General features: G+C 40.7%; 8 protein-coding genes, 1 long non-coding RNA gene and 1 other non-coding gene across 11 annotated transcripts; 6 read left to right on the top strand and 4 right to left on the bottom strand.

Annotated features, from left to right (window-relative positions):
* Window positions 1–14,996: 14,996 nt before the first annotated feature.
* On the bottom strand, window positions 14,997–16,409 carry LOC115562997 (uncharacterized). The gene is made up of 2 exons (XM_030385287.1): window positions 16,388–16,409; window positions 14,997–16,321 (listed from the first exon to the last, which is right to left on the bottom strand). The coding sequence occupies exons 1-2, from the start codon at window positions 16,407–16,409 to the stop codon at window positions 14,997–14,999; spliced, it is 1,347 nt and encodes a 448-aa protein (XP_030241147.1).
* Window positions 16,410–22,256: 5,847 nt separating this feature from the next.
* On the top strand, window positions 22,257–23,522 carry LOC108651286 (calaxin). Its single transcript, XM_018100867.3, has 4 exons — window positions 22,257–22,751; window positions 22,825–22,932; window positions 22,986–23,234; window positions 23,300–23,522. The coding sequence occupies exons 1-3, from the start codon at window positions 22,392–22,394 to the stop codon at window positions 23,178–23,180; spliced, it is 663 nt and encodes a 220-aa protein (XP_017956356.1). The 5' UTR covers window positions 22,257–22,391; the 3' UTR covers window positions 23,181–23,234; window positions 23,300–23,522.
* Window positions 23,523–35,044: 11,522 nt separating this feature from the next.
* Window positions 35,045–36,552, bottom strand: Ass (argininosuccinate synthase). Its single transcript, XM_018098035.3, has 3 exons — window positions 36,328–36,552; window positions 36,019–36,264; window positions 35,045–35,949 (listed from the first exon to the last, which is right to left on the bottom strand). The coding sequence occupies exons 1-3, from the start codon at window positions 36,496–36,498 to the stop codon at window positions 35,116–35,118; spliced, it is 1,251 nt and encodes a 416-aa protein (XP_017953524.1). The 5' UTR covers window positions 36,499–36,552; the 3' UTR covers window positions 35,045–35,115.
* A 1,027-nt stretch (window positions 36,553–37,579) lies between these two features.
* Window positions 37,580–39,633, top strand: LOC108660112 (terminal uridylyltransferase Tailor). The gene is made up of 6 exons (XM_018113397.3): window positions 37,580–37,778; window positions 37,838–38,038; window positions 38,665–38,910; window positions 38,973–39,137; window positions 39,202–39,397; window positions 39,461–39,633. Exons 1-6 carry the CDS (start codon window positions 37,769–37,771, stop codon window positions 39,609–39,611), a joined length of 969 nt encoding a protein of 322 aa, XP_017968886.1. The 5' UTR covers window positions 37,580–37,768; the 3' UTR covers window positions 39,612–39,633.
* A 315-nt stretch (window positions 39,634–39,948) lies between these two features.
* On the top strand, window positions 39,949–40,891 carry LOC108649184 (uncharacterized). Its single transcript, XM_018098205.3, has 2 exons — window positions 39,949–40,109; window positions 40,181–40,891. The coding sequence occupies exons 1-2, from the start codon at window positions 40,012–40,014 to the stop codon at window positions 40,527–40,529; spliced, it is 447 nt and encodes a 148-aa protein (XP_017953694.1). The 5' UTR covers window positions 39,949–40,011; the 3' UTR covers window positions 40,530–40,891.
* Window positions 40,785–40,891, top strand: LOC115562999 (U6 spliceosomal RNA). The gene has a single exon (XR_003980276.1). It is a non-coding gene; the product is annotated as a U6 spliceosomal RNA (small nuclear RNA).
* An 860-nt stretch (window positions 40,892–41,751) lies between these two features.
* Jhbp16 (Juvenile hormone binding protein 16) lies at window positions 41,752–44,642 on the top strand. 2 transcript variants are annotated; one of them, XM_089258412.1, is made up of 4 exons: window positions 41,752–42,099; window positions 43,602–43,858; window positions 43,937–44,234; window positions 44,296–44,642. In XM_089258412.1, the coding sequence occupies exons 1-4, from the start codon at window positions 42,047–42,049 to the stop codon at window positions 44,564–44,566; spliced, it is 879 nt and encodes a 292-aa protein (XP_089114538.1). In that variant the 5' UTR covers window positions 41,752–42,046; the 3' UTR covers window positions 44,567–44,642. The 2 variants fall into 2 exon arrangements, with proteins under 2 accessions (XP_089114538.1, XP_017969191.1); XM_018113702.3 differs by having other exon boundaries at window positions 41,754–42,125.
* PolA1 (DNA polymerase alpha catalytic subunit) lies at window positions 44,564–49,597 on the bottom strand. The gene is made up of 7 exons (XM_018113701.2): window positions 49,474–49,597; window positions 49,225–49,419; window positions 48,152–49,158; window positions 47,058–48,093; window positions 45,455–46,991; window positions 44,911–45,389; window positions 44,564–44,831 (listed from the first exon to the last, which is right to left on the bottom strand). Exons 1-7 carry the CDS (start codon window positions 49,487–49,489, stop codon window positions 44,638–44,640), a joined length of 4,464 nt encoding a protein of 1,487 aa, XP_017969190.1. The 5' UTR covers window positions 49,490–49,597; the 3' UTR covers window positions 44,564–44,637.
* A 545-nt stretch (window positions 49,598–50,142) lies between these two features.
* Window positions 50,143–101,318, bottom strand: LOC108660397 (uncharacterized). Its single transcript, XM_018113777.3, has 3 exons — window positions 99,860–101,318; window positions 50,993–51,422; window positions 50,143–50,925 (listed from the first exon to the last, which is right to left on the bottom strand). The coding sequence occupies exons 1-2, from the start codon at window positions 100,987–100,989 to the stop codon at window positions 51,050–51,052; spliced, it is 1,503 nt and encodes a 500-aa protein (XP_017969266.1). The 5' UTR covers window positions 100,990–101,318; the 3' UTR covers window positions 50,143–50,925; window positions 50,993–51,049.
* Window positions 94,237–94,564, top strand: LOC149092206 (uncharacterized). The gene is made up of 2 exons (XR_016197698.1): window positions 94,237–94,270; window positions 94,341–94,564. It is a non-coding gene; the product is annotated as an uncharacterized LOC149092206 (long non-coding RNA).
* Window positions 101,319–101,561: the final 243 nt, after the last annotated feature.

Raw genomic sequence — 101,561 nt, forward strand, 5'->3', positions numbered from 1 at the left:
TAAGTTAGCATTGGCAAGTTCTGTACGTGCACGATTGTGTCTTTTAACAGTGCTGTACGAGTAACAGAGCTCAGTTGCTCCTCATGTTACAAAGGCTCACGCATTTTCACACAGGCACACACACACACAATTACACCGATAGATATTTTGAGAGCAAGTTTTCAGTTTTATCAGCTCGATTGTTGCCCATTGTTGCCACTAAATTGTTGTTGTTGTTATTGTTTTTTGTAGCTGCTGCTGCGGCAGTTGTTGATTTTTATTTTCGCAATTAGGAAGTTGTTTTTATTATTATTTTGTTTTATTTTTTACAGTCAAACAAACTAAACACGCACACACAGCAAACAAGCAGCGATGGCAATAGTAGCTACGCCCCTCGGCCACTCCCCCTTGCAGTCATATGACCACGCAGACACTTATTCATCAGCCGGAAGTTTGCTTGCCACTCCCATTGTTGTTGTTGCTGTTGCTGTTGCTGTTGTTGTTGTTGGTGCTGCTGCCGTCAAGCAGGACTTGTTAGTTGTTCGTGGGTGTTTGCCGCTCATGCAAATTGCACGAGTAAGAAAATAAAATAAGGCAAGAAGAAAGAAAGCAAAAAAATAAAACAAACAGCTAGAAAAAGAGCTAGCTAGAAAAGCGGAGGGGCAAGTGCGGAGAGTAGCGTGAAAAGTTGCACAAACTCTATATATTTTTTGAATTTATATTTAACTGTATTACATGGCGCACCCGCAGCAGTAACTCTTGCCAGACCCCCGCCATCGGCCAGCCAAGGGCTGGCAACGGAATCGGAAGTTATAGTTATGCCGCTCGCGCGGGCGCACTCTGAATTATTTTGCAGGCAACAACAGTGCGACAAGCAACAAAAGTTTATTTAAAAGTTTTGCGGTTAAGCTTGTTACTTGCCAGCTACTTTTAGCGCGTGGAAATGCGCTCGGCTGGGCTTCAGTTGGCGCAAAATGTTTAAGCTGTAGTTTCGGTTAAGGAGCAAACGGTCATAAACATCGGAGCTGGAGCTGACGACGGAGCTGACGATGGGGCTGAAATCGGAGCAGCGCGTGTCGCCCATTGGAGACTATTAAAATTATACGGGCCTGGCCCTCGATGCCGTAAATACCAAGAAGTTGCAGCATCTTAATCAGCAGCAGATTAACTAACTTTATACAGCTTCTTAAATTTTCAAAATTCCTACGGCGCCAGCAGCAGCAACAGCAGTAGCAGCTTCAGCCGAGCCACCGAGTGGCACTTCTCTGCTAGGGGTGCGCCCCTACATTGGCATCATAAAAATTTTCAATTTCATTTGCGTTGCACAAAGACGTGCGTTGCGCTGTCCAACAAAGCGATAGACTGGGCTAGGGGCGTGGCCCAGCCCAGAGCACAGAGCATTGGGCACTGAGCACAGGATGCTGCAGGATGCTGCTGGCATATCGCTGCTGAGCACCTTTCAGCGACACAAGAGCCAATAAAAGTGTCAGAGCGGGCCAGCTGACAAAGCGCTGCCTGCTTTGTATTTATGATGAGCGGTTGGTCAGGCCAGGCCAGGCCAGGCCAGGCCAGGTCAGGGGGCTGGCAGTCGCCATGACTGGGCGCTGGTGCGGGTGACTTGTCGAACAGCGACAAAGCGCCGTCCGCTGCCTGCCTCCTATTGCCGTACGGTGCGGGTCAAACAGCACAGTTGGATGCCTTCAATTTGAAATTGGAGCAGAACAGAGCATGGTTCCAGAATTGATGGAATTCCTATAAATTGCACCTTCCTGCTGCAGAGCGCAGCAGCAGCGGAGGCAGCAGCAGCAACAGCCATGCACAGCTGGCCATTTGAATTTTGAACTGGATATAAGAGCATCGAGACATGTATGTATGTATGTATGTATGTATGTATGTATGTATGTATGTATGTATGTCTGCTGCGCTTAGTTCTTGGCTCTGGCATTGCGCATATAAATTATGGCCTAATGCGAGTCGAAGCTTCTTCTTGGCACAGCCATTTGTGGTCGCAGGATTTTTTTGCTGCCACAAATTTGATGAATAAGAGTATACAAACAAATTAAAATACAATTTAATCTGATTTTTAATTTTTTTTTTATTTATTTGCAAAGTATCACAAAAATAGTTATTAAAAAATAAAAAAAGAGAAATATTTGAAGCCAAACATTATAGAATGGCACCAATTAGTTTTATATCTATACTAAATATTATTATGCAAGTTGCGCTATAATATTTTGCGCCAGCTATAAACACTTAATTTTAAGATCTGCACGAAAGAAAACATAAAGTTAATATCCAAATGGAGCGCAGCCACAGCAAAATAAGCTAACTTTGCGATATTCTTATTGCAGAGCAAAGAGATAGAGATAGAGGGGGAGTGAGAGAGAGACAGAGACAGAGACGGGCAAGCGGATGCTTGCAAAGTTAGGCTAGAGCCAACCGGAAATGCATCAGTGTCAGATTTTGGCGACTTGCGCCCAATGCAATTTCGTTAAGAACTGCGCAAAGTTGTTAAATTTTACGATTTAATTGCGAAAACTATTAAAAATTACGTCTCTTTCAGCGGCAACGTTTGTTGCTGTCGTTACTGCTGCTGCTCCTATTGTTGTTGTTGTTGTTGTTTCAGCTGTTGTTACAGCGAAACGTTGCTGAAGTTTTAAGTACCAAAAATGATGCGCTTAATGATGCCGCGTGCCGCATGCCGCATGCCACATGCCGCAATCGCACCAATACACAGCGCACAGCAGCAGCCCGCGACTCGGAGCTCGGAGCTCCGCTTTGTGCCACTGGCAGCCTGAAGCATCCCCTCATATGCAGTGCCACAAATTTGTTGCTGTGCCTTGGCTTCTTGGCATATCTGTCTGGCACATTTCGTATATGTTGCAGCCAGCGCCTTGTCAATTTTTCTGCGGTCTCTCGTAAATATAATTTGAGTTGAAACAGTTTATAAAAGTTGCTGCAATTGATGTGCATGTGGAGCGAGGTGCTCCCAAATTGTTGCAATTTGTGCGGCCCCCCACCAGCCCAGCTCGCCTGCCCATTTAATGATCTTTTAACAGCCCCAACTTATGCGAGCCAGCCCAAGTACACACAAGCACACCCTCACACACATGCTCGCTCACACACGGACAGCCAACAAACTTAATAAATGAAGAGTTTACTTAGGAGCATTTATTTATATATGTATGTCGGGATAAATGGGAATAATTATTTATATTAAAATTAAATAAATATTAAATATGAAAAAAAAAAAAACAAAAAGAGATTTATGTATTTTCTTAACAACTCTTAAAAATAAAAAATATGCAAAGGATAAATAAATAAATATGCTTAACATTTCTGTCTATCTATTCGCAATCTGTTTATATCATGTGTTGAGTGAATATGAAATTTAGCTTATCTCGTGGGTAATTAGAATATGATTAGGAGCCGTGCCCACAGTCACTTAATCATGGAGATTGAATTTTGGTTAACAATGTGGCTGGCACAGCCTGCGACGCAGTTCCGCATAGCAGGTGCCGCTGGACATGGACTGCTGATGCTGCGGCTGCTGCTGCTGTGGTTGCTGCTGTGGTTGCTGCTTGGTGATGCCACATGCAACTGTTATCAACAATTAATTAAATGAGAGCTGATCATTAGGCCACGATTTGTGGGGCGTTTCCGTTTCCGCTTGAAGCTGGCCACACATTAAGTGATACGCTACATTCATGCAGCCGGTACATGCTGCTGAGCGGGTGACGGCGGGTGGAGTCGAGTTGTCGGAGTGGCTGTGGGAATTGTGAGCAGTCAGAGCCGTCGGAGGCCTGGGCAGCCCTTTGGGGCAGCCGCACATTATGGTCGGGCAATCAGCAAACACACACACACAGACATGCACACATGCACACACGCACCCGCTGAGTCCCTGCACGGCATTGTTGCGATTGCCAGTGGCTAGCAGTTGTTGTTGTTGCTGTTGTTGCTGATGCTGTTGCGCCTCTTGATGCCAATGCCATATAATCTTCATTGTTGTTGTTGTTTTGTGCAGTGATTTGTTGGCATCGTTACTGTTGTCGCTTTCAGCAAACTGTGCATAAATCGTGTACACCTACATTTCGTTGCGATAAATCTGTAATGACCCACCACCCCACCCGTCTGCTCCGTCCCGCTCCGACTCGCCAGATATGAGCACTCGCATTCAAATGCTGATGCTTCCATGGACACCAACAGACCACAAACACACTCACACACCGAGACACATCCCCACCCATACAAAGTTAATTTACATGTGCTTGAATGTGCGTAATTATTGTTTATCTACAATGCGTAATATGAGACGCATGAGTACATTATTATAATAAAGCATAAAGCACCGTATAAGAGGGTTTTATTTTTGCCTTTGTCTGTACTTTGCTAAGCCAAGTGACTGAATATAAATGGTATAAATATATCACTTGTCGCATAAAGAGCTATTAATCAGTGTTTGTTTATAAATAAGAGAAATACGACAAACAAGAACAAATACTCAAAATTTCATTATGTTGTAATGCTATTTGTGGGATCTTAACTTTCCCAACTCGTTATCAAAGTAATAATGAATGATCCTGGATACATATATAAGAGAACCTTTCTCGTTTTTCCTCCATTTCTATTGATAATGAATACAACACAATTTAATAATTACGCGCAATTTAATAATTATTCCCATCATTTGCATACTTCATTTGCGTTGAGGTCCTTTTCCGTTTCTTTAATGAGCCAGAGATTTGTTTGCAGCATCGCGACGAATTCAATTCAATATGCTCCTGCTCCAGCACAATGGGATAATTAAAATGCGTAACGCACGTAGACGGGAAAGCGCAAAGCGCGCTCGTCGTCATGTGGAGCCAAAGCGAACCGCGCCGCTGAGAGCCTGGATAGTGGCCAATCGATATGGGCAATGTCATTACATAGCAATTATCATCTGCAATAAAACCGGCCACAACTCAAAATTTAATTCAGGCCTTGCAGCATGTAATTGTTAAGTTTCATTACGGTTGCACAGCGCGGCGGGTCGGTAACTCGGTAACTCGGTATCTCGTGGTCGCGGGGTCGCGGAGTCTCGGGGCCTCTTTGGTCAACAGCAAAAGCTGAAAAATTGCAGATATTGTGTACGGCCGTGCACGGCATATTTGTCCGGGCCGGCAATTACGCTCTGCCTGCACACACAGACACACATCAATTAATTACTTTTATGATTTCATAAAGCCCTCAATAACCCCCACTCGAGGGCTCACGACCATCGGCCATTGGTTCTTGTAATGACAGACGCAAATATTTGGTTCAACCTCGATCGCAAGTCAAGCATTATTTCGTGCGATATACATACATATATGTACATATTCGTATTTATGTATATTCCAACAGCTGCAGCTGCTATGATCTGAAGACCCCTCGAAGTCTTTTATGCACTTGACTTTTAAGCAATAGCGAATTGCGAATTCTTGGGATATTTATAGAAATATTTGCATTTTACTTATTTCAGATAACAAAGTTAGAATCAAACTAAAGTCGACTGACAACTTTTCTTTCATTTTGGTCATTCTTCAGTCGTTCATTTATATATCTATACTGTCCATGGGTTTATTTCTCTATTTATTAGACACGCAATGTCCCACCATTGCATTTGCAATATGTGACTGCACATTAAGTTAAAAGGGAAATTTATAAGAACTACGCACAGAGTGCCAAATCTTTGTGTATCTCGGTTCGCCGAGGCGCACTTTATGATACTGCGCACAGCTGAATGCCCTCTACACACACACACGCACACACACACACACACACGCACACACACACATCACACCCCCACTTGCACACAACAAAGGACGACAGCTTTATCTGCGGCTAAAGTGGCTGATATTTTGGTGGAAGCTGCACAGCTGACACACAGCTTCCGCGCCGCCTGGCCTGCACTGTACATCCATTCCGCCCATGCAGCTGCCTGCCGCCAGTGACCCTGGCAAGGCTCAACGCGGCTGATCGGAACGCTTTTCGTCGTCATCAGCGGTCGCAGAGCAGACCTCCGACGCATCGCCTCCATTGTCGTTAGTCCTGCGCTCTTATCGCTGAGACGCTTGCAAGCCGCTGCTGACGCTAAATAATCCTTTCCATACGACACTGACAGCTCTACTGCCAGCGCCGGCGACCAGCTGAACTCCAAAAATAGCAGAAAAGAAAAAAGAAACACCCAAAAAAAAAACAACAAAATCATGGCAGACGAGCTGAGGAGACAACGCGGTTGCTGGAGCCATAGCAGGAGCCATAGCTGGAGCCATAGCTGGAGCCATAGCCGGAGCCAGATGAAACGAGTGCCGAGCGCGCTGTAAAATCCAAGTTAGTGCGCATAAATCAAGCCTTTAAAACGTGCCTCGCAACCGAAATGTCCTCGAAGGATGCACATGGTAGCGCCTCCACACACACACACCATCGACATCGATGCTGTTGCCCCAGAAATTGTGTTCCCACAGTTTTCCGTATGCAATTTTATGCAACTGTGGCACATCCCAACCACCAACTCTCAGCTCCCAGCTCCCATCTCTCAGCTCTCTACTTTCAGCTGCTCTTGCTGCCCAGCTTTCCTCCTAGACCTCTTCCTCCTTTCGATTTCCCGCTACAGCTGCTTTTCCTTGTCTGCAAACTGTTTACAACTGCATACGATTTATAATCTTGAAAAATTTACATTTATTTATTCAGCACTTAACAATAACCGCGCCAGAAATCACAGCAGCTCCCCCAGCACCACCGCGCCCAGCAGCCTCGTCCTGGCAACCACATTGCGGCCTGACAATCATTATAAAGATAAACAGTTATTTAGGTCATGCTTACGTACAACTGACACCCACGGAAATAGAAAGTTAAATGCGAAAGCAGCTCTAGGCGAAACTGAAACCTAACACCGACTTCAGATATATTATTTATAGGGCGACAGTAAAGGCGGAAAATTGAGAAGTAGCATTATATTTAATGGAAGGAGAACCATAATGCAGTTAGAGTTTACTATTTATTTATATGAAATTTAAAATTTATGAGGATTGACACATATTAAATTAAAATAAATATCTACTTTATTAAATACTATATTATGTTGAATAAATGTATGTGCATCTACATATAAGCTGAAGACAAATCCTAGACAATGTTTACTGCAGCTCTTGGGCCTTGAGCACAGCTCCTGAAATTGAATTCTAAGACCCGAAAATCAGCCACACATTTTCCTTAGCAATATTTAATTGAAATAAAAACACACAAGCCGGAACGTGCAATTCTTTATTGGGAATTAAATTTCAATTAAATTGCGAGTTCGGAATTGTGCAGGCCACAAATTGATACAAGAGAAGCTTGTTTAAGCAAAATCAAATAATAATATAATCAACAAGAGAGGCAGAGCAAAGGAAAAAAAAAAAATACGAAAAGAAATTGAGTTAAATGCATAAACACAGATTTTAATCCCATATAATTGAAATTTATTGAAAACCGCTTGAAATAGAAAGCAAAAAATACAAAAATATTTATTGACGAGGGGTAAAAATATTTTGATTGCTAATGGAACTTAATAATGATGAAAATGTTGATCATAACTTGATTTAACAAAGCATCAACTTATACACTTTAAATAAATGTAAAAATAATCGTAATATGCAACAAGGCTGAAATAGAATGTGTCCTTAAATTAGTTCGAGCCAAGTGATGCGATGGCAAGTGAGTTGCATGCGGCATGCAGAAGCAGCTGCCAATCCATTCTCACACCCGCCTAGTTACGAATGCCAAACATGCAACAGAGACCAAGTGTGCTGCTGCTGCTGCTGCTGTTCATAATAACTGAGAGAAGCTCTTCACACGTCAATCTTGAAATGCAACAAGAAGACGGCAAGTGAAAAAACTGATATATAGCTGTTGGAAAATTGTTGAAAAATCTTGACTAAGCTTCAGTTTTTGAAGCACTTTGCCTGCCGTTCGTTGTCTGTCGTCGTCTGTCTGTTTGTCTGGCAAATGCCCAACAAAATGATTGCAGTAGTGAAATTGTGTTGTTTTCCACTCTGTTTCCTTGCTTCTCCCTGCCAGTTGATTGCTATGCCAATGTGCGTGTGTGTGTGTGTAAGAGCACTCTAACAATGGTGTGCATGTGTCTCTGAATGTCGACTCTCACGAAGTTTACTACGCTTAAAAATTCCATGTCGAAAGTGAAACAAATGAAAGTCGTGCGAACGAATAAATTAAAACCAGTTCCTTTGACCAGAGTGAGGAGCCAGAGCGAAGTGAGGAGCTGCGTGCATTATAAATATTCATTAATGCACCAGTTGCATTTGCAGCATAGATACAGATGCATATACTACAATATACATGTATGTATATACATGTATAAGTAAATTTATATGTGCCAGTGGAGTACTACGCATCGCAACTCCCTAAATACATACCTTAATGGCATTCAAGCTGTAGATATGCAAATAGTCTTTAAGGTGCCTTGAAAATAAGGCATTATATGAGCTGCCTGCCCATTGTTGATTGAACGATAATGCAGCTGAGATACATATATAGTAAATAATTAATGACGTAGGAAAGAGAATGCCAGAGCAGGCGTGGCATTATTTCTGATGTTTGCTAATTGAATACCTTAAACGCGTCAAAGTCTCCCACATATAGTTCGCATAATATATGTAACTTGTGCAATATAAATCAAATGGAATCCCTACAAATTAGCTACACATTATAAAGTTCTGCGGCAGTCGAGCAGCTGCTGGCCTTGGCCACAGCAAAGGCGACCCAGCACAGGTGAGCTGCTGCATAAAATATGAAAAATTAATTAAAAGTTTTATCCAAAGCGCAAAACAAAGACGAACAGAGACACAAGCCAAAAAAAAAAAGAAGAAAATAAAATAAAGTAAAATAAAATAAAAAGAAAGTTGATTATGATGATGACGCGAGCGAGAAGATGGAGAAGGTGCCAAAGCTAAATTGAGACAGTTACCAGCTGTGAGGGCTGCGGGCCAAAAGTGTGCGCCAGACGTGGCTGTCATTAATCCATCTGCGTCCAGTGGCAGAAGCCGCTCCGGCTGCAGCAGCCGCACGCAGAGGGAGAGTGTGTGTGAGAGAGAGAGAGAGATATAGAGAATGGGAGTTCATAACGCGACTGTAAAACGCAGCAGGATATCGCTACAACAGACAATTTCCGCTAACTTAAACTTGAAGGCATCTCCTCAGAGCACACTCAGAGCCTCAGCTACGGCCTGCTCCTTGGTGGCAGGGCCCAGCCACCCACCCACGTATCCGGCGGCTTTGCCAAGTTTCTGCTTCGCTGGATTTCAATGCTGACACCAGAGACACTGAAGCACCGAGCCGCACCGCCCCACCGAAAAGGACACCGGCGACGCACTGGCCCCAGTCGCGTGCGTTTGACCAAACACCCGGCGTACGGCCGAGCGGACGCAGAGGCTGAAGCCAAAGCCTGGCCGAGCACCAAAAGCCAAGCTGCGAGCAAAAAATTAAATTATTAAATCATCACCAGATGTCCGTTGAGTATAGAAACCTCAAAGGAATCTGTTGCCGGCACGCGAGGTGGTCAGTGTACACTAAGCTGCAAAATCTAAAAGCCAAAATCAAAAAATATAAAAGAGAAAAACAAAATTTGAGGACCTATGTAATTTCCGGTCTGTTCACGTGCAGAACGTGCAACATGATGCTGCAGAGCCCAATGGCATTGAGGCTTGCAGTTGATTTAATTAAAATGCTAATTTCAGATAGCAACTCCAGGCCTGACCAGAAAACCTAATAAGGGCACCAAAGCTTTGGTTACACAGAAGGAAGTGTGTGACGCTGCTATTAGAGAATAACTCGTTACTGCTCCTCTCCTTGCCAGCTGTGAATGATGTGTAAAGCACACAGGTTTACATATTTGTTTAATGCCCCAACAACTGCCCCAGGCAGAGCCCAGCGATCTTCAGAGTTGCCAAGTGGCTCGCTCTGCGAGAGGGCTTTTAAGGCACTGACAGCAACTTAACAAATAATATCTTTTTGCTGGGCATGCAAATTCAGGGTCGAGTTGTAGCCACTCGCTAATAGGCTGCCACTTGCCACGTGCCCCCTTTCAGGGCAGAGTCCATTTTCCTTTTGATACTTCGTTTTTTTTCGCATCCGTTCTTTTTTTACGCCTCTTGTGCAGTCGAAATGCGAGGCAGACTACTTCATGTGGATGACCACGGAAATTAAATGAAATCTTTTTTCTCTCCTTTCCTTTTTTTGCCGTACTGTGAACGTGAAGGGCTTTCCAGCCAATGAAGTTGAATAAGGGTTATACCCTACCAATTGACGTGGGGCTTGATTTGAGGCCGCATTAAATGAACTACACAAATAAAATTCATATAAATATGGAATAAATATGTCAAATGAACTATTCAAAAAGTTTGTTCATTAATCAAGTATATTTTCAATACATTTATTTATTTACTACGAAGCTTTTTCCCATCAAATCATTCTTATACTGTTTATAATAGTTGATTCTTATCTCATATATATGCTTAAGCTTTATAGGGTATCTCTGAAGCGATACAATCTGATTCTTACGATCTGAAAACGTTTAAAAGCCGTGGGAAAAATATAATAAAATATAAACAAACTTTGCTGCTGAATGAAACTTTATGCGCGCCAAGCAAGCTGCAACAGAGGGTACCTAGGGGATATATATATGTATATGTATGTGTATATAGGGTAGAGAGGGGGGCAGGGCTATATCTGGGTTCACAGCACTTGCAATTGTTGCAAGTAATATGGCCATTTGTTGTTGTTGCTATGGTTTTACCTTTAGCTGATTTTAAAACGAAACGCGCACACACGTTAGTCTGTGTATGTGGAATGTGTGTGTGTATAAGTATGTGTGTGTGTGTGTGTCTACGAAGAGGTTTAGTTTTGGCATTTGCTGCTGCTCATGGCTGATTTATGCCTGCAAAGTGCAGCAACAACAATTGAGGGCATACAAAAAGTACATATAGAGAAAAGTGCAGCCAAGACAAAATACGAAAGTGTTTGCCATGGCCACGCCCCTGACGCTAACTGCCCCTAGGCGTTGCACCTAAGTGGTTTATACTTTGCGAGATTTTAGCCGAAATACCAATAAATTTTAACTCGTTCGCTGTATAAGTGGGCAAATACAAGCTTCCGCCTCTGCAGCCAGCCTCATCTCAGCTCCATCGACAGTCACCCTACCTCTCTCCTCTGCTCTAGCCACACTCGGCTCTGCTTGCATTCCGTGTTTTTCTGCGCCACTTGTAAAACTTTGAAAACTGTTGTCTAAAAACTTTTTGTGTGGTTGCCTTTCGGTTTTTCGCTTAGTTCAACGCACAAATTATTTGCAAACGTAAGTCTCAGAGTCTGGCTAGAGGTAACATATTAAAGGCACCCGAGCACCAACAACTGAGCATTAATATTAATATAAAAATAAAAAAAAATAACTAAAACTATCGCAAATTTATTCTCGCATACGCCAACTTCATGCAGCTTGCTTAAAATTCTAAATTAATTGAAGGCTAATTGCCAGCTCACCTGCAGCTGCTGTGAATATTTTCCAATTTGGAAAACTACTTTTAAGTTTGTATCAAAAGTTTGCCCAACTATCGAGAAAATTAGTTTGTACTCCAAAAAGAGCTGAGCTAGTCGTAGAGCATAAAATTAGAATACTGCATTCCGATAATAAATGCAGTTTCTGTAAGATATAACTAGAAGCAAATAGAAGAAGTGTGGATTGAGACAAAACTCTTAGGTACATATTTTATTTATTTATTTTATTTTATTTTATTTTATTTTATATTATTTTATATAATTATTTTTTTGTTTTAATAATTTATTTATTTATTTTTTATTTTTTTTTATTTTTATTTATTTTATTAATTTTTTATTTTATTTTTTTGTTTTATTTCTTTATTTGTATTTATTTTTATTTTTTTTTTTTTTTAATAAGTGAAATTGTACTTGGGCAACTAATAAAAGACTAACAAAAGCTGTCATTGTCAAGTTTCTTTTAAGGACTGGCACACATTTAAAATTACATCAATTTTCCACTTACTTTGCCCTAAGCACTTGGTATACTAATTCCAAAAACTGATTTGTTAACCGCAACCTGACAATCACTGCTGCGGTCGGCGCGAGACAAAGAAGAAAACCCCCATAAAAATGAATAAAAAAAGAAAGAAGGAGAGAGAGAAAGAAAAGAAACTGGGCTGGCTGGGTTGAGTAGAGTAATCCCTGGTAATTATACCCAAATCGCTTAATTTTGCAAATCCACCGCGATAATTAACTAAAAGTGTCATTAAGTTTTAAGCAGAAACTGAAATGAGCAACAACTTGGACTCCGTCAACAATAACAGGCTACGTAATTGCTTTGTCGGACCCGTTCGGCGGGGCCCGCAAAAGCCGGCTGAAGCAAAGAGGATGCGAGAAAATGAAAATACAGCAGCCGAGCAGCGGCGATGTCCACACCGAAGCGCCGCCCTGGCGCACCCAGAGGAGCAACAATGCCGGCGACTTACACTAAACATCCATTTGGGTATTAGCTGACGAGGCGGAAGCCGCACAAAGCGCGCTACCATTTGCGCCCAGGAGTATTTCAGCCAGTGGTACATCGCCTCGCAGCTCATCCGTTCGCGCCCAGTCCCCGGGCGACTGCTGGACATGCCGCACATGAGAGGGCGTGTCTCTCGCGGCTCGCTTCCTCTGCTGCTGCTGCTGCTGGGGGTCGACTGCAAGCGAAATGACCACACTAAGTGCAGGTTTACACTGGCCAATGATTATGGGGGCGATGACGATCCTTATTACAGACCGCGCTAATTCCCAATGGTTACTGTCCCCAACAATGTTGGCGCCGACCCAGGGACATGGCGCAGTGCTGCAGTGGACAGAGCAACGTTGGGTTAACTGCAGAAGCGCATGTTAAACAAAAAGAGAAAAGACTGTGAGCAAGCGAAATGAGAAATGAGAACTAAGAAGTGCCAGCAGCAAAAACGGAAGCTGAAACAACTAAACAAGGAAGCCAAGGAAAGTGAGCAAAAGAAAAATATCTCAAATTTGTTGCTTGTTGTCCTCAACTGTGTCAATTTTAGCTCTATTTTTCTCCCTCTGCCTCTCGTTTCCTTCCTCTCATCAGAATACGCTTAGTGCATTGCCATTGCCCAGTTAGAGGGATACACAAACAAAACAATCAGAAGCTTAAAAATATTTTCTCTTGCAATGGATACCCTAATCTCTCTAAATCGAATGGAATTGATCGACTAATTATGGTATAAAAGTTATCCACAAGCGTAAAAATATTTGCCTAGAAAAAAAAATTCAAATTATGATAATAAAGAAATTCATTAAAAAATTTAAGAAACTCAAAATAAATGTATACAAATGATTTTTTAATAAAATTAAATAATATATGTCAAAGAAAATTTAAATTTAGTTAATTAACAGAGATTGAATTGTATTGCAATGAATTCACATAAATTGAACCGAGTCAAACAAATGCCAATGAAAATATATGTATATAATTATTATAAAATAAAAGACAATTATTTAATTTTATTCATAGTGAAACGTGACCCATTTTGAATGCAGAGTCGCAGCAATTACGTTCCGTTATTTATATTTTTATTTCGCTTTTCTTTGCGTTTGCTCGAGCTCCTTGTTGTGGTAGACTCTTTAATGCCTTCTTTGTAGCTGCTGCATAAGGCAGCTTAGCAAGCCATTAAACGTACTTAAAGCATTTTGAAAAGCTAACAACATCAACATCAACATCAGCAGCAACATCAGCAGCAACAGCAGCAGCAGTAGCAGCATCAACGTCACCGTCAGCAGCTGGACCCGCAGCCGGTGCTGTCAGAGCTAGCAGAGCTTCCGAGAATCGAGCGATAGCAGCAGTTGCACAAATATGTAACAAGAATATCCAATTATTCCATTTCCAGGGCTTAAGGACGCCGGGAACTGAGGGCAGCCAGCATAGCAACACTGGCAGCACTGGCAACACCGCAAACAACACTAAACACTCAGCCCACAGCAATAGCGGCACAGGCAATGGGCATAAGTGGCGCAAAGCGATTAAAATCCCTCGTCCTGGCCCAAAGGCTTTAATAAATTTCCACATAATAAAATGAAATCTTTGCCTAAACTTTTGGCTATTAACGTTGGTCGGCAAAACACACACACACACGCACTCACGCACATACACATATAAAGCACCAATAAAAGCGCACACATAGTCATCGCAGAAGACAAAAGGGACACACACACATACACACACACTGACACACAGTTTATATTCAATTTCCGGAGCAAATGCGAAAATGCCTAGAAATCCATTTACCTAAATCCTCTATTTAGCATGCATTCGGGGCATTTTCATTGTTTTTTATTTCCCTTTTTTTTTGCGCAATTTTCCTTTAGACATACATAGATATGTATGCTTTTCCCCATTTACCCATCTAGTCTGTCATCGGATTTCAAAAGCTGAAAGCCCTCCGAGTTGATTTGTCCGGGTTTTGTGTGACTTCTTTGTTGACCCAATCCGGCGCTGCCTTCGCTGCCTGCGGCCTGGTTAGGTTTGTCGCTCCTCTCGTTCAATATTATCGAATTTCGATTGTCTTATTTGCCCTAAAGGGTGTGCCGTTTCACGCCTCAGCGTGGGCCACTGAACAACAAACAGCCCTACGCTCGCCGGGACTGTGGAAGGGCCTATTATGGAATTCCTCGCAACTTACATCACAAATTTCATTTAACGATTTATTTTTAGATTTAATATGAACGGAAAACTTTAGCTGATTTGCATGGCATTGTGTTAGAAAAGTGGCGCATCTCTTCAAGTACTTTAGGTCTATCGATTTCTTCTTTTGGTATGGTAAGACTTTATTTAGAATAACAAATCTCCCAATAGCCTTGCTGGTAATGGGAAAAACTTCGCTCTTCTGCTGATATCCGTCAAAAAAAAAAAAAAAACTTTATTCTTAATTATACTCTCCACTTATGCGTGCTCTTTGTTAACTTTTCCGGGCTGAGCCGCCCAGATCCAGTTCCGGCATATGATCGATTGGCTTGCCAAATGTCATGGTAATCGTGCCGATAGGCTGCTGCCAGGTGTGCAAGCCCTCCTCCAGCTCTATCACCTTCAGCCACGCACTTTTTTCCTGCCGATATCTGGCCGTCCAGCCGGCTAGCTCCGCACGCATTGGCGTGGACTGGCTGAAGCGCAGCAGGAGTGGCGCAAAGGCAGGCTGCCGCTGGCGCTGCAGGATCATGTACTGCAGAAACGGACGTCCATCAGAGGCCAGCTGGCAGTCATGGAGCTCCAGCAGCTGCACCTGAGCAATGTTCCTAAAGTAGCGCAGCGGCCGGTTGAGCTTGCAGCCGCGCAGCCCGAATCGGCGACAGCTGAGAGGCAGCTCCGGCTGCGACGTCAGATCCGCCAGCTTGCAGTTGCTCAGCAGCAGCTCCTGCAAGCCCCAGCAGTACCCCAGCTGCAGCAGTGACAGATCGAGCGGCGTCACCAGCCAGCTGCCATCGAAGCTTAGGACGCGCAGCTGGCAGCGCTTGGCACTGAGAATCTCCTTAATATTCGGCAGCCAGTCCATGCCCGGCCAGAGCTGCAGACGCTGCAGCGACAGGTGCTGCAGGTGTGTCAAATAGCAGACGGCCTGGGGCGACCGCAGCATCAGCGGCATCTGCAGCTCCTTCAGCTGAAAGCACTTCAAGAGGTTCTTCGCGTCCAGTGACTCGGAGGACTCGTTGCGCAGCAGCAGCTTCTGCAGCTGCGGACAGTGAGCACAGATCTGGTCCAGCACCAGCTGGTGTATGCCCTGCCGCAGCATCAGCGACTGCAGATTTCGGAAATTGTCCGGAAAAGGCGCCACAATTGCTGCATGCACATTCAGCACTTCCAGGAGGGGCAGCAGCTCGCCCAGGAGCTGCAAATTGCAGCTGGAGCTGTTGCCACTCAGCTTCGTCTTGTCCTGTGCCACTTCGCAGTGGCGCACTTGCCGCAGCTCCTTCACGCCCATCTTATTGCTGATGCTGCACAGCTCCGGTATCTCGGACATCTCCACACGCAGACGGGTCAAACGCTCCGCCAGCATGGGCAGCAGACGTCCCAGCTCATCGTCGGGCAGCACTTTCAGGATGCGCACCAGGTTCGTGTTCTCCAGCAGTTTGAACAGTCGAGTGAAGATGCTCGCAGTGCTCTCTCCATATCTCAGGCAGATGCGCAGCGTGGCAAAAGTCTGGCTGAGTGTCGGCTTCTCCTCCTCAGTCAACTCTGCGACTGCAGCTTTTTCGGAAGTTTTCGAGGTTTTCTTCTTGGCGATCCTTTCTGTTGCATCGATTGAGAGATATGATCATTGAATTTACATTTAGTTCTATATCAAAATGCACTTACTAGACTTTTTCGAAAAACTCATCTTTGATAGCGGCAACTGAAGCAGCGCTGCCAACTCGCGCAACAAAAAGCCCGGCGAAACGCGATAAGCTCAAATCGTTTATCGAAGCAACTTATTGAATAATGTATGCATATACAGAGATACATACATACATACATATGTATGTATCAGAGTTTACAGACAAATATTTTTAAATGCTCTGAAATAGTTTTCTTACATGTATGTATGTACTTACATTTGCATGTTCATACATATATCACAAATTTGTTAGTAAATAAAAAGACAATTGCAATGTAATCAAGAATGATTTATAATTTATTGATTTTTACTCAAATATGTATATAATTACAGGTATAATTAATATTATCAAATGCGTGAATTACAAGAAAGAGGTGTCCGATAATGATAATTTCATTATGGAAAGCAGTTTGTTCTAGACTTAGAGTTCATATGTTAGTTTTTATACGAAATTCATTGCTCTTTACTTCTTTAAATATACAGAAATATTCATACGCATATCATAGCAAAAGAATTAATGTTTTATTCATTTGAAAACAATAAAATTCAGTTGAGTGCATTCATACAAATATATTCGTTTTGCCTTGAGCTTGTGCGCATATTTATTGTAGAAAGTGTGAATTAAATATTGACAGATGTCTTTTGTTTTCATGCTCCGTTAGGTGACTAACTGGGGAAATTACTAGCGCTGTCTATGCCCGTTGCTCAATTGCCCATATTATTGAGGTAAATTGCATAAGAAATGAAATTCAAGCTCTATAGCTTCAATTTAAACGATATTCATTTAAGTAAAAGCACTTTGCCCTTGTATGTATGTACATATGTATCTGCCTCTCAGCTAGTTAGCTAATTATGGCCCCACACATGAAAGACATTTCTGTAGAATCGTAAAGGACCCTCTGACTGTGCAAGTTTGTTGTAAAGGTCAGCAATTGACTTTATGGGCGCCAAGTCTTGACCCACAAGTTCCAGTTGAGTTTTCAACTTTTTACTTGCGGTATGATCCAAAAAGGCATTGCACAGATAAGTATATATGTACGTATGTATGTATGCATGTGTGTATGTATCAATGTGTATGTCTGCACTTTATGTGGCCCGAATTCTATTCTAGCCAAGACTCTGCCTTTTGTGCTGCGATTTTATGGCCAAGTGCAAGTCGTTCAACCAACCAACAGATATCTATGTATCCATGGTACATAATGTAAGTATATGCAAGTGTGTGTGTGTGTGTGTGTGTGTGCGTCTGGTGGATGATGTTTTGTGCCACTGTAACTATGTCATTGCGGTTGCCTTAATTCATTTCGTTTGCAGCGCCTCGTCATAGTCATTGTCGGCATTCACGATTCAGTCGAATCTCATGGCAACTAACCGCAGCAGCAGGAGAGCCTGCTTTGGTCTCAGCTTCGGCGCGGGCTGGCTGCTGGCTGCTCCATTGTTATTGTTGTTGTTTTAGTCAATGGCGGCGCTAAGCGGATTAACGCTGTTATTTTAAGTTCAACAAACGAACGAGAAGAATAAATTAATGAGTTTTCACTGTGGTCGCGCCGTCCAACCGGGCTTAACCGCACAAAGCCAAAAGTACAAACACAAATACAAAAGACGCACCAATGCAGACCCATCCATAGCATAGCCGTTGTGTTGTGCTGGCAATTGGCCCGGCCATGACCACAAAATGGCCATATAGAACATGTTCTGGCCAGCACACTCTTGGCCCTACACTCACGTCCAGCCATTAAGCGCACTGGCCATAACCGTCATCTGTGTGCCTCGATGTTCTCTTCTTCTTCTTTTTTTTATTTTTGTTGTTTTGGGTTGGATTCAGCTCTCCTTTATTTGTATTTGTAATTGTTATGGGTTTTCCATTGATTGTGTGCACCGGACACTGAAATTGTAATTAGTTGAAATTTATGCGAATTGAGCCGGGATTCGAATCGGGGCTGGGCCTCTTGGCCGCAACCGATTTTAGCTTCGATCACGTTCGCGTTTGCGTTTTTGGGCCATTATTATTTGTGCCCCACTTTCGCTTCTCTTTTTTTTTTACAATAAAAATTAATTCTATGAATTTTCAATCGTAAAGCGGATTATGGCATTAGCCAGCACCAACTTTTGCTGCATACGCATTGGCCCAAATTTTTCACTCAAGCTTAAAAGTTTGAAGGCGGTCGACAAATAATTTGCTACCGCCACATTATAAGTTTCAATCGCAGCCACTGTTGGCACAGCGATAAATGATATGCAAACCGATGTCAGAGTCAAAGGAAACCGGAGCTGTAGCCACTGCAGCAGCAGCAGCAGGAGCAGCAGGAGCAGCAGGAGCAGGAGCAGCCGTTGGACACAAGCGCAGCAGCATCCGCTCTGAATTATTTACGACGTCGCTAAAAACTTTGCTAATTAGAGGGATATGCAATTAACTAGTTTACCGACAGCACATCATTCGATATTTTGTAGCCGGCTGGCCATGACAACGCTGTCACGGCGACAGCGCCCTAATGCAGCCAAGCAACCGGAAAATTGTGCCGTCTCCTTGCCAGCGTCAGGCATCATTCAATGTGGCGAGCGCATAAAATTGCGCGCTTGGCTAAATTACTTATAAAACATTTATAATTAGCCAATGCTTTTGACATGCTTCGAGCGCCGAACAGGTGATTGGCAGAGACTGCAGCGGATTGTGCCGATCTCTTTAGCGGAAGCCATTCGAATTGATTTGGCAGCTATGGGAAAACTGCATAAAGTTGAATAAAACTAGTTTACTTGACATATTTATTGCCTTTATACTTTCTGTTTCAGTTAAATCAACGGCAGCTTGAGAAATGTTTGAGCAATAACTAGTGAAAGGAGACGTAGCGTTCTTGAAAGAAGAGGAAGAGAGATTAAAGAACGAATTTTCATATGCATACATTCAGTAAATGTCAAGCTTAGCTTGAACATATATCTTAAATCCTATCAGTCTAACTAATCGCTCTATTTGCCGTATTTCGCTGTACTGAATTTCCAATTTGTATATCAAACTACGGCACCTGTTTAGATTCTCATTGAAGAGAAATGCTTCAGATGCCCCTTCAGATACCATTTACTTTGAGCATGATAAGGTAAATGGAAAATCGTACCAGGTGCTAGAAATTAACCCATTCGCAGTGGAAAAAAAAAATAAAATCAAGGCATGAGCTGCAAAGGCAAGTCAAATGCAGCAAAAACTTTGCCTTTGATTTTGGTTCTTCTTTTTCCTCTTTGCTTCCATTATGACATTCATTGCAGCCGGCCCCCCACGCCCACATCTATCAGTGGGGCCTCACATTTGTCGACTCGCCTTATCCTGTTGGCAGTCCTTTCAGAGCACCGAGTCCTTTGCCAAGCTGACAGCTCAGCTGTCCAATAGGCAACGAGGGCTCTGCTCTGCTCTGCTTTGCGAAGTGCGAAGTGCGAACTGCGAGCTGCGAGCTGCGTCCTAGCAACAGAGCTCTGCGACTGGCAAAGGGGACATATCAAAAGGCTGTTAACTCTGCCAGCTGCGAGCGGTGGAAAAATGTCGTTTAATTAGTGTTTAATTGAATCGCCAACTGGAATTTTAATCGAAAATTGCTGTTCACCAAAGTTGAGTTTGACTTTTCCGCACAGTTTGCATTGTATCTCGAGCCAAATTGCTTGTTTGCTTTTCAAACTCAACTGGCCATTGATAGTCGCTGCCGAGCCACTTCCTAAGCAGGGGCTTCTGTTCTACTCAAGGGGATTAATTAAACATTGTACATTTAAGTGCAGCAATCGTTCAAAGAACTCGGATCTATTCATCTACACACTTCGATTAAAGCAACACACAGCTTAATGAGCGTTGACCTTAGCTGCTATTGAAACGATGATCAATTATAAAGTAAGCAGAAATCGGTAAAGTATTTATAGTCGGCACTGCATTGATAAATATAGAAGTATATACAGATATAGTTAATATAATTGACAAATAACCAATCCTGATTCACTTTGTATTTGTTCATTCGATCCAGGCTCTCGCACTGAGCTAGCTTTAACATCGATCCGTTATTAAACAATACTTAAAGTACACAACAGCCTTGACGTGCATATTCACTGCACATTTTGAGTGGTTGCATTTGAATCAAATGATTGAATGAATTGATGAAGTTAATGAGCTACTTAACCGACTTTACCGCAAGCCTGGCGTCAGCTTTGTTAATATATTCGTATTTATGCAATGAATGAATCCACAAGCTATACATGTATGCAGACATATAAATTGGCATATATATATGTATGTACGCACATATATGATGAGTAGCTTGAGTAATTAGGTTGAGTGCAATATGCTGGCCACTAACAGTATAATTACCCGAGCTGCTCGGCTTTTGTGGCAAGGCCAAAGGTTACAGCGCATGGCAGCAAAATCAATGCAGAGTCAATTCATTTATGGGGATATCTAAATCAAATGGCAGCTTATTAAAGTTTTAAAGCGACACATCTAAGTAATTTGTCAAGCTTAAGAAGCTGCGATGTAAGCCCTTTAAGAGTACCAAATGCAGAATGTATCAATCAAAACTCTTTGCAAAGCACAATAAAAATCCTTTGGCTTTATATATATACAGATACACATTGTACCTCTGTGTGTGTGCGGGTGCGAGTGTGCCTGCTTGTGTAATGTATTGTGTATGTGTGTGAGTGTTGCGGTTGTGTTGTAAATCCGCTAACACTCCGTGTTGTCAACTTGCCGACATTAAGGCGCGTGAATCTTTTTTTTTATTGTTATGCTGCCGTGTCGTAGACGGGGGCTAAGGGGGAGCCCAGGACAGAAGGAGTGTGGGAGAGAGGTAGGAGCAGGCGTTGTAAAGCCGCATGTATGACAGCATGTGTGGCATACAATTACAAGAGTCGGGCCCCAAAAGGCTGGCAACATTTGTTACTCAAAAAAAAGAAGAGAGAAAAAAAACAAAATGGCTGCACGACCATTTCCGCCGATTTCCAGTTGAAGTCCTTTGCAGACTTCGCGTCCTTGTGGCTGATGCGTGGCATGGATTATTATATTCGCATTTCTCATGCGCCCGGCTTTAAACATTTTTCCATTGAAATATTTATTTCAAAAACAAAAATGGCAGCACACACACACACACACAGACATAGAAGTGTGAGCACTCTGATGTATTTTTTATGTCTTTGCTTCGTTTTTATTGCCTTTAAATTGCGCTCGTTACATTCCCTTTCTGTTTTAGGACAACAGCCACGCCCTTGCCACGCCGTCCCCGCAAAATACTTGTAAGCTGACAACAAAACCCTAGCAGAAGGTGGATTACTTCACATCATTTATAGAATTGCGAATTCACGGCCTCAAGATAAACATCAAATCTGGCTTTAAGTCACATTTCATCAAGTGAATATTTTAATTCGTTTCGACTGCCCATGGTAAAGGTCTAAAAAGTTAAGTCTTTCATTCTGTCATAAAAGGAAATACGATTTGTAAGTAATATTGTTATTAAGAGCTGACACATAATGATCATGATGTAGTATTAATATATATTAGAAAGTTTATCGTATATATACTATAGGCAGGATAAATACACTACAGTAAGTGTATTTCTAATAACACGAATCACCCTTGGTCTTTAGACTATTTATGAAATCCATGAACTTTACATATACGCAGAGATTTGTCAATTGGTTTTGTAGTTCTGCTTTGATATTGAAATTGAATTGGAAATAGGGAATTAAGAGCAAAGCCCAAACCGAAACCGAATGTTTTCTTTTTTCGATGATCAAATTATTAAAACATCTTTCTGTCGTACATCATCTTTACAATATATGCTTAAAGATGTAAAATTATGTATTGTAAGTAGGCCTATGTTTAATAATAATAATGAATTAGCTTTGGGTACTCACATAGTAATAGTACAGACTTACACATATACAGACCAATCACACAATACACCAAAAACCAGATATTACACACATAGTTAAGGGCAGGCCAAGAACCACACAAAACACGCCAAGATGAACCGCATCGATACTACCATGGATGACATGGCCAACACCAAGTTCCTGACGGTCTACAGCAGTTTGATCAAACAGTTTACCGCATCAACGGAGTTTACCAACACCGAAGTAGTATGTCTCCTAATAATCTACTACAAGTTCGTGCAGGTCAATGGGCCAACCGCCAAGCAGATGAAAAAGAAGCAGATGTACAATTTATTTCTTGTGTTGTTTCGCATCTACGATATGACGATCATAGAGCGCATTCTGTTAAATATAACATCCGATGTAGCGTACATTAGTCCAGAAGCCTGGATGAAGTTATTTTCCGTGTTCCTAAGCAAGAACTTGGATGAACGCATTCAGTTTGCATACAAGGTGCTATATTATTGGTCGTTCAGTAAACTTTCTTATATATATATTGGATTATAATGTGTATTTGATAAGTCAGGTCTATACTACCTCCACGTCTGGCGTACTGAATCGTGAAACTGTCGGCATGGCAATCGACAATTTCTTTGTAGGCGAAGATGACGATGAAGTCAAGGAATTGCAGGCGGTACGTAGAAAACTAGCCTCTGGGCAAGTTGAGTATACTATAAGGTCTTACAGGATATGCTCGAGTATATATTCAACAAGTTTGACATGGACAAGGATGGTATTATCTCATATGAGGAATATTATGAGATTGTTAGTAATCAGCCGGTTCTCTTGGAGTTTCTCGGACAGATTTTTCCAGACCTGTCCGACATGACTGTTATTGCATATTGCACAAACATGTCCACGCTCTTTCCTGAAGAAGACTAATTATCTTAATTATTATCTTAATTTCTCAAATTTTAATGTACTTCCATGCATCTGGTATGTCTCAGTCTGCTCTACATAGATACTCCCCTAATCAAACTCTCCAATCATTCTCATTGCAGCATATACGCTATCACATAGATGTAGCCAATGTTGATTCCAAAGGATCGGGTAACTCTTGGGAATCAACAGAGACTAAAATTGTCCTAACTAGGATAGAGAATGTTAGGTAAACATAAAAAGAAGAACTTAAGCTGGTGTGTGATGATTGTCGATTTTAAATTTGATAGATTGTAAAAATTAATAATGAATGTCAAAGAAATAAAAAAAGTGAATATTTAAAAAGCTCTTTAAAAAAATTGTAATTTCTCAACTGTTTTGGGTCGTTTTTTTTTATATTCGCTAATGAGAGAACCGCAACGCAGCATATGCGCAATCTATTCGTAATCTACTGCAGAAAGGACACAAGTGTTTTAAATGAGCTTCCTAGAAAGTATCCAAAGCAGAACAACAATGTAAAGTACTTTTCCATGAGGTATACACAAAAGTTAAAATTGCCTTTCGCGCTGTTGTCTTCATCCTTGTTTCTGTGAGTGCGGTTCTTGTTGGGTTGTCTTTCTGTGCGTGTGTGTGTGTGTGCGTGTGTGTGTGCAGCTGTTTTTGTGTAGCCTTGTTGCCGCGCTCATGTTCAACTCTTTTGCTAAATACCATAATGAGTCTGTGGGCTTATTTCTTTGTCTGTGTTTGCCTCTCGGCAATGCGCGGGTAGCATTTGCTTTGCGGCTTTATAAAACAATTAACCGTGGCAACACATGTGGGCGTTACCCATAAAAAAAAAAGCATGACCGAAAACTTACTGCAACCGTAACGTGAGACAGCCAAAAAACAATTGTTTAATTAAATGCAAGAACCTAAAGGCAACAACAAATTATAAATAAAGAAAATACAAAAAAATAAAAATAAAAAAATATTATTTATCACGAATGTTTCTGATATATTTGTTATTAATATAAACGCAAATAGAGAACAAACTTGAGCAGAGGAGAATATGAAATCTGTGTATTCGTAAGCCAGCAAACATCGAGGCTTATCAGGACTTGAGCCACTTGACTCGCTTTAAAGTGATGGTCAAGCTGTAAAAGGGAAAGTAAAAGCGCCAGTACCGCCCACTGAATGGGGGCGTGACAGGGCACAGTCAACGACTTGGCTCATTAGGGCAACGGCTGATGTTATGAGTGACGTTAAAAGAAGAGCACAGGGCGTAGCTCGTATTCTTGCTGCTGTCGGCTCATAAAAGGCCAAAGGCAAAAGGCAAACGGCTCAGAGGAGCACATGAAATGGGCCCAGGACGCGACGTGCGGTCGTCTGTGAATCTTGACGTGATGATTGCGAGGCCACGAGTTCGAGGACCACTGGACTCAGTTCATCACGAGTTTGGCACTTGCCGTCGAGAGTCGTCGTCGTTGTTGTTGTTGTTGTTGTAGCTGTTGCCCCTTCTGCATCAACACGCTGCCTCCTGTTGCACTGCAGCCGAACAGCCGAACAGGTCGTGGAGCATGTTTCAGGCAGTTCCACCAACAGTTTTTTCGGTCTTGTGCCTCGCATATGTGTGGGCAAAAATAAAACTTAAAACAAAAAACTCTTTTCCTCCCATTTGTATTCTTAGCACATACGCACTCGCGCTCCAAACTGTTCATTTTTCATGGAAAACTTTACCGTCTGCAGCAGTTTATCACTTCATGATTATTATGGAGTGTGCGTTAATAAATTTAAGCGGAGATTAACATGAATTTTAATCAGTATTCCTTTAGCTGCCATTTCGAGTTTGACCTAGTTGAAGGCTTGGCATATTTACTATTTAATCTATCATCATATTCAATCTGCTAATTTCCTTTTGCCATCCAATTATAGGCAAATAGCTAAAGCGAACGTTAATTATTTATCACATTGAATCCTCAGCTCTCCTCAGAAATCGATATATTGCATAAGCAAACAATTCAAACCATAAAAATAAAAACAAATTGGCTTTTTAGAATTCAAAGTGCTTTGAGGGAGTGGCCTAATGTGTGTTGATGCCTGTAGGAAATCAGCGAAGGGAAATCCGATTTGCATGCGCGGAGTGGAGGCATTACTTCTAACGATGATAATAATAATCAGATTGCCATAACGTCATCCTGCACGAATACATTGAGAATGAACGAGAACGAGATGAACGGACTGAGCGGCAGGCGGAGAGAAAGCAAAAGTGTCTGGCAGACGGGGTAAGGTAAGCGACCTGGAACCATTTTGATTGTCACATTGTCATCATCTGCATATTAAGTACAAGTGATTACACTTTCACGTATGCCCGCATCTGAGTTGACTACTCACACACACACGCAGACCCACGTGCACAGAGGGAGGGGGAGGGAAGGCGCAGGACACTGTGCATATGTCTTCAAAGGCGGGGCAGAGCTGCCGGTGTCGTGATGTGTGCAGCATTGAAATTTCGGCATTTAAATCTAACCAAGCAAAAGGACTCTGAAAAGAAAGAGAGAAACGTGGCGCCGACCCCACCAAACAGACAAAGGCAACTGCCAGCAAGTATCTGTAAGATACAATGCATACATATGTAAGTATCTTTTGTTAACGAGCACACCCGTCGCCGTCGCCGTCGCCGTTGCCGTTGCCTTTGCCCAAGCAGAGCTGTGCGGGCAAATGTAAATGCTTTGCGAGCTTTGAAATCAAATCAATGCGTTTGATAGCAAAAACAACATCGGGGCTGTCTCCGCCTGTCGGTCCACAACAAAAGCTGAGTGTGCGAGGATATGTGCAAGCGATGAGTGGGAAACGGAATTCATTTGTGGCACGTGAAGCCTTTTGATTTTCCGCTACTTTTTGTTAACATGCGACTACAAGTTGCACACTTCAGTTGAATATTGCGCAGATAGCGCAGACTAAGCACGCACAGCTCTGTGGATAAGCAGAAGGTAGAGGATTTACTATCTGCCAGGGACCAGATGTAAACTTTAGCTTAAAACATGAAAGTCGTCTCTCAAATCGAGCGAAGACTTGTCAGATTTAATAAATAAAGTTTCTATTGCATTAGCACACTAGTATAAAGATTACAATTAATTAGTCTCTTTCGCTTTAAACGCAAATTGCTTGGATATTTCCTGACCATTTAAAGCCATCTCGTATAGAACGCTTCATTTGGGGCGAGCGCCCTTATGCAAACGCCTTGGCAATTGGCCTAAGCTAATCAGAGCTGTGGCACAGCAACAGCAGCAGCAACAGCAACAGCAACAACAACAACATACAAACATTGTTCTACATCTATGTCTCTCTGGCTTGCGTCTACTTTTCAGGATTCCATTTCGATAGCATCGACATTAAACTGCAAATCCGCAGCAGCAATTGCCGCATGTAATGCTGATGTTGGCATTTTACGGCTACTTCGAATACTGCTGCTCCTGCTGCTGCTGCTGCTGCTGCCCCTGCTGCCACTGCTGGTGTTGTCATGGGCTCATGTTCTGTATGCTGCAGCGACACCTTATGTGGCAACAAGGCAGTGTCCCCCGAATGCACACCAGCTGCCCCTAGCACAGCTTGGCTGCCAACTGACTGCACTTAGGAGCGTTGCATCAGATGCCCCTTTCGCCTAGTGCGATCAGTTGCTGCTGCTGCTGCTGCTGCTGCTGTTGTAGCTGTTGTGTATTTTTGCATTGTCGTCATCGTCAGCGACAGCAGCAGCAGCAGCAATGGCAGCAGCAGCAGCGACAGCAACAATACCAATGGCAACCATAAAATCCTTTGCAATCAGTTGCATACAACAAACACGTTTGCTGCTGCTTCCTCTAAACCACAGAGAACGTATGTGTGTGTGTGTGTCTGTGCCGTTTACACACACACACACACATGCAAGTAATCGAAATCCGTTGCTGTTGTCATGTCTCTCTGCAACTGCTGCTGCTTGCATAAGAAGCAACTTGCGCCAGTGCAACGAGAGGCCACATCCTAAGTATATTTTACTGTCTCTGTAGCCGTCTTCTGCTCTCTGTATATTGGTCTATGCTCCAGTGCTGCGCTCGTCCCGATTTCCCCCATACTCAGTGCATTGCACATTCCAATCTTGTCTGCTGTTGCGTACACAAAACAATTTTCAGCCATACGCAATTGGCTTTGCTGCAATTTACAGCTACCTCGTGCTTAAAAATAATTTCGCATATGCAATTATCTGACAAGAAAGATTGAGAGGCTCCGAGAGAGAGAAAGAGAGAGATGGAGAGGCAGAGAGGGAGAAATAATTAAATAACAATGAAACCCGGCGGTGCGTAAGAGCAGTCCAAAACATTGATAGATTTGCATGAATGCTCTTCAGTTTCAATCTGAAATGAACTTTCTTGTGTGTTTTATTTGAAGCTTCTACAAAAAATAAGGTTAAAATCAACTCACTTTGGACATTCCAAAAAATCAGTAAAATAAACCAACAATCACTTTCGATATGTCTACTCAGATGGCTGGATAAAGCCAGTAGAGAGCCGGAATAAACGGTTGCCCATAGATTGTCAAATTCAATGCCATAAAAGAGCTGGCAACGGGCAAACTTTTTGAATATTTAGGTAAAATATATGTAGTACAAAATATGGAAGAGTGTTACAAAAAAAAAAGTGGAGAAGAACCACAGCAAATGTGGGACGCACACACACACGCAAAATGCTATCGGCGCGCATTCCCGATGTTCGCTTTTGTGAAAATGTCGAAATTTTTGTGCGCTTACCAAAATGTCACAACATCCGGCATGCCACATGCACTTGGCAAAGATTCAGGCTTAAGGACACACACACACACACAAAGGGAGATAGACAGGGAGAGAGAGAGAGAGAGAGAGAGAGAGAGAGAGAGTGAAAAAGCGAAAACCTGCTGTGGCGTCACAGTTCATGTTCAGCGCGGATGTTAATCGGAACATGAACCGAGTGCCCAGAAACAGAAATATGCAGCCAACAGCGCTGGCTAACTGGGCTAACAAAGAACGTCTGCAATTTAAATTTAGAACAAAAAGAAGAAAGAAAGGAGATATATACATAGATAGAAAGCACCCTCTCTCAAGACGTATTTCATTTTCATAACTGGCGAACGCTTTCCGAGTAATTATTATTTGACAAGCATTTTAAGTATGCAGCAAGTTAAGACCATAATTAGAGCCATCTCGTTTCGCAGACGGTAGACGGCAAAACGGCAGCGGATGTGGAGCGTCGATTTCAGCCGTTGGCACAGGCAACGTGAAAGTAACAGCCACTTACATATATAAGGACTCCCCAGCCGCCACGACACCCCCCCATGCGCCTGCTTGCAACAATGGCGGAAGAACAAAGAGCGTTTCGAATCAGTTGCAGTTGCAATTATAATTTCAATTTTACGATTTTTTGAAGTACATTTCTGGTTTGGCCAAAACAACACCAAGTCTCTGTCTCCCCACGCCCTCTCTCTCTCTCTCTCTCTCTCCCTGTTTCTGTTTCCGCTGCCTGCTCCTTATGCGCGTTGTGTGCTGTGAAGTGCTTAGTTTTAATTCCAGCTGCACAAAACAAAGGCAACTGCAAGCATAAGGAGCTGCTGGTTGCTGCTTGCCGCTTGCTGCTCGCAACGAGCCTGAACTATCATGAATAGTCCAGCATTGTTGAGCCATTTGTACAAAGTTTTTCTTATTTATTTTTCATTGCTCTACTTTTTCCCCTATTTTTATTTTTTATATCTATATATCTGTTTTTTTTTTTATATACTTAATTAGTGTAAAGAGCTGGCTGGTTGCAGTCCAAGTCCAGCTACGTGAGAGATTATTAAGAAAGTGCAATCAAAGTTATTTGTGGGGCTGCTGCTGTTTGTTAAGTATTTTTCAATCAAGCTTGAACTACATACGGAAAACAAAACAAACAATTTTCTATGGTCATACTAGGAATATATGCCATGTAGATGCTAACTGCGGTGCAAGTAAAGTGGTCAAAATGGTTGTCGAATAAAATATATAATAAATAAATACATTAAGTAAAATACTCTAGATTGTTATATATATTTTGTTAATGTATTTCAGTTGCAAAAAAAAGAAAAAAAAAAAGTATATATATTTTAATATATAAACTCTAATCTAGATTATCATGAAATTATATTTTAATTATCAAATAATCTTCAGATTAGATCAGTTTCTCTTTAGTTACTTAAATGACTTATCTAGGAAAATAGATTTTTAATAGCTTTGAAATATTATTTTATCATTAGTATTTATGAATTATTAATATTTATTTATATTATATTTAAATATTGGACTTTTTCAGCTCTTGGGCAAAAATCGATACTTATTAACATTTTAATTGTAACTATGAAGAAATATCATGATAAAATATTATATATTAATTCTATGTTACATATGTATGTGTGCACAGTGGATCATGTATAATTGTTTCAATTTGCTAAGTTTGAGACATGTAACTTCTCTCGCTGCCAGGAAAACAACTTCAAAGTTTTCGCCCACTTTCACAGCTGGCATGTGCGCCATATAAAGACTGCGAAACGCTGGCGGCCAATTGAAGGGCCCCGCTGCCCAAGGGCGGCAGCCGTCGAGGTGCCACGTCCACTCAGAGGACCTGGGGAGTCGCCGCAAGTTTACCAATAAAATTAAAAGTTCGGCTGCATGCGAAGATTTCGCTTTTTATTGAAACTAGAAAATCCGATAAGAGTGCGGCAGGCTGGCCGCGATGACGCCCTGCACGGCTGCAAGCGGCAAACTTTTGATTGCCAATAAGGAATTACAGGTGATAATACAGCATAAGCTGCCACGTTCCACAGTTGCCCCAGCAGCAGCAGCAGCAGCAGCAACAACAGCTAGGAGCCGTTGCCAGCTGCCCGTTGTCTAGCTGGGAAATTGTGTTTCGGAATTTATTTATCCATTTAATTATTCATATTAATATTTTGAACTGTTGCACCCACTACAAGTGAACGAAAAGTTCTTGCCATGCCACAAATTAGCTTGGTATTTTTTTTTTTTTACTTTAGATCTGTTAGCAAATTAAAATACTCATAGGTATTTTAATTGGAAAAGTCGAGAGAAAGTTGATCAAGCATCAATCCAATCATTTTTAAAGGCTAAAAATAGTTTCCTCAACTCAGGGAAATACTTACCTTGTTTACTCTTAGTTTATGCGCAATCGGGCTAATTAGCTTATCAATGGTGCAATGAACGCCCACAACTTTCAGCTACCTGTCAGGTATTTCAATCAAAACTTTTTGCATAAGTTCTAATGAATTAAATGCATATACAAGGTTGATTCATTTCAAGCTTGCTGAGAGAACTGTGGAATGTACATAAATCTTAAAGAAGCGAGAAATTCCTCTATCGCTTAGCAGGAATTGGCCACCTTGAGTTCATTTCTCATTTTGAGAGTTGACAAATTAATTAAAATTGGGCAAGAGCGCCAATCAATGACAGCAACTGGAACACTTGGCAACTGGCGTTAGCTGCATCTGCGACCAGGCCAAACACTTCCAGGCAGCCAGTGTAATAATTTTAAAAGCTATTTATAAAAATTAATTTGAAAGTTCAGTTTGTTGCCAGAGGCAGAAGAGCGAGGCGTATGAGTGACCTGATTTCAAGTTTCATCTGCATTTAATTACAAAAAGGGATGCGCTGCCAAAAGCAGCGCCAACTACAAAGTCAACACAAACAAATTTCAATAATAAAACTCAGTCGTGCGCCCAGTGCGCCACTGCCTCCCAGCTCCACCTCTGAACTGCTCAATTTGAAGGAGTTCTCGTTGAGCTTTGACGCCAGCAAAGTAGGGAAAAGACAGCGCAAAATGTCAACGAAACTATCCTCAGAGCTCGATGAGTGCAGCTGGGACTGCGCCCTCTACATATAATTGCCAAGGCACGCAGCAAAGTTGCCCGTGAGGATCTTTAGGTGGAGCCAAGGACTTGGTCAAGATACTTGGCAAAGATTGCCAAGGCCTATACACATGAAAGAATTTTACGAAGATATTCGGTAAATTCTTGAGTTCCTTGAGAAATCTCTCTAGTTGAACAATTTTAAATTTTGAACTGCTCTACTACATTCTCAAACTGAGCAGAACTCCCTATGTCCCTTATGTATTCAAATGAGATCTTAGTGAAAGATGTTGGAACCTATGCCAATGCCAGCTTAAATTAGATAATATACTATCACCTACTCAAATCACAACTTCAGCGGCAAAACCTACGAAAAGGGAATTAAAGTCAGTTACTGCTAGCCGGATCTGAAGAAGGAGCTGCCTCAGCGAAACTGTGGGTAAAAGGACAAAGAGACAAAAGAATAATTGTTTTTGCCACTAGGTCAGCTGTGGAGCCCACGCCGATTCGTTGCCACCTCAAAGCTCGAGTTGTCAGCGCATTAGGAGAGAACAAGGGGGGCTGACGGGTCGGGCCAAATCTAAATGAACAAGCACTCGGGTCGCGCTGAGGTCACGATGCGGCAGTTGCTTTTGTTGTTGTTGTCGTTTTTGTTTTTTGTGTTTTTCTCTTTTTAGCTGCAGGCGTTTGCAAAATACTGCCAAATATATAGCTGGGAGAGAAAGAGCAGGAGCTCGAGTGTGAGAGAGAACAGCACGCGTCGCTATCAAAACAATGAAGAATAATTAAAATTCGCCCTCAAACAATTTGTAAGCGCGGCGGAAGTAGCTGGGAGACGACCAACAGCCGGGACTGCCAACCCAACTCGAATGCCATACGCGTGCCGTGGTGTACAGCGTGGAGACGTAAGAGCGGGGCGTGGGAGCCACATGCTCATAAATAAATTTCTGTTTACTGAAGCATCGGGCGTTGCAGCAACTCGATTCTGGTGCAGCTCCAGCTGAGCGTAAATTGTTGCCAGTTGGCAACCCTGACATCCTGGTGCGTTACCAAAAGCAGCGACTAACACGTTTTCGCAATTACCCCTAGATGCGAGGACCGTTATCATTCCAAGTTGCCCATGCGCCGGAAATTGCGAAATTGTTATCCAATGCTCTGTTAACTCGGATCTTTTGGCATTTCCTGTAGAAACCCCTAAATGGAACAAGGGCGACGTATAGCCCAAGAATTCCCTCAAATGAAATTCATCACTTCTATATATAAACACAAATTAGATTATAGAGTTCAACTAAGACAAAAAGGAATGCTTAACGCAATTAATACCACATCTGTAACTGATTTTGTCAGCTATCCAGAAAATCGCATTACTCGTCACAGTTAGCTGCTGTAATGCGCCATAATTAGAAAACACTTTGATGGGGTTAACCGTTCATTCAATTTAGCCAACTCAATAAAAGTTGGGCTTGCATATAAAAGAGCTGCTCTAGCCATAAAGAAATAAATCTGAAAAAAATTGTATTAATAACTAGACAGACAGAGAGAGAGAGAGACTGTGCGAGAGAGAGAGAGAGAGATAGACAGAGAGAAAGAGTTAAAAAGCCGTGCAGGACGAAAGTCTAGCAACATCCTTTACAGCACGCAAATAATCCCGCAAAACCGAGCGCTTAACTTTTTCCCCCAGCAGCATTGCTTTTTGCCTCACACCCCCTCACACACTCGCCCCCTTCGCATTCTCATGTTTATTTCTATCAAAAAGACATTTTTTTTTCACAATGTTTTTGCCATTTAACACAAAGTTAAAATGTCAACGATGTCCGATCGTGTGCCTTACCCGAAGCAAGGGCAATAACAGCAACAACAACAAGTTGTAGATGCTGTCATGAGAGTGATGGATGGATGAACGGATGGCTAGATGGCTGGATGGATGGGTGAATGGGTGAATGGATGCCTGGTTGGTCGAGTATGCAAACTGTTTGTATTGGCTCTTTCAGCCAACTGAGATAGCCGCTGAGGCTGGGCTTTTGACTGCAACTGAAACTAAAACTGAAACTTTGTACACACACACCAACACACACACACACTGGCATACAAATAAAAAGTATGTTAACAACATTGAACGGCTGTCTGCCAACATTTTGCACACAAACAAGTCAAAGGACTCTTAAACGAACTTTCAGCTTACCACAATTAGTTTAGAGCACAGTATTGACAGCTTGTTGAAACAGAGAATATCTAACTATTAATTAATATATACAGATAGATAAATGATATACAAATATGTAGATAAGTATATGTATGTATTTCTACTAAGCAATGAGATTTAATTGAATTTCGACGATAATCTAACTTGGCTCTTAATTCTCATCCTCATACAAGACTCGAATTAAATATGTAATATTTATCTGAACACGTATAGAACTCAGAGTTGGCATAAAATACATTGAAGTATTTGCTTAATAAGTCTCTAAGGACATTGAGACGTTGCTTGTGGCATACGCAACGAAATACCCTGTAGTCAAGGCGAAGAAGTCCTGTCTGCACATGCACACCTATGCTGACCTAGCGTTAATATACCCTTTGTTTAACTTATGTACAATGGGTATGCATAACTAGCTTGTTTGCCATTCGACTTATATCATACATCTGGCTTGCAAACTGTCTGAGCGGCAATTGTTGTTAAGCAAACGTGTGTACATACATATGTATTTACATATACATACATATATCGTTACCAGCACCCATACATACGTATGTATATATAGCTGTCTGTGTGCCTTCGTTTCTTCTGGCTCTGTTTGCAGTCATAATATTAGTTTATGCTTTTATTTGCTAGTGCAAATAAGCAATATGCCACGCCTACCCAATGCCCACAACAGAGAAAGTCTTTTGTTGAATGTGCGCAATAAGCTCGTCCTGAGGCCTGACTCCAGCATCCTACCCAGACTGTACGTTCCTCAGCTGCGGAAACAAGATTAATGCAATTGGGAAAAACGTACGTAATGTACACACATACATACATACACATACAAATATATATAAATACATATGTAGTTGTGTGCGTGTTAATTTGTATTGGATTGTGTTTGATTTGCGTCGAAAATATATTAAATCAACAATGGGATGATTGCGCCAATCTATTTATGTATATACATACATACATACATATGTATGTGTGTGTGTTTGTTACTTATTTATTTATGTATATTGAATATTTAGAATAAATAACTGCAAAGTGTGCAGCGAGTATGCATTTTTTAAATACATTTAACAGTCAATCTATTGCGGAATAAACAAAGTCAGTGAACTATTCAAATTAATAAAAATATACTCCGCTGTTGACAGTAACCGATTATTGTTATCGATAGTTTTATAGCCATATATACATATATTCGAATCTATAAATAATCATGTTGAACTTTTCAACATTCGTTTTTCACAGGTTTGTAATCAAATTTAAAATAAAAAGAAAAAAGACTTGAAATGTATTAGAGTTTCGTAAAACCTATTCCACATTCTTTTATTTATTTATATTTATAGAAACTTGCAACGGTTTCGACACGCGCAACGACAACTCTCCCAGATAAGCAACGACTCTCTCAGAGAGTCTCAGAGAGAGGCCCCTGCTTGAGCGTTATAAACAGAGCTTATTTGATATGTTTACATCAGTTTTAGTTCTGTTAAGTCAGCCGTAAGTTGATATAGATTTCCAATATATACATATGTACATCTTATATGTACATATATATACATATATAGCCAAAGGAAAGAAATAAATATACAAGTGATTTATACTAATCTGAAATGCAAAAGTCTAACTCTGATAACTAATTTCCTATTTCGACACATAACTTTCTTATGGATATATGTACATACATATGTATGTCTATATATGTAGATATGTATAGTATGTATTTTTGCATGGGTAAGCAGAAAAATAGCAAAGAGAATGATTCAATACTCATATCTAACTATAGAGCAATGAGAGCCTCTTCCCAATAGATGATAATTATGCATTCTCTGGCTAGTTCATTCATTTATTAATCGGCATTATAGCTTCCACATATATGGTTGCTCAGCTCGTTAGTTAGTTGTCAGTCTGGTAGGGACCGAAGGCACGCACATGCTCTCGTACGCGCACCGCATTGATTGCAATGAAGCCGCCCGCATCCTGCGGCACATAGCCGCCATGGACATCCATTGAGACGAGCTGCTGGTTATAGAGTGCGGCAACTGCATCGGCCGCCTTGCGGGCAATGGCACGACAGTAGCCTGGCGCCAGCTCCATGGTCACCTGGCCAGTGACCTGTTGCTGGGCCAGCTGTATGCAGCGTCGCACGTAGAGCGCCTCAGGACTGAACCAATAGCCATTGTATACATAGTCGGACATGCGATCGCGTAACAGTTGCTTGGTGCGCAGCACTTCGCGATCCAGGGCGAACACCTCCAAGTCCTGATGCGCTGCGTAGAGTATGGTGCCGCCTGGGGTCTCATAGACGCCCCGGGACTTGAGCCCCACATAACGGTTTTCCACAATGTCAATGCGTCCAATGCCATAGCTGCCGCCCAGCTCATTCAGATACTTGAGCATCTCCAGAGGCGTGCTGTACACTCGACTATTGGCCAGATCCTCGACTCTTGTGGGTAGTCCATGCTCAAAGTGAACGCAGACACGATGAGGCGTCTTTGGTGCCTGTGTGAAGGGATCGAGAGTCAGCTCGTAGAGGCTGCTGGGTGCCACCGTGTTCGGATCCTCGAGCACGCCCGACTCGTAGCTAATGTGCAGCATGTTCGCATCCGTGCTCCAGGGTGTCGCCGGCTTTGCTGTCACCTCGATTCCATGGAGCTGGGCATAGGCAATCAGATCCTGCCTGCCCTGAAACTGGCGACAGAACTCCACATCGCGCCACGGTGCAATAATCTACATCGGCGAAATGAAAATCAGCTAGTTGCTATCCACACACACACACACACACTCCATCATAGTCACCTTCAAGTCAGGCTGCAGTGCATATGCGCACAGCTCGAAGCGCACCTGATCGTTACCCTTGCCGGTGGCGCCGTGAGCCAAGTACTTGGCGCCATGCCGCCTGGCGGCCTCTATCAGGGCGACACTAATGCAAGGTCGCGCCAACGAGGTGCCCAGCAGATAACGCTCTTCGTAGATAAGGCCCATTTGGATGGCCGGCCATATGTATTGCTCGGCGAATTGCCGTTTGATATCAGCCACGATTACCTGCAACATTGTATGTCGTCTGGCGATTAGAAGCAATCGACGCTGATTAGCACGCTAACCCACCTCCTTGGCTCCGATTTTGAGCGCCTTCTGGCGAGCTGCCTCAAAGTTCTCCTGCTGGCCAACATCGGCCAGCACGCAGATGACCTCATAGCGCTGCTCCAGCAGCCATTTGAGTATGCAGCTCGTATCCAGGCCACCCGAATAGGCCAAAATAACTTTCTCCACCACCATTTCGAAACAGTCCGCACAGCTCAGCGCTCGTTTGCCAATTGGAATACGAGAAAACACAAAGCTAAGCCACTTAGGCTGTGCTTCCTATCAGCGGCACACCTCCTCCACCCTCCCGCAGCTCCCATGCCTCTCCGTACGGTCTGATAACAATAACAGATTGTTATGAAGTACGTTAGTATATTATTACAGATTAGTCTCGCTCTCTCTTTGCGCTAAACATCCATTAGTTTCAGGTAAACAAACGGTACAAAACGGCGTTTGAGAATTATGTGATAATTCTTTTCGGATTAAAAATTATCAAAAGATCTCTGCCATACAATATTCACTTTAACCCATTTCAACTAATTTAAAATTAATTATGTTCACATTATTCTAATAGCAAATGGAATTCATATAAAATAAATGAAAAATATACGACAAATTGCAAATATATTTAACAAATTACTTCTAGTGAATTTCTTATAGACATGTATTCATTTTCTGATCTTTTTTTACTTGGATACCAGTAGACTAGTATTTCTTTTAAGTATTTGCTCTAAACATTTCTTCTACCTAATTCGTCCAAGTACTTCCACCAAGAATTTCTTATAAGAATTTCCTCTACGTATTTTCTCCAAGTATAAAGCTCAGCTGAACGATTATTAAATATTTAGACACACTTCAAGGTCTGGTACGACTGAAGAAATGCCGCAATCTTTCATATAGTGCGGCTTCCACTCATACACTAAGCCGCGTTCAAATGTTGAGCTCGGCCCCAGGTAGGGGTCGTTGTAGTCGTGAATGGGAACACTCTCTGCTGCTTCGATCTTCGTTCGTTGATAGGGAGGTTAGGGGACAGACAGAGAGACAGATATACAGACATACATACATACATACTAACAGAGATATGTCCATACTCAAATGTATGTATATGGGTACACAATTAAATCGGTTTATCTCATTTCGTTGCTCAAGAATCGATGTACATATGTATGTGCTTAATGGGGCTTAATCTTGATATGCTAAATATCCTATGTACATTAATAGTTATAATTATATTCGTACTAGGACTTCTGCAGTCTGGCTCAACTTCCGGCTCAATTTCAATGGATTCATTATCAATAATCTGGTAACACTGATTGCTAAGCATAAAAACATTTGGTTTATTTAAAGTACTACTCACATGGTCACACTTCATTATAGACTATATATTCTGGCAGAAAACATTCAATTCACATTGGGGAACTACTAAAATAAGTTTCGAGTCTAAGCTTTGAACTTGAATATCAACATGTCTTTAGGTAAGCTGAAAAATTAGCTGATTTTTCCATTAAATAATTTCATTAATGTTCATATACAGACTCTTCTCAGTTTTGGCCGGAGCTTTTGAAAAAAGTTCAAATCGCCGATGAAATACAGACTAAAGTAAATGACATTGCAGCGGAATTGGAAGCATTTCTAAAAGAAAAATTGACTCGGAAAATTCGCGTTTATCCGTTTGGCTCGCGTGTCTTGGGCATTGCTCAGGAAACATCCGATTTGGACATTTACGTGGAATTTGGTTAGCATTCAATACCCATACATATGTACATACATATGTTCATACCTAGTTATGTAGATGCCTGCCTATTCTACAACTCTTCGTTGAATGTTGAGAGTATTCATACATACATATACAAATGGCAATACATGTTCATGCACATCATCTTGAAATAGAGTTTTATGTTTTGCTCAGCGAATTATCGTAAAATGTAAAGATAACCAATAATAGCTTACATTTGGACTATAATGTGATAAGAATGTTTCAAACAGTTCGATATCAGCTTGACAATATATTATACCCTGAGCAATGCAAATAGGAACTCAATTCGTCGTTAGTCGTTAGAGGTTATCAATATGTTATTCAGTTTAAGAGCTACATCCTAAAGCAATGAAAACCTACGAGTAGTTTCCCAGATCTCAAACAAATTACAATTAAGTTAACGGTTGGTTTCCAAATGTATACATTGCTGCTGTACGGAGGCGCTATTACGATACTCTAAATATTTGGGCAGAACTTTTAGATATCATCAGTATACCAATTCCATTCATAATTAAGTAGAGAAGAGCTTCATTTTTATACAGGTTGTTTCCAACTGGATCAGTCCCACTCGTTATTTTAATCATCTTACATACATATGTATTTAGACGACAGCTTCTACGAATACTATGAGAGGCATCCCACTTGGAAGGACCGCAAAAGACAGGAACTGATTTCAAGAGTGTTTAAGTCACCATCGAAATGGATACACCTTCAAAATCGCAGCGGCCAATGTCCCCTAGTCGTCATTAAAAATAAACACACGAACTTACAGTACGACTTAAGTGTCAGTAACTGCTACCCCTACAGCCAGAACAAAGTAGTCGTATATCTATTCAAACTGCAGCCAATTGGTAAGTAATTTCTAATCGTCGTCTACTGTTTTTTATACGTATTAATATGTATGTGCTTGCAGCTCGTTATATGATCATCTATTTGCGAGGTTGGATAAAAATGCATGGATTGCATGAGGAATTCCGTAGTCATATACTTCTTTTGATGGTCATATTCCATTTGCAAATTCGAAAAGAGCTTCCATCCATCCATAAATTGCAGGCAGATCTAAGCCCAAGGAGTGGACGTATGCAACAATAAAAATATTAATAATGTTGACAACAATTCTTCAATTAATTAATAACTTTCAGCTTACATTTATCATTTCAACGAATTGGACCGGAACGAAATGCCATACGCAATACCTCTTACGGAGTATAATACACGCGAAAAACTTAAGGAGTTTTTCAAATTCTACGCCGGCTTTCAGTTTGAAGGATATGCCATTTGTCCCTATTGGGGCGAGTATATAAGGCGATCGGAGCTCTGCTCATCCATGCCGAAAAGGTAGTTTGAGCATTAAATTCTCTTCGATGATTCCTAATATTTTCATATATTATTCTTTGCCAGATGCCAGATAATCCATTGGGGTAATAAGTTTACCCGATTTTCCGTGGCCATCCAAGATTTCATTAATCTTAACCAGAATAAAGCATGTCTAATCCGCGATGAGCACTTATCGAAATTCAAGCTCATATGCGCTTCGAAGGCGTATGAATGATCTGAGAACAAATCAAATGAAATACTCAACGCAAGTGAACATTCTTTTGAAATAAAAATATAATTCTGATTTAAAGAACTTGAACTAGGCCCCACTTATTTATATTGCGCACTTGAACTGCCGATTTGCGGCGCTGTCACTCCGAATATGAAGCATTCAATGTAATTGAAATCGTCGTCCCCATCGTGGCATTGGCCATGGACCATCAGGACGCATGCCTCGCTGCACAAATTGATTTTCAATTGAAAATGGGGGCAGTTAATGAACGAATTTCATTAATTAATCAATGTTATTCAAATAAATTTGAATCTAATTAGGGAGACGCGCGAATATAAAAGGATACTCCACAAAGCCGTTGGCCAGCAGTCGCTGATACCCTGGCCCAGGCTAAGCATTGATAATGCCCCACTCGCAGCTGATTCACCATGAGCTGGATAGACTCCGTCTGCTGCTTGGCCTGAGCATCATATTTGTAATTTGCCAACAAAGTGCCACCTTGTAAGTACCGGTAACAGATCCATTCGCCGTCAGTTATTGTTGTAAAAACCAACTTGGTCTGCCTCCAACAGCGGCTACGTCAATTCGGACATATGCACCTCGATCATTGAGTCCGATATCTGCCCAGAGAGTTACCATCGCAAGCGGGATGGGCTCTGCATCAAGTCTCTGTGCTACCTCAAAGTGAACGACGACTGCTACCCACAGGACAGCGAGGCCAGATGTGCGAGGTCTCTGTCGTGCATCTGCAACCGATGCACGAACTGCAGCGACTACAACCACGCCTGGAAGTGCCTGAGAGCCAGGTGTGAGGACTATAACCTGAAGAAGCGCATTCCGACCCGTTTCCTGCCTTGGCTCAATCGCGCTCGCTGGCAGAACTTGTCGAAGCGACTCATTGAGCCCAATTATGAATACTGAATGTCGACTCTAGGATGAATTGCCAAATACTCGAATAATCGGAACGAACCCGCACTTCATACATAAACACGTAAATGCATACCTTAAACATATTTAAACGAAAATAAAAATTTTAGCAAATAAAGTGACCATTTTTGCCATTAGGCAACCCTTGAAATTGTGCGCGCTACCTAAGTGTCAGCAATGGCTTGTAATTCCCAACTGTTAATTCGCCAGCGTGACAGTATAAATATGAGTTTTATTGAGGAGAACTTCGTTCTTGCTTCGGCAGAACATATACTAAAATTGGAACGATACAGAGAAGATTAGCATGGCCCCTGCGCAAGGATGACACGCAAAATCGTGAAGCGTTCCACATTTTTTTGTGTATTTTAATAGTGGGATGAATCTATACTTTCTCAAAATTATATAAAACAAAATTTATGGTGTACATACGCTAATAATATTTAATAATTGAATTTTCACACTGGCCGCTAACAAATGTCCACAGAAAAGTAAAATTTAAAATCTACAATCAGCTTTCAACTTTACGAAGCGGTTGCGGCTTCGTAATTATGAATTTCAATTAATATTGTAATTATGGTTGTTGTTAATAGTTATTACCACCTGCTCACAGATGGCGCTATAATTCAATTCGAATCAGAAAATGAAGTTAACGTTTTTAGCGAAGCGGATACTCCTATAAACCTCGTGCAATAGATGGCGCTTTAAAATTCCAGTTAGATATTCCGACTGCAAACCAATCAAGTACCTAACGATGCGCTGCTCAGCTACCAACTCTGTGCAACAGATGGCGCCACAATATAGGCGGGCAGTATTTTTAGTACGTTTAAATTCAAATTAACCTTGCTTTAATTCACGTGCAAACACGGCACAACAGCCTTCGTTTGTTAAGATGTCCAATGTATCGAATCGGATTCAAATATTTATTGAAATATTTGCCTATTACATTTTGGACTGCGAAACACGTATGAAAGAAACCCTAAGGTATTCAGCGCCATGAACTTGACTCTGCGTACGCGACAATAAATAATGAAATAAATGCCAAACGGCCGCACGATGTTGCCTAATTAAATTCAGCTCGGCCACTGCAAGACAAATGGGCACACATACGGCTTACGAACATAAACTGGGTTTGCCTCAAAGTAAATAAGGAAATTAAATGACAATTACCAAAGAGCGTGCGAGTATGTGTGCGTATATGAGCTTTGCAGCCTATTCGGCCGGGCTCTCCGAGTCGCCCAGTCTTAGCGGCATTTCCACTCACATATTTGGCTGGCCTGCAAAATTTGAAGTCAGTTGCCAGTTGACGCTCGCATGATTCACACGCAGAAAAGAAAAAAAAAAACAAAAGAAAAATATTAAGCAAATGTATTTATAAAATATAAAAGGCATCGTGAATTCGGAACAGTTAACTGTAAACCTGAGTGCGGGCGTTGCATACGGAACGAAAAGTTGAATTTTTGATTTTCACTCTAACCCAAATATCAGGAAGCACATTTGTGGTCAACTAGTTGATGTGCCAAAATAGCGTCACAAATCAAAATAAACGAGCAATAAACAACGCAAAGTAAATATCTGTTAGAGCTGCAGCAGGTGGGTGACGCTCAAACTGTGGCTTGCTTGCCTCACTCAACGAGTTGCGCTATTTCAAGTGGCAAAAGAAATTACACAATTTGCAACTAAAACTAACAACAACAGCAACAACTAACTGACTGACTAACTTTCAGCTGTTGGCTGGCTTTGGTCAGCTGAAGCTTGCCCAGAGCCGGCAGCAATCCAAAGCTGCACAATTCACAATTTACCGCATGTTATTGTTGTTGTTTTTACATATATATATATAGTTGATGTTGCATGTCAATAGAGGTGGCCAGGTCTAAAAAGCTTAGCTTACGGCCAAACATAGAGCTGTATATTGTCCAATCTTGCAGTACGCCCGCAAGTTTGTGTCTTGTACAAGTCATTTGTTTACACTAAATGCCTCTCTGCGCTCCAGCGCCCGTTAATGACAACCTAAAAAAATGAATCAAAGTAAAATCCATAAACAACAATAATAAAAGCAAAACCAACAGCAGTGGCTCTGCACTTCAACAAAAAGAGGTCAAGTGCAGCGGAAATTATAATACAAGAAAGAAACGAACACAAAAAAAAAAAACAAAAAAAACCAAACCCTGATGAGCACCTGAAATAAAAAGTTGTACCTTAAATTGAGTTAACTAAGTGCTTCTGTTTGTGCACTCCGACATGGCCCTGAGAATCGTGATAGCTCCGTCAAGCATTGACAGGCCCGCAGATAAGAAATCTATACAAAGGCAGAAACCAGTTCAAACTGCGGACGGCTGCAATTGTAAAGCACTAAAAGCCGTTTAAATCGCAATTAAATACGTAGTTCAAGTAAATATTGCGGCATAAAAAGCAGAGGCCATTGACAGTGGATTTTAATCATATATATTAAAATATAGTGATCCACAAAGACAATTTAGTTTTCCAAAAACTATTTTAGATACCCATTTTTTGATATCCTTATTACTTAAACTCAAATATCTATGAATGAACTCAGCATGGAAACAGCCCTCGCTCTGCGTGACTAGATTTCATTATGCTCTGCAAGGTTTTTGTAAACGATGTTGGGAATTACCTCGAAAAGACAACTATTAAGACGCAGCATGGCTCTTAAGATTCAAGCACAAAATGAACTTCCAAATTTCAAACAGCAACAGTCAAAACAGTTCACGCCAGCACAGTAGTTGGAAAATTAATTTTTAAGAAGCTGTTTTATAAATAAATATAAAATACTCCATAGTGAACATAAACGAATTTAGAATCTGCCTTCAAGTATTATAGGCTTCTAAATAAATACCTGAAAAGAAGTTTAATCTTTTGAAATTCAACCTAACAGTAGCTCAGTGCAACTAAAACTGTAATTAAGCCAAGACAAATTTAAATATTCAATAATAGACATTTTGAATGTCAACTCTGTTTGCGCTTCGCACCTGCTTAAGACTATAAGCAAAACATACAAATATTTCATTCACACTTACATGTATTCTCATTTTCGTTGGTGTTCAACAGGGCGCGGGGCAGAGCAAACAGCAAAATGTCGCAACAGTTGCTTTCAAACTGTAACGGTCACTGTTTAGCAGTTACTTTCTTTGTATTTGTTATTATGGCGGCGTTTGTGGGCAAAACCAGTGCATCCAGTCAAATAGACGTGGACGAAGATCTGAAGCACTTGATCGGCCGCTGTCACAGAGATGAAGCGAATCTGGACGCGTACAACGATTGCATGAAACAGGTGTTCAACGATCTGCGCGCTTATTTCACAACAGGTGAGCCACAATTATGAAGAGTTCAAGTGGAAGTGGAAGCGAGTTAACAAAATGTGCCGCCCCTCTTCATGCAACCAGGTGTGCCCGGCTACAATATTCAGCCCTTTGATCCGCATCACTCGTCGTTTGTCGAATTGCGTCGCGGCGATCCGCATGGCCCGGGCAGCTTAAAGCTGATCTTGCGCAACGTCTCGGAATACGGCTGGTCGCGCTCCGAGGTGACGAAATTTCACAGTGATCCCAAAGATCAGCGCATCGTCTATGCGCAATACTTTCCCGAGAAGAGTCTTGAGGGTGAGTACGAGTTCCTCGCCAAAATACTGGGCACCGAGCTGCGACGACAGGGTCACTGGAATCTGACGCTCTACGACTACAGGTGCGCTGTCTGAACATTATATATTTCTATCCCAATCTGATTCTCACACTGCTTTTCACAGTCAAACGACGAGCGTGCGACGCGTGGGCGAGCCGGGCTCACTGCTCAAGGTCCATGTCGAGGTCGATCACATTGGCCGCATGGAGTTGCATATAGGGAATCTGTTGCAGGGACAACCATTGAATCAGCTGGCCGACGGCGTGATCAACAGCATGTGGCAGCTGGGCCTGCCATTCGTGCGACCGATGATCAATGAGCTGGTGAGCACGGCATTCACGGATATATTCAATGAATCCTTCCGTTACTTTCCGCTCGAAAAATTTCTTAGCTAGTTTATCAAAGATTTATATATTTGTGTTAGTGTGTGTGCGTAGATTTAATAAAAGTTGAGGTTGTGCATTAACTAAACATCCGCCAAGCTACTGGCTATTTCATTATCCTGCTGCGCCTTCTTGGGCGGCATCAGCGTCGACAGCGCCAGGCTGCGCGCAAATATGCTGCCAAGCGATATGACAACGTAGCTGGAGCATTGGAATTGCTGTTCCACAGTGTCATAAAGCAATTGATACGCCTGCTCCAGTTCAGGCGTTAGAGTAGCTACACAGGCAGAGAGAAAGAGAGAGAAAGAGACAAACAGTTAGTCTTAGTTTAAAGCGAATCTCATTGTTGCACTCACGTTTCTGATGCAGCTGCTGCTTGTTGAGGTCAAATATGAAACGCAGGTAGCACAGCTGATTGTAGAGATCGCGCTCAGAGTATTGCCGCAGCATGGCACCACTGTTGCATTTGAGGCACAGCGGTCGACGCAGTTCGAGCCGCAACGAATAGGTTCTTGTATTATAGTTGCAATCAGGATGATCGCAGACCAGCCAACTGCGATAGAAGCGCTGCACATAGCCTCGCATGCACAGCTGCAGCTGGTTGCGTATGCTAACCAAATATTGCAAGGGCGATGTCTGGCACTCGGCATTGACGCACTGCTGCAGCACCGGCACATGGCTGCTGTTGGGGCCCGGCCGATAGGCGCTGGCCATAAGCTGTTCCGTCTTACAGCTAACGCACTTGAAGCGAAAGGGTTCGCAGAGGCGATAAAGCTGCAACGTGGTCTTCTGCAGCGACTCACCCTCGGCTTCTTCCGTACGCTCCCGCTGAACGCTGTGTGAGAGCAGAGGATTCTCGTAAGTGAAGTAAGAAACCACAAGTTGGGAGGCTACACTTACCGCTGCGCATTCTGTCTGTATTTACTGGAATCCATGCCCAGGCACTCGGCAATGCGACTTGCATCGGTGCCCTCGAGCACCTCCACCATGCGTGTGACCACCGGATGTATCTGATTGCCTAGATAGTAGTTCGTGTCGAGCTTCAGGGTTTCGCTGCTTTTCAGCTCGTCCAGATGATAGGCACGCTGCATGGCTGCATTTGTAGTGCCATCCAAACAGATCACATAGTCGACCATGTCGCCCTTTTTATAGCGTCGATTCCTTTCTCGATTCATGCGTAACGCCACCTGAACATGGGGCAGGGAGGCGCTGTTGGCATACTCCTGCGGCGCACGTGTCAATTGCTTTGTGATCACGTACAGCGGAAGCGGCACAGCGGACTCTGCTATTTGGTCCTTGATGCGGCCCAGTTGGGCATGCACAGCATCAAGTTTATCCTCCAGAGGCTTCTCGGAGAGTACTTCATCCAGCACTGCCTTGCCGACCATCACGGCCAGCTGGGACCAATCGCGACGCACTATATCTAAGCCCTTGTGCTCCTGTTCACGTATCAGCACGCCTTTGGCGTTCTTGGTCAGCTTGACGGCTGCATACTTCTTCTTTTTGAGTAACAGCAAACAGGCGAAGACACCATCAATGTCCAGTTCGAGTTGCTTGTACAGCTTATTCACGCTCTGTTTGATAGTGTGTCCGATCTTGTAGACTTGATCATAGTCCGTTATGTTCGTATTGATCATCAGCGAATCCGTGTCGCCATAGACCACATCATAGTTGAGCTTCTGCACCAATTGCTGCGTGTTAACCAAGATCTCGCGTCCCTTGTGCGTCACTAGAGCTGCCAAGTGCTGTGCAAAGAAACGTGAATGCGCGAATCCCAGACAGCCGTACATAGAATTCGCAGTCAGCTTGAGTGCCATCTGTCGTATATGATATTGCATGTGCAGCTCCGGCGATAGGTCTGGCACAGCCATTAGCTTTTTAACCTGGCGACGAGATTCCACCAAGCGGCGCAGCTGCGTTGGTAAAATGCCTGGCTCTGCACTGGAGTCGGGCAGCACAGGCAGCTGGTCCGCGTCGTGCGGCTGCTGTACCGTGGTGAAGCAAATATTATACTCCTGTATGATGCTCGGATACAGGGAATTGAAATCCATGAGCAGCACATATTTTTCATAAAGTCCACGCAAAGGTTCCAGCACCAAGCCACCCGCATACGCAGCCTTCTTACGAGCTGCTCCACTGCCCGCAGCCACCGTTGTGTCATTACCCGTCGTGGCATCGGGATCAGTTTGAGTGTTGGCTACGGCGCCACGCCTTTGTGGCAGCTTATCGGGTACAATGTAGTTCTTCTCATGAAAGGCATGAAGCAGCAGAAACTCATTGCGTTCGGACCGCCCGCCCTGAAGTGTGCGCGTCATTGTGTTGCCGCAAATGTTGGTTATCTGCAGTGCCAATGGCATGATATTCAGCTCGCACATGAGACGCAGCATGTAGGATGCGTCCTGCATGGTTAACGAGATGAGCTTGGTAATGTTTTCGCCTGATAAGATAAGGTGATAAGAGGTATGAATTACACTCGTGACAATAATAATTTTAACTGCCTTACCTTTCTCATACATCTCCAGCAGATCGTCCGCATTGACGTCCATACGCTCCGACTCCTGCAGCTTGAGTACCTGCTGGCACAGTGTCTGCAGATCGTAGGATCTGGCTCTTATGCACTCCTCCGCCGAACGTTTGACATCGCAAACCATGCGACCCACAAAGTGATCCAAAAGACGTTTACCGAAGGTTTGTGTGAAACGTAGACGTCCCATGCGCGACCACTGAGGTATCTTCAGGGCCACAATCTGATCCGTTATGACATTCAACTGGCAATCCATCGCGTCAAATGTGACTATAAGATCTGCATCGATTTGCTGATACTGCGCCAGAAACCAGCTAAGAAGCGCACGCTCAGAGTCGTGTTTATAGATCTTTGTGGACTTGTACTTGGTTAGCTGTAAATTCAAATCAAGAGGCCAGGTGGAGACAGCGGGTCGGGTAAGGGCGCACATGTGACGGTTGAAGGCAGGCTGCGGCGCCGGCTTGTCTATATAAAAGCGATTGTGGGTGAGCATCGAAATCATGCAGATCTCGTTCTTGAGTGTCTTCGGATTCATGGATGTGCGCACGTTGAGTGTGAGCAGAGTTATAGGAGGCGGAGGTGTTGGTTTTCCCTGCTCAAGCACGAGCTCCACGTTTTTCGGCTCAGTGATCGTCACATCGGTTTTACACCAGCTGATGGGCGCTGGATTTATATTGAAGCCACTAATCTGCAGCCAGCAAGGACCTTTGATCTTGCGATCCAGGAGAAAGCGCTCCAGCGCATTGGTGTTGGCGCCAAATATGTGCGCTATGGAATCGTATTTCTTATTTAATACATTCGGCGCCGGCTTCTTGCCATCGTAATGAACCTCTAGGTAGTCGCAGGTTTGCGGCACATCGATGCCTATGGCATGGTTGGCAAAGTTCTTGCTAACCTTTCGGGAACGGAACGTATCAAGCTTCAGTTCGGTGGCGATGTGCGTATCGAACTCCTTGTACATGTCGGCAGCTGTGACCTTTTGCTTGGTGGGCTCCTTTGTAATGGGATCTAGTAGCTGAAGTTGGAAGACGTTAATCATAGTTTGCAGCCCCCGACATTAGTTTAATACTCACATATTGCCTGGGCAAAAGATAGAGCACACGATTGATATTCTGAACACGAACACATATCGACTTGCCGTCTGCCGTTCGACCAAAGAGAAAAACTTCGCCGGGCAGCTTTTGTGCATCTTCCCAAGCTTCCCAGTACCAAAATCGCAGTTGCTCGACGTCAACTGGATCACTGCCTGCGGCTGCCTCTGCTTCACTGGCTAACACCGATTTCTCGAAGTCATCATCCATTTGACATATCGACTCCCAGTTGTTAAGCAGCTTGTTCATGTCCTCTGCTTCTGGTTTGGCAGTGGCATTTGCAACTGCTGCAGTCATGTCCGTAGGCTCTGGTTTGACAGCGGGCTTGACCTTCGATGCAGCCAACTCAAACTGGTTCTCATCGTCATCTAAGCAACTGAAGTCCAAGTCATTGTCGTTAGGCTCAGGCGTAGCTTCTTTCCTTGCCTTCTTTTTGGGCTGTTCAGTTGTGTCCTCCTGCTTCACTTTGACTAGAGCCGACGCTGTAATTGTCGTTGCCTTCTTGTTGGGCTGAATTGTTGCTTTTGGCTGCAGTATGCGATCAAGCATTTCGTCATCATTACTGGCTTCTTTTTTACGCTGCTGCTCTTGCATTTTGATGTTGCTAAGGAAACTATTCATGTACTCTTTGGCCGCAAGTGCATCGGATTTGCGGGCAGCTGCAACAATTTTAGCTGGCGCAATTACTTTTTGTTGCTGCGATGCAGATGAGTCGCCGGTAGGCTCTTCCTTAATTTCCCCCAATATATCTGCCAGAATATCGTCATCCTTGACACTATTTTTGATGTCCGCCTTCTTTGGTATCGCATTGCTGAAGAGATTTCGGATAGACGCCTTTCCTTTGGCTGGGCCCGTGTCGTCGCGTGGCCGCTTCTTTGCATTGCCCGTTTTCTTTTTCTTGTTATCACTTCGACCGCGTTCTTCCTCATCAGAGTAGTCATCCTCATCTTCAAAGAAATCACGACCATCCTCTGCGTAGCCAGTGCCGTCTGTGGACGAAAATCATATTGGACTGAAAGGTTTTTTCATTGCCATTCGCTTGAAATTCTACTCACCATCTTCAATCCAATCGCCGCCGTATTTCTCATTTGCTCGCTTCGCATACTCCCTCTCGTCCACCACTTCGTAAACATCGTCCACTTTTTCTTCCACTTGGCATTTGTTTTTGGTGCCTTTCAAACCTTTGAGGCGCTCCAAAGCTGCGAAACGACCGGATTTGTCTATGCGTTGTCGCTTGACACGCGGTGCAGCTGTTTGGACAATTTTATTATAAACATGTCGAGCAATAATATTTTATTACTTACTGGGTGAATCTGCCATTTGGAGCACTGCAAGTTTCTTTATATGTTTTAATTTGCGCAGCCAGTGATTATTTCACAAAAGGCGGGAAAACATCAGTGTGTACACATTGAAGCGCGTATGTAAACTCTTTGAGCGCTAGTGTTGCCAGAAAGTTAGATAAACACTTAACAGAATTGCTCCGCCAGTTAACATTCGCTCCGCACACAATGCTTGAGCATTGCTCCGCCAGTTAACATTGGCTCCACATACAATGCTTGAGCTCACTGTTAAGAAGCTCAATCGTGGCTTGAGGTTCAAGTCTTGAGCTATGTGAGTGTACAGCTGTGATTACTGTTAAGAGACACAGTGTCCGGCTAACAGTATAGCTAACAGAAAACTTTGCTAATTATGCTTGTACGATACATCTGTTAATACGTATCGACAGCAAAGTTCCCAAAACCGCTCTTCTTCCCTTAGAATTCTATCTCATTTTCTTTCACAGCGAACAAACTATTATAACTGTCAGCAATTCAATGTGCTTGATGGCCCACAGATGCGAATCTACTTAACAGAATGAACTTATCCTAACATGTCTGTTAAATGAACTATTCCATGTCTAATGCATGCGGCTCGCCAAGCGCGCCAAAGTTTAAAAACAAAAATACAGGCCCCTTCTACTCATTTAATAAAAGTTGTTGATTTGTTGTTCTCTCGTTTTTATTCGATCATCCATAATATTAGCTTAAATTAATGTGTTTAATCATAGATTTAGAATACAATATACAGCAATTGTGTTTATATTTCGTGTACATAGAAGGCAGTTACATACATAAGCATAATTATCTTTCAGTTTACTCTTATATCGTGTTTTCTACAATACATATGTAAAGTTCTGGTATATTTACAAATACACTCAAGCAGACTTACATATTACACATATAAACGCCACATATACATTTATGACTGCAAAAATTCATACATATTTACAATTCGATAGAAAATATTAGAATTTTTGTGTATAGTCATCAATTAAGGATTGTGATTACAATTTACTATTGCCAAGAAATACAAAGATGGGGAAAATACTGGTAAGGATTTAGGAAAATAAAGGTGTGAATAGTGAAATACATAGTGAAAGGAACTGTGAAATCGAAAAGAACGTCAGTCTTCCAGGAAAAGTGTTTAAAACATTGACAGAGAGAGGAAGTTGGTGCAATTGATGATTGATTTAAGGATTGTGCTGGATATTCAAATTTAAGATGGTTGTAGGGTCTTTGAGGTATTTTCAGCTATGGAGCATACATATATTGGTACATATTTCATAACAGATTCAAGCCAAAGACATGGCACAAACATAAATCTAACTTAAGGAATATTTTCTCCAAGTCTGCCAGATGTCGATCCATAGTAATGCTAAACATTTAATAACAGCAACAAAACAACAATAATGGTTAACAATGCAAGACACGTGCCACCTGCAATTAAAGGGTAAACAAACAATTAGCAAAATATTTACTATTTAGCGCTCATATTTGTGCTTACCTAGCCATATAGTGCCTGCGTCCCCAACACGCAACTGCCGGGTTCAGTGTTGGAAAATCACACCACCTGCACCGTGGCGAAGGCGCTGAAGGTGACCTTCTTGGGAAACTCGGGACCCGGCGAGCCTCGCGTCTTAATCACAGGCTTCAGCGGCTGGCGTGGCTTCAGTGACAACAATCCAGCGGAGGCGGCCAACTCACGTAGTCGCTGGGAAAAGCCGCTGCCGCTGGAATTGCTGCCGGTTGCTGTTCCTGTTGCTCCACTATGGTGCTCCAGGCCGGCGCAGTCGAGGACATCGAGTCCGTTGTTGGAGCGGTACACCTGTGCCGTGGCTGTTGGATAAACCGCCAGACTTGTGCCGCCCGTTGAGCTGCAGTTTGGGCTTACGGCTTGTGTTGTTGTTGTTGCTGCGGCGGCTGGCGTAATGTACCTGCAGTGAGAAAAAGTGTGGAGAGTGCGGAAAATTGGATTAGTCAGCGAATTGCGCTAATTGATTTATTTTTTATTTGCCAAAAACTTGGTGGGTGTGAACAGCGTTCACAAACAACGCAACCAATAATAATGCCCGGCTAAAAGATGAGTCGCACTCAACTGCGAACTGGCCACCGAATCGTCCCAAAAACTTGCCTTACCCACCACACGCAAAAATAAATTAACCACCTAGCAACAAGGCGAGCTCTTGCAGCTGGAAAGTAAGCCTTGTTAATAGATCTCGGCTATTGTGAATATTTAATGTACAACTAATTTAAACAGCATCCACGAAGCGTGCTGTTTATTTTCATATACCAATGCAATTTTCAATGCTGTGTCGACCTTATAGATGCTAATTAATTTGTTTATGCGACTCGCAGCTCTGGCAATCGATCTTCGACAGCTGCTGAGCTACTTTTGGTCCACCAAAAGATATCCACAAATATACATATGTATATATACATATATTTCTTCTTTGAGACTTTTTCTCTTTTATTTGTATTTATTTTTATTTTATTTTTTATATATGTATGAACTCACGCAATACAACAATAAAAGATGCAAATGAGTTCAAGATGCGCAACGGCCGTTGGTCAAAGTTAATTGTTTATTCGCTGCTCAAATTGTTTACCCAAAAATGCTTAAATAACGATGTTGTGATAAGCGTGAAGCGACAACAAGTCTTGTCAGCTAGTCTTCAGCAAAGCCGATTAGGATTAGACACATACATATCTATGTATGTATGTATGCTCTAAATAGTTAGCTTAGCTTTCAGTTGACTCCACACATGTCTGTGAAGAGTTAAAGTTAAATCGGAAGTATATGAGAGTAATATAAACCAAAGCTCATGGAATTTAGGGGAGTCCCAACCAACCCTAAGCTGGCTTTCTACTAATGCAAATAATTAGTTTTAAAATGCAAATATGTTTTCAATTTCAATTTCCTCTTTTATTCGTGTGCATGCAAATGAAAAATAATGAAACAAATATTTTGTAATAGTTGCAATTGCAAATGCAATTTGAAATATATTTTTTTTTTAATTTAATTTTATTTTTTTTTTTTGGGCAGCATTGCCTCATAAACTTGAAGCATAATTAGCATAGGCTGCTTCATACTGGACTTCCTCATGATGTCAACAGTTTTTAATGTCGATTCGCTTCTATATATAACATTGCTGTTGTTGTTGCTGTGGCCAAGCAATTGGCATTCACCAAGCGTTGAGCGACAGGCGCTTAATGCATAAATAAATTAAAAATAAACCGTGTTAAATGAGTTTTTATTTTCATTACGTATATTTTTTTCCACAGTTTTTCGAGCTGTTGCTGAACTTCAAAGTGCAGCACTTGCTTTTGGATTTCGGCACAATACAGCGATTTGGGGGGCGATCTTTAATTAAGTGGACCTATAACTCCACGGTTCAGCTCAATGGATGAGCTATGTGGTCGAAAGTCAATGCTCACAATGTTTTACTACAATTAAATTGAACTGGTGCGCTGGCCACTCAATCGTAATGCTGTCCATAAGACTCAGTGAGTGCCCAACAATGCGCATTTGGATTGTATTCGTTATTATTATTTTTGGATTCTCTTGAATGGCAGCGCCGTGTGAATTCGTTTGTACATTATCAAAGGCATTGTTGTTGCCCTGTTGCATTGTCTCGTTGCGGTTTATGTATATATAATTAAGCACTATCAGCCGCGTATGGAAAACAGTTGGCAGATGGGAGCATACCTTTGAGCTGCATACAATATAAATGCCTTTTTTGCTTTTGTAGCTCTTTTTTGTTTGTTTGTTTGTTTTTGGCATTGAACTTTGCTTTGACTTTGAGTTTTGTGCTTTTGAAAGTGTTTCTATTTATTTTTCAAGACAAAAAAATCGTAATTAATTATAATATTATAAACATCTTCATATTGTTTGGCCCGATGCGTGTGCATGCATGTGTGTTGTGAGAAAATTCATTTTTTACATGTACATTTTTTCACACAATTTGCGCTCTTCACGTGATATTTAGAGCGATATCAGCGAAAGTTTGATCTCTATAAGCAGCAAAGGGTATTCGCCAATTAAAGTGTGTGAAACTTGAAATAGGCCGCGCCTAACTAAACTTTGTTTAGGCTAAATAAAATAAGATTTATTTGAATGTATTAAAAAACCATATAACTTTTTTCCCGTTTCCTCTCGCTGAGGTCATCTTCAGTTCACCCATATTCTAGTTACGAAAAATTATAGCACATCATCGTTAAGTTAATGAAAAGCTCTTGCTAATTTTGACCCAATTCTCAGTGTCTGTCATAGCTTGTTTGCCTAAACGTCGCGTTTAACTTTTCTGGCTATAAATCATAGTCAAGTTTGTTGCCCAAGTCTTTTGTTTGCTGCTGTCGCTTTTCAAGTTCATAAATTTAAAATCGACCCTGCGCGAAATTGACTTATTTTAAAGCTAGGCCAACTCCTTCGCCGCTAAGAAATTAATACACGAATGCCTATGCTGTAAACTTATCTGTAGTCTGTCGCTGTATATACAAATATTTATGCATGTATTGTGTCACGAATTTCTGTTTGTTTGGCTTATTAAGTCGTCAACGAAAAATTTGACAAATTGCCTTACAAGTGCCGCGCAGCGACGTCCACAGCCAGTTTGTTGCCCAAGTCTTTTGTTTACCCATCTGTCTGCTGGCAATTGGCAGATGCTAAGCAAATGGCAGGCGGAGCATCGCAATTTGTCAATACGCTGACGACTGACATAAATCCATCAGATAGCAAATCAATAGCTCAAGCGGCGGAAAAAATAAAAACCGCTTGCATAATAAATACGAATAAAAAGCAAAACATTGCAATAAACAAGTGACAGCTAGACAACAAGGCAGATGCAGCCGCAGATCAGCCGTTGCACTCGCTTCTAACATAATTACATATTTTGCTTACATGCGGCTGCATTTGCAGTTCCACTGACTGTGTGGCATGTTAAGCAGCTGTGGAGCTGTGGAGCTATGGAGCTGCGAAGCTCTGTTGCTGTGTTGCTGGTTGCCCACAAAGTGGCAAAACAAAAGCGCCGCACATGCGCAGCTTCACATCCGCATCGCTGACTGTTGACTGCTGTTGCTGCTTGTTGCTTGTTGCTTGTTGCTGCATGGCCCATGCGGCTTGCTGCATGCCCCAACAATTGCTTCATTTTGAGCAAATGAAAAGCAATTTCGATGCAGCAATTATGTGAGTCGCGGCCAGTGCCTGCTGCAGCACATATTCTGTTCAAGTTCGTTGCTTGAGTCTTTTGTTTTGCATATGACAAAAATGTTGGCAGCTAGTGTCAAAGATAGAACCAGCAGCTGCTGCTCCTTAAAATGCCCCATAATAACAGTGCAACAGTTTGGCAAGCATTATGCTAGACAGGCTGACAGCCATTGTATTTAAATTGCGCGACTGCCCAGAATTCATATTCACCGTTGTAGTTAGCTCACATCGCATATTATTTTAAGCTACGCGCTTGACAGCCACTAATCCAGTTTCCATCAAACTATTGACAAGTTATTTATAGCTTGCAACAGCTTACCCGTTTTTTATTTTGATAACTTATTGTTGTCGACGCCTTCTTGGAGACAAAAAAATAAAACAAATATTTTTACATATTAGCATTAGCCATGTTTAACTCTTGACATTTGGCGTCCAGGCCGTTAAATACGATACAAATATACATAAATGCGTCGCGCGTTTAGCAAACGGGTTTTCGATACATCCAAAATTGATATCACAGTAATTTGTTGCGGTTATTTGGCATGGATATTTACTGCGTAGTTCTTAGTGCCGCCAAATGTCAAGGCTCTGACAAAGAACCAAGCAACAGCAATGAGCAAAAGAGACAGCAGCAGCAGCAGCAACAGCAACAGCAAAAGCAATTTGCAACCAAATAAACAGAATTTCTAATTATTATTGAATATGAAGCCTAAAGCCAAATAACAGAAAACCTGGCTGGCTGCTTGGCTGACTAGCTGCCTGACTGTCTACGGCTAGTCATGCACAGATTGACCAAAAGTTCAACTGCCCCAAACACACATACACACACACACACACACACACGCAACAACAGCTTGGCAAATGAAAAACAAATCTTTCACACGTTCAAAATGCGCCAGAGCGCGGGGCAGTCTATTGATAGGAAGATACAGTAAGTCGATGTAGAGAAGTCAAAGACGAGCCGTAGGGAAGCTGCGGCACATTCTCTCAACATGTAGCAAGTGCCCGTGCCCGTGCCCGTGCCAGCGCCAGCGCCATTGTGCGTCGTCTATCTTTCGCGGTCTCTGCCTGCCCAGCTACCCATTGAAATTGTTTATTGAAATCGATGATGAATGATTGAAAGTAACTATTAGTTGCCTTCATTCTTGTTGTTGTTGTTGTTGTTGTTGTTGTAGCTGGTGTTGTTATTATTGAGTTTGCTGTCGGAAGCAATTTACAAATTGTTTTTCTAGACAGTTGGCGTTTTATGCTTTACTTTGTAGCTTTCTGCGCAATTTCTACTTGCCATTCATCTCATCTTTTCTGCTTTTATTTTTCGCTCTCTTTTGCAATTTCAATGCTTTTTACTTTTCATAGCTCCAATTACTGCAAAACTGCTGCAAATTTATTGCTTCTTGCTGTTTGCGTCTGGCTAGCTCAGTCGTATATAACTGAAAGAGCCATATACCATAAAAAGTTCGTTGCCTAAGTCTTTGGATATAGCTGTTGCAGAAAGTTCATGGTCCTTTGCAGTGCCTGCCAAACTGTGCGACAGCATTATTTAATTGTAAAGAAAATGTTTCGACTGAGGAAAAAGTAATGTTGTTTACTTTTTGTTTAACAATAAACAAAAACATTCCATTGGACAGAGAAAGCTCGGTGGTAGCTCAGTTGTCGGCGATTCAAATTTACAATATGTTCACTAGCGGGGCGTTGTTTTTGATAAGCGAGCGATTAACACTGCTCACAAATGAATAGAAGCAGCACGAGTAGCTGGCAACTAGCTTAAGCAGATACTCGCGCTTAATGGTGTGAAATGGACGCCCAGAAAAGCCATTGAAGCGTGCCGTATAGCATATGGGATAGTACAACACAAACTTTACACTCCAGTTACCATCAATGAAAGTCCACAGCGAAGATGCCAGATGCCAGCATCTCAGAAAGTTGATCGAACCTTGAAAATGCTCAAATAATTGTTGGCCATCAGAAAAAAACTCACTAATGGGGAAAGAAACTAAGTGAGAGAGACGAAGCAAGAGAGAAAGGGAGAGCAATAGAGATGTCTTTAGTTAGAAGACAACAATAAGAATAATAAGAGGTAGCAACAAAATCTTTCAGGTCTATCATTAAGCAACAACAAAAGACAACAGCAGCAACAGCAGAAACAACAACAAAAGGCTGCAAAATAAAAATGCGCGCAAAAATTGGAGAACAGTTAGGCCAACTTTGCTGGCTAAGGGCTATGGCTGGCCATGTCTGGGCTTTTATGAAGTAATTAAAGCGCATGAATTGGCCAATTGTTGTCCAAGTGTAGCCAAAAGTGCTAGAGCCCAAAGCATTTCGATCTAGCAGCCCATGCACCACTGATGTGAATTAATTACTGACCCAAAGCGCTGCATAAACAGACAATTTTGCAGCTACCAGCTACCAGCTGCCAGCTGCCAACTGCCGTTAAAAGGCTGCAATTTGATTGCACTTTGCTGCTACCGTGCTTCCAAGATGCAGAGATAGCCCAACCAGACGAACAGCAGAGCCCTAGGCAATGCACCTTATAAGGAAACGATTTGCCCGACTCAAGGAAATCGATACAAGCTGAAAGATGAAAATACGTAAATCTAGGGATCTTTGAAACTAAGTTCGTACTTATGATAACAATGTTAAACTTGAATATTCTAATTATTCAATATTTGCCTTCAATTCGCTTTTGCTATTTATAGACCTACAGTGTGTTCTTATAATTAGAAGGTACTCAAGAACGGAATGCAAACCTTGTTCTATATTTAGATGACAAATTGAGAATGTTTAAATATTTTATAATTAGCACATCCTAATTAATATGCATAATATTTTTATGTGTTCGTAGATAAAGCTGCTTCACTTCTGAGAAACAGCATTACAAGATTCTTAGCTCTAGAAGTCTGCAAGCAATTATATTATTATATAACGTTGTTGTTAAATGGAATTTTATTTAAGCACTTTTCTATGATATAAGACTTTGACCAGCCTGAGCTCAATAAATTGCTTTCCAAGTATATCCGCCACTTCTTTTCATTTATTTTTGGCTATCGCACAGCCCAAATCCAAACAACTTCTGCAGCTGTCAACGAACAACGTTTAGCACTTTCAAATTTATTGCCACAACAATAACATCAACAACAACAACAACAACAGCAACACAGTGCACTTGCAGTGGTCTGAAATGTTGATTCTACTCTTAACTACATATGCAGCAGAGGCTCGACAAGCGGAAGAAGTAAAAGTTGTTAAGCATTTTCCACAATTATAATGGAATATATAATGACAATTGCAGCAGAGAGTGTGTGTGTGTGTGTGAAGAGTGAAATTGAAAGTCAATACAAATCAAGCGTTGAGAGAGTGACGGTCAAGCATGGATGGAGCGATGGATGAATCGATGGATCGCTATATCGCTGGATTGCTTTTGGCTGGAGCTGTCGATTAGTTATTATGGTCTGGCGGAAGCCCGATCAAATGTGGCATAAGGAAGCGATGTCTATTTATTTAATGCTTTATCTTTTCCATTTGGCTGTCTAATGGAATATATGACTGTAGGGGGCCTCTAAAATGTGCTGATGAAAACTCTGAAAAGTCCATAAAACACAATTAACATTTATGCACCGGGCGACAGTTGCACTACGCAATCAAAACAATTTCCATAGTTTACGAGTCGGGGGAGCTGAGAGAAACGCCGCGACTAGACTCCAGCTCACTCACAGCAAATGGCAAATAAATATGACATCTTAAATGCGCCATAATTTGCACTAACTAGACTTGTTTTCGATTTCATTTCCATTCAGATGTGCCAATGTTTGTTTCACTTCATAATGCTGTGGGGGACTTGAAGAAGAGTTAAGTGCAATATGTATGAGTGTATGTTAGAGGTGATACGTTCACATTTACAAACTGGGATAAGTAGGTAATGGTGTGCTTAAGATTTTCACAAAATAAGGCATATTACTTTCAATGCAACTAACTAAAATGTAGTTTAATTAACTAACAAAGCTTAATACGAAATATATGTATGAGTATATATATAACATAAGAATATAAATAACGTATTTTAAGTAAATGGAAAATAGGCCATTAACTATATAATTGAAATCGTTAATAAACGAATTTTAACTAATGAAATATGTTAATAATTTAGGTCTTTATACAGCTAAATTTATTTAAAATTTTACTAAATTTTGTATCGTACTTAAATTTTGAATAATTTTAAGAAATCATTTCATAAACTCTTATTAGCTTCGCTTAAATAAATTTTGTCAAATTACCAATTCATTTTAATATGATCTCAGCTGTTGATCAGTAGAAATCAATATATGAGCTATATATTATAAGTAAACTCGTCTGACAATCCTGATTTGAAAATGACTCAGAAAATGATGCGCACAGTTGATGTCATACTACATGAGAATAAAATAGAAAATAAATATAGGAAAAGTAAAGCCAAGTTGATGTATACCTAGGCAAAAAGATGTATGCATAGTTGATTAAATACTTGTTTAATTCAACAATTAATTGTGATTTCCGCATTTATATTAATTGCATTTTCATGTAAGCCCAAATGTTGGCCAAGTTTAGTAGGTAAAAAAAAAAAAGAAACATCCGCTCAAGTGCAGGCGATCTTTTGACTCAGCTGCTGCAGCTGTCACGCCCACTTTGTTTGTTGTCTGCTTTGGGGCAGCCAACTTGAACTATTGCACACCATATCACAGCAAACACAAACAGCAACAACAAACAGGCAGCTGAAGTTGAAAGCAACAACAACAACAAAAAACTGTGCAAACTGTCTGACTTACTGACTTTGCTGGCCGACTCTCTGTCTTGAGAGCCTGACTACCTGCTAACCCTGACTTTAGTCTTCAATGCACTTTTGACATTGAGTTGTTGGCGTTTTTGTTGTTGTTGCCGCATCGATGCTGCTGCCTGCAGCAAAGCGGCAATTGCAACATGGTCAAAGTGTCGCCCTGACATGTTTCGATGTCGTCGATGTTGTTGTTATTGTTGTTCTAGTCTTTACTGCATGTCTCAAAAAAAAACCAGCAGTCAGTGAACTGAAAGCTACGCTGATTTACTTATGGATACCCTGTTAAAGTATGGGCATTACGAGTAAAGGAATATACAATACGAATGAATAAATTTCACAAATGAATTCCAGAAAATATAGAAAATGATCTATTAGCATCAACATTGTCAACATTGTCAAAAGTCCATTTCAAATATAGTCTCTAATAAAACTATACAACTAAACGTTTTGTCCAAGTACTACCCATAAAGGAGAAACTTCAATTTAAGTCAGAGACGCTCAAGCATATTCTAGTTGCAAGAAAAAAAAAGAATCTAAATACAGAAAAGAAACACTTTCCGTCTTTACGCAAATCAGAAACCGCAAACTCTTTGGGAAAGGCTACACAACAGGCAGAGTCAGCGACATGTTTAGACTTTCTGAGCAGGAAGCCAAGCAACGGCGATGGCAATGGCAACAGCAGCAGTAGCAGCAGCAGCAACAACAACAACAACGACGACGACGTCAGCGTCAAGTGTCGTCTAACCGACTGTCTCTCAGGCTGCCCGTCCATTGAATCTATAAGCTAGGCACAGAGCCAACCAACCCGTTTTGAGGGCAGCATCAACTGATGACAGCTCAGACCGAGCGCTGACCACAGGTACAGAGTATCTGTCGTCTCAGTTGGTCAAGTGGCAGAGGAAAAATAAGTCAGTGTGACAAACAACATTTCCTTTTAAGGGCCGTCAAGCGATGCTGGCGAAACCGAAACCCTATAAAAAATATACATATATAAATATGCATATATCTATGTGCAGACGCAATAATAAAGCTTTCAGTTGAGGCAGTTTAATGGGGATTTTCGGACTCAACGTTGACTGTAAAATGCAACTTCGAAATTTAAATATAATCAACAATAGACAAAATGAAAAAAAAATTAAAAAGTCAGAGCAAGCATCAAGGTCTGCTGTAAACTGCATCTCAACATGAAACTAATTTTATGCAAATTAGCCAAAGAAAAGCTTGCTTCTATTTACTATGGGTGTTGCCCACTTGCATAATTAGGCGCTGTGCGGAAGGTTCCCAAACAAATGCAGAGCAATTGTAATATAATAGCCACTTGGATATAAAAACAAAAAACAGCTCACGAAATGTTTTTATTGTTTGGTTTTAGTTTTGGTGCTTTTTTTACTTTTCATTACGAAACTCGCAGAAATGATAAACGGCTGACACGCCCCGCTAACAAGACCCGCCAAAGTCTTGAGAGTCCTACAACAATTGTCTCTCTAATTGATAGTGTCGTGATCCCAAAGCCAAACGAAATGTTTGCCACACGCCGCCCAGTTCTCTCCCATCGCCGCTCGCTCGCTGAAATAATGCACAACTATAAATAAAGGCGGCTAAGCTGAACAAATATATGTTCAGCTCTGAGTAAGTAAATTAGATAAGCTAGTCAAAATTAAAAGGCGTCCATGCAATTATGTAAGGCTTAGCAAACAATTGAAAAATGATTCCAACTACTTGAGAAATTCGAGCTAGTCAGCGAAATTTGAGCTTTTCGTTCGAATTTACATAAGCATGTTATTCTGCCAAAGCAATGAAGAAATAAAAAAAATATAAAAAAATGGTATAATAAAATATGTGGTTAAAGAATAGAAAATAATTAATAAAATATATATTTTTTGCTATTTATAAATTTTAAAATTTCCCGCTCCCTTTTGCCTTTGTCATAATAGTTTTTTATAGTGTGCCATTTAAATGCTGGTCTTTTGTGAATTTTTAAAACATTTCCTTTTTTTAGACCCTCATTCATCATTCACAAAATAAAAATTCATTCATCTCTTAGTATTTTACACTAATCATTGAGTAGCTGCGCAATTAATAATACCATCTAACTTGCCAAATTTGTTTGCAACATTTTTTATTTACACTCAAATTTGTGTAGCTAGATACTGTGCCCAATAATAACAATAACAATCTATCATGCTGGAATGAAAAAAAAAAAGATTTTAGAATTAGCATGATCTATGCGTGACGTGACGTGACTTCTTGCCCAATCGAAGACATCTTTTGCGAGCAGACAGCATTCGAGCTGAGATGGGGGATCATTAGAGGCACGCAACGCCTTTCAAACTGTAAATGCTTACTTTGCCAATATATAATTACAACAACAAAGTAGCAGCAGCAACAATTTTGAATGAAAAAGCGGGTCAAAAAGCGGCTGCAAAATGTTAAAGTGATTAGCACAAAATGCTGAAGATACAAAACCAAAAAAAAAAAGCACACACACACACACAAGAGGTAGAGGCACCTGAACCTGGGCAATTAGACAAACAAAGCTGCCAAAAAGCTGAGCATCATAATCATTATTGTCGTCATCATTAGCAATGTGAACAGGCACTGGCGCTTACTTTTTTGAAGAATAGCTAAATGAATGAATCTTCCAGCTGTATGCATGTGTATGTATGTATGTACACTGTGTATATATATTTGTGTGCCTGCTTTCTAGGCTAATAGCACAGATGGCCCACAGGCAATAGACTCTTAGCCATAGTGTTTATGCAAATCATTGGGCATGGACTCAAACTCTAATCCACAACGTAGTGCCCAAGGTGATTTGACAAATTAAGTGAAATACTCACACAAAAAAAAAACACGAAATAATACGAAATAATACCCATTCCATTCGCAGTAGCCCATATATTAAGCCATGACAAAGCGATGCAATCAAATAAACGTTCCAGCAGAGGGGAAAAGGTAGAAAACTAAAAATAAATAAATAAACCACCAAGAAAAGGCACATCTGTGGAAAAAATCAAAGCGGAAAACATCACGAACGGAAATTCCATGGAACAACTTTTTGGGCGGCTGCTTAACCTTTTGGCTAAATCAGCTCTAATCGAATGAGCCGCATCTCTCAGTTGGCCGGGCAAAATTTCAACAAGTTTTTTTTTTGTTTTTTCGACTGCCCAACATTTAATGCAGCGCAATTTCAGTTTCCTGCATGCCGAAAAAAAACAATATCAACAACAACAACAACAACATCAGCATTGAGTAAAATGTACAAGAAAATATTTGTTGTTAAGCAAAAATAGATCTCTGCCAATGCCAAAGGAATGCTTGGTGAGCGGGCACTGGGACCGTTAAAAGAGTAACAAGTGCTGCAAATTTATTGGCAGAGCGTGTTGAAAGCCAACAACAGCAACAAGAACAACAATGTTGTCGTCGTCAATGAGCGCTGCTTCAGTTGCAGCCGAATGAATGGAATTTGTGGCTGAACTTTGTTAACCTTCGGCTAGCAGGAAGCTAATGCACATTTTATACACTCACGCCAAAGGGTATAACGACATTTGACAACAGTTTAGGGCGAAAAGTAACTGTAGATTAATGTGTATAAATATAAGTAAGATAGGTATTAAAGCGACTGAGAGCTCGTCTGAATTATTTCTCTTATGGATTTTTATATGTTTATATGGAAAACAGTTTTCTATTAATTATTAATAATTTAAAAAATTATTTTATATATGAAATGTGTCTTGTATGTATCTTAAATCTATAATTTAGGATATATATATATATATATTTATATAAAAAAATTTAATAGGGTCTTAATATTAAAGATTGACTTTGTTTATGAAAACTTTAAGTTTACTTTAAATTAATTTTTTACAAAATTTACACTGATTAGTTTAACATTTTTGAAAGAAATAATTTTTTTAAATATTAAAATAGTAGATTTTGTATATAATACGGCTAAAAATAAATACTTTTTCTATATTCTATATATGTATATATTTTTCTGTGAAAAATAAATTATAAATAATTTATAAGACTATTTTTATAATAATAAGACGATAGTTTATAGAACGATTAATTTTAGAAGACGACTTTTCTTGTCACTGATCTTCGCCTAAAACTTTATTTATTTATGTCAGATAATTCCAATTTTTATTCTAATGATTTTTTTAGAGCAAATGACTTTGACGTCTATCAAAAAGCTTTCATGCAACCAAGAGCTCAGTCTCGCATTTTTAGAAGGGCATCTGAACTTCAATTAAATTCGATGCTCTGCCCATGCCAATGATTTTTTTATGGACTTCGCTGGCTATCAACATTAACATTTATCAACTGCTACAGTTTTGCTGGCTGCTCTCTGGGCGCAAACCTGTGCTAATGATAATGATGATATTGGAGCAGCACGTTGCCAGCCGCTAAGAGTACGAAGCAATGCAGAAGAAAGCCGGCAACAGAGGACGCGCCTCGCCAGTTGTTGCTGAAGTTGTTTACCAACTGGCCAAATGGCCAATTCGCTTAGCTAATTCATATTGGCAGGCCGTTTGTCTTTATCGCAGGCACATCGCTGGCGAGCGAAACGAAAATATTTATTGATAGCAGTGAAAGGCAGCCTAAGAAGCTAAGAGACTGAGAGACTGAGAACGGGATGCTGCATGGAGTACTTTGTACTTTGTGCTGTGCCCAAACATAATTTATATCTTTCATAATTTATGCTGACCCACATTTGCCGATCAGCCCATCAAACCGAGACTATAAAAAAAAGTATAAACAACATTGTTGTTGCGGTTGGCATAGCGTTTAATGACTTTTCATTAGAGGCAGTCAGCCAGCCACTCAGCAGCTGAAAAATTTGCAATAATTAAAGTTTGCCTGAAAATGGTATCTCTTTTTTTTTTTTTTTTTTGGTTTGGGAAACCGTTTTGTGACTAATTTAACTAATAACAAAGCGTGTTCCGTGGTGATTAGAACTTGCCCAAAAACCAAAAAAGGCTCCGAGAAATGCCAACAAAAGCGGGCCACAAATTTAACGCTCATTACGCGCACGGCTTGACGTGACCAGCGGCGACGATGAAGACGACGACGACGACGACGACGGAGACTTCGTGGGCAGCTAGGAAATTGAGCTCTACTTTTTATGGCAATCTGCCCCCCTCAATGTATGCCACCTCACGCCCGGCTCCTCCCTATTGGCTATTAGTTAGAATGGTTCTACTTCCACGATGTGGGGCTACTGTAGGCAAGTCTTTCAGAGCAAAGCCAAGACCTGGAGCACCCCCAACATGCTTGATCTATAATGCCCCTCGCCGCTCTCCACCACAGCGCATTGCCCCTAATAGCTGCGTGTGCTGCTAATGAGCCTCAGCTATTGAGTTATGATCGCTTATGAGCAGTTATGTTCATGTCTCTGCCTGTGTGCGTGTGTGTGTTTCTGTGCGTGTGTGTGAGCTATGTGCATTGTGCGGTAGCTAGTTAATACTTATGGGCCACCCACGGTAAGTTCTTAAGCTATTAAACTGTAAAAGTGCCGAGAAATTTAAGAAGAGCCAGAACTTGAATGAATGACCTTTTGTGTTGGCCGGGGCTCTATGATAATTATTATTACAGCATCTGCGGCAGCCGCTGAAATGTTTCTTTAATTATGATATATATGTGAAATAATGCTCCAAAAAAAGCTGAGGATCAGCATTAATTACAGAAGCTAAAACTTAAAGGCAATATTTAGATTTGAAGTCCATTGACAATTTTCAGAGATTTCGAGAAATATGTTCATGATAATCTCTGATGAATCATTAACAACTCTAAAGTAGTTCTTTATTAAACTACGCTCCAGTTTTCCCCACCTTTCTGCCTTCGGTACTCCCCTTGGGCGTATTAATATATGTGACCCAGGCAGGGAGCAGTTAACGTCTTTTAGTCTTATGGCTGACACACTTTACATTGATTTACCTATGTGCTAGTGTGGCTAAAATGCCCGGCAGGTGTCGCCGCTTAAGACAAGCTGCTTGGCCCGGAGCGTGCCGTGGCACAAACATAACATAAATTCTGGGCGCACAACGCAATTTGGAGGCTGCAAAAGTCGCAGCTTAACGGAACGCCCCGTCTCCGATTGCCCCATACACATACGCACACACACACACCCGATCTGCATATATACAGTATAAGTGTGACTCACTCGGGGCCATGTTTCACCTGTTACTTGTTACACACACACACACTTTGAGTATATGTGTCACACATGAAAATTGCAACGGACTTTATCGACAACTCTCGAACGTTGCCCAACGCACAAAATTGAGAGCACGATAAATGGTCAAAGTGGCTGCGCCCAAAAACTGGGCGGGTTTTATTTTTCTGTGTGCTTTGTGTCTTTGTGGGTTTGGCGTCTTTATGCAAATGGCCGAAGCTCTTGATGGGCCCAGTGCGTACACAGCCATCAATACGGTGAGCTGAAGCTGCGCTCACTGATGTCGTTGCCAGTCTGGCTGCTGTCCATCTACGATCACTTTCTGAATGCACAGTGGTAGCAGCTATAGTTAAATCTAAATCTAAAATCTTTTTTAAATATAAAAATTCAATTTAAAAAAAAATTAGTAAATAAAAAACTGAATCTATACTTTAATCTACTTGATCTACAGAAGTTTTTTTAATTATTTAAAAACATTTAATTTATTATAATTTTTTTAATTATTTATATTATTTCTTTGCTAATTTTTTTATATAAATATTAAAAGATAAAAAAAAATTCTATTCTATTCTCTACCATTGAGCCATTATATGTTTTCATTTTTTACCCACTCTTTGTGGCTATCGTCCCACTGTGCATTTGGTCAGTTTGCGTGTGTTGATGTTTGTTGCGTGTTGCAAAACGTTGGCAAATGAGTCAGTCCATTCAGTTTTTGTTTGCATTGCTGTTGTGCGTTTTGTTTGCCTTCGACTTTATATATGAAAATATACATTTTGCTGTTTGCTTTTTTTTTTGCCCACATGTCGAATGCGCAATATTGACAACTAATTGTGCACAGATGCCATCAAATTTGCATCACAGCCGCATGCGAAGAGCAACCTGACACACGCCCGGCACGTCATCTTTGGCGGCATTGGCACTGCCCGCGGAATTTCAATTAGAATGAAGGCGCCCCGATCTCCGTTGCTCCCCATCCATTGCGGAGGATGCCAGGCTGTCTGTCGGCTAACAAGATTTCCATGTTTGAGAACTTGCACGTAGCGTGTGTATGGGTAGAAGTCAGCTATTTGGAGCCAAGGCTCTCCCCCGCTGCTGCTACTGCAGCGCCTGCCTCAGCCTTCTGGCTGGAGCTGTAAATCAGCTTCAAACTGTGCGCCAAGTTAGTTGCTAATTTTGCGCTTGAGTAAATTGCTGCTCTCCAATCCGACTCCCAATCGGAATGGCCGGCCGCCCGTTTGCTGATTAGATTTTGTGAAAGGTGCTGCGTCGACAGCTTGCTGCTGCTGCCCCTGCTGTCACTGCTGCTGCCACTGTTGCACCAAATTTGCCAAAAAGGGAGCGCGCCACATGCTGGGCAGTCGGAGCAGTCGTCGCTGCTTGGCGGCGGTGCAGTAGTGCGGTGGTGCAGTGGTTTTCGCATTTGGTTTTTGAACTTTTGGGATGCGGCATACCGCTCCCATGGGGTGCTGCTTGCATGCTGCGTGCGTGCTCTAACGGTAAGCGTGACGCATTTTTCTCTCTTGCTTTTCAAATCAGCCACCGCCCGTTGTAGCAGCCCCTGCCCCTTCCACAGCTAAGCCTGCCGCACATATGGCTTACATGTCGCATCATTAGCTCGGTTGGTCCGTTATTATTTCGTTGACTATGGCTTCTATTTAGCTCAAATTGCAACTTATGCAAGTCGCACAACAATACATACACACACACACACGCGAGCTTTCAAGCTACACGAAATTCGTTAGCATTTGAAGCTAAAATTGGTTTCGAGGCTTTGTTACAATTTCGCTTAGTTTTGCTTACTCTTTTTTTTCGACTGCCCGCTGACTGCCCACCAGGGCGTTGGTCAGGCCCATGCCACTAACTGGCCAATTATTTGCATTAGCTTACATAACGCCAGTGTCTATAGAGATCGTATTCCGATTGTTCGATGTGAACAACTTACCTGTAAATACAATAGAAATAACATAACAATAGTTAGTTTTACGACCATGACAAGCATAAAAAAAAAAATAAATAAATAAAGCATTTGCTAAGCTAATAAATAAACATTATTTATGCTAAATTTAAATCAAGCATATAGAGCAAAAACATTTTTGAGATATTCTGAAAATGCCGAGAGTCTAATTACTTTCACATTTTATGGACATATGTAAAATACTGTTCCTCTTCCAACTTCGAATCTCAAATAAAAAGATTTTTATGATCGCTTTGGAGTGTTTCTAGGCTGTTTGTAAGCATAGTTTTTATGAACTGGTTCTATAAACTAGTTGAATCTCGTCTTTTATAGTTGATCTGCATTGATTTAGTGCTCCTTTGCATATTGTTTTTTTTTTTTTTTTCGCAGCGAACATAAAGTTAGTATCAAGTTCGTTGCCTAAGTCTTTTGTTTTTGTATTGCCCCAAAGCTTTAACTGTGAATGCTCGGACGCCCACTAGTTGCCAAGCCACCCAGCACGCCCCATTTGCAGCATTGTGACAGTTATGAACACACAGCCAACAGCCAATAGCCAACACCACACACACACACACACATACACTCTCTCTCACATTATAGGCGTGAAGAACTTAACACTTCCAAAAGGTCAAACGGTCAGCGCATAAAACGGCACAGTTTATGCGCTGCCAAAACAGTTTACAGTGCATAAATATGCTAGTGGACTGTTCGCTTGATAAGTAACGCCCCCAAATCTGCCCCTTGCTAGAGTTGAATTAAGAGAGAGCAAGCGTCTGTTGCGGATCTCGTGTGGAGCGTTAAATTGTTAATAAACAAGCGGCTAACAAGCAAACAGTTAAGCAACTGGCTAACAACAGTTTACAATTAGTTTAGTCGGCACAAGAACTTTCAACTGGCCGCCACAAAGGCACCAAAGGTGTGTGGGCGTGCCAGCAGCAGGTCCTGTTGTAGCTGCTGCACGTCCCATCGCCGAGAGACAACATCAAATGCTGCCAGTTAGCGGGCGACAAGTGGGCGTGTGCAATGCTTCCGCTTCCCCGAAAAAGGCAAACACAAATGCCAACTCACAGCACTGGGCATTAATTGCACACACAGACACACACTGACACACACACATACACACTCATACAGACAGACAGGAACAGCATCTCGTAGATCTGTGAACAGTTAAGCTTGCGATTCTCACAGGCGCCCCAACTGAATCACAACCAGCTGAGCAGAGATAGCGATCCACAGCCCCGGCTCCCTCTGTGAGCAGTGTGTCAAGTCGCGGCGAATGTGGAATTAGAATGTATGTTTGGAATTTTTGCCTGTGTGCTGCCGATGCTGATGCGGCTGCTGCCGGTGCCGCTGCTGCTGCTGCGGCAGCAACACGCTACAATTTTCATGTTCCATGTGCAGCTCGCTGCTCGCAGCTGCCACAGCCTCTTGGCTGGGATTCGGTAAACGTGCCCGTGTGCTCGCAGCCGAGCGGCTGTGTCCCGTGTTGGTTCTGCTGGCAATTCTACAATAATTATAGACTTTGAATTGTGTTTAACACGCAACGTCGACAGCGACGGCGACGTCGGCGCTGCCATTGCGCTTTCACGTTTGCCGGGCATTTTTTTCGGTCTTTGCTGTTGCGATTGCATTGAAATTTATTTGCTGCAGAGGTCAAATATTTGATTATCGCAAAAAGAGAAACAAAAACAAAAAACAAAAAAAAAAAAAAAAAGCCGTAGACCGAGTGTGAAAAATTTGATGGGAAATTATGGCGCAACAATTGTAGCGCATGCCGCACAACACACAGCCTCCAAATCGAGCCAAAGTCTCCTCAGCCGTCCAAGTCGTTTAGTGGCAATTTATTAGCGCAAAGTAAAAGGTTCGTTCTGGACAGCTCGAAATTATTGGCACTTGGACTGCAGCAGCAGTCATTGCAGATTTGGACCGAGTGCACTTTTGGGCTGCTGCTCGACGGGCTGCCTGCAATTTCATGTTGCCGTCGATTGGGGCATTCAGCTTGAGCTTGTGTCGATCACAAGACATTAAATAAGACAACAGCAGGGCTGGGATTTAATGGACCAAAGGGTAGCTATGCGGCCCTAATGCTCTATAATAGAGAATGGAACACAAAAAGAAATATATATGGTAAAATGTATATCTAGAAATATACATCGAAGAGCTAATCAAATTAAATTCTAGATACATCAGATATATTTATATTAGATAGATAAGTTTCCCTTTTGGGATAAACTTCAATATTGGAAGAGCTCCAGTTAGATCTAAAGTGTATATATCATATAGTAATGCTTCAAATGGAATAAACACAATGAGACTCAAGTTCAAGTTTACTATTGATCAAGCGCTTGAGCTGCCTGGCACATGTAAAGGACTCTCCATCAGCAGTGCTATACACTGCAAAAAAAGAAAAGCTGTCAATAAAATAAATAATAATGCGGCATAAATATGCTGCGCTCGCAACGATTTCGAGCCAGGGCGCATAATAATGATATTTGCCGATAGATTCGTGGGGAGCGAGCGGGCCTGGGTACTTGGTTACTTGGGAAAAGCGTCTAAAGGAATGAAAGGGTGCAACTGCTGTGCCACAAAAGAAATGGCGCAACGTTTGTTCTAAGCGTCAATGCAGTAAATGTTTGTTGTTGTTGTTGTTTTTGTTTTGTTGCCGCTGCTGCAATGACTCGTCGCAACGTTTTGGCACTATTAACCTACTCCGCAACACCACGAGATGAGACGATGATGACGATGACGATGACTGAGGCTGGGCCTGAGACAGCGACAGCGACAGCGACGGTGACTGCTGCTGTGGCTGTGGCTATGACTGTGGCTATGACTGTGTCTGGCTTTTTGGTGTGACTTTGACTAAATGCTGTAAGAAAAGAAAGGCAGCGACGGCCACAAATCAGTTGGCATAACTGTAAACGAATCTAATAATATAAATTCAGCGACGCTCATGAGCTGCGCTAATTGCCAGGCAATTGCCAGGCGAAGCCCTAGGTGCTGCTGTGACCCAGTGGAATATTTGCATTCAAAGCTGGCCGCCTAATTTACTGTCCACATGAACAATTATAGTTTATGTAAACAGAGAGCGAAAGAGAGAGAGCAGACTCATAAAGAAAAAGAGAGAGAGAGAGAGAGAAACACTTCCCGCTGTAGACAGAGGTGCTAAACGAGCTGACCTTCACAAATCTGGTTTAGCCAGACTCCCAAAAAAAATACTAAAACAACTCACTGCCCGTCTCGCGTTTTTTGTCACACAACCATCAAAAGACTACATGAATTTTTTATAATATTTGTCTGTTTTCCTTTTTGCATATGAAAGGCAACATCTGTGTGATTTACACAGTCTCTCGTGAGTCTGCCGCTGCTTACAATAGACCATTTTATGACAAACTAAAAAATATTCTACAATCAGCTGTGTTTTTTTTTTTTTATAGGCTCGACTCTTTGTCTCTGCTTTGTTTATTCTGCACAAAAAGCAATCTTTAATTTTGATGTCATAATATATGTAAATGTTTTTATCTAAATATCGCAGCTAATAGCGCTCATCTGTGTGAAGTTTTCAAGGTTGCAGCTGGCTGTGATTGATGTTATACGAGATTGTGAAGTGTGTCTCGAAATGCTTCAAATAGTTTCCCAATGAAATGGAAATTTTATCTCTTTTGAAGCAGAACATTTATTAATAAATTAGTTTCGCTTTCTATATATATTTGAATGGAATAATATAAGGTTCATTGAAAATATATTTTCTTTTTCTTTATTTAACTTTAATTCCCTCTCTTTAGTAATATATATTTCTTTCTTAATACATTTTCAAGTCATAATCATAAACAATATCTGATTAGTTTTATTTATTCTTTACCAATATCACAATATATATTTATTCCTTATCACTGTACCTTATTTTTTATTTCTTGCTCTCTACCTCCCTCTCTCGCTCTCTCTCTCTCTCGCTCTCCCTCTCATTAAATTCCTTTTCTCTCATTAATTTCCTTTCCCGGTTTCATTCACCTTCTCATAGAATCTGGTCAATTTACAGCTTCTTTATGCCTATCTTTCTTTCGTCCCTTATCAGCATACATATATACATACATATATCATAGCATGGCAACTTAAGCTTAACTTAAGCTGTCACTGTTAACTAAGTTAACGCCCACACTTTATGAATTCAATTTACGATCACAATATGCCCACCTGTGTGTCCCACTAATCTATAACCGCCTGCGTCTCATTGAGAGCCCTACCCAGAAAATCAAATGCAAATCAAACTGAAAAGAAAAAGAAAACTCACTCAAAATTAGGTAACCCTAACGGCGCAGGCGCAGGCGCAGCCAGCACTTCAATCACACGGCCTGCATTGCGCAGATAAACGATGATTGTTATTATTACAGCAACAACGAAAACAACAACAAGCTAGCTAGCATGGGCAATAAAAAGCAATAATAAACGAAAGATTTAGGCAACAAACTTGTTGCACAGTCGTCTAACAGTTAAGCGCAATAACAACAACGGCTGCAACGCAAAAAGGAATCAAATAAAATACTAAATATATACATGTGTATATATATATATATTTATTTATATCTATAAATATAATAAAAATGTATATATGAACGGCAGCGAAGTTGCGAGCATAAAAAATGTGCAAAAGCTAACAACCATTTGTTCTCACAACATTTTTACGCCAATTCACAAAAAAGCACACCACATACAACAACAACAACAACAATCAGCAACTGCTGAGAGCTGAAATGAGTTAGAAGCCGCGGCTCCCATTCATGAGGCTGGCGCTCGAGGAGCTCTGCGCAAGCTAAACGAACCGAGGTGCAGGCAGGCAGCCAGGCAGCCAGGCAGCAGCCCACACACAAACTATTGCCAGCCAGGCAGCCAAACGAGCCAGCGAATGGCTAATGCAACAACAACAACAACAACAAGGCAGCACTGTTAACAACAACAACAAGCAGCAGCAGTAACCGCAACGTAAATGAAATAAAATTGAATTGTGTGTTTGACTGTGCAGCAGTTGTTGCTTTCGTTGTTGTTGTCGTAGCTGTTGCTGTTCACGATGTTGCTGCCGTCGTCACTGCCGCTGCCGCTGCTGCCGCTGCTGCTGCTGCCGTTGAGGCCAAGTTTAAGGTCTTCCTGTTGCCAGTTGGCAGTTTGCAGTTTTGCAGTTGTTGCTATTATTGTTTGTTGTAGCTCAAGTTGTTGTTGCTGCTGTTGTTGTTGTTGTTGTCTTAACTGTTTTCACTCGCCTCGTGTGTGCAGCATGTGGGCTGTTTTCTGTTACTCTTCCTCTTGTCAGCCGCTGCCAGTGCTCAGCCATTGGCTTCCTGCAGCAACAAGTGACCTGCGTTCGTGCTACCTTTTTAATACACTAACAAAGCGGGTATCTTAACTAAGGCAATCCTCAAGTAGCTCTTGAGCTAGAGAACTTTCCAGCTAAGCATGGCTTGGAATTGTTTATTGAAAACCTTAAATTGCTTTACTATAGACTAAAAGTCAATTCTTTTTCTGATTTAATTAAATTGAAATAATTTTAATTTAATATGGTATAGCTCTTAACATTTAATATATTATTATTTCTTATATATATTGTTTACAAAAAATATATATACATGTCTTGAAGTATATATTTATTATATTATTTTATATTAAATATCAAAAATCAAAACATTATTGATTAAATCTCTTGTATTTTTAACTCCGTCTCTCACTCCCTCTCTCTCTGTCTCTCACTCCCATCCCTGTCTCTTTCTCTCCCCGCCTCTCTCTCTCTCTCGATATTAGTGTACTTCCGCATTCGTCTTTTCTGTGCGCATTCCCGCTAATTCTTGTTATCTATTGTTGTTAGTATAGTGATCTGCTATCTAGCCGAAAAAAAATAAAGAAAAGTTGAAGCTTGCGCATGTTCTGCGCATTTCCTGCAGCAAATGCCACCACCCTAGCCCCGCTGCCTTCCCCTCCCACCCTGCCTAGCCATTGACTGCTGGCAACTGGAGCCATGCAGCCGTGCTGCAATTCCATTCACCTCAACCTGCGCCATTGGGCTGCCATGTGTAGCAGATTTAGTCAAATGTGCTTAACGGTTAAAATGGGTTTGGTTTTTCGGCTGGAGTTAGGCTCAGGGCGCTTCTAGTTGATTTCTTTTGTTGTTTGAAAAATATTGTTATTATTATGTTTTTGTTTTCTTTTGCCTTACAACAGCAAAGAGGAGTTGCTGCTGCTGCCTGACCAGGCCCAGGGCTAGCTGACTGACGTTGTAGGTGGCGTATGCGCAATATTATTATAACTGTGCGCCGTTCTCGTTTGCGGTCAGGGACCAACCCAAAACCGAAGCCTGACCAATTGGTTTAGTTAGTGAAATGTGGGTGCGCAGGCAACAGTCTGTATGTGTGTGTGTGTGTGCAGCAACGAGGAGTGCTTTTAATTAAATATATATTTTCTTTTGTAGGTTAAAGAAAAGCCAACATGAACTTATATAAGCCGATGCGCTACAATTTAATTAAGTAATCAACTTATCTCCATATATAGACGATATATTTATATACATACATATGTGCACCCATATATGCGTAATTTTTAATTACAGTCCCCGCCGAGAGCAAAAAGTGAGAGTGTGGCGCTCATTAAAATGAAAAGTCTCGCTCTGCTGCGCTTGCGCAAAATATATTTCGACTCAAACTTTTAACTTTAACTCGATTCGTAACGCTTACCAATGACTATAAATTATATATAAAAGCTGAAGTCTTTTAGTTAACATTATTATTGCTGTAACAACTGCAACTGTTTCTTTTTTTTTTTTCGTTGAGCATTTGTCATTAGCGCAGCTTCCAAGTGGACAACGCTACAAGCTGCGGGTCGAGGCGTTACGGGGGTACTCGGGGCTTTTGGGGCTCCATTTACGATTACGTGACACGCGGCGTGCCAAATAACATTAACAAAAATGTAATGAGCAGCAAATTTATGACTTAAGCATTAAGTTAACACTCATCGAAAGATTTTTGTGTGTGTTTTCTGTTGTTTAAATCGAAAAAAAAAATATACATATATTCCTGACCTCTCTAATTATATAATTGCAAATTTTTTGACAGTTCACAAAAAAACACAAAGGCGGCAATTTATTTAGACTTTTTTTAAGCTCAAGCGATGCGGGAAACTTGTAAATTGCTAACTTTATATTAATACAAGATTTAAAGGCAGAAATTTTTGCTGAAATATCAAGCTCATCGAATATAGAATTTACAATCACACACATAAATCAGACATTATTGCTCTGCTGATTTATGTTACTTCCTGCACTTTAGCGATGCCGAAAAAAAAAAATAATACATCAATCTGATCTTATTTGCCGCTTGAACTTTGCTAAAAAGCAATAAAATAACCAAACTGAGTTTAATCTATGCGCAAATCATTTGATTAACACATAAATGTGTTTTATTTATTTTTTTTATTATAGTATTAGAAAAACTAAAGCCATAAAAATTGTTTCATAAATATTTATAAATCATCGCAGGTGTCGTCTATGCGTCTGGCCGATGTCAAAAATGGCCAAAAACCGGCTGAAGCTTATCAGGCTGTGAATAGCCCAGGAGAATATAGCAAACGCAACAACAACAACAGCAACAGCATCACATGCGAAACGAGTTTTTATTCGATACTAACTTGAAACGTGTTTTTATTAAAATCATACAAAATAACAAACAAAAATAAATATATACATAATAATTTTATAGCACGCAAAGCCAAACAAGTGAAAAAAAAACACACACTAATATCTGTTGTAAAATTAAAAGCTCGTGCTATAAATACGTAAATTAAAAACTATCCAAAATGGCAAAGGTCTAACCTTCACATTTTGAGTGAAGCGACTGCAGATTGTATCTCCAATTAGTTTTGGATGTAGATAGAGTATAATCAAAGTATAATCAAAGATATATGCATAAGACAACACGCATGTGAAGTGTATTAGCTAACGGGGCTAATCAGCTCAATATTAAGCGCAATATGATGAATCAAAAGCCTTGACATTTGCACATGGTAAAAGGAGCAGCAGTAAGTGCCATCAAGTTTGTTGCCTAAGTCTTTTGAGTAGCTCAAGGCAGCTTTGATTTGGATTTCGGCAAGTGCCTGAGCCTCATCATAGATAGGGCTCGCTGCAAAACTTTCCAAGCACCTGTCAGCTGCTACTCACAAACTCTCTTTGAGAAAAAAAGAAATACATTTTTCTGGCTGGAGCATAGAAAGTTGACAAAAAACAAAACTTTCTTGCAGCGCAATTTGCATGCGTTGCGCATTTAGTTAATCTTCATTTTGGTGGATGCGCAAAATTTCTGTGGCTGTGGCTCATGTTTAGAATATCTAAATAGCTGAATCTACGCTTTTGCCCAATGTGTAACAACAAAATGTGGTTCATTTGGTCACTGGGACACAGTTCTCCCTTGCTCGCTGTCTCGGTTTCTATCTCTCTCTCTCTCTCTCTCTCTTTCGCCAAGTGCATTTTGTGTAGGGCAGGCCCGACCACAAATTGAAAAGGCAGCGCGTGCGCCTCAAAAGGCAAATAACAAATTGCCTAGACCAAAAGCAAAAACAACAAGAACTACAACAACAGCAACAGCAACAACAACATCTACAACAACAGCAACAATTCACTTCGCTTCGCTGCTGCTTTTGGCATGCAAATTGCGCGCCAGCCGCCAACGCAACAACAACAGCAACACCAGACAACAACAGCAACATCAGCAACGGCTTCGCTCGGCAAGCTGGGCCTCATCTATTGTTGTGCTAGGTTAGATCCGCCTCCCCTTCGCCGCCCCCGCCAGCCTACTCGCCTACCACCTTTTTGGCATACAAAAAACATGCAAAACATTTGCCCGGAACTGTCGTTGAGTGGCTCTTGGCATCTGCCCCAACTGTTTGCCGCTCCGGCCACCCGTTCCCATCTGTTGGGGTTGCCTTGAATGCGGCAAAGGTGAAAGCAAAAGTTTTGTTCTATTTGTTTCACTTGAATACTGGAGTGGAGTATGTAATTTGGCCTGCGTCCTCGTCGCCACATCTTTTGTCTGTTGCCACGGCTGCTTTGTGCACCAGAAAAGGGTCAGAAAAGCAAAAGCTGTGAAATCGTTAAACGAGTGCCGAAAGGAAAGTGGAAGCAGCTGCTGCTTAAAAGGACTGACAGCTGCTCTCGTGGGCTGAGCAGCGCGGGTGCCAAGCCGACGAGTTAAGTGAGCCTAAACTACAAATATTTTAAATACCAAGCTAATCTATATATTGCATATAATTTGCGAATATTAAGTTAATGTTTAATAATTGAAGTACATTAGTTTCTTATCAGATCTATTCACAGAGTGAATGTACTCGAATAACTTTATCTAAATTGAACTCGTTTCTAAATGAATGTCACTTCATATCAATTTCAGTTCATATTTCATATGTCTATGATCGGCTCTATTGGAAACGTTCTCGTTTATAGTTTCGCTAATTTCATTTCAATATATGCGCTAATTATTTTGTTAATTTCTCACATAGTTTTTACCATCTTTCGCTTTCGCAAAACGAAAACAAATCGAATTTGATCATCAGGCCGTTTAATTGGCAATTAATTTGCTGACCGTTTCGTATCGGAGCGTGGGATTTGCCAGTCTCCAAAAAGACAGTTGTAGACGCGGCCAGGTCCGTGTCGGGGCGGGCTTTGTGTACTTTCTTCTTTTGAAGAAATATGAAAAATCATGAGCTTTTGTGTGTGGTAATAAAACTTATGAGTGGCACCCGAAAACTCTGCGCCACGTCGCGCCCCTTTTCAGCGCCCGAACTGCAAACACTTTCATTTGCCGTTGACAGACATCGTCGTCAAGTGGCCAAGTGGCAATGGTCTGGACAAGAGAGGGGGGCTCGGGCACGGTGAGGGGGCTCACATGTTGGTCTGTTTGTTTATTCATCAACGTCATCATCAGCGTCAGCGTCAAGCACAGCATCCAGTTGGATAGTTTGATGCTTGACTGGTTGGCTGGCTGGCTTGTTGGCTTGTTGGCTGGCTGTTGGCTTGGTTCACTGATGCTGGCCCCGCGGCCAGAGAGACGAGAAATTTCACTTTCATAAAATACAAAATACTCTGGCAAGTATTTTAGCCCGAGCCTCGGCAGAAATTATGGCATACTGTCGTTGTGTGTGTCTTGTTATTGGATGGCCAAAAACCCGTTGCATATTTCACCAGCCAACGGACAGTCTCATTGATTTGAAGCGACATGGGGGACAGGAGAGAACGGGGGGGGGGGGGGGGCATGGTATGCATGGTGCGGGTGCAGCCAGCGGCCTTTAATAAGCCGCAGCCAGGAAATGTAGCCAGACAAATTTGGAATGGAAATACAGTTGAATTGAGATGAGATCAAGATGAGCCGAATCGAGTCGAGTCGAGTTGAGTTGAGTTGATTGAGGCGGCGATTTGCCGAGAGAGTGAAGCTTAATTGGCTGATATATAACTAGATATTTACATTTATGCAATGCACATGTATAGACGATCATTATTCGTTATTTGTGGCTTATTTGATGGAAATACGAAAATCAAACCCAGGCTAGTTACAAAGAAAGCTCCGAAAATAACTAAAAAATCAATATAATGAGAGGCTTGCACAAATTAAACAAGATATTGCAGAACATTAATATAAATAGCAAAAAAAAAATGTGTTTTTATGAAATTGAAATAATTAATTAAATTACGTAAACTAAATTATTTCAAAATTAATAAATTAAAAAAGTCCTAAAAGTCTTAGTAATATGATATCGCAATAATTATACAAAAGAGTATTAATTAATATTTTTAACTGAACGTGATATATGAAAAAATAATAAATTGAATCATTTTTACGATTACATTTTTATGTTTTAATAAATGTTTAATAAATTACGAATTATATTCGATTTAAATAAGAAAATTTCATATACAAAATAAACATTTTTGGCAATGATTATTTAATTTATTATACGCATTAAGTGACAATAAATTGCTTTGCGAAAAAATGCAACAAGCAAGGTTAAATAGCAAAAAAAAAAACAAAGTTTAATTTGATACAAAGTAAAGAGATATTAGATTAGTCATATTGATTAAATGTCAACATGATAATTAATAATGTTGGATAATTAATTAAGATATGCCACCTATAATTAAAATTAATGCCGTAAAATGTAATAAATTATAAAACGCCAACAAAAATAATTATAAGCACATTATAGTTTAAAAATATATATAAATGTACATTGCAAGAGTTTATGGACATACATAAATAGTTGGATTGACAACGCGATGTGCTCTATGATTAAACAAGTCCATGGACTATCAGAAGCCGCTATGTATGGCCCAGAGTCGTGCTCCATTTCCAATGTAGGGGACGGCGAATCGCATGCGTCGGTCACACTTGATTGCATGATTGAGCCGACTAATTGAACAATTGATGCATGCGAGTGCTTTTGATTACATGACAAACAAGTCTCGACAAAAACTTAATAATATATCAAAACACATAAATGTGAGGCGACTCAGAGTCAGCAGCGAGTAACGGCTAGGAGGCGGACTCAACAGTTGACAGTGCAACGCACACACACACACACACGCACTCACACACACACTCATGAATATCTTACTTTCCAAAATTCAAATTACTTGATAATAATTGTGGGCTATGCATATAAGTTGAGGTACTCCGTCGAGTGGTGCTGTTGGCAGGAGGGTTATGTATTCATGATCTTGTGGCTACCTTTTGTAATTATTTTAGAGTATCTTTTGTTAAATCGCTTCAATTGATCGATTGCCGAGCACTTGAGAAAGTTTTCAAAGAAACGATACGATTGTTTTGTAATTGATAAAATGCTTCAAATTTATAAATATAAAAAAAAAAGAAAATAAAAATAAAATATATAGGTATATATACGCTTGACCACATTTGCAAACTTTAATTATTGCCGAACAAAAAATATGTAATTAAAGACAGCTTCAGCTGAATATTTACGAGTCTACAAAAATTTCTTTTGCGCGTAGAATCAGCAAGTAAAAGTAAAAACATTTCGCACGCCCAAAAAAAGTAGAAAAAGCAAAGTGAAGGTAATAGAAAAACTAAATGAAAATACTATGTATTACTCATTTTCATTTTCATTTTTTCTGTTTCTTGTTTTCGCTTTCGTTTACAAATGAAGTCATGAACGCGGCCAGACCGCAATTGTCAGATGCGATTGTATCTCTCCGCTGTATTTTGCGAGTGCTCACTAATTGCGCATAATTAAAGTGCCCTTTGTCGTCGATTCTCTTTGACTTATAGACTTTCTTGATGCCGCCTGGCTGATAAGAACGGAGCGAATCATCAGAACAACGAGAGAGATAACCGCTGACAGCAATAACTATTTCTTGCAGTACTGTTTACCTGTCTCGAGTTGAGTGCCTGATAGAGATTATGAGTCAGTCGGACAGCCAAAAGTGAAATTTGTAACTGCCCTGGACTTACACAGATAAATTGCTGTTGGATTTTCCTCTCCCAGATATAGCAAATAAATAATTTTTGCAAGTGTTTATACATACCTGAAAGAAAAGAAAAATAAATATTTAGAATTTATGTTTTAAGGGATTATTATAATAAATAAAATAAATTAAATTTTTAAATTAGATTAATAAGTGATAAAATAACATTGGTCTCTGAGTATTATACTCCCACATAAATTCAAATTCATTCAGCCCAAATGACATATAATTTATTATAGACTCTTTGCTTAATGCTTCATATGAATAATAAATTTGTTCGTAAATTTATTTGAACAATTTTATATACAAATCCAAGTCGGCTTAGAGTTAGATTTATTTCGATTTTATTAAATACATAATCTATTTTAAATAATTCTTAAAGGTCAAAATTATGTTTTTTATTCAACGCTATGAATATTTTAGGCAATATATTTATAAAAGAGTTGGTAATCTGCTGCATAAATTTTCTATAGCCCTCCTACGAATCCGTCCGAATATTCGAGATAGTTTTCCGTTTTCATTTCAATTTGATTAATGTACTACATTTTATATTATATATTATATTCTATATTTACAATATTTTTATAGCACATCTAAGCTAAATAAAAAAACAAATTCTTTAGCTCTTCGTATGACAAATTCTTGGCTAATGCTAATGAGCCAATTACGCTGCTAACGACCTGAAACAGTTTCAGCCTTATCCTAACTCCAACATATATACACTACACCGTTATGCCTATGGCTATGACAGTTAGCACAGAGGCGCTGGCGACATGCATGGCTCATTTAGTGTAGGGTCCATAACCTGAATCTGTCGCCAAATAGACATATATAAATATATATGCAGCATGTGTAAAATGTCTCTCAAATCCTAAACGTTAGCAATTCCATTGCCAGTGTCGTCTTCAGCCACTACAAAGCCGTTCAAGGCGCACGTCAATGCGTTCGTTAAATGGCCCAAGGCGAGCGAATTTTCGCAGCTCGGCCAAACTTGAAACGTCGCAGTTTGGGTCATAGTGAAGTGCTGCCCATTAGGCTTGAAGAACAAGTTGACCCAGTTAGGCTCCGCGTGTGACAGTCGAGTTGACGCCTTGACAAACAATCGAGTCACAACTTAAGCGAATTTTATATAAAAAGGTGAATAACACCCACAATGTTGACGGAAGTGACCTTGTCCATGGATTGGCAATTGGCTAAGAGTAAAAAAAAGCAAAGCAGTTAACTGGTTTTGTTGCTTGCCTTTCGGCACGCGTTTGGCTCATTTAACGTTTGCTGTTAGGCTAGTGGGTGCATTGAACCTTTCCCGAAACTTTCAATTGCCAAACGCTGCGGCAGAAGCCGCATAATCAGACGAAGCTAAAGTAACAACTAAATCTAAATCGTAAACGTTTGCGAATTTGCATTCACGGTGAGGTAATAAATAGCCAGCTGGCCAAAGCCCATCGATCGTTGCAATCTCTTTGGCTGCATTTGAAATTGAAAAATACGCGCAGCGAGAAAAATGAAATCAAGGCAAAATTATGCGCATAAGTTGGCCAGAAAACGGGAGAGACAGACAGGCAGAGAGAGAGAGAGAGACATAGACTGTGAGTGAGAGACAGAGAGAGAGATAGAAACCGATAGCGGGCCGAGCAGGGGGCGTTGGCAACGGCATATGTGGCCGTTATAGCTGCAGAAATTTATCAACCTGTAGCAAGAGTACGCTCTGTGCAACGAATTGCGGCAGCAGGAGAAAGGTGCAACAAGTGGCAGCCAAAAGTGCCGAAGTGCATGCAGATGCGAGCGAAATGCTGCTAGCAGCTGCCTGGCCAGCGAATGCATTTCAATGCTTTATCGATTTCATACCACATTTGTCTGCAATGTGTGTGTGTGTGTGATTGTGTGTGTGCTGGCAATTGGACTTGCAACAAATACAAATTTGTAGCATGCAACAGGTGCAATGAACTCCACAAGGGCTGCAAAAGCGAGCAGAGCAAACGAATGTCTTAAGGGAACTAAATTGCAAAATAATTTAATGAAAGAAACGAATGCATATGAGAAAAAATAAAAATATATAAAAAACACTAAATAACAAAATATTATATTTTTTATATTATAAATTTTTTTAAATAAATATAAATTAATTTTTAATATGCAAAATTAAATTTTAACGTACAGTTTATTTTCCTAACATTTTTATTTTATATATTTTTTTTAAATCAATATAAATTATTTTTTTGTATGTAAAATTTAATTTTTTATATATAGTATATTTTGTAAAAATATTTATAAAATATAAGAACCAAATTTCAGATAAATTTTAACAAAAATCGAGGCAGCCGTAAAAAATCTGAACAGAACTTCTCTCAGTTTTCATATCAAGCCCAAAATTCAGCCAAGGCATTCATATATTGTATACGTATATTGTATATACAATATTGCGTGAGTCGCCTAAAATAAACTCTACACTTAAATTAATATTGTTAATATATCTGCTTGAATAATCTCGGCGAATTAGCGCTCATTTCGTATGTGAATTACCAGTTCTCAGGGGTTGTTAAACGTGTTATTACATACACATACACATACATATATAGCCCCACATGAGCACATCTTAATGCCAAGCAGCTGGACCCATAACCTCCGTTACACCTACCTGCCAATGGCAACCCTCTGGCAGCACCTGCTGCTCCCCAGTTCCCCGTGCCACTGATCGAGGCACAATGTTGTTTTGTTTGTTGCCAGGTTTTTTGCCGGCTCGCTGCTTTCTTTGCAACAACATTTCAACATTTGCAGCAAGCCGAAACGTTAACGTTAACGTTAACGTTTACTTTCTCCTTCGATGTGTACTTTTTCCTGCATTTTTATTACAAGTCGGCAACTGGTTGGGTGCAGGTCCAGAGCCACCTTCACCGCTCGCTCGCTTATGGACGTTGCTTATCTTAAGTATTGGGAAAGCGGCTTCAACTGCATCTTCAACTACACAACTTGCTTAACGGCTGTGGCAAGTGCCATTGCACGAATCGGACCCCAAAGAAAACAAAAACCAAACCAAAAATAAGAAAAACAAAAAAAAACATTGGCGATTGTTATCAACTAAATGGTGTTAAAGTGCGTGAGAAACACAACAAAACGCTGGAGGATGCTGCGGAAGAGCCGCGTGGGCAACTTTTACTCTATTATACAACGATAAAGGGCCAAAATGAGAGAGAGAAAGAGAGAGAGAGAGAGGGGGGAGAGAGAGAATAAAAAAAAATTACAATTCAAATGTGTCTGCTACAAGACTTTTATGCATAACATGAGGAAATGCAGCTGACTGACGAACGGCTTAAAACAATACTAGAAAACTAAAGTATTTCAAACATAATGGCTAAAGCAACTACGAAACGCTTTTCGGACTTGAGCGCGTGCCGCTTACATAACTCACACACACACACACACACACACACACTCACAAGCATAAAATGTTTATCAACATTTGCAGGCGTTTTAATGAGCAACTAAATTGAAACTGTAATTGAAATGCGGCGTCGACTTTGTTTGGTGCTGTCATGCAACAACGCGGCTTATGAGTAATCAGCTAGCCGCTGATACTTGTGAGGCAGCCAAGCGAGCTGTCTATATATACATATATATGTGTGTGTGTGCGAGTCACAGCATATTTTGCGTGGAATTTATTGCATTAGATTTCAGCTGATGGCTCAATAAGACACTTGATGCGGAATTAATTTTCAAATGTATATATAAGTATAGTATATAATAACTAAGACTTAAGAGAAACATGTTGATCTGTGTCCTCAACTGCCTCATCCTACATGCGTATTTGTATAGGTAATTAAAATCTGGCGATATCGGCTCCATGCTCTACTAATAATCCAAGCTTTTTTTACGCTAGACAAAAACAATTTCAGCTGAAAGCTGCTTTTCGCCATGTTTTTAGCACTTGTTCTATTCTGTTATCTACACACTCTCGGGCGATCCAAAAATGGTGTTAATTCAATTAAGATGCGGCTAATAACTAATTTGCATAGCAAAACAATTTGGAGCGCTAAATGAAAATCGCCTAGCTGAAAACAAACTCAGATTCATTGCATCTGATGGATGGGCTTTCATTTCTGTCTCTGTGCTGTGCTCCCAGCTAACTATATGCTTGCGTAATTAGCGCCCGTTGGGCACACGAAAACAAAAACAAAAAAACAAAAAAAAAAAAAGTGTAGCAAAAAGGGGCGGGCAACACAGAAACGAAGCCGCTGCTGAAGTCCGAGTCGAAGTTGATTTTTAACACTCAGCAGCCGTCGATGTTTTTGAAAAGAAAGCAGACGAAATGTTTTCATACGTGCCGCCATTCGAAACACTTGACAAACATTGTGGCATCCATAGCAACAGAAGTGCAGATGAAGACGGGGAGAGGGAAAGAGAGAGAGATGGGGAAACTACACAGAAACCTAAGAGATATATTATTATTATTATTACTATCCAGAGACAAGCGCAACGACGACAGACACAATTGATTTGGCATGCAGCCCGGGCGCCAAAAAAAAAATACCTTTTGCATTAGCTGCTACTCCATATATATAGATATTTATATATATATACCTATACCAACACAGAGCACCAATAATAATAGAATGCGAACGCGACGTGGAAAATGGAATTGAAATTGAAATGGGTATTACCAGGTCTTGTCTCTTGGGTCTTGGGTCTCGAGTCTGGGTCTGAGCCACAAGGCAAGTCGGTCGTAGCAAACACAACTGATTTCACTTTGCAACAAAACTTTCCAACACAACAAATTAATCAAATGATGACGGCGACGACGCAGAGCAGCGCAGCGCAGCGCACTGCTTACAGCTGATCTTCAAGTTCATCTCGCTGCTGTTGCTGCGCCTGCTGTTGTTGTTGTTGTTGTTGTTGTCGGCAGCATTAACAGCAGCACAACATGCCGCCAACAACTTCCGCTACAATAATAACAACAAAAGACAGCCAGCAAATTGGCAACATTGTTGCAAATCTCAGATCCATATGAGAGGAGCAACAACAATTCGGACAACGCACAGTGGTTCAAAGCTCCCTAAAAAGGTTGAAGAATGTGCGCAATAGTTTTGGAGAGTGTGCAGCAAACAAAAAAGATTATTTATTCATATTTACATATATATGATTGTCGTGTTGTTGAGGTGAATGTCTAATTGTTCTGACTATTTAGATCGATCTCTAATGAATCTCTTTGCAGCTATATATAATTAATGATATATTGATCATTATTTCAAGAATTATACCTATGAAAGTACATACGTACAGTAAGAATATAATATCTATAAATATATCATAATAAATATTTATTCTTTCAAAACCCAAAATATATTTTACTATATTATATATTAAATATATTTCTATAATACATGTTAGTATATTTTAAACTTTTTGCATATTGAATTAAATAATTTTTAAATAATTCTAGCCAATATAATAATATATTTCAAGCGATTTAAAATATTTTCTTCAGATTTCGTAAGCAGTGTCACGTTTTTATCTTATTTTCGTTAAATTTTTTCTTCGTTTTAATTTTATTCCCTGGACCACCAAGGGGCTTCTTCATAAATGTAGCCGTCTGTGTGGCGTGCTCTACAACTGTGCCCTGTTTATTTACGATCTCTGTGCTGCTGCAGCGTGCCATTAAATCGTTTAAATGGCTTTCCTGGCACTTCATAATTTGCCGATCACAGCGCCAAATTGCATTTTGCCCAGCAGCAGAAATCTGCGTGTGGGCGTTGCCCAGCGCCCAGTTGCCAATATGCTGGCTAGATGTCCGGCTGCCCGGAGAGCTGCCGATGCAAGACGCCAGATAGCAAAGCAGAAACGGAGAGTTTTTCTTTTCCTTTTCCTTACATTTTTTTTTTCTGTTTTTTGCATTTAATGCTGGCCAAATGCATTTGACCGCCAAACGACTTTAAATGCAACATTGGCAGCAGCAACAACAACAACAACAACAACGGCGACGACTCCAACTGCGTCTGGCAATTAATTGTATATTATTTGCGCGTCGTTTATTTGCGGCAAATTAGCCAACTTGCAATTTTTCTTGAACAGGAAATTATTGTTATTGCCAAGGCGATCGGCGATCAGCAATCGCCAATTCACGATCGGCAAAAGTAGCGACACAAATCGAAGCAACAACCGCTCAGCTTAACATATACATTTACTGCAGAGCAAGACGAACAAAGGAGAGAGAGAGGGAGATAGAAATAGACGTAGTGCGGTAAACTGCAGACTCGCAGTCTGATGAGTTTTGAAAGCGAGTTGACAAGCTGAAGTACCGCTGATTTATAGCCACTATATAAGTTGCATTTAATTTAGTAAAGCCAAAGATAATTAATAAACAAATCTCTGTGCTATAAGCATAAATAATATAAATTATGTGTGAAAGACATATAAGCATCATCACTTAAACGGATCGCTCATATTATTTAATACAATTCAGAACTGTCGGACTTTTATCATTAGTAATTTTACAAGTTTAATTTTGTTTCGTCTAATTATTCCTTTCGAACTATAAATAGAGATTGTGTAAAATCTTAAGTCAATAGTGTCCAATATTATTTTATAATATAAGCTTCTATAAATTGATGATCTTCATCATTATAAATCTAAAGATAAAAATATACAATATAAATGCAGCTGCATTTCCTTTTATATGACATAATTTACTGTCAATTTCCATTCAGAAGTAATATAAACACTAGAGACAATTATTTTATTGCCCCTCCTGCTGCATTTCACTGTTACCCAGAGATTTCAGTTTCATTTGCAATCACTTCCCATATTAATTGAACATGGCCAGCACGAAATGGACCAGATCGGACTAGACCAAACCCTCGGCTAGCTGCAGTCAATTTGAGCGCTCCAATGCACACACACACACACACATACACATACATAGACAAGCAATGCGACGATGCGGAAATCAGAAGTGTGGCATGCAAAGTAAATAATGATAAATAAATAACAAAAAGAGGGACCAAACAAATTGAAGCGAAAAGAGAGCAGATGAAAGTTTTTCGAAGGGGCGTTTTGTCATTTGATTATCGATTGCGACTGTCTAAACATTTTCATTGCAGCCTTTATTTTCCATTCGGGGTGTTTGCACTTTCATTTTCAATTAACACGGCGCTGCGACAAGTGACCAAAAAAAAAAAAAAAAAATCGAAACCAAACGAAACGAAAGACTTAGGCAACAAACTTGCCAGATAGTCGTTGCAATCAAATTGTTGTTGTTGTTGCTGCTGCTGCTGCTGCTGCTGTTGTGGAAATGCAAATGGAAATAAACACATCGACCCGTTGCCTGTTTTGAATGTTAAGGCCTCCATTTGAGTGCCCCCCACACAAGCAGCTACTGGAACTCCTGTCTGTCTGCCTATTTCCGTAGGAAACGGCCCAACTAGTAAAAGCACACGCTGAAGCGGCCTCTGAGCAATTACGCATCCCATACCCCCAAGAAGCATAAAATCCAACTAGCCTCATCTATTACTTCCTTGTTTACATAATTATAATGATGGGCCTTTAGGGCAATGGACTCTGCTGTAGGGTCTTCCTAGCCTAAGCGCCAATTAGAAGCAGAAATAGAAAATAGAATTCGTGCAAATTAGCGCACAATTTTGCGTGACTTAATTAAAAACGATATTACATCATAGGAAAGTCGCGCTGTCATAAGATCAGCAGCTTTTCCATCAGTCTTCCTCCGTTCGCTCTGCTTCTGCTAGCTGTGCATGCTAGTGGAACTGCGAAATGGATTTATGTGCGCAGATGAATGTGAATGTTGACACGCCCGATGGGCGAGTGAGTGACTGAGTGCCTGAATATGTGCTAGTTGGCTAGCTGGCTAGCTGGCTGGCTGGCTGGCTGGCGGAATAGCGGGATGGTTTTATGATTCTTCAGCGCTTATATAACTTAATTAGCTATCGAAATAAACATGCGGAAATGCTAAGAGGGAAGTCTTAGCTGAACGACAAAAACTACCAGCTGAAGCGATTCTAGTGCACTGAGGCGCATAGCCGAGGCCTTTTGATTTGCAGGTGGATTATTTGGATTATTTGCTTGTCACAAATTTCTCTTGCTAAACTCAAAAAAATATTGACAAATATTTGCTTTTAATTATTTTAATTTATATATATTTTCTTATTTATTTAGCCTAATTGCATTTACATTTTTGCCATAGCCAAATAATTAGTATAATTGCATTTCGTCCAATGTCCGAATACAAAAGACTTAGGCAACAAACTTTGGCAGACACAAGTAAAGAAAAAAGCTTGGCAAATATTTGCACACAAATTAAATACAAGCTAGAAATATTTGATTTAATTGCATTATGGGCAACAATTAAAAAAAAAAAATAAATAAACAGCCAGCCAGACTTGTCAGAGACACTAAAAACTTGGCCGAACCACTTGGACCAGCCCCAAATAGTTGTTTGCTCTTTTTTTTTGGCTTGCGAGCAGCCAATTTGCTGGCAATTGAAACGCATTTGAAATGATTAGAAATATAAAATAGAAATAAAAACCATATTCGAAAAAAATAAAAATAAACAGCCACAAACTAGTGGAACCAGTTACAGTTGGCATTTTTTTGTCCCGAGCTGAAGCAAAGGCTGTGCCTGCGGAGCAGAGCAGTGGAGTCATCTTGTGTGGCTTGGCTTGGCTTGGCTTCAACTACTCAAGTTGAAGTTCGCACGGCACTTGCAAATGGCAAAGAAAAATAAGAAGCAGCAGCGGCAAAAAATACATATAAATAACATATATTGTATGGGTGGAAAATAGCTAAAGAAATGCAGCGACAACAACAACAGCAACAACAACAGCACGAACAGCTGCCTGACTGAAAGTACTTTCTTTCTTAATAAGATGCGCAGTTCGCAGGCAAGATGCGTCTGCTGCTGTCAGAGTGTGAGCCCCAGCCTCTGTTTCTGCCTCTGCCTCTGCCTCTGCCCCAGTCTCAGTCTCAGTCTCTGTACCACTCCTTGCCTCAGTCTCTGTGCCAGCGTGGCAGCCTCTGTTTGCGTCTTGGCCAAGTTAATTTGCTGCCTGCCTCGAACTTGCTCTAATGCATGCAACACAGCCGCATTGTCTGCCTGCCACCTCATGCTGCACCATTCGCAGCGACAACAATTTTTCGCCTTATCTCTCTCGCATGCGCTTCAGCAGCTGCTGGTGGTGGTGCTGCTGCTGCTGCTGCTGTCTCGCTCACAGCAAATGACACAAAAGTGAGTTTTGGGAATTGGCAAAGTGGCACAAAGGTTGCCTGCCTGGCTGTCTGCCAGCCTGCCAGCCATGGCGACAGCCGAGCAGGTGTTGAAAATATGCCGCCGTCAGCAAAAATTTGTTAGGGTGTCGCTTCAAAGCTGTCGCAGCAACAGCAACAACAACAACAAAGTGCATCATCAGCTACAGCAACTGCTGCAGCAACTGCTGCAGCTAAAGAGGATTTTAGGTTACTGGGCTATGCATAGAAACAACTTAACTTGACTCGGCTAGATAATATAACTAAAGACTGTTTCTTCTATTTATTACATTTAAGTTCCTACTAACTTCATACTAACTATTCCATTGCCTACTCAGCGCGTCTTTGCTGTCGTTGCTTCTTCTTGACAAATTAACAAATATTTTAAATAAGCAGCTCTCAAATACAACACGCCCACACAATTTACCGGGGATTTGCCTGTCACTTTGTCGCTCAGCGCCTCATTTGCATGGCGTCGAGTCTAAAGGGGGGCAAAGACACAGCTAACGCCCACAACAGAGCACTCTTTATGTATGTGTCTGTGTCTGTGTCTGTGTGTGTGTGTTAAATTGCTACTTAGTGCCAGAGCAAGAGCCCAAATGTATCCATCAGGCCGTGCTGAGCAGGCGAGTAAACAAAACATGAGAATTAAAATTAAAATTAATCAGCGAGCATAAGACAAACAAACAACTTTATAGCAAAGCGCGTGGAACACTTTTTTTTCTCCTCAAGACTTCTGGCGTGGGCTAGCCGAGAGGAAAAAAAACGAAAATTATTTATTTGGTTGGCAGCGTGTGAAAAACAAATTTGGATTTTTAAATAAAATATGCGTGTAAACAATTAAGCGAACCGAGTGCCAGAGAGAAGCGAAGTAAAGGTAACTCCCGAGGGTAGTCGAGTCAAAGAACTTTCAGTTACTTTCAAATTAAGAGTCTGTTCTTATATTTTGTGCTATTTTTTCTTATTTTTTTGGGCATTGTTCTAATGGCATTTCCGTTTTCATTCAAATAGCATAAACTAGAGACCCTTTCCCATTGCGTAATCGACGCTATAAATGTCAACGTCTGTCCATCTGAAGCCTCTTCAGCATTCACTTTGGCTTGATATCAGATTCTGGTTCTGGTTTTGACTTTTAAGCGCTAATTTGTTCAGGTTTTACGAACATCTTTTCTGCTTTTATACGCTATACCCATGGGTAAATTGGCAAGGTAAAAGGTTGAGTGGAAGCAAAAGGCGAAATATTTATTTATTGTACAATTTAATGGAGTTTAAATTTATATAAAATATATACAATAAAGCGTGTTATAAATTATATTTAAATTTATTTTTTATATCCCTTATAAAACAAAAGAAACGTGTGTGCTGTTGCCGGCCTACGACTCTAGACTAGCCAACATAGACTACAGAGTATCGTCTAGTCGAGCACTGCCGGCAGCAGCACGCGCGATTCTTTTGTTTTACTGCTTTTTATTTTCGGGCTAGCACGCGAGTCAATAAAATGAATTTGTATAGCAATTTATTTAATTCGCATTGCGTTCTCTCCTCTGTTCTTGTTTTTTGCTTTCGCTAATTACTTCGTTTCGTTTTCGGCGCTGTAATTATTTTAAATCGCTTTTAATGGGCACAGGCGTTAGAATCGTTAGAATACGAAACTTAACTAATTTCAGCCTGGGAACTCGGATTAGATAAGTTCGAAGACATTGCTGATAGCGCAACTTTATACCCGCCTCTGTAATTGTCTAGTTAATGGAACTATTCACCAGCCGAATCGTTAAGTCACTTATATGGGCTATCAAATTTTATGTATAACAAGTAAGAAGACTCTAGTCGAGCCTGCTCGACTAGGAGATACCCTGAACCCTCCAAGCTGATATACTTATCATTCTGCACTTCTATTATGCACGCACACATGCATACATATGCATCCACCCTCACGCACCCGCTCTCTGCTAACTGCGCAGTAAGCAGCGACTGCGATTGGGCTGCGCTGCAGTGTGGGCAATAATATGAGAATTTACTTGGTGAATAACTTCGTTTGTAAACATACGATCTTAATGAAACTTTCAGGGCGTAATTATATGGTCAAAATGTGTGTACATTCCAAAGCACAAATCTCTAGTACTTGAAATACGTTTTTTACAAATTGGGGGCGAAGGGGGCGTGGTATCCAAAATCTGTTGATTACAAAATGTTTGTATTCATCATATATATATATACACAGTAAATCTGAAGTCTCCACGTCTAATAGTATTCCAATGAGGCTCAAAAAACAAAATCAATTTTTCGATTATTCTCGATAAAAAAGTTATCGGATGAGTTATCGAAAAAATAAAGCAAACTCGTACTGCGTATGGTATACACGAGTATGCACACAAAATTTCAGCTCTCTAGCTCTTATATCTTCTGAGATCTCGGCGTTCATACGGACAGACGGACGGACGGACGGACGGACGGACGGACGGACGGACGGACAGACGGACGGACGGACGGACAGACGGACAGGGCTATATCAACTCAGCTCGTCATGCTGATCAAGAATATATATACTTTATGGGGTCTGCGATGATTCCTTCTGCCTGTTACATACTTTTACACAAAACCATTATACCCTGATTTCCCATTTTCAATGGGTTCAGGGTATAAAAATCATGCTAGGCTACAGCTTCGAATCTGCCCAATGCGGTTCACTTGCCGGCTAATTAATGCCCATAATAAAAGCAAAGTTTTAAATGTGTTGCCTTCGCTTTTGGCTAGTTAAGATAGTTCAAATAGTTAAGATAGCTGAAATAGTTAGCACATGTGAAGCGCGTAAATGAAACTAGAGCATTAGTCCTCTATAGTCGTCAATTTATGGGCATTTTATATAGAAAGTCCTTGCCAGAGTATTACGTTACTCTCATAAAAAATATATATTTCCCAATAATAATTTTATATTTTTATTTAATTTACAAATCATAAATTTTCTTGTATATTAATAAGATTTTTAGCCTTAACCCGCATGCCAAGCAATTTTTTTTATTTTTTTTTTTTTTTTTTTTCATTTATGAAAACTTGATTAAAACGGGTGCTGGGAAAACTGTTGCTCTCTGGGCCGCAAAAACTCAGTTTTAATTAAAACAAATGCACTTTAGCCAAGCTTGTAAGCAATTTTGATAAACCTCTTTGATTTGGGCCAGGAAAATAGACCACAGCCAAGGCGAGGCGAAATAAGAAAAACCCAGGGCAGCACTTGAAATACATTTTCAACACCTTTTGCCTCAAAGTTTTTTTTTTTTTTGTTTTTATTTTGTGCCGTTAGACGAAGCGTAACTGCAGCTGAATCTGCGCTTCAATTGTTATTATTATTAATTAGAAAAAAAAAAAGAGAAAAACCCCAATAAAGGCCAAAAACCCAAACAAACATCGCCTGACGTTTATCTCAGCTGCTGCATCAACGGACCACGTCCAGCTATTCCTCTAGCAGCAGCAGCCAGCAGGCTGGGGGATTTTTGATTAGAGAGCCTGGCCATGACATGCGAGTCGGGCCGTAACTGTGTCCGTGTCAGCAAATTAGAGAAAACTTTTGTTTGGACAGTAATTGGCAGAATGGGAGAAGAAATATCGACAAAGAGCAACAGTCAAAAGCGTGTTAGCAAATTTGTTGTCAAGCACGCGCCCCGCCCCCTAAAACAAGTTTCGTTTTTGTTTTTAGAATTCCTATGGCTGATTTACATATTAAATTTCAGCATTTGCATGACAAAAAAAGAAACATTTTCAATAAATTAATTCATAAACTGGAATCTTTTGACGATTATTAAATATTTTCGCTTTCGTTAAAAAGAAAAAAACCAGAAGTAAATATTAAAAAAAAAAAAAATGAGCACCGATTAGAATTAATATCAACGAATTATGCAATGCAGTAAAACTTGAATATAAAAATCATGTTTCAAAATGTATAGACAATAGCTGAAGTCTAAGCAATTATTAAAAAAAAATAATAATAATTAAATATGTATAAATATATATTTAAAAACAATTCCATAAAACTTAATTAAAGGTTAGTTGGTGTTGTACAACAACAAATTGCAGTAAACTAAAACAAAAAACATAAAAAATATATATATTCGTGTGTATTTACTAAAACTTTCATTTCGGTCGCTGCCATTTGATATACGACTCGAAATTCTTGGCGAAAATACGAAAGATTTGCGCGTTTTTAATTACAAAGATTCACGACATGCAAGATGGAAAAAAAAAACAGAAGAAATACTAAAATATTATATTTAAAATATGTTAATTAGCCAGACACACACGCGCCAATTTATGGCTAGAGTCCGAAGGGAAATTGGACGGCTTAGTGAAGCTCGGCGTGTATTAGACATAAGACTACGTGGGCAGCAAAAGTAAAAGCGGAATACAAGCTTAAATTAGAATATCCACGCGAATCATTCAGCTAGCTAATGAGCATGTCATTTGGGGTCAGGCACAGCTGGGAAAGTATTGAATGATGTAGGAATTAATAGATACCTTAATGAAGTGTTGAATATATTTATGGAAAACCGAAAATAAGTCTTTTATCTACATGCTATATAGCTAGCTAAGAGAAAACAGCCTGGAAATGCTAAGTATATCAATAGAAACTGTAGCAAGTTAAGCTTACTTAACTAATTTGCGCTTCAGTTAAAAATAAAATGTTATGGAAAATTCTTTTTACTCTTAACACACAAACAACAAAGTCCTATTTTTAAAACACGTGTCAAATGTGAAATATAAGACACGCTCAAGTCCCTGAACTATTAAGTCAAGTTACAAAGTATATTTCAAATATATTTACACACCTCTCAATATACAAATAAAAAAAAATCGTATAATTATTAAGCACACGCACACACACACACCTGCAAACACTTAAGGTATTTTAAGATTGAATATTCAAATTGAAAAACTATTTTTATAATCTTTTGTTTTGATGTCTTTTTCAAGCTATCGAAGGGGCCCCAAGGCTACACCAACTGGCACAGCAATGCGATTACCATTAAGAATCCCCATAAATTTGTCACTTAAGTTTGTAAACAAAGCCGCTAATTGCTCAAGACCTAGCTCACCCCTCCTCCAACCCCCTGCCATCAGGTGCTGGCACAGCTTCTTGCTCAGCTTGTGTCCAGTTTTGTGGCCATAATTGTTGACTATCTAGCCGAGAAAATGTTGTTTAAACAAAAAAATATAAATAAATATAGACGCAACAGAAACAACAAAATGTTAGGTTCTTTAAAGTCTTCTGATTGGGGCTTGCGTATTTGCCAATCACTTTAAGCCATTTGATGAAAATGCCACAAAAAAACAAAACAGTCAAGAAATTAAGCTACGTTATTTCTTGGCACAGCTTGATGAACATGTTTTGGCTCTTTTTTTAGAGCGTTGATTGCTCAGAGGCAACAACAAAATTCAACTGCTGTGGCTTCTTCATTGTTTTAATTAGGCGCCTTATTTGCAACAGACAACAACAACAACAACAATGATAATAGAAGAATAACCAAGAACAGCCGTGAGCATTGAGCGAACTGAATCTTCCGCATTTGCTTTCAAATATAAATTTATTGTTAATTTGCTTTTATTTTTGGCAAAAACCAACAACAACAACAACAACAATGAACAAAAAGCCAAAGAGTAACCATTATGGCTGTCCAATGAGCAATTTTCGAGTGTCAATATTTGGTCAAAAATGAGACATCCGAGGAAGCTTCGACCGTAAACGAATGACTGAGGCAACGAACTTCTTTTACATAATATGCCTGCTACACATGCCTGCTATTGACACTACAGTCGCCGAGATTGTTATTGCTGTTGTTGTCACATGCGCAAACAAATGACTTAAGCAACAAACTTGCGTCTGCTCTCTGTGTAAATTGAGTGCAATATTTGGCCAGACCCACAAAAATAATGAATCATTTGTTTCGTTTAGCTCATTTGTTTGTGCATTGTATTATGACGCACACGCACACATACTAGCACAGAATAGTGCGTATGTGTGTGCGTGTGCTTTGTATATGTAACAACACATGGCAATAGCAATTTCAATGTCAAAGTTGTAATTGCTTTTCACACACAAAATACAAATACTAATTTTTGTCGATTTACTTTTTTAAGTTTTCATTGTGATTTGTTTCATTTGTTGTTTTGCTTGAAGTGCACCCACATTTCGGTTTATAAATCATCGTTTAAACAATCGAAAACATTCAAATTTTTTGGCTTAGTTTTTTTTTTTGGCGAACAATAAGCGCTGTGCCACTTGAAAGTAATTAAGAGGATTGGCATTAAAGCATTATAATTTATACACTTGCTATGGGTAATATGTCAGTCTACTGAAATGTGCTGCATTGAGATCATTCTCATGATGTATAAATCAAATATATCACAGCTCTATAATAATATCCTATCTTGAAGTATTTATCAGCCATTGAAAACAAAATTCTCAGCTTTAAAGTAGTCCGTGTATATACCTCTAGTCAAATTATCTGAACAGTATACCATACTATATAATATTGGAATTTATTATCCTATTAACATATGCATCACTCTTAGGTATACAAATTTTCTCTGTTAAGACATGCCCTATGATAGTCCATAATTAAAGAGCATTTGTAGTTCATTCACATGTTTTGTGATCCAATTCGATTTCAACTTCTTCTGCTTGGCCTCTTGTTTGTCTCGTGTGACGTCTGTTTTAACACCTTTTTCGGCAAGTCATGAGACAAAAGAATTAATGCGGGCTCTACAGCAGTTTGTAGAGCTCATTCTAAGTGGAGTGGACCCGGCCATAATTGAGCTGTCAATGACATCAGAGGGCAAACGCGGATTCCGGCAAACAAAGAGTCAGCCGGAAATGCAATGCAATTGAGAAAAACAAAAACGAAACTCTCACAGTGAAACCCGCTGCCCCACGCCGCCGCGCCCCCCCCCACTCATATCGTTTGCCCAGCCGTTTAGGGTTTCCATGCGTCGGTCTGTCACACAACTTTTGTTACAATTTTCGTCGGGTTTTCGAGTACGTTTTTTCATTGTAATTATGCGAAAACGAAAACAAACACAATGTGTAACGCCCTCCGCACTCCCCCAGCACTGTCACTCCACAGTACGCCGCTGTCTGACTCAGCGTCAGTTGTGGCTGTCTCGAGTGTCGACACCTGCGCACCCGTTTGGGTCACGGGCCAAAAATGTGAAGTCATATGTGAAGCGGACTGGGGGGTGAGCTGGTGGTTATTCAGCCCTCGGTTCATAAGCCAAAAGGCCAGCAAATGTAATGAAATTTTTTGTTGCTATATGTTTGCGGCTTTGTGCGTCTGCATGTCATGGTAATTATGCATGGGCCTGTGTGAGTGTATGTGTGTGTGTGTGGCATGCAAATTTACTTGTTGTATGTGTGCGTGTGTGTAATAGGGATCGAATGCGGGTTGACTAAGTGCGCCAAGTCGAGCATGGGAATGCCAGGAAGTTTAAAGGGTAACTTTATGGAAGTTCTACCATTATGGAAGCTCTAGTAAGTTCTATGCCTGGCAATATAGTATTGTATTAAGCAGAAGTCTATTGGGCATACTATAATATACTATGAACCAAAACCTAATATTAAAATCTATATATCTTAGTGTTAGATATTTCAAAATATTTCATAATAAAAGCCACTGGCCATGTACCCAGCACTCAAGTCAATTACATAATCAACTTGGCACCTTGCATAATTTCACCTGCCTTGGTCATCAATTACAAATATTTACAAGAAATTTCATTAATTGCACACTCGAATATACACAATAAACACTTGGTCAAAGCCTCGCCCTCACATCAAAGGGCGGCTTCAATCAAACACGAAATTAAATAAACTTTCGCACAAAACATTTTATGCATCTCTAACACAACAATTAACCAGCAAAAAAAATTAACTGAAATATACTTTCATAGGTTTTTTGAAGAGGCCAGTGATGGCAACGCCTACACCTTAGTTGCCGTTGTGGTTGCCGTCACAGCCTCCAAATACAAACAAATTAGTGTCAGACGCAAAAATAAACTTATGAAAAGCAAAAGTGTTTGAAAAAATACATGACACATAAGCGCGTAGCGAAAGAGAAGAGATGATATATGTAAAAAACCCATCACAATGTAAATAAATTTGCGAACAAAATAAAAAACTTTTACTTTTCAAAGAAGCATCAAGACATTTTTGCGCATCATGCAATTTGATTTGCAGGCAATGTTCGTAACATACCAGCTGTGCGTGTGTGTGTGTTGAGTGCGTTTCAATCAGCAACAAAAACTGGCGGCAACAACAACAATAGCGGCACACGAGTGTGTTGAACTAATCAAGTTTGTTGCCTAAGTTATTTGATTGATTTTATTTTTTTGCGCATCAAAAATGCATTTTACGGCAAATTTTTTCTAGCTGGCATGTGTGGGTGCTCGACTTTAAGTAAAAGGCTTTTAAATAACATTCAAAACAATTTGAGCATGTGCTGCTCTGGCTTATGCAATGGCCTAAACGACGCCGCCTACTTGAGCCAATAGATTGACTCGAATTGAAAGTGAATTTTATGGCTTGTGGCACAAGTGCGAGGAATTTGAATATAGTTTGCAATGTGAATATGGTGTTGGGTATTTATGTGCTTTAAGAGAAAGGATAAGCCTTTTAGGAGAGACCAAGTGGAGTCCGAGTAGTGCACAGTGGAAAATCAATATAAAATCGATATAAATATAACGTAAAATAAGACTTAAAATTTAATGATTGCATTTAAAATATACTATAAAATAAAACTGTATTGACTCATTCTTTTCCGGAAGCCTTAAATAAATTTGTTTTTTTATTTTTTTTTATTCCTAAACAATCCCTTTAATTTAGCCGCAATTCAAATTATATTAAACTCAACAACTTTTACAATATTCAATACGTTATCTTAAATCTATTTGTAATTTCGTTAAATTTACGGCCTCGCTGCCCTTCAGCCTCACGCCACGCCCCCTCATGCGTTTGCATCACAGTAAGTATTGCGCACCAAATGCGCAGAGTCATAAAATTAGCCAAATGCGAAGCAAATTTCAAATTTCAAGCACACACACACATTTCAGCAGCTCTTTGCAAATTGTAGCAGAAACAAAGCCGAAGAAGAAGCAGAAGAAGACAAAAACCCCAAAAACTAAAAGGCAACCGAAATAGGCAATAAAAAGTGCGACGAAATTGGCAAATTTTATGTGCTCAGCGCAAAAATTGCAATTTGTGCGTTTAATTTGGGGTCGTGCCTAACAGCGAACTGTTATGCAAAGCCAAAGAGCTTAACAGCGCTGTTAAAGGACGCTGTGAAGCCATTACGGCTGTTACAGTTTTGAAGGCATTTTAATTGCAGCCCCCGCGGCCAAGTTAAATGACACATGCGCTTGGCCAAGCAGTCAGCGCTTAACTTGGCCGCGGTCACTTTACTGTTGCCGTTGTTGTTGTTGTTGTTGTTGTCGTTGTTGCTGCGGCTGCTGCTGAAGACTTTCACTTTGCCGCACTGAGATGAAATGGCTATTGACTCTTTTTGGCCAAAAATAAAACTGAACCAATTAACCCATTAGCGTACACTTTGAAATAGCTCGACCAAAAAAAAAAAAAAAAAATACCAAAATAATTAAATGGAAAACCAGACCAAAACAATTTACTCAAGTTTGCTAGAAATTTGTTTGATTAGAGGGCAAAAAGCTCAAGTTAAATAATTAAATATGTATTTGAATATAAAATATTTGTTTAGTATCATTAAATTAGAAATATAATAAAAACTGTGTTCTTTGCTTATAAAATAAATTAATTATTGGAAATTATTTAAATATTTAAGGCAGTGGAATTTGGAAAAAAATTTTATATTCGAGCTATTTTAAGTGAAAGAAATAACATTAAATATATTATATGGAATATATAATATATACTTAAAGCAAACGAACTTTATACAATTTTCAGATAAATATACTTTCAGGTATTTAAAGATATCAATTTCTGTACAAATAAAATTTATTAAAATATTTCAATATATTAAAAAACGGCCTTATTAAATTAAATTTTAATACAAATAAAAATTCCACTTATTTTTAAATTTTTTTTCTTATATTACATTGCTCTTATTGGCTCTTATCTAACTAGTTAAAGTCCTCGGCTTTAATTAATATTTAACATATTTATATATAAATTTCTAAAATATCTAACATGTTTAGTTTACTCGAAATTTCTAAGATCATATTAAGCAAAATATTCTAATATACCTGCCTTTATACAAGTTATTCTCATGGATTTTTTAAATTAAAAACTATCTAGAATTTCTTAATATGAATTTGCCTTTGAATTTAAATAATGTTTTGCAAGATAAATAATTGAAAATATAGAAACGCCTATCAAAACATAATTATTATTGATTGGAATTATTTAAATTGCATTTGGTATATATCAAGTCCTTTATCATATTTCGTTAAAATTTCAAAGCACTTACCGTCTTGCCTGCCTGGGTATGGACTGCGTCCAGCATACGGGCGCCTTGTGTAACTGATGCATATTCCTCGACGATTTGTAGGTCAGATCCCCGCACTCGGTCTGCCACACCTGCAGGTTGCCCTCGGCCGGATAGAAGGTGTACAGGCTGTGCGTGGCTGAGGCAATAACGGGCGATGCACTGCCATTGCCCTCCACACCCACGCCGTCCACTCCGACGCCCGCCAGCGGCGATAGCGTGGCGCTCGAGATGGGCTGCACAAGCAACGCTGGCTGCCCGGCCGCGGCTGCTGCTGCGGCTGCTGCTGCTGCTGCCGCAGAGCCTGCGCTCGATGCGCCGCTCTTGTAGTTGAGCATGCGACTGTTGGCACTGCCGCCACCGCCGACGCCAACGCTGCTGCTACTGCAGCTGCTCACATTGCCGTTGCCATCGTGCTTAAGGATAAGGCTGCTCGGATCGTAGCCATGGCGCTGCCTGGCAATCGCGTCCACCGAATGCGAGCGCATCGCGTGACGCGCAGGCGGCGTCACATGCAGGCGACGACCGCGCCGATATCCAGCAGCAGCGGCCGCTGCAGCGCCGGCGCCAACGCCAACGCCGCTGGTCAAGCGATGATTGTGAATGGTAGCAGCGGCGCTGGCAACCATCGGTTGGCGTTGCTTTTGATATTGCAGGCGCTGCTGCTGATGCTGTTGTTGTTGTTGTTTGAGTTGCTGCTGCTGGTGCTGCTGCTGGTGTTGCTGTTGTTGCTGCTGCTGTTGCTGCTGTTGTTGCTGTTGGTGTTGGTGATGGTGTTGTTGCTGCTGCAATTGATCCTTGTAGTAATCGCGACGCTGCAACTGCGGCGCGGCCAAGCTAAGTGCGCCGCGTTTCTCTGTCAGGTTGCTATTGTTGTTGCTACTGTTGTTGCTGCTGTTGCTGCTGCTGTTGTTGCTGGCACCGCCCGTTGCCGCTGAGCTAAGCTGCGCCAACTTGCTGGCATTGTTATTGCTGTTGTTGTTGCTGTTATTTATTTGATGCTCTGAATCGGTTGAAACCCGATCCGGATCACTTTCAAAACCTTCATCAAGGGATCGTGTTGGACTCAGTATGGGCTTGGAGTGCTGCTCCAGTTTAGTAGACGCAGACATGTCCACTTGCCAAGTTAGCTGCGAGCTATGTGTGTATGTATAAAATTATTTGTACGTATGTGTGCTGTGTGTGCTACACTTGGCAACACTTTGCTTTAAAAAAACTATGCACTTTATTGCACTTGTTGCTTTTGCAGTTGCTTTTAATTTGCCAACACTTTAGAAATATTACTTGTTTTTATTTTTATTTTATTTTATGTTCACTGCGAAAGTCGCGCCAAAGTTCGAAACTCGATATTTAATTTTTCTGCTGCTGTGTTTAGCTGCCGTTCACGTCTGTATCGCACGAAAGTCGTTCACAAACTGTTCAACGACAACGGCGCAGACTGTCGATCGCCAGCGACAGACGAAAGCTTCGCGCTCGGCACTTGTTACGAGTCGGTGAAGTTGTTGCTGCACCTGCTGCGTTCATTCGTAGCGGCTCTCTGGCCGCCGTTCGAAAACGAGAGAGAGAGGGAGAGAGCGAGAGTGAGAGCACGCGCCGCCAACAGCTGTTGACTGCTGTTACTGTCGTTACTGAGGTATTCGCGAAATTTCTGAGTACTGGGCGAGTAGCTGTGAAGGTTGACTAC

Source organism: Drosophila navojoa, chromosome 2 (genome assembly GCF_054131105.1).
Source record: "Drosophila navojoa isolate 15081-1374.11 chromosome 2, UAZ_NAV_1.0, whole genome shotgun sequence".
Classification (NCBI taxonomy): Eukaryota; Metazoa; Arthropoda; class Insecta; order Diptera; family Drosophilidae; genus Drosophila; species Drosophila navojoa.

Bases quoted from the DNA above. Each gene is read 5' to 3' on its own strand.
- LOC108660397 (XM_018113777.3), bottom strand. From the start codon at position 100,989: ATGTCTGCGTCTACTAAACTGGAGCAGCACTCCAAGCCCATACTGAGT. The intron at 51,423-99,859 runs GTAAGTGCTTTG...TTCTCACTGCAG, and splicing joins ATACCCAGGCAGGCAAGACG to GTACATTACGCCAGCCGCCG.
- LOC108649184 (XM_018098205.3), top strand. From the start codon at position 40,012: ATGCCCCACTCGCAGCTGATTCACCATGAGCTGGATAGACTCCGTCTG. The intron at 40,110-40,180 runs GTAAGTACCGGT...TGCCTCCAACAG, and splicing joins TGCCAACAAAGTGCCACCTT to CGGCTACGTCAATTCGGACA.
- PolA1 (XM_018113701.2), bottom strand. The intron at 48,094-48,151 runs GTGAGTATTAAA...TTCCAACTTCAG, and splicing joins ATCTTTTGCCCAGGCAATAT to CTACTAGATCCCATTACAAA. The intron at 45,390-45,454 runs GTAAGTGTAGCC...GCTCTCACACAG, and splicing joins TACAGACAGAATGCGCAGCG to CGTTCAGCGGGAGCGTACGG.
- Jhbp16 (XM_089258412.1), top strand. From the start codon at position 42,047: ATGTGCCAAAATAGCGTCACAAATCAAAATAAACGAGCAATAAACAAC. The intron at 42,100-43,601 runs GTAAATATCTGT...GGTGTTCAACAG, and splicing joins CGAGCAATAAACAACGCAAA to GGCGCGGGGCAGAGCAAACA. The intron at 43,859-43,936 runs GTGAGCCACAAT...TCATGCAACCAG, and splicing joins GCGCGCTTATTTCACAACAG to GTGTGCCCGGCTACAATATT.
- LOC115562997 (XM_030385287.1), bottom strand. From the start codon at position 16,409: ATGAGTTTTTCGAAAAAGTCTA. The intron at 16,322-16,387 runs GTAAGTGCATTT...TCGATGCAACAG, and splicing joins GAGTTTTTCGAAAAAGTCTA to AAAGGATCGCCAAGAAGAAA.
- Ass (XM_018098035.3), bottom strand. From the start codon at position 36,498: ATGGTGGTGGAGAAAGTTATTTTGGCCTATTCGGGTGGCCTGGATACG. The intron at 36,265-36,327 runs GTGGGTTAGCGT...ACAATGTTGCAG, and splicing joins TCAAAATCGGAGCCAAGGAG to GTAATCGTGGCTGATATCAA. The intron at 35,950-36,018 runs GTGACTATGATG...TCGCCGATGTAG, and splicing joins CACTGCAGCCTGACTTGAAG to ATTATTGCACCGTGGCGCGA.
- LOC108660112 (XM_018113397.3), top strand. The intron at 38,039-38,664 runs GTTAGCATTCAA...ATATGTATTTAG, and splicing joins GGACATTTACGTGGAATTTG to ACGACAGCTTCTACGAATAC. The intron at 39,398-39,460 runs GTAGTTTGAGCA...ATTCTTTGCCAG, and splicing joins TGCTCATCCATGCCGAAAAG to ATGCCAGATAATCCATTGGG.
- LOC108651286 (XM_018100867.3), top strand. From the start codon at position 22,392: ATGAACCGCATCGATACTACCATGGATGACATGGCCAACACCAAGTTC. The intron at 22,752-22,824 runs GTGCTATATTAT...TTGATAAGTCAG, and splicing joins GCATTCAGTTTGCATACAAG to GTCTATACTACCTCCACGTC. The intron at 22,933-22,985 runs GTACGTAGAAAA...AAGGTCTTACAG, and splicing joins AAGTCAAGGAATTGCAGGCG to GATATGCTCGAGTATATATT.